At 35.4% G+C, this 144,179-nt stretch overlaps 2 protein-coding genes and 1 non-coding gene across 3 annotated transcripts; 1 reads left to right on the forward strand and 2 right to left on the reverse strand.

Annotated features, from left to right (window-relative positions):
* Positions 1 to 6,565: 6,565 nt before the first annotated feature.
* Positions 6,566 to 95,508, reverse strand: LOC123526851 (uncharacterized). The gene is made up of 12 exons (XM_053523471.1): positions 95,016 to 95,508; positions 93,206 to 94,339; positions 63,473 to 63,552; positions 57,911 to 59,742; positions 57,046 to 57,230; positions 15,077 to 15,297; positions 12,190 to 12,343; positions 10,210 to 10,342; positions 9,863 to 9,984; positions 9,332 to 9,466; positions 7,694 to 8,383; positions 6,566 to 7,053 (listed from the first exon to the last, which is right to left on the reverse strand). Exons 1-12 carry the CDS (start codon positions 95,487 to 95,489, stop codon positions 6,991 to 6,993), a joined length of 5,223 nt encoding a protein of 1,740 aa, XP_053379446.1. The 5' UTR covers positions 95,490 to 95,508; the 3' UTR covers positions 6,566 to 6,990.
* On the forward strand, positions 90,285 to 90,377 carry Trnay-gua (transfer RNA tyrosine (anticodon GUA)). The gene is made up of 2 exons: positions 90,285 to 90,321; positions 90,342 to 90,377. It is a non-coding gene; the product is annotated as a tRNA-Tyr (tRNA).
* A 26,780-nt stretch (positions 95,509 to 122,288) lies between the features above and the next one.
* Positions 122,289 to 137,570, reverse strand: LOC123527497 (prohibitin-2-like). The gene is made up of 8 exons (XM_053523472.1): positions 137,372 to 137,570; positions 132,476 to 132,557; positions 131,032 to 131,111; positions 129,907 to 130,031; positions 128,962 to 129,147; positions 127,592 to 127,702; positions 125,102 to 125,176; positions 122,289 to 123,328 (listed from the first exon to the last, which is right to left on the reverse strand). The coding sequence occupies exons 1-8, from the start codon at positions 137,499 to 137,501 to the stop codon at positions 123,218 to 123,220; spliced, it is 900 nt and encodes a 299-aa protein (XP_053379447.1). The 5' UTR covers positions 137,502 to 137,570; the 3' UTR covers positions 122,289 to 123,217.
* Positions 137,571 to 144,179: the final 6,609 nt, after the last annotated feature.

The raw sequence follows: 144,179 nt of genomic DNA on the forward strand, positions 1-144,179 counted from the left end.
TGTCATTAATTTTGGATTCATCAAATTGTTTGTCTGAATTTAGGCGAAGTCAATTTAATCTTGATTTTTCTGGTTTGTGCAAGATAGACCTTAGCTCTTCTCAGCATGTCGTTGAAATCTGTATTAGATGAAATAACACGTCATATCTGTATGTAAACTGCCACGTAGTATTTGTTTCGTTTAGGAAGGGAGCTTGCGACCTCTAACAGTCTTTACTTCACTGGACCTGCCGAATGTGCAACTTTCATAGCTAAAATAGCCTATATGGAAGTTTGCTATCTTATGAAACATCTCAATCAAGGCAACATTGTTCAAGCTTCTTGAGTGTTTTTTAGTTTTGTTTTCTTTCTATCACGATCTATGTACTTTTGCCAATTTGAAGTGTTTTAATTAATTTTAATGTGAATTCTTCAATCAATTGCAATTCAAAACAATTGCACTTTACAGTTAATGAGCTAAATCTTTCCATTTTCTAGTACCCTTCAAGCAGAGCAATCACTAAGCCAGAATGTATACTCAAGACCTTCATAATTATTTCTCTAAACCATATCAATATATGTTACTGTGCCAACAAAATGCATTATATTGTCATGATGTAAAAGCATCAAGTGGTCTTGTCATTATATCGTACAAAAATATACCTGTACTGTTGCAACATGTTATTCTGTAAAAGATAGAATAAAATAGTCCTTATTTTCTGTTCTTTTCAATTGATCATAGTGTTTGAATTAAATTAGTACATGAATTTAGGGGCCGATATTGTAATCGGAGTTTTTCTCAGCATGTTATTGACAATTTCTGATTTATTCTGTATTAAAAGAAATGTCACGTAAAACGTTTCCGTATACTGAAACTGAGAAGGTTTGTTTCGTTTAGGAAGGGAACTTATGACTTGTTAACCTTTAACCTGTTAAATTTCTAAAATGGACTGGTCCATCACTCAATTTCGGCAATACCATATATTATGCAAAGGGGTGCTCAGAGAACAGAGCAGACCATGCTCAGTCTGCGCGGACGTGGTCTGCACCGGCGGCAATGGCAGAAACACTTGCCGCCAACTAAATGTTAACCTTTAGCCTGATAGCGGCAAGTAATTTTGTCTTTGCGACCTGTGCACATCCGTGCAGGCTTATCATGGTCTACAACTGTTCGTTGTTCAGTCAGTTAATTTTCAGTGAACACCCTTTCAGTTAATAAATGGTACTGCCCAAATATCCTATGAAATATCTCAAAACAACATTCTGCAAGCTTCTTGAGAGTTTCTTAGTTTTTCATTCTATCACGACCAATCTACTTCTGCCAATTTAAATTACTTTAAAAGTGAATCATTCAAATTATTGCAATAAAAAACAATTGTAATTTACTGCTGATAAGCGACATTTGAGCCGTGCCATGAGAAAACCAACATAGTGGCTTTGCGACCAGCATGCATCCAGACCAGCCTGCGCATCCGCGCAGTCTGGTCAGGATCCATGCTGTTCGTTAACAGTTTCTCCAATTCCAGTAGGCTTTAGGAGCGAACAGCATGGATCCTGACCAGACTGCGCGGATGCGCAGGCTGGTCTGGATCCATGCTGGTCGCAAAGCCACTATATTGGTTTTCCCATGGCACGGCTCATTTCTCTATTGGCATGAAACCTCATTTACTACATAAAACCGAAGTATTTTCTGCAGAACTTAATGTTTATTTCTATAAACCTTATCAAAATGTGTTACAGTGCCAATAAAAATGCATTATATTGCTGCAAAAAAAAATTAAATAATCTCGTCACTATACCGTACAAAAATATACTTGCACTGTTTCAACGGTATTATTTTCAAAAGATAGAATCAAATTGTAATAACATATTGTACAACATGGTAACAATCACTTACAAATACATACGACAGGATATGTACCAAGTTCCTGAGGAGAATATAGGCTGGTGTAAGTCATCATACCGCGATGTGGAACAAATGTATCATACCTTGATACATTGGAATATCTTTTCCAAAGAAACATATGACAAGCCAATAGGACAGTATGCCTAAATACTGTTTCTGTATCGTTTGAAATCCTTTTGTCTATAAAACAAAACCGTGAAACATCAAGCTATTCTAAAGTCTTTGATTATACGGAGTGTTCTTCCACTTTTGAAAATCGTATTGAAATATTACTTTGTTTGCAATATTAGATAGGTGACCAACAAATTAAAACAGGAAGCATTAGGCAAACGTGTGCCTAGGCTCTGCACTTTTCCTTTGGTCTTTAACGGCCTTTCTCGTGGTCCTCTAAATTAGGTGCACGCGCTTATGTTTCATTAAGCTTGTTTTCATAAATTCATATATTTAAGTACTATTCCTTCTGTTACATCTGCGTGTTTTTGGGACGTTGTGGGCTACAGTTTTATTTTCACTGCCCTGTGATTTTTGAAGATGATTGTGGACGGAAATTTGGTGCGCACCATTTAGCGATTCAAGCTCTTCAGTGTTGTTTTACCACTGACCATTCCAAGGCTTACTTTATCTCTTCGTTTCCTCCGTGCTGTCTATATTAGAGGCCTGTACTGGTTCTTCCAAGGAAAGACGGCTTCGCTTGTATCGGTGCTTTACACCGGACGCGTAAAAGAACCAGACTGTCTTTTCGCAGAGAGCTAGGGTATGCTAGCCGGACAAGTTTGTATCTAATTTCTCTCTACATGTATCTGGTCTCGGAGCTTTATCTCACTCTGTCCCTCTGGTCAGATCGCTCTACTAGTAGAGGATGAACTTCGCGCCCTGTGTGGTAGCGTTTGCTATATGTAAAGCGCCTTTGAACGTGTTTATCATGAAATGGGCGCTATATAAATCTGATATAATCATAATAATAATGATAATAATAAAATAATAATAATAATAATATAATTATGTTTTAAATTAGCTAAGTTTAAACAAAGACATATAAAGAGAAATATATACAAAAGAAAAGACATACATTAAGAAATGTACCTTCAATACATTTTTTAAACTTATTGCAAAATAGCAAATGTCGGGGTAACTGGTTCAGTATACTTTGCCCAAGGACAGAAATATCACATCATCAATATCAATAAGGTAAAAGATAGTTCACATTGGTATTACCAATATGCAACCCTTTTCAAAGCCATTGGTATCCGTAGTCCTGATAAAGGTCAAGCCTCTCGACGCAGTTGTTTAGTCTATATTATCTTTTTTATCACTATAGATAAACAATCGGTTATTTTTGTAAACATGGCGAACTAAAGAATACTGTTAAAACGTTAAAACTGATTCTATAACCAGCCTATCGTAATATATATCTCTTACCTTTAACATGAATCATAAAAGTTAACAACTGATATCCAGTGACCAGCTCTCAGTAAAATATATCTCTAAATTAATCTTTTACATGCATCATATTTTTTGTTCTCTGTACTTCAGTAATACGATATATGAGAGGTTTTGACTTTATGACCAAATAGTGAAAAGGTCACGCGAAGAGCATTTTTAGTTGTTAAGTTTGTTGATACTTAAATATGTTTTGTTAATTGTAAAGAAAGAAGTGGCTTACAATCTGAATGACTAAAGTTGTAGTGTCTTCCGTTATTAATCCCTTTATAAAACGAGTCGAACCATAAGAAAACCAACATAGTGCATTTGCAACCAGAATGTATCCAGACTAGTCTGGTCAGGATCCATGATGTTTGCTTTCAAAGCCCATTGCAATTAGAGAAAACATTAGCGAACAGTATGGATCCTGAACAAGGCTGGTCTGGATCCATGCTAATCGCAAATGCACTATGTTGGTTATTTTCATGGTGTGGCTCAAAAGTATTTTAAAAATTGTATAACATGTAGCAATATATTTATGAAGAAAATGATAAAAGATTTATGATATAACGCTACCATTTACAAATATTGCTTGCAGTATTGTCAACGCCTCTTTAATAATACTTTCCAAACTAAGCAAGTAGTAACAGAAAATGTCCAACTGCTTCCAGACGCTTATTCATTAACAACACGTACTCTTTTAGCATTGACCTTTCGAAAATGATTTTGACGAGTATTTAGACAGAATCTTCGCTAGCACAGAGTAGAACCAGTGCATTGGAAATTAAATTGCAAATTACAGTTAACCTTGTCTTACGTACATGTTAAAGTTATTTTAGATATGCACCATATGTCGAAGCTTCATGAAAAACAGCTATTGCACTTTACTTAGTACACTGAATGGTATTTTTCAAGCAAAGATATTAAAACTTTATAGTCTTTGTATGGTGACTTTTAAGAAAGATATGATTATTATTACTATGGTATACGTGTATTTTTGGTATTTTCATATCAGCTTTATTGTGGGTGAATTTGTATTCATTTATATATCCCCCTACAAAAGTTATTTTAATTTTTATAACAAAAGTTGGTTATACACTGCTTTTATTTGTTGTCTCCCCATAGATTCATACTTTTAGAAAGGTACTTCAAACGAAACGGAATTTTGTTTAAATATCCCAGACTTTCTACGTTGTTTATTTTGTTGTTATTCGATGGGAGCACTTCAACAACGCTTTTATATTCACAATATGTTTAATGGGAATTCAAAAGTTTGGAATCCTCATCCACTTACAGTTGCTATTTACATTTCATGTCTGCCTGCCTCCAATACATAGTTGCAAATTGATTTGAGCTGCACCAAGAGAAAACCAACATAGTGCATTTGCGACCAGCATGGAACCAGATCAGCCTGCGCATCCATACAGTTCGCTTTCAAATCCTATTGCAATTCGAGAAACCGTCAGCGAACAGCATGGATCCTGACAAGACTGCGCGGATGCATGCCGGTTATACACTTGGTTCGATGTATGACATTAGTAAGTAACATGAAATGGCGTATTTTCTCTACTTGATTTCTGTTACTTTTATTTATGCTTGCATATGTTTTTGCTTTTCTAGTTTGATGTAATTCTGTCCAGTGGTTTTCAAGAAGATTATTGAAGAAAATGTTGACGGACGTGCGCACGACACACGACGCACGACGAACATTGAGCGGTCACAAAAGCTCACCATGAGCATTTGGCTCAGGTGAGCTAAAAATTATGATAACGTTATTTAGAAACTGCCATGTATAAAGATAAAACTAGAAACTAGCGGTTAAGACATAGCGGTTGCTTCCATACTATGAGTATAGAAATAATTATCACAGTTAACGTTAACATAAAGAAATTATCAAAGCTTCTCTCTTAAAACAGAACAATACATTAACTTTGTAACATTTTATTTAATATGCATAGATACATAATCGATAACAATTGCACATACTGTGTTTATAACAAATAAGAAATGCTTCACATTACACAATGGTAATATGTATATCATTTACAAGTAATGTAGAAAGGCTGAGTCATCAAAACGTGTATATACGCACGAATATGTAGAAAATCTGTAATATAGCAATAAAAAATAAGCCAAAAATAGTTCGACCAAACATTTTCTTTTTGGTTGCAGGGCCAGGTAGCAATGTCCACCTCTACGATAACTGTCCAAGGCGAAAATGAGGCTCTAACAAAACACCATAAAAATTTGAACTATGGGGATCTTACACATTCCACAGACAGCCGGACATTCTTATATGTAATTCAACCAGTATTAGATACTTTTTCATACACATCCTGTTCCCAAAAAGATGAAAAAATTAAAACGAATGGCGGTCTCTTAAGCACTATCTTTTCAGAAGTGCATACATTTTTGCACCGTTACATACGTATATTTTGCAGCGCGATTGTGATCTTACACTCTGGAATGTAAGGCAAGGCGAGCTTTGCCAGAGGTGGTGAAAACAAGTGAAACTCCTTTATGCTATGCACTGATTCTAGTTTGTTTTTACTAAAAGCTTCAAAGAGATGTCTTACAACTGATTGGTGTTATATAAACAAAAAAGGGTTTTACCGTGTAATGTCTTGCTGATTAAACACGTTTCGTAAAATGACCTACTTTTAGCTATTCCAGTTAACTGCGTCCATTTACGCCTAAAAAGGATTACAGACTAGTTTCCCTTCCTGGTTTAATTCGAACGTGTTAGAATGGAAATAGAGTTCCGCCTCCATGATTAGATTACTTAAAACCGTGTTTTATTTGCCAACAGAGCAAGCAAAACTAAAATCTATTTCCCAAATAGATAAATTTTATTTAGTTAATATAAAGATGTCCTAAATGCTGATACACCACATGTTTAGTAATATGATTTATGATACCCTACATGTACACGTATCCGCACAAGTTTGAAATCTCAGCCTTCCTATGATAAAGAGTTTGTCCAAAACTACCTCTTCTCATTATTCTAGCAGAGAAACAATAGTTTTAAACGGATTAGCACATTTCAAAGTTAATATTGAAATGGAACAAATATGTATACAGAAGAATCATTTATTTCGTGGGCATGAAATTCGTGGTTTTGAATTAAAACGTCTAATTTCGTTTTGCATAAGAATCGTGGAATTTCAACTTGTACGAACATAAATGAATGGCATTTTATTTGTTCGTTGTGATATTAAATTTCGTGGATGACTCAACAACGAAATCCACGAAAATTAGTCCCCCACGAAAATTAATGAATTCACAGTATATGAAGTGTCTGAATGTGACAGTAGTTGGTATTGCTTTTCATATGAATAGCAGCATGGCGATGACATTTTAAACCATTTTTTACAAACAATTGTTGAAGGAGTGTTGCATTTTACTTTCAAAATTTAAGAATATCTCTATTCCAGCTCTTACAATACCTAAAGGAAATCTTAAACTTGACTTTACGCATGTCAACGAACACCTCACTGTGTTAATTTTAGTAGTTACGTTTCTTGTAATGTTATAATTTTACTTTGTTACGCTAAAATCGCCTTTTTCCAGGCATCAAACCAATGCCATGTGTCATGAAATGATCAATTAACCAAAGTTTAACAGAATTGTGTACAGCTGCATTGAAATTATAAGGTTCTTGAATGCGCACTTGAATGCGTGTCCTCATTTTGCCGCTGTTTCCTTCGATCTTGCTCCAAGTACTTGCTTTGTCAGCTCTTCAAATGCCTGAAAATATAAACGGAACATTTTAGATTGGTTTAATACAATTATTGGTCAAATTATAGGTCATATGGCAACTTCCCAGCTTTAATGGTGCAGGAAGGGCCAAGATGCCTCTCAGTGCATTATTTCATCACGGGCGGGCACCTGGGTAGAACAACCGACCTTCCGTAAGCTAGCTGGATGGCTTCCTCTCATGAAGAATTCTACGCTCCGAAGTCGGCTGGAACCCACATTGGTGAGGGGCAGGAGATTCGAAGTCAGCGATCTTAACCATTTGGTCACGGATACCCCTGCATCAGTCATGTAAACAGACGAAATATGTGTCGTCAGTAGAATAAAGGTATTCGCTTGTTGGAATACTGGTACATATTGAACGCATAATCTTTCTTAACAGTATACTAACGACCTTAGCAATAAAGTTCTCTCTTCTCTTGAAAAAAACTTTTATGGTTTCCGTCACTAGTTTTATGCTGTTTAAACGCTTACTTACTTAACACTGCAAGTATATAAACGTGGATTTCTGGGTAAATTTATTATAAGGGTATAAAAAGGTTTACCCACAAACGAAATATTCTTACAATAACTCTCCCAGTGAATATATATAATTATTTTCAAGAAACATTTTTATCACAGTGATACTCACGTCTATTTCTGCTAATACTGATGGATCAATTTCCCGACGAGGTGACGATAACGATGACAATGTACTGGTTCTGCTGTTACTTCTATTATACCCTACCGAAGATGGCGACGCTGATCCATTTTGACCGTTTTGCGTAAGTGGTAAACTTAAATCTAGTTTTAAATCCGACATTGGACGGGTAAGGTCAGTAACACTATTTTCCAAGGATGTGAATTCTTCTCGATACGTATCACCATTCTCACCATTTTCAAAGCCACCATTCATGTTTATTTCACCATTTTGTTTCAAATTCGGCAAACTGCCATTTAAAGGTATTCCTTGTTTCCGCTTAACAGACACTTTTGAAAAAGTTTTGGTCGTCCATTTTTGCATGGTATTTTTTAAACTGTTCGCTTTCTTTGCCTCATCATCTTCACTATCAACACCGCGTTCTAAACTGTTCAAATTGGACGTTAGTTGCACAGGCATTGACTTTCTGTTTTGGTTCACATCATATCCTTCATATAAGTTTTTTTCAGACTCAACCTGATTCAAATCTGTATCTATTTTATGCAACTTATCATTGAGCTCTTTCAACTGATCTTGTAAAAACACGTTTTTGTTCTCGTCCAACTTTTTAGACTTTCCGAATCCAAACAGTCCACGTTTGGTACCACTTGGCTTCTCAATCTGTTTCTGTATCGTTTCCACCTGAAATGGCGAGTTTTATTAAAATTAGGTTGTTCGTTTCGTTTTTGCCAGGCCAAACCAACACAACTGAGGTTATACGGCGAATTTTTATTTACTGATTTTATGATGGAGGAAGACACAACATTCCTCACTGGGGGTCGTTTAAGGAATCGGATTGCACCCAGATAGAACCATCGACCTTCCGTAAGCGAGTTGAATGGGTTTCCTATACTCCAAGCGAGGTCTCATGCCTGCATCGCTAAGTGGCAAGTGATGTGAAGTCAGCGACCTTAACCAAACAGCCACGGAGGGCCTTATTTCAAATGAGGTCATCAAAGATTGACACTGATTGAAATGATTCATTTTTCATGAAAATACGGAAAGTAATGAGAGAAGAGTGTGACTAATAAAAAGTTGGGTTAAGGCAAACTTCGGGATTACAGCCATGTACAGGTAATCAACGTCGGTCAAACTAACTTTCTTAGAGTACTTAGCCATTATTGTGCTTCCGAACTTCGGAAGAAACAAATTTCCACTGAAAGCACAAGGTTGCAGCTGTTGGATTGGCGATAATAGTATCGGTCACGGTCATCGATTTAATTTTGTCAAAATACTGAAAAATGGTTATCGTTTCCTATAAAAGTTTGCTTAACACTGCTCTCTTTAAGAGTTTGTAGTTGTTAAGTCATAGAACATATATGCTTAAGACGAACAACTACGCTTACAATCAAAAATCATTAGCTCTCCACCTCTGATTCATGTGGGGAAGTTGGCAGTTACTTGTGGAGAACAGGTTTGTACTGGTACAGAATCCAGGAACACTGGTTAGGTTAACTGCCCGCCGTTACATGACTGAAATACGGTTGAAAAACGGCGTTAAACCCAAAACAAACAAACAAACAAATACAATCAAATTAACTATGCGTTACTGTCGAATAATGATACTTTATTTGCTCTGTTTATCATTACCTTTAGCTGTGTAGACATTCTTCGCTGACGTAATCGTGTGACGTCACTAGTTCTCTGTTCGTCTGTCAGTAAGTCTGGAGGGTAGGACGAGCTTGGTGAGCCATCTGGAGAATTTACACCTTTGCTGCGTTGTTTCTAAATATAGTAACATAAACTATGTAACAGAGAAACTAACTGTTGTTTAATAGTATTTTGAGACCGTGACAGTACAAGGGTGGTAACTTTGTTGAGCTTCAAACTCTGCTGATACATGTGGCAGATGCAATAAAGTTGTATGTTACTAGAATCTAATTGGCACTGCCATACATACTTTTATATCTGTGACATGAGGAACACCAGAATTCACAGGTCTTTTTTATTCAACAAGGTTTTGAAATTTAATTTACAAAGAAAATCGCTCTGACTTAGGATGCTTTAAGCATAACATTATTATTATTACATACCAAATTAAGATTCTTTACGGCTTTTTCATAACCAATTGGGTAAAAATAGATTAAAACCGATTTATTGGAACATATTATGAGTTCCTACCTTTTGCCGTTCTGCTTGTTTTCTTTCAAGCTCATATTTTTGACGTAACACTTCTTCTAACAATTTCTGCTTCACTTGTTTCCTCTTCTCTCCAACATCGTCCTGTCGGTTGCTTTCGCAACCTGGAAGGAAAGGACCAGATTTTTTTTAAAATATTCGTTGGTCTGTTCCATGCAGTTTGTTTGTGTTAGCCTCTCATTTTATAAGCCTTAGTATCAAATATGTAAACATCAACATTTTCAATAATTTCGATAGAATTTTTAAATGACTTGAGAAATTTTCTTTCGGAAGATATTTGTTACAGAACTAATATATCCTTTACAAAAGTATAAATGTTTACCACTTACCTGCGCATGCGCCCTGTTCTGAATCGACTTCCTTCATAGCACTAGACGGTTGTTTAATGGCGTGTTCAAGACTTTCCCGCCAATTTTCCATTTCTTCCCGTGATTCCATTGACAAATATAACGACGTGAAATTCTGAAAATTGAACAGTGTTCGATTATAGCTAATTATTTAGATAAACTTTCATATTTACATCGAATGTAACGAAAATGTTCAAATGCACTAGATGACATATTCCCTTGAACAATTGTATAAACTGTGCTTATACTGCATCTGTGGCTACAAATCTCCGGTCAAGAGGCCCGACGCTTTACCCAGTCAAAACCAAAACAGCACGCTCTGACGTAGATCAAATTTATCGTACTTAAATACTTTCTACAGTTTTAAAGAGAAAATTCACTTTATTCCAAAATGAACTTAACATCGAAATAACTAATAAGCCAACTGATTAATTCCAGGTGAAAATCGTGCTGCCTCGTTCAGATATATAACAAGATTTTGTTAATATATCAGTCGGATGTAATGAAATCTGTTTGACATATTTCCAACAAAAATGATAAAATTGTAAACTTTACATCAAGGGCGAGGTCAATTTATGCCTAATGTCGAAGATTAAGCAATATAAGTTCAAGTGTGAATGTACAAGCTCTTACTTCTTCTATAAGAAAACGTTTTAGAAAACGTTTTAATTTTTATACTTATATACGTTTTCCATTGCAAAAATGAGCTAACTGTATTTCAAAATTCATTTATCTTTTTTATTTTGCAAATTTTGCAAGAAGCCCGCCTTACTTCATTATTTTGATAACTTAACATACAGTGTACAGTTCGTTTTTGTAAACACCATGTTTGTAAACATTAGAGATTGCGTTCTGTAACCTTAGCTCCGGCTTCCATAATTTAGTGTTTCTAGTATAAGAAAAACGTGAACTCAAGCTAAAACAAAACATAATCAGAAAGTAGAAAGGTCATTTTGTAGGTAGAGAAATTTTGAAATTAAAAACCTGTAAACACGTTTGACCTAGTAATTGAACTGTAATTGGTTAGTTGTTACTATAGTAACTTGATGTCGGATTATTCGACTCGGCCGGATTTTGCCAGACCGATGTCCGGTCTGTTAAAATCTACAAGAGCCGATTACAACATTACAATTGTTATGAACCTTTTATTATATATCTCCGTATACTTAAAGGGGTTTTACAAAAAAGTCTACAACGTAACGTTACGTTTGAAATTAAAAGTCGTCGTTGAAACGTCATGACGTCATTTCTGTTTACTCCCGCTCGACTGCCATGGGTTGCCCTGGATTGCCCCGCAAATTCAAACAGTAATTAGTAATGCCTTATACGTGGGACCGTAACGGAGAATACTAACGTCTTTAATTTCAGTCTTAAAACGTATTTCTGTTTAAACTACCTATAAAACCGGGTCATGAATATTAATGAAGAAGTTCGTATATGCGTGTGATACGGCATATAGTACAGTTAGAAATTTCTTCTCTGTCTCTTCGTGTTTACTGGTGAGATACAAGCTGATAAATAGTACGCTTTTAACTGTTTTTTGTTTATACATTTAAATAAAACCTTGATTTTACATCAATGCAATTTACGGCAAGCAAATTCCTGAAAAAAGCGAATTACTCGATAAAGGTTTTATAATGAGCAAAAATTCATTGTTTTTGTTTTATGCAAAAAAGTATGTGTACGTTTATTTTGAACATTGGCCAAATTTAAACAACATAAACATCTGTACATTTGACATAAACATATCGTTTTCGTTTTTTTATAACTGAAATAATTGCGATTGTTTTAATAAAATATTTGTTTTGTATATTAAATCGATCTTTATATAAGGAATATTCTGTGTAAGCAGCCTTTCTCCTAATTTATATACAAATAAAGACAGGGACGATTATACACGGCTGATACTGACCAAAATTTTGATACATTTTAAAACAAGAATTGAAATGACAAATAAAATACCTCATGTGAAAGCTGAAGTACAAATCTTTTTCCTCGGAATTTGTCTACCAGACTTGCCACAGTGTATCCGTGGAGATTTAACACGTCAACAGTGACGTTATCATCTGTCGTCAGGTAACAAAACAAGGTACCTTCATGTAGGACGTACCAATATCTGAAAGAAACAAGAGAGGGGCACGTTATTTACGTAAGTTTGTCTGACGCGTGTGTTCATTTACCTAAACGTTCCTCATCTTTCCCAAATCAGGGCGTACCGCAGATGGTGCCAGCATTTCATTTTGATATTGGTATTGATCAATTATTGTTCCTTTCTAAACCTTTAAACAGTGTGACAATTTCCAGATACTGTTCGTAGTGATGTCATAGTAAGCAGTTTGAAATTGCAGATGGCGCCATAAAAAATTGTTCACAGACTTTCATATTTTGCATTCTAGTCGGCATTGCAGTGCTATTCAAAGATGCTCAAGCTGCATTCTGCACGATACTATAATTATATTTTATGATCCAGCACAGTTTGCTAGGCGAATACGCTGAGAAGTTATTTTAAAGTACCAGGTTTACCTAATTGTTGCTAAAATTGTTCTTTGAGGCTTGCTAATGAAGCTGTACTCTATAAACTGTTTATACTTATTAAAAACATTAGTTCAACAAGCCAATTTACCCAGAATCATGTTAAAACCTACTTACTGCCAATCAGTTTTTATTTTGGGATTACATTTGTTTAGGTGTTGCTTATAATTTAAGTGACTGTCGGAAGCGGTACTGGTAAACACAATATTAACCTTTATCTTGCTATACTAATAACATAGACTGGTCCATCATTCAATTTGGACAGTGTCACTTATTATAAAAAATTATAAGGGCGTCCACTGAAAATTTACTGACCGAAAAGCGAATAGTGAAAACCATAGTCAGACTGCACGGACGTGCAGGCTGATCTTTGTCTGCACTGTTTGCAGAGGCAAAATCAATTGCCACCAGATTAAAGAGTGAAAATCAATGTTTGAAGACGAGCTGCATATCAAATAGACTGAACAACTGTCTCAGTTTACATATTATAACTTGTGAACCTCAGTACTTTAACCGACTGCACTTTTGGTGGTATTGTATACTTTGTAAATTTTAATTACCTCCCCTTACCAAATCAGCCTAAAATGCTAGACTCTCATGAAATAAAGCAGACAGAATTCAAACGAATATTTTAATTACATTTTGAATTAACTAAGTTTATGCTCAGTTTATGAAGCTACGATTTCTTGTTATTAATTTAGTGTCCATATAGCACTGATTTCACCTCGTTCGGTCTATCTTTTCAATGGGTTATACTAACCAAAATTATGCTCAATGATAAAACACGAAGACCCAACTCAGTAGCACCAAACATAAAATTGATTTACGACGTAGGTCTGTTATTGAGAAAAACAAAAGAGTTTACGTTTCCTAGAGTAAATTCTCAGATCACTGAAAAGCGGAAAGAAGAAAAATTCAGTTATCATGTTAGTCTGGCTATTACGAAAGCTGATGAGAGACCATCAGGTGCTTGACAAATTGAATAGATAACATCGAAACAAACGCAAGGTAGACATTAACCTATTTCCGAAATAATCATTAGAGTAATTACCTGCTACAGTAAACCTTTATCTTTGCAGGAGGTAAAATAAGTCAGACATTCTGATTTAATAGAGCAAAATATCATTTCATTAATGATGTCAGAATCTAGGACAAAGAGCATATTTACTTTTCTCATTTACCTGATTGGTCCACAATTTTACTAGATATTCATAATTTCTCAGCATAGACCAAAACAATTGATTACCTAATTACCTAGATACATGTATATATTTTCATTTGCTCACAATCAGATTATTTGCTGGGGCCGGGGTTTACGGCTGTTGAGTTAACCCTTATCATGCAGGATACGACTGGTTCTGCCTCTGCGACCAGTGTAGATCATAATCAGCCTGCACATCCGTACAGTCTGCACTGTTTGCCATTCAGTCAGTATCTGTTTGATATGCACCCCTTTTAACAGTTAATGGTACTGTCCAAACTGAACGATGGACAAGTTCATTATAGAAATTTAGCTGGGTAAGGGTCATGCTAAGCTGTGTAAGCAGTACTTCTGAACTTTCCAGAATTCACAGCTGGCAAAAATGGCACGAGGCACTACCTCAGCTATAATACAGGTCCCTAGCACAGGAATATATAATATTTTTTCTGACAATATTCCAAATCATGGCACCATCATGATCCTCAAATTAAACTTTTAGGTAACTGTAACAATCTTTTCTGTCAAAAGCGTTTGGTGGGTGGCCCGCAGCTCTTTATACTGAGCAAGCCAAAAGTAAGAATATAGGCTTTGGTTTTGGTTTCGACAGTCCTTTTGTGTTATTCTCTTTTTAAATGTTAATTTATGGGGTATTTGAATATCAGATTTTATCTTTAATCTATCCTGACGATTTGTTAATCAATCTTTTTTCGATCATCCATCCCCGATTCGTATTGGTAAGCTGTCAGTAAAGGCATGGAGTCATGAATAAAAACACCGAGTAGATTACTGACTGCAATATTAAACAAATCTTATCATGCTGTACATGACCGAGTCTGCCTTTGCGACAAGTGTAGATCATGATCGGCCTGCACTTCCGTACAGTCAGTATCTTGTTGGTAAGCACCCCTTTTGACAGATAATGGTACAGTCCAAATTGAAAGATCATCATAGAAATATATAGCAGGGTAAGGGTTAATTTATCCTGAAGGTTTCAGAAATAATCCCTTTGTAGATCATCCCTGATTCGTATTGGTAAGCTGTCAGTAAAGGCATGGGATTATAATAAAACACTGAATAGGTTAATACTACTGACTGTAATATTAAATAAAGTATCACCTTATCCACTGGGCGCTGACACTCTTTTTCTCAATATAACCAGCAATGGTTTGTCTTTCTTCTAAATCGGTAGCTGCAATTTTCTTCACAACAAGCGGTTTGTGTCGTTTTCTCATGTACGTCGGTGATTCCGTCGGCGTCGGAGTGCCGCTTTTCTCTCCGCCTGACATTGTACTCGAATGTGCGTTGAAAGATCTTGACCTGCGGACTTCTTTCGAACCCTGAAAAAATAAGGGAAACATGTGATTTATTTACAAATTAATATGCCTTAAACTGAAAAGTTGTCGCAGAACCTACAATGAGTTATTATGACTGCATAGAACAAGAAACAGAGGCTAAGCTACATTTGAATTTCTTGGTTTCGCTAATTGTTCCAATAATTCAACAGATGCAATGCTTCAAATTACTGCAACCTTCAAGACTGTACAATGATGAAGATTGCAGATTTTTATCACAGATTGTATTATCAATTTATCAGTAGAATGTATTATCTTGCACATGCTTCAGATTCACTTCACTTGTAACCAAAACTTAAAGTTTTCCAATGATGATTAAGACAGGTTTGTTTTATCAAACATTTTCAGTTATGTAAGTTAGCCGGGCCAGGTACGTCTTATAAATCTTGTACTGAAGTGATAACATTGCGCATCCAAGCAAATCGTATTTGATGTAGCTAATTTCGATCTATTTGATTAATGATATTACATTAATGCACATAGACTGACGAGAAACGATTTTTTTTTTCATTTTTATTCCTGAAGCTTTCAAGACCTTCAGTGTGATATCTTAACACTGAAAAGCAGTTTCTTGGAAAATTTCGTATTTGACAGGTGAGCGATACACAAATCTACATTGAAATGTCCTAGCATTACTAAGACATCACAGAAATGCATTATATAATCTATAAGCACCTAAATTAATATAGATATCACAATTAACGTTTTCATTGCATCAGATGAAGCAATTATTAATTATTCATACAAAACATATATTTCATAATTACGGAGATTTACTCTACATTGGTTGAAAGGATTGTTGTGTGTTTTTATTCAAGCAAGGTTAGCTGACCTTAAATAACACGCGAGTTTACGTGGACGCAGGAAATAACTGTCTTCCTGAGGCAAATTGTACCATATGGATTTGGCTCATTAACTTTCCTATGTCATTCATAATAATTTTACAATGAACAAGGTTAGTGACACTTCTTGAAACTTTACTAATTACTTGTCAAGCATACCATTCTTTTGCAAATTGTTTTATACTCGGGCATAGGTTAAACATAGGTGAACAATTCTAATTCTATTCCATATAAAAATGATACCATATTTTAGCAATTGCCCATTCAAAAATGTATTAGATTGAGCATAACTAAACTTTACCCTCAGAAATGTCTCCTTGTATATGTAATGCATCAGCTCTGACTTACACTTAATGTTGAATTTAATGAAAATATTGAAACTTAAACCATACACGGCACTTTTCGGGTTTTAAAGGCGATAGAAGAGTTGGGACTTCTCAATAAGCAAGTTTTCAGGCAATGGCATTTTTCCTGGTAACTACAAGTCATCTTAGTGGCTTTACATAGCGAGGTTCGAACCTGTTGCTAGCAAAGGGTTCCAAGTGTCAGCAACAAAAATTTCCACATTATGTGGAATTTTAATTTTAATTGCATTAAGTTATTACCAAACGACATAATGTAAGGAACAAGTACAATTTTACATCGCCTATTTGAGTCGAATAGCACCACGTGAGACTTTTGTCCATGGTATATTCAATTAACCAAACGTTAAGCTGCAATCAGCATGGAGCTGACATCCACTCGTTTACACAAGTATACCTGTACACTGAAATTTCACTACCTGTTTAGAAAAAAAATCAGAGTGAGAATGTCCCGTTTTAGATTTATCACTCAGTTATTTGAATAAAATAGTTTACAAATTTAGTCGGAATTAATTTAATCTTGATTTTTTTTTTAGATTTTACAAGTGTTAGATCGAAATTTTGTCGGCATATCGTGGACTATTTCCGATTGATTCTGCATTATTCTAAATAAAACATGATCTGTTTCCGTAAATTGCAGATAATATTTTCCATAAAGTGCCGCTGAAAATATTTGTTTAGTTTATAGGAGGAACTTACGACCTCTTTAAGAATTAGTCTGTAATTCCCTCTAAAGGACTTGCAGAATGTGCCGCTTTTGTTGCCCTCGACAATCCATATGTTATAAAATTTCTCAAAGCATATATTCCGTCAGCTTCTCGGGTGTTTCTTAGATTTTCTTCCCATAACTTCAATCACGATCTATCTACCTTTTCCAATTTGAAGTGTTTTAATTACTCTAAATGCGCATTCTTACTTTTTTTCTTTTTATTGCAAATTAAAACAATAGCATTTTAATGTTAATGGTCTACATCTATACGCGTAATATTCAATTCTCCTATACCTAATCAAAATGTGTTGCAGGACAATTCTATTAAAGACAATCATGGCATATCCTTTATATTCAACGTTATTGCACGATCTACACATGGCTCTACGAGAAAATTAAGCGTTTATCTGCAACCTGGGTTTAAGTGTCACAATGATAAGAAACCCAATAAATATCAGAAACAATCATGTATACATATCCGAAAACCATAAAATCTAAGCATTAATCAACAGTATACTGATAATTTTAACATGATTCTCTGGTTACATTTTTCACTTAAATTATTCTTAATTATATTAACTACAATTAAGTTGTGTGACCAAGTTCTATTTACCCTTTAGCAACCATCATATCAGTGAGTATTATTTTTATTATTTTATTATTAAAATCATGTCAGTGTGAATCAATTTTCATAACGTCATATCAGTGAGCATTAATTATCTGTTACGCTTGAGTTACCATCATATCATATAATAATGAGAATTGTTTTTCTATTACGCCTGAATTACAATGATATCAGTGAGAATCAATTTTCTTACCATCATACCACTGAGAATATTAATTTTCTGTTGCGCTTGAATTACCATCATATCAGTGAGTATTAATTTTCTATTACGCTTGAATTACAATCATATCAGTGAGAATGAATTTTCTTACTGTCATATCAGTGAGCATTAGCTTAAATTTAATTACTATTACACCATCAAGCCCCCCTATTCAAATCACAACAGCGTTTTTTAAAATTACCATTTTATTAGACGGTCCCAATTTTTCAAAGAGAAAGTGTCGCTGTTTTCTCTTCATGACTGGCAATTTTTTTATTTACTTCGGATGGAAAATGGGACTTCAAATTATCTTTTAAACTACGTAAACAAAACACATCACATTAAGTATTTTACACTTTTCTTGTGCAATCTTTTCAAGCATTCAACTAATGCTAGTTTATGGCCTCTCGTAATTCGTTTGTCTAACACTTTTGTTAAAACATAATCGTAAATCCGCATATCGCTTGAAAATTTTACAATAAGTCACCAATGATAATACAGTAAGTGCTTTTATTTCACAGTCAAAGATATGTTAAACACATTTATGATATCCAAGCAGAAAAAGTCAGATACTTTGTGGCGTCTTAATATCATTATTATGAAGATATATTTCACTTTAAACCATCTAAATTATGTATATCCAGCAATAAATTGAGACAACTCGAATATTCACGTCTGAAGTCATAAGGTGTTAAGATAAAAACATTTTTCTTTCAAGCACTCAATGATATGTCATTATTATAAAGGTACAAAATTTCATTTTACACCGTCTAAATATTATGTTAAGATGTCCAAAGATAGATATTCCGCGTCACTACTGGCAATTTATACAATATTTCACATCAATACGAACACTGTATCAATAGATTAAATAAGCTCTTTCTAAAGCCACTGTTGTCCTTGTTAGATAGTAACACAATACCTGATGCTCTTGAATGACACTAGAATTTTGACAATTCGCAACGTAGTTATTTTGTCTATACAGTATCTTTTGTTATCGTATTTGTATGCTAATAAAGACACACAATCGTTGATTTTTTTATTTTTTTTTTTTTTGTAGATATGGCGATTATCTAGGTAAAAGCTGATCCAATGGCCAATTATCAGTAATGTGTATCTCTAAACTTGTAGATAAAATCTATTTTGTTTTATGCACTTATTAATACAGCGTATGAAGTTAATGAATTAAGGTAGTGGACCCTAATGACAATCGGTACTTTCCGTGTGATTACGTATTCTCATTAGGCAATTCGGCATTCTCCGGAAGTGCATGTATAGTATTCAAGGCGCACATAATTTGCCGTAAAAAACCCGGAAAATGCCGAAATTGCAAATGGAGTATACGTTATTAACCAATCATCATTATTTCCGTGTGATTACGTATTCTCGTTAGGCAATTCGGCATTCTCCGGAAATACAGTATTCAACGCGCATATAATTTTCCGTAAAATCCCGGAAAATGCCGGAATCGCAAACGGAGAATATTGTCCTTACAGGTCCACCACCTTAATGACAAAAAAAAACTAAAAGGGACTTCTTATATTTGTGGAAGTATGAAGTATGTTGATACTTAATAGCTTTACAAACTGAATCACCAGAGAGTAATCTCCCTTTAAACTGTTTTTTTAGTAAACAATATATTTCAGAAGAGTTATAGGTTAAAAATTTACTGAAATCATTTGCAAATGTTGTTTGTAATGCCAGCAGTGCTTAGAGATGCAAACTTTAAAAAGGATAAGCATTTTTGTCATTCCTCCCATATGTTATATTGTTACATCATTGAGTCGTTTCGCACATTTCAAAAGAATCTCTTCCAAAAATCTTTTCATATTTATCCGGTGTTGATGAGAGTTTAGACAGCTAAGATTCCTCACTTGCACATAGTTGCTAATTCGTGTTTAGTTCTTTCCTGTATGTACATGATAAACGGATTTTTGACATGTACCACCTGTTGAAACTGAATGTCTCACCGGAGAAAAACAGGAATGTCGGCCTTATACTTAAAAAATTGCACGGTAATTTTTCAAAGTATTAGGACAAAATGGAATTTCTTTCTTGGCTTTCTGTTCTTATTTTTATTACTATCGTCTGCATAATCATTCTTGCTTGCAATTTTGTCTAGGGCTGTATATTATAAACTACCATTCGAAGCTGGAAAATTCCCGAACTTCCTGAACAAAACCGGTGTGACTTGAAACCTAGACTGGCTCCCGTCCCTAACTTTGTTCTGTCATATTTCTCATGTATTAACAGTAGAAGTACCTCCGCAGGTTCTTTCTATATTGACATTTTATTGCCCCTGGCTCCGAACATAGGTTTAGCCATCAGATTACAATGTGCTATTTCAGAGGCCTAAAATTAACTTATTAAATGTTTGCAGTGTTTATATATATAAAATAAATTTTAAAAAAAACTTAAACCAGGAAGCTGCTTAAGGAAGACAGACTACTTGAAACCTATTGAAACAACTATAAAAATGTAATTATGTATATTTGCGAAACCTGAACATATTTGTTATAAGTCCTTTTACGTTTTCGTTTACTTGAAGTTTGTATAATAAGTTTAGTATAATACACGTTATAGTGCATACTTTTCACATGACATTGTACTGAATGCCTCGACAAATACTAATTGTCTAGGGTTCGCAATATTCGATGTCACTCTAAATAGACAGAAGACAAAAAAAATAAAAAAAAAATAGCTAAGGTCTTTTTAAAAAAGACAGCAAACTGATGGAGTCTGTACGAAGTGTCTTTGGAATCATAAACAGAAAAACAAACTGATAAACTGATAGCAGAGTCTGTACTATACAACCTAATTATACAGGCAATTAAGTTAAAGACAATATCAAAAAGTTGGTCCGCTTAAAGTATAATACGGTTATTAACATACATAGTATGCGGTTATGCGGTATTTCAACCTCGGCGGTTTTATTGTAGAAAATAATAACCCTTTGTTATGTACTGTTACCCGATAAGTTTGCCATACCCATAAAAAGTACAAGTGATTTCATAAACTTAACATAAATGTACCATAAAAATACTTGTGACATAATTAACATAACATACTGAACTTCTCTACTTATATCTGATCTACGAGGTCGGAAGAAAAAAAATCGGCACAGATAAAGATTTCAGAAATTCTTCACATATGATTGATGAACCGTGAGGTAAAAAAAAAAAAGACGGTCTGGCGAATTCCAGAAAATCCCGCCAAAACTTTTGTTATCACTTTGAATATACACACATGACCAGATCCAGAATGATGTTTTGACACAGTCTGAACATACAAGAAGTAAATATTACTAACTCGTCATGTCACTGACAAAATTCAAACGTGAAACTGAAACTGAGAATATATTACTTTCAACTTAAACTGTAAAGGAATGGCGACCTCCGCAGTTCACCTTACTGGGCTTGCCACCATAGAGGTATCAGTGGGGATAAACAGTCCGATGTTAATGATGGTGTACCACTTGTGTCGAAAATCTGCTTTGTGTACGTGCATTTTGCAAAATATACGTGCACGCATAAAAATAAGCATGCACGCGCAAATATATACGAGCACGTATACAGTAACTTTGAAATATGCGGGCACGCAAAGCACCATAGTTATATAGGTTACAACGGATGAAAAGAATGAATACTTAGACAATACGTAGGGTAACACTTGAATATCTTATGAAATCTCTCAAAAACAGCAATATATTCTGTCATTTTGCCGTTTCTTTTATACTATATTTTTCTAGTTTTTCTTTCTATCAAGACCTCTTTACGTCAGCCTATTTGAAGTGTCTTAGGATGGTTAATGTTCATTCTTAAATTTATTGCATCTTAAGACAATTACAATATGAGCCGCGCCACGAGAAAACCAACATAGTGGGTTTGCGACCAGCATGGATCCAAACCAGCCTGCGCATCCGCGCAGTCTGGTCAGGATCAATGCTGTTCGCTAACAGTATCTCTAACTCCGATAGGCTTTGAAAGCGAACAGCATGGATCCTAACCAGACTGCGCGGATGCGCAGGCTGGTCTGGATCCATGCTGGTCGCAAAGCCACTATATTGGTTTTCCCGTGGCGCGGCTCATATACTGTTGATGAGCTACAGCTCTAGATGTTCTAGTAACCTCTAAATGAAATACAGAACCAAAATATTTTCACAAGCTCTTCGTGTTTATTTTTATAAACCACTATAAACCTCATCAACTTGCGTTGCAGTGCCAAACATGCATTAATACTGCAGAAAACATCAACTGGAGTATAAAATATACTTGTCCGATTGCAATATGTTATTGTATGAAAGATGAAATGAAATCGTATTAACACATTGCATAGGTTGTTGCATCGACATTGCAACAGGAATTAAGAAAATAAAAAAGGCACGATACGTGCAACGCTTAACAAGAAAATTATGTGTTTAACTATATTTGGCCTGCTTAAGGAACAAATATATGAGCCCAATGCTCCCTACCCGCCCACACCCCCACCCCCCAGTTCTACAGCCCCCACACCTTCACCCCCCCCCCCCCCCCCCCCCCAAAAAAAAAACAAGAGGGCCATGAAGGCCCTGTATCGCTCACCTGACCTATTGACCTAAAGATCATCAAGATCAACATTCTGACCAAGTTTCATTAAGATATGGTCATAAATGTAGCCTCTAAAGTGTTAACTAGCTTTTCCTTTGATTTGACCCGGTGACCTAGTTTTTGCCCCCACATGACCCAGATTCTAACTTGACCTAAAGATCATCAAGATTAACATTCTGATTAAGTTTCATGAAGATACAGTCATAAATCTGGCCTCTAGAGTCTTAACAAGCTTTTCCTTTGATTTGACCTAGTGACCTAGTTTTTTAACACACCTGACCCAGATTTAAACTTGACCTATAGATCATCAAGATTAACATTCTGACCAAGTTTCATTAAGATATGGTCATAAATGTGGCCTCTAAAGTGTTAACTAACTATTCCTTTTATTTGACCCCCGTGACCTAGTTTTTGACCCGACATGACCCAGATTCGAACTTGACCTAAAGACCATCAAGTTTAACATTCTGACTAAGTTTCATGAAGATATAGTCAAAAATGTGGCCTCTAGAGTGTTAACAAGCTTTTCCTTTGATATGACCTAGTGACCTAGTTTTTGACTCCATCTAACCCAGATTTAAACTTGACCTAAAGATTATCAAGATTAACATTCTGACCAAGTTTCATTAAGATATGGTCATAAACGTGGCCTCTACAGTGTTAATTAGCTTTTCCTTTGATTTGACCCGGTGACCTAGTTTTTGACCCGACATGACCCAGATTCAAAATTGCCCTAAAGATCATCAAGTTTAACATTCTGACTAAGTTTCATGAAGATATAGTCATAAATGTGGCCTCTAGAGTGTTAACAAGCTTTTCCTTTGATATGACCTAGTGACCTAGTTTTTGACCCCACCTAACCCAGATTTGAACTTGAGCTATAGATCATCAAGATTTGACCAAGTTTCATTAAGGTATGGTCATAAATGTGGCCTCTAGTGTAAACTAGCTTTTCATTTGATTTGGCTTGGTGACCTAGTTTTTTATCCTACATGACCCAGATTCAAACTGGACCTTACGATCATCAATATTAACAATCTGACCAAGTTTCATGAAGATACAGTCATAAATGCGGCTTCAACAGTGTTAACAAGCTTTTCCTTTGATTTGACCTGGTGACCTAGTTTATGATCCCAGATAACCAAATATCGAACTCGTCCAAGATTTTATTAAGGGTAACATTCTGACCAAGTTTCATTAAGATTGGGCCAAAAATGTGACCTCTAGAGTGTTAACAAGCTTTTTCTTTGATTTGACCTGGTGACCTAGTTTTTGACCCCAGATGACCCAATATCGAACTCGTCCAAGATTTTATTGAGGGTAACATCCTGACCAAGTTTCATTAAGATTGGGCCAAAATTGTGACCTCTAGAGTGTTAACAAGCTTTTCCTTTGATTTGACCTGATGACCTAGTTTTTGACCCCAGATGACTTAATATCGAACTCGTCCAAGATTTTATTGAGGGTAACATTCTGACCAAGTTTCATTAAGATTGGGCCAAAAATGTGACCTCTAGAGTGTTAACAAGCTTTTCCTTTGATTTGACCTGATGACCTAGTTTTTGACCCCAGATGACCCAATATCGAACTCGTCCAAGATTTTATTGAGGGTAACATTCTGACCAAGTTTCATTAAGATTGGGTCAAAAATGTGACCTCTAGAGTGTTAACAGTCAAATTGTTGACGACGGACGGACGGACGGACGGACGGACGACGGACGACGACGGACGCCGGACACAGGGTGATCACTAAAGCTCACCTTTGAGCACTTCGTGCTCAGGTGAGCTAAAAAAATGATTTACCGGTATCTAAAACGTCAATATGTTTACCTAGCTATGACAACGGCATGAAATTACATTTTTGTACTTTTAAACACTGAAGCGAACTGTAATGTATCTTATATAATTTTAATAACAAATGCTATCATTTTTTAAATTACCATTATATAAGACCGCCCCAATTTTTCAAACACAGGGAGCCGCTGCATCCTCTTCATAGTTAGACAAAGGCAATTCAAACAGATACTGACGCTGCAAATGTCCCACTTTAAATATGAGCCGTGCCATGTGAAAAGTAACAAAGTGCGTTTGCGATCAGCATGGATCCAGACCAGCCTGTGCGTCTGCGCAGTCTGGTCAAGATCCATGCTGTTCGCTTTCAAAGCCTACTGCAATTAGAGAAACCATTTGCGAACAGCATGGATCCTGACCACACTGCGCGGATGCGCAGTCTGGTCTGGATTCATGTTGGTCGCAAACGCACTATGTTGGTTTTCTCATGGCGCGGCTCAATTATAATCTTTCAAGAACTTTCAGCTCCTCATTGTTGTCAAGATATAACACAAAATTCAACAATTTTTCTTAAATGATTTTACGGTAAATCCTTCCATTCTACAGTCAAATATATCTTCAAGACACTTAAAACGATTCAAGACAGAAAATAAAATCAAGTACATTGTGGCGTCTAAAAAATGACACCGTCTAAATAGTGTTAGAATGTTTAGTGATGAATCAGAATATCTGAAGTATTCACCCCTCAAGTCATAAGACATAAAACAAAAACAAAACCCTTTCTTTCAAGCACTTGATGACGCTTCAATAGCATTATATTAAAGATATAAAATTTCACTCAACACCGTCCAAATATAAGAATTATCGGGCATTTCCAAAGACAGATATTTCGCATCAATATTAACAATGTATAAGCCGATTCGATAAGCCCTTTTCAAAGCCATTGGGTTCCTTATTACTGATAAAGGCCAAACAAGGTTTAACAGATAGCAAAATAACAAATAATATTCTATGCCCTTGAACAACACATAGATTTTTGACAATTCGCAACGTAGTTATCTATAGGAGCTGCGCCATGAGAAAACCAACAGCGGCTTTGCGATCAGCATGAATCCAGACCAGCCTGCGCATCCGTGTAGTCTGGTCTGGATCCATGCTGTTCGCTAACGGTTTCTCTAATTGCTATAGGCTTTGAAAACGAACAGCATGGATCCTGACCAGACTGCGCGGTTGCGCAAGCTGGTCTGGATCCATGCTGGTCGCAAAGCCACTATGTTGGTTTTCTCGTGGCGCGGCTCATATGGTTATCGTTAATGCATGCCAATCTAGACAAATAATCGGTTGTTTTTGTAGATATAGCGATATCAAATACACTTTGGATCGGTTACCATTTATCAGTTAGATGTATACTTAACCTTTCATGTACATTAATACAAAGTATATTGTCATGATCAGAGACCAGAGTCCAACCCCATGTTAAATCAAAGAGAAAAAAGTTTTATGCAATTTTCTGAGTTATTTTTAAGTGTTTTAAGAATAACTGCCAATTCCTCTAAGATATTTATTATGTTTAAAAGGCACAAAAATTTTAGCAATCCCCGCACCATCACCACTATACGCCTTTTCTTTATGATAGTCTTTCAGAAACACTTAAATTATGGCTTCGTATTCATCATCTTTTAACAAGAGTTCAGACAATTAAAATTCCACAGAAACAAGCAGTTGCTAATAACAATTTAGTTCCTACCTGCATTTACGTGATGAAATGATTTTTGACATGCACCACCTGTTAAAACTTTATGTTTAGTCGAAGAAAAACAGGCATGTCGATTCGGCATGCTATTTTTGTTTTTAACAAAGAAACGAAACCCTCACTTTCTTTGTATTCACTACAGCCTTCATGTTGCGTGTTGCGCAACTCTCTGGGGCCTCCGTGACCGAATGGTTAAAAGCACTGAAATCTAATCACGCAGCCCTCGCCACTATGTGTTCGGAACCTTGCTTGGGATTTAGACATTGCAAAGTGCGTGGCAATCTTTCAAAAATGGTGGGAAAATAATGGAAATCTTAACAATATTACAACTACAGTTGTTTAACATCTATTCGAATCTTCTTCCACCGGATACAAAGCTAGAAAGTTGCCACATGATCTGAATTGTGTCGGAGTGACCTGAAACCCTACAGATAAACATCTCTCTACTAATATCTATTAATCCGGATCTAAAATTCTATTTATCTCTTAACGGATTTTGATTTTTATAAAAAAATAAATAAAAATCTTGCCAATGTACATACAAAACATTAAGTATATGCGCTGTTAACAATACTTCTGTGTTTTGTGTTTCCACAAAGGCAGGCAATTTATTTCAAACTTTTCCAAATGCTAGTAAACATTTCAATTCTCCAAGCAATAAAATATTAAGACGGATAAAGGAGGGCCCATGCAGTACTTAGTTAAAAGGGCAAATGTGGTTGATTTCAAAATGATTTTGGTAATTATAGCTCGCGAGTTATGCGACCTCTGGGATTTTATTGAAAAAAATATTTAGAGCAAAAATAATAACCCTTTGTTATTTATTATTATAGTTTGCCATGTCAATAAAAAGCAAAAGTGTTTTCATAAAAATTTCAACGTAACATAAAATTTAATGTACTATAAAAATGTGACAGAACCAACATAACATACTGAACTTCTCTGGTACTTATACCATATATACGAGGTAGAAACAAGATTTCAGTAACTTTATATACATGATTGCTGGGCTTGGAGGTAAAGATGGTGGTCCTGCAGATCGTATATTTTTACAGTGAGACGTTCTTCAAGAGTAGGCCTATGCGGGGCTTTTAAAACCCGAACTAGATTCGCTCTCAGTAAATAGTAAATAGTATTAGTACAAACCTAAACTGTAAAATATTTTGTGTTTATAGAGCTACACGATCACAATTTTGGTCGTAATTTATGACGGCTTCTCGAGCCTTTTATGGTGGAGGAAGACCCTCACCCCTTCCCCCTCCCTCCAGGTTCTCCTCTTGGTATTGTTCCGATGCGCATTGTCAAATAACTCAAACTGCGCCTGGTTCAACAGCTAAATTATAGTTTTCTGATAAATTATTTCTTAAACAAATTCATAGATGCTGACAGAATGTATTAACCGATTTTCTCCCTTACCGGGCCAGAGTTCAAATTTCTCACTTATAATACTGGAGTAGAAAAACCAAAACTATTTACTGTTATGACAATTGCAATTCGTTAGACAAACTCGTGTCAATTTGGTCATGAAAAGTGACACTGTCATGCTAATTTGTGGATTTCTCGTTCACTAAAATAAACAGCATAGCTCATTACTTATCATGAATAGAACCAATTATATAAGTTACATCAATATGAATTAAATTATTTGAATTGATTATTTTTTCATTCATACGGGAGTGTAATTTCAGTTATTAAAACGGGAATAGACGGCTCTGGTGATGATTTAGATGAACTATATTTGTCTTTTTTTTTATTGTGCGACGATTTTTGTTGGGTTTAACGTCGCGCCGATACAATTAAAAGTCTTATGGCGACTTTCAAGATTTCATGGTGGATGAAGACCCTAGGTGCCCATCCCTGCATTATTTCATCAAAAGCGGGCACCTGGGTAGAACCACCGACCTTCCGTAAGCCCGCTGGATGGCTTCCTCACATGAAAAGTTCAACGCCACGGGTGAGGTCGAACCCGCATCGGTTAAGTGATTTGAAGTCAGCGACGGATGTTATTAAATGTATAAGTAGCTCTCGATGTCATTGACTTGAAATGAAATAGAAAACAACACAAACTCACAACGAAATACAACACTTCGATGAACTTACTTCAATGATTTGCAAGAAAAACAAAGCAAACTCATTAAAACTATAAAATATCATTGAATTCAGATCCTTTCATCTCCTATTTGTCAAAATGAATTTCTTTGAGATATAATTTACATTAATTAAAAGTTAATTTGAATTTCGTTATAACAAAAATACATCAAAAGGAATAATTTATTAGGAGGTATATATAAGGGAACATGAAATTCAATTCGTCATAATGAGTGATCCAATTCATCGTTATTAATTCATACAGACGATAATATTTGTAACATTTTTGTGTCTCCAGCGTGAATGCATAAAAACATCGTGTTCTTTACTGAATCAAGGCGTGAGTAATCAAGTATAAAAGAAATTGGTCTGGCTGTGATTAGCGAACTGGTATGAATCTGAAATTTTAACTACTAGCCTATATTCGATATCCAGTTAAATTTCAGAGAAAATGCAGCTTCTTTGGTCCAAATAAGTTAAAAAAAAATAAAATGTCAGTCTTTGAGTGAATACGCTAAATATCTTTGAGTATATACGCTAATGTTAAACAAGTTGCAATGTATAATGAAGTCCGGGCGTGTATAGAAAAACTATGTCTATTTTTAGTTGGTGATTTGTTGCAGAATATGCACAATTTGCTGCTAGGCGCTTTTGTCGTATTCTGGTGATTTGTCCATCCATCCATCCATCCATCCATCAATCCATACACACTTTACAGTATTGGTTGCGCCTTGTTTCAGATTGTTATGATATTCTGATTTTAAGTATGTAATGGCGCCTTATATCAAGTGACTAAAATTTTCAAACTGTGGCTACTTCTTGAACTACCTTTATCCGTAGCAGCTGCTGAAGATGTCAGAAGGTAACATGACGTTTGATTCGTCGGGCAAAACTATTCTAACAATAAGTTGGTTACTCGAGTAAGTAATTGTAGTACATAATGTTTTCAGTATTTACTAAATGAGCAGTGCCATGAGAAAACCAACATAATGGCTTTGCGACCAGCAAGGATCCAGACCAGCCTGCGCATCCGCGCAGTCTAGTCAGGAGCCATGCTGTTCGTAAACTGTTTCTCTAATTGCAATAGGCTTTGAAAGCGAACAGCATGGATCCTGACCAGACTGCGCGGATGCGCAGGCTAGTCTGGATCTATGCTGGTCGCAAAGCCACTATGTTGGCTCAAATGGATTCTAATTCAGTCACAAATTCAAGGTACGATCTGATGTTCACAAATTAAAGGGTTAGATCAAACAAATTAAGGCGTAATTTTAAAATATTGCCTGCTTTTTTATTGTCTTTTCATATGGGTTTAACCAAATTTTGTTCTGCGGTTAAAGATATTTGATATGTTTCGTTGTGATATAAACAGATCAATTTCATTCTGATACCGAATTAATTCACTGAACTTCAATACTTACAAAACAAATAGATAATCCATCAACTATATAGATTTATAAAAAGAAAATACATTCCCACAGAAATCTAGTCCGCATAGCTGTCCAATGGTTTATAAGATAAAGTTCAAGTTCTCGTACTTCGTGTTTGTCTTGGAATTCCAATTTATATCCATTTCATCTTAAAACACACTTGTAATACTATAATCTTTATACGTTTCTACGTAATACTCTTCACAGAGAAGATCAAAATATATATCAGTTGAGGCCTGTTGAAGGATTTTCATCTGAGATTAAATTTTTATTCCTCTACAAACATAATTTGTCGAAGGAAGGTGATAAATTATAATCATCAGAAGTGTACTTCAAATCAAGACGTTTCGATGATAAGGGATGATATTTTGACCTGATAAACCCAAAAACGTTACACTATTAGTACCTTATGTTTTCTGTCAAGTGATATGAATATTACTACACAAAAATGCGGATTAGAAGAAGTAGATTTACGTGACATAAGATAACTCCCCTAAACCAAACTGTAGATATTCGGCGTTGGATGCCTTGCCCTAATCATTATAGGGGCCGCTGTATGTTCTTCCATTTGTATCAAAAGTCGGTAAAATGTTACGAGCTACAAAACGTTTCATTTAAAATGAAAGTAGGTGATTTAAATAGAAGATGTTCTTTTTTTTAAACTTTTACCGCAAGATTAATGGTAACATAAAGATAGTTACGAAAGATAACAGAATTACACCGCCAGCCATGGCCTAACGAAATCGCCCGAGTAAACTTTCCTCTTTCACGTTGAACTTATGTTTCTGAACCTAAAAATTTCGTTGTACTTTTGTTTGATTTTAAAATTACACTGTATGACCAGATCGCGGAGAAGAATTAGTACATAGTGACCTTTCCGTGGTAGTAATGAGGATAGATATTCGTGATCAAATGCAGTCAGAATTCGCGACCTCTCGGACCCGTAAGTTGATATTGTTAGGTTACTAATACTATGACACGGATATCAAGATGGGCACAGTTCACTCTGTTATGCAAGTTACATTTAAATCTAGTCATGCTACATTCTATAGACCATGTAATTGTATTTGACAATTCATTCTTTACCTGTCCGATGTTATGTTTTAACATTCAAATCATATAAATGAGTTGAGAATCAATGCACACCTTTAATCAATCACTAACGCCCGACATGTGCAGCTCGTTAATAAAAAGTGAAATAACAATGCCTGAATTTTTGCCAAGGGTTTAAATCAAGTAACAAATAACAAACTAACTGTGCAATAACTGCCGAACACCTGAAATTTACAGTATACAAGTCAATCAGGTCATAATCTATGCATATCTGTTTTGCATAGAATGCACGTTCAACCAAATCGTTAATGCTTTGTGGGACCACATTCGTAACAGATCGCATTTGTAACAGGTGTTACAAATGCGATCGCATATGTAACAGAAATCAAGCACATATGTAACAATTTATGTGACGAATGTGATTGATGCCGATTTTTGATGTGACATCTGATCACATTTGTCACATGTCATTTTCAATCGGAAAAATGAACAAAAAAGTGCATTTTTTACATCTGAAACACATTTGTAACATGTTTTAGCTCACTTGTACGAAGTGACAAAGTAAGCTATTGTGATCATCCTTTGTACGTCGCCCATTGTCCGACCGTCCGTCCGTTCACATTTTTCTTGTGAATATGACAGAGACAACATTTATTATTTTATTTTGACCAAACTTGCACAGAACTTAATATAGATCTACGATATCTTGGTTCCTTTCGAAAACCAGCCATATCACCTTATTCGTCTTGGAGTTATGGCCCCGGAGATGGCAATAATTACTGATTTTAGCCTTGTGAACCCGATTAAGACCACATGTTTTTGTTATTTTGACTCAACTTGCATACAACTTATATATCTATAAGATCTCGGTTCCTTTCAAAAAACAACCGTATTGCATCATTTCATTTGGGGTTACGGCCCCTGAATTGGCAAAAATGATGATTTTATCCTTGCCAACACAATGGAGACTACATTTATTATTTGATTTTTATTAAACTTATATAGGATCTCACTTCCTTTTAAAACAGTCATATCGCGCCATTTGTCTCGGAGGTATGGCTGAAATGGCAAAAAATTGCTTTTTTTAGTCTTGTGAACACTAGAGTCCATACTTATATATATTTCATTTTGACCAAACTTGTATAGAAGTTATATAATTATAACATCTCGGTTCCTTACGAAACCTGCTATATAGCAACATATGTGATGGAGTTATGGCCCATTAAATGACAAAATTTGCTGATTTCAGCATTGTGAACATGACAGAGATCACATTTATTATTTGATTTTGACCAAGCTTGCATAGAAATTATATATCATCAAGATCTTGCTTTTGTCCTCGAAGAGTAGCCATATCTTAGAGTTATGACCCCTAAAATGGCAAAAATCGCACATTTAATAACATGTATAGTGTAATATTACTCATGTGAGCGATAGTGGGCCATGACGGCCCTCTTGTTGATAAGAGGGATATTTTCGGTTAGGTTGATATCTAGGTACTGGTTTGTTTTCTGGCAATTAAGCTTTGCAAGAATACCGAACGGTTATCATGACTTGTCTGTTCATAGTAGCATGGTACTTCGTGTACATGTCACTTATAAAGTTCCCATATCGAGTTTGGCTTGTAAGATTTCATTTTTACTAAATGCGTGAATACATGTATATGACTATGTATGATTAAAGAGGAAGATGCACACCACATGCAATCCCTGGTTAACTTTTATAATCGGCAATTCGCTGGTTTTATCGCTTCAACAACAAATAAAGTGCACTAAAATTAAGATCAAGGCAGTCTCAACTAACATAGAAAGTCTTGTAAAAGCTGAACACTGGGTATATATACATTTATTTATACTTAAAAAATAGTGACTAGCTTGACTATTCGAAGACTGCTCATGGCTATTGTTCTGATCCTGATGTCGTCGGCGTCCGCGGGTTCGCTGCAAGATAGGTTTTTCGTTTTTGTTCTGTTTATCTTTGTCAATTTGCATTGCTTTAAACATCAAAAAACTTATATTGACGACAATGGATACATCAAATGAAATATGTCCCACTTAAAACCCTGACGTGAACTTTATTGGATTATATTTACTAAGAGAGTTTTCTTGCCAGGCCTGGTGTCTGCATTCGTATGGAAACACTCTTATTTTGTATCTCTATAGGAGCGGCAAGAGTAACTCCATCGGTGAGGGTGGAGCACTGGATAGTTTTGCAGATTACGAAACCGGCGGAGCGGGTTGAATTCCTAGTCAGGGCAGGAATTTCCAAAGATATTTTGTCTCCCATCCACGCAGTTAAGACCGTACGTGTATCGGTAAAGTTGAAATGAATGATCAGCATGGATAGAATGTGTGTTGCGATCATGATCCCTGTTGTTATATCCAAGATCAAGGTCACAAACATAACACATCTAAGTTCAAAGCTGTGACCTTGATCTTGGATATAGCAACAGGGATCATGATCGTAACACACCTTCTATCCATGCTGATCATTTGTACCAAATTATTTGAAAATCTAACTATGCATGGGCAAGTTATACCAAACACAAGAACCTATATATCTATAACTGCGCATGCATGAACGCACAGACACCGCTATTTCACGGCGGGATTTTAATAAAAGAAGGCTTATTACCTCACAGGCGGGCTCAGTGGGGCGAGGGTAATTAGAAAATAAGGTATTTTCTTAAAATCGCATAGACATTAGTTCGCAGCACAAGGTCAGGCACTCCTAGACTTAAGGCTAACGACTACGTCCATGACAAGTTGTATATAATTTGTCCCGTGACATAGCAACTTCCTGTTTGTCAACCAACTTGAAATAGCTCTGGATGACAAAAGATAGCTACAAATGTATGTCGCCCCCGGGTTCGAACCAGTGACCTGAGCATGTGGGTCTACATTTCAGCAAGTCGAGGTAACAGTAGAAGTAGCTGAAGTTGTAATCATATTAAAGTGGTAGTGGCAGTGGATGCAGAAATGCCTGCAAAAATTGAGCCACGTCACGGGAAAATTGGCATTCGGAAATTTTCGTGAATTTCCAGAAAGCCTACATTTAGGCTGACCTGTGCATTTATGCATCAGAATTAGGGTCAGAAAATTTCATATTCAGATAGAATAAGCCCTTTTTGAAATAACAGCGAACGGTATGGGCCATGATCAGAGTGCGCGGATATGCAGGCTGATCTGGGCCCACACTGGTTGCAAAGCCTCGAAGATTCCCAAAGGCCCATTTTCTCATGATGCGGCTCAAATAATTTTATGACGTCATTGACGTCGATGACGACGACGCTAACTTGTGATGGTGCTTATGGCAGTCATTTAATGATGCTGCGATGACAACCAACTCATTGAACATTTGCAGTATAAAACTCAACATGATACATATGTGCTTCTCATGTCAACCCCCATGTTGGACATACACATTCGTAACACATTTTACCTGTTACGAATGCGATCGCATACATACGAAATCTGTTACAAATGCGATCTGTTACGAATGTGGTCCTACAATGCTTTAACTCAATTTATTCTAACAACAAAAATGCTTCGAAATTTCAACATTAAAATTTCACATACTAGTATTAGATTTTGATACGTTGATTGGTATGACTTTTGCACAGTGACACGAAGAAGCTACAAAATCATAAGAAAATAAAACAACTTTGTTTTTCTATCTGCATTTATATAAAAGGAAAATTGTAACAATGACAAAAACATTAGAAGTTACATATCTGACCAACGTATCCCCGACGATTTACAGGTTATCGTGTTGTATTTTTCACCTTACTGTTGTAAAGGTGGTCATTTATTGTCAATATTGATAGAATACCGGACATAAAAAAGCTACATTCCATCACCACATTTCTAGTTACCTTGACATGAAAGTCTTGGCTGCCCAGCTTGACCAGGAAATACACAAACGTGATGACTGACATGTTAGTACAGTTTTGTATGAAGTCGTGTATGTTCATATGAGACGCGCCATGAGAAAACCAACATAGTGGCTTTGCGACCAGCATGGATCCAGACCAGCCTGCACATCCGCGCAGTCTGGTCAGGATCCATGCTGTTCGCTTTCAAAGCCTTTTGCGATTTGAGAAACTGTTAACGAACAGCATGGATCCTGACCAGACTGCGCGGATGCGCAGGCTGGTCTGGATCCTTGCTGGTCGCAAAGCCACTATGTTGGTTTTCATATGGCACGGCTCATATGATATCAATTTTGAGCTAATATGGAACATTTTCCTTAGCCTACCCACACCCGTGTTCAAAAACTTCAGAGTAACGTTCTAAATGTTTTCAAAGATACTGATAGTACTCTGTTCTGTTTTGGTACCCGGCCATACTGAGATTATACATAATGGACTGGAAATAAGAGAAATGTCACCAATATTTATCATGAGAATGTGTTCTATAATACTGTAAGTTTCATTTTGAACAGTCAAAAGGTAGAATCGCTAACGTGGTATGTATGGTACAATGTAATACCACAGTCACACATACGGCGCAAATAGCTACGTCGAGCTACGGATAGAAACGTAGTAACCCGTATCGATCCGTACCTGAGCCGTACGAATTGGTACGAACTGATACGGCTTACTACATTAAGGTACGTCTCAGGTACGTTTCAATACGGGTCGATACGGATTACTACGTTTTTATCCGTGGCTAGACGTAGCTTTCCTAGCCGTATGTGTGACTGGGGTATAAACAACTGTAGACTTTCACCAAGTGATTCGGACAATATAATCGCACAAAACCCCGCAGAACATTAGCATACGAAACCATTTACATCCTTGCAATTCAAGAAAAGCTGATTTATTATATGAAATTTCAAAGTTCACTTACAGTAGGTAAATGGCTGCTAGCAAAAATTGGGGAGAAAAACTAATGCATTACACTTTATTCGATATATATTCAAAAAACGTTTACATAAAGTGTTTAATGGCGTAATGCATATGCAAATTTTATATCGAAATATCTAATTTTGAAGAAACTTTAGAATCGTATCGTATCACATATGTTTATGATTATGTCGCGAGTGTATATCATTACGGACCGATACGCATGAAAAGATGTGTATTGACCAGCGACTGATTCTGCCGTTTGCGACCAGTGCAGATCATGATCAGCTTGCACATCCGTGCAGTCTGATCAAGATCTGCACTGTTCGCCATTCAGTCAGTATCCTTTTGGTAAGCACCACTTGTAGCAAGTAATGGTACTATCTACATTGAAAGATGGACACGTTCATTATAGAAATTTAAGAGGGTAAGCCGCGGGTTAACGTTTAATTCAATCTCAGTAAGTACTTTGCTACGAACTTGATTAACCGAAAACTCCTAACAATGTACGTTTTGGGGCAATAAATGTACAGTATTTATATGAAGGCACCAACCTTTCTCTTCTTCAGTCCTGGCAAAATCCTTGCTGATAGAATAGTTTTAAACATTTTTTATTCCATAATTTTTAAAGAGAACTTAGCAAACAGCAATTTTCTCCAAATATATACCGAGTTTACCCTTGAATCTATGAAGAGATTTTATATTATTCCGACCACAAATGACAATAACAATAAAAGTGGTACATATTCAGCATTGCACCCTTTTTTAATCTGCGAATCTCTAAGTGGGTGTCATTTTACAAAGATTATTTCTGCTATTTTCTACTTTAGTACTAATAAACTCCTTCGTATGTTTGACCTCACTTATCGATACATTATACGCTGTAATTGTCAAATGTCTTATTAATCTAATAATATGTATTATATTTAATTAAAAGACCATTGGCTATGATAATTTCAGCCAAGAGAAATTAGTATGTTTTACATTACTGAGTTTCATAATTAGACCTTAGTTAAAGCAGCATGTTTCACAAATGTAAGAAAAAAATATAGGTTAGGGAAAACACAAAAGAATAGAAATGTATAAAAAAGAAAACTATCTACTACATTTAGCACGTGGAAGTTTTTCTATCAAGTGTACTGTTTTAACAGACTGACTCTTAATGTTTAAGCGTTTAATTAAAAAGAAACAAATGTTATTTTAACATTAAATGCATGATTTTCCTCTTTCGGAAGATTTGAATTAAATTTGCAGGCATGGTGCTTTAATCTCAATATCAAACGTAATTTGACAAATGGATTTTGTCCAAATATTCTTTTTAAGACACTTCTGGGTCATTAACATATATAACTGTTATTGGATTAAAATATTTCCATTTTTAATTCGCAATGGGATTGCCTGAAAATGTATAAATGAGCCGCACCATGAGAAAACCAACATAGTGCATTTGCTACCAGCATGGATCCTGACCAGCATGCGTATCCGCGCAGTCTGGTCAGGATCCATACTGTTCGCTAACGGTTTCCCTAATTGCAATAAGGTTTGAAAGTGAACAGTATGGATCCTGACCAGACTGAACGGATGCGCAGGCTGGTCAAGATCCATGCTAGTCGAAAATGCACTACGTTGATTTTCTCATGGTGCGGCTCAATTGTAATGCAATTTTAAAGGTTTCGTCAGAAGTCGGCTATAAATTAAGTTGCCTTCACTGGAACAATCATGCTATTCTTTTTTCTTTTTTTTTTTCGAAATCCTAGAAGCGGTAAATAAACTGACGTGTTTGTATTTAAAAAAAAGAAACTAGATCTACCATATTTGCACAAACATACAAGGGGTAGATATAAAACTGACGTATGTATATGTAAACTTTTTGAAAATAGTTATTAGTCAACAAGTGAGATAAGGTAATTTGAGTCCAACATCATATGAAGATGGTATTCATCTTTCTTGTAGTTATAATGCAAACTTAATGCATTAGTTATATATATGTAAGTGTTCTAAATTACAATTATATTTCTGCACTTGCTTGCTGGGTGCTAACTCTATTGTTTCAAAACGTTATCTTGTAATTGGTTAAATTTTAGTTTATACAGAATTTATTTAAGGTCGACTATGAGGGAAGTTCTACAACTTATATTAATCACCCTCGACGCCTCATTCCTGATGGAATCCATCGCCATGAGGGTATGACAGAAGAGACCAGTTTCCCTTTTAATGCTGAGCGCCAAGCAAGGGAAGTACTGGTACCATTTTTCACGTCTTTGGTATGACGCGGCCGGGGATCGAACCCACGACATCCCGCACTCGAATCGAACGCTCAACCACTAGGCTATCGCGACGGAAGCAGTCTTAATTGTACCATTGCTCCACTATGTATGTGTGTGGTCCTCTGTGTAAGTCTAAAGTAAACCCGTCTTTTTAACGTTTCCCTGCATTGACAATATAGCATGAACTTGCTCTTGGTAACATTCGGTTTAGGAGTACAAACGTGCTGAATATCAAAACATCTTTCTTATCGTTTAACTTGGTGCAAACTTCCTCGATCTTTATAAGAACGTCTTCCTGCATTGGTTGTCTGCTACATTCGCTGCGTGCGTGTAAAACATATTTTTTAAATCAGTGCAAAATTATTTTGCTTGAGTATGGTTAAATAGAAGTGTTTTTATATATAACAGAAATTCTTCCATATAGAAATGCTTTTGTTCAGTGAGTTGCGAACATATCCCAATATTCCTTACACAACCCTTGCATTTCTCAAAAGAGGTACATACATGTTTTAACTTTACTGTTTCAATATATTCACGTTCATATTCAATGGGATGCCTACAAACAAACGACTGGAAGATATACCACTTGTTGAATCTAAACTAGTTTACAAATTACAAAGTTTGTGTAATAAGCTTTTTTTACAACGTATCAACTTCTTTTTGGCGTTTATTCTGCGTGCACTAATGCACAAGAATTGTGCCTCAGTGAATTGCTTTCGTTTCCTACTGTAACAGAAGATGTTAACTTATTTAACACTTCCTTTACAAAAAAAATAGCGTCAAACCCTGCTGGCTTTCTTAACTTCAGTTAAATTTTACTGCGTTTACTGTACGGTCAAAAGGACACGTTTTACGCGATGTCAACAACTTTATACCTTTCAATTACAAAGTATATAATTATCTCCCATAGGGGTGCATGTAATCATAGGGTTGACTTACCAGGCCCTGCTTCTGTAATTGATCTTTATAGCCTTTTGAGCAAGGTAGCAAAAAAAAAAAAAAAGAGATTGGAACTAAGACAAATCGAGACGAAAGGAATATTGTCTATTCTATCTTTCTTTTACTAAATATAAGTGTAAGACAAATTGTTTCGCTGAAGTATGTTACTTGCTAGAACGCATTTTGCATGAAATTTAGATTTAATATGAACTGCTTTGTACAGCACTGAAAACTTGACAAGGTAAATACGGCGAAACTGAAATCCTTTTTTCTTTCATTACTAGAATACCCGTGATGTACAAATGTACATGAATGATGTGACAAAACCGAAAGTAAGACATTCGCACTTGTTACGGATACGTCATTTAGATGTCATTTTGCTTTGACTTAATACAGCATATACATTTGTCTTTTCAGTTTTTGTTTCGTACAAGTGCATTACTGAGCAATCGATGTTAGGTAAAAAGAAAAATATTATTGTTTCTGTACGAAATATACAGGACTTGTTTACTTATCAGAACAAATTTATTGAAGGATTCTTAATGCCTTAAAATAATAATCTACCTTAAATTAAATTAAAAAGAACTGTATTCACTGTGTACACCTTTATAAATGCTTTTACATGACATTTAGAATATTCTGTTTTAATTAACCAGCACATCAGTCGCTAAGTTAATAAAGTATTTTGTATTCTGACCTCAAAATTGACTTTTGACCTTGTTTTTTAAAGGTTTTTTACAGATCCATTAGGAATCTGCGATTGCCTTGATAGAACTGTAAGATTTCATCGTACATGAATTACATATGGTACTTTTTACAGAATCCTGCTTTGGTGCGGATACTACTGTTGACAAGGTCATTGTTAATGGTACTGACAACGTTAATGAAGCTGTTGCTAGCGATCGTGAAATTATAATGAATATCATGTCGAAATATGACAACATATTAATGATGTCAAAATGGTGACACATTTCACTTATACTCACACCTATAAAATACATTTTTGTACATGAAAATATATGATAGAAAGAGTTCCCCTCTTGTTATTTCTTTATAACTATCATTTCATTACAATATATTAAAGTTTTAAAGTTTTCTTACCGCTCGCCAGGAGGGGTTAATAGTCAATCTTCGCCTTAATTTCACCTTCCCGCTCACGCTCGACATAGACCGAGTTGGACGCGTCGGCGGTGAGCTTGCACGGGGATTTGGCAATGTTGCTGATTTCTTTGACACCTCAACACTTAATTCCTGTTCACCCGTTCTTAAATCCGTACTCGATCCTGACGGAATGTCAGAAGAGTCAATCATGTTTGTATTTTTAGCATTTGTACTTGTCATCTTATTGTGTCGCCCGAAAGGCAAAGTAAACGATTTCAAATGTGCGTTTAAATTCAAAAGCACCATAGTTACAAGCGTTGTTTAAGGCAATCAAAACAGTTTAGTTGCACTTAATTTCCAGAATTAAAGATATAAAAGCTGCACTCATGTAATGGAAGCATTAATACCTCCCACACTTGTTTCTAATGACATTATCATAAACAATAATGGGGCGGTCAACGCGGGTCCTAACTCAGAACCATTAGATATGTTGACATTTATGACTGTCACGTGACCCTACAGAGTCGGGCAGCAGCTGGTCACTATATGTCCATAAAATGCGTTAATTCCTCTAAAAATCCCACAATGGTGACTGAATTTCCAAGATATTTGTTGTTGTTTTTTTTTCTCCACTAAATATATCCGCAACCGTGTTTTCGAAGATCCTTGATTTTCATCCTACTATCTTAAGTTGAATTAACAATTTTTAAACAAATTTAGTAACCTGTGAAAACTTTCATTTCTTAAACCTAGAAAGTATTTACCATTGAGCTAAAACGGTATCACACTGAGAAAGAATCTATGTCTATATTCCGTAATTCGAACTATTCAACGAAGCGTTCAACACTATAATTCATGCAACAAAAATCACTATCGTCGTATGTTATGTTATTTATAAGTGCACTATCAAATTGAAAGAAGCTATCTCCAAAGATAAATTTAATGATAATAGCTTATTGGTGTCACAACCCTTGGGTCAAACGAAAACAATAAAAAAAGTCACGCTAAATGGTATGATAACAATTTGAACGAGTGACTTTGTTTATTAATTTTTCGTCCCGCGCCTTCAGCATCCAACTGCGTTTATCGGTCAAGCTCTGATAAAATCCAACCACTTAATAACAAAGACCGCTGGTCCACGCGGATTTCGAGTCAAAACAACTATCTTTAACGACTGATAAAAGAATTAATGTCTTTTGCTTAACTGATACATAATTTTATCACAGCAGCGCTGTTTTTTCAAATCCATCAGTTTTTTCCTAATTCAGTATAGAAAAGGTATTGAACGATCCCATCATTTAATCCGTAGACAAGATATATAGACCAAATGGACCGATGACAAAGTCTATTCGAAAGAGTTTTTCAAATCCGGCTTACTCTAGGATAAGAAGATATCCGTCCAGCTGTGTAATTAAATTCTAAAATTACCTACGACCTTGAGTATAAAAAGTGTCTAGTATCTTTCGCCGCTGGACCGTCAGTTTTAATAAACTATTTTTTCTATATTAGTCCTTTCCTCAAAAACACAATTATTTCAGGGTCAAAGCCCTGATTATTATCCTGTTGAAGAAAAATATCCGATCTCTTTCACACAATGTCGTGTATCATCACTTAAATAATAAAATCCATAAAGTTTTAGGTTCCGATCACAAAACGAAAAAAAAAACCATACCCAAACATATAGTTGCCTTATACTATTTTTTTCTTCATAGCATCCTAGTTCTAATAAAACCACAAAAATGTACCGGTTAAAAATGAGGATAAACAACAGTAACACCAGTAAATGAGACAATTAATTGTCATTTCGCGCACCTTGACTCCCCTAATTGCTTTTTGATAGTTGATGTACGTAGATTTTTTATATCTACATAACCCGAGTGTCACTGACTGTGGCATAAACCCTGTATTTGTCACTTGCAACTACAGTAGATATAAATATTTTCACGTCGAGGATATAAAGTATGTTACCACAAAAAAGCCCTATTTTTTCCGGAAATGAGACCGGTTGTAAATAAAAATCTTGACTCAACAGGTGAATCCTCTTTTTATGATGTCTATGACAAATTTAAACTTTTTTGGCAAGCGATTTTAAACTTTAATTAAGCTATTTTACTTGCACTATCATTTTAATGTTTGCTTTTGATCTGTGTTTGACCCCTCGCAAATATTTATAAAATCCATTAGCGTAAGAACAAAACAATGTATTTCTCCTCTTAAATCAACACTTTTATTTTGATACCGTCACAAAACTTTAATATTTAAATCCACATCATGTTTTCCCGTATGCATCATCAAATTCCATAATCATATATACTTCATGCTTTGTAATAAAATCTAAATATTATCCTATTTTTAACCAAAAAAAAAAAGAATGTCCTGTTTTGTCACTCATTTATCATTATTTGCTTTTTGTTTTTCTGTCATTATAATATTTATGCATCACAATAAAACATCCAGATCCGGTTTTTGTGTCATCTGAAACAATCTTATCGCATGCAACGTAGAAAATCGAAAGTGTTCGAAAATAGATAGATCAGTTTCTTTTTCTTACAAAAATACCAAAGTAAAAACACAAAATTAAGTCGCATAATAATTCACATCGTGTGAGTTATATTTCATTAAATTGTTTTGCATGTGGCTCTTCGATAAGACTCGAAAAAAAGTACAAAAATGTATTTAATGTCACCGGAACATTTATTATAGACATAAAGAGTAAAATAAAAAATATATCGGGCATTTTTTATGAATAATTACTTTCAACATTCTCTAGTGTAATGGTATACGTTTTGGGTTTAATATTCATTTTTGTTACATAAATGACGAAATTATTGTGGTAAATTGAGCGCACACGCAATGAAATTAAGGTGTACAATTTCAAAAATATACAAGCAATTATCTATGCCCTAAAATTAAACTATCAAATTGTTACAGTTTTCTGTATATTCATTATACCTTCGCAATTTAAGATAATTCTGTCTGACGCGGTGAGTGGTGAAATGAAGAAATTACAGACTAGCATTTAATTTAAAAGATGTCTTCTTAAAGCAGTTAAATTTGACTGCTGCAGGTGACAAAAGTCTGTCGCATTTTTATAAAACTGTTGGTATATTGAACAAGCAACATTAGCCACATTCATTACGTATAATACTGCACAAGTTTATGCAAGTTAAAGCCACCACAAACGTCGTTCACGTCTCATGCATGTTAAAGTTATACAGTTTTTCAACACGTTAATTCTTATGATAAAGATCAATTAGCCGGTTTGTCCAATTAGTAGCGAAGCAAGTGCCAGAGGCAACAAAGATATTGAACAATAAAGATAGTGAAACATCTCCCTGACTGACACCATTGCCCGTTCGTAATGTCACCTTTCCATTATCCTTTTTTCACCATTTCAAAAACAGATAATATCTTCCAAAATAAATCAAACAGCATTTAAACACCTTTCTTAAATGTTTTCGCCACAAAGAAGAAACAGTGAACAAAATCAAAACTTATTTAAGTAAAATCTGTTTTGCATGACATGGTTCGGCTTCATTTCATTGCCAATCGAGCGAATCAAAAATGAAAAATGAAATATACGTGAATCTATTCAGAAAAGTTTAACATTTTTGATTCACCTCGGCAATTTTACATATTTCTTTTCATATTTAGCATAAATAAGATGTTATTTAAATTTTTGTACCAGCACTATGTATGATTTATTATTCAAGCTTATAAAAGCTTCCTTAAAAGTCGGTCGTACCCATTTCATATGGAAATCCGCTCTGACGTATTTACCAGACAGATCAATAACACATGAAAACATATTGATGACATAAGCATTTCTTAAGTTATTTTTGAGGGGCAAAATGCAAGTCGGATGCGCTTTAGAAATAACCGGCGCGTGCGTACATTATCTATGTTTTTTTTTCCTTTTACCTCTGCAATACAGTTCATATATTGCAGTGCAATAACTGTTATCTAGAGCACTCAAGTATTTGTGCATTTGCACTATCAGCACATCTATCGGCTCACTGTAGCTGTAAAGAACAAACGAGCTGGATACTTTGGGCTTTTGTAGATGTCACCAGGTACAGTAAATTGCAATTTAACAGAATACAGTTCCTTCTTCATGTTTTGAGATATTCATTTTATTTCAGTTTAAGTAGAATAACTCAGTGCGTATCTTTGCGCTTAATAGACTTATGTAAGTGCGTAAATCTAGCATGAAAGGCAATGGTATTCCGCTGGTTCACATTTTTAGATGTCGATAAAAAATGGATGCTGGGAAAGCAACTAGTGGTACAAACAAACAAGTTGCTATGTGGTTCAAGGTGAAACTAAATTCGACATGTAAGATGAAATGCTATGTTGCAAAACGTCCTTTGCCTAGATATCCTGTAGATCTACAACCACAAAAATATTGTGCAGGAAGGAGTGAACCTTTGTACCACTCTTGAAACAATGGAGTAAATCAATATTCAAGTATTTACTAATAAATTACATTATTTTCACGCATTTAATATTAAGTGTCATATATACATTCTATGCCAAATTTGTCGAAAACGAGTCTGTGGAAACATTGAAAGAAACTTCGTCGTTCCATTGTGCAATAGGGTATTACTATTTTCCGGTTCACTTACTTTCAAAACACGAAAACTGACCGAGGACTGACATTAGATTAAACAAGTTTCTTGTTTAACATGGATGGTCGACGAAAGTCTCCACCCAGGGGACAACTAATTTCCGAGCGAGTCATAGGAAGGTGTCATAAGTAGCTCACCCAGCATCCAGTTTAGGCCGACACTATTTGAAAAAGTACCAATTTAAGTAAATCACCCAGCAATTAACACAAGTTGGGATATCCGGCGCGACCGGGAATCAAACTCGGACCGCTGGCATTTTTGTCAAATCTGCTAACTACTATGACAATTTTACAAAATTCTACGTTATTTTCCGTGTTTTCCTTATCCATACATACATGCTTCGGTTATTTTTCCTATTTTTATTTCCTGGAATGCCTACCACAGCGTTATATATTGCTAGCCTCAATATAACATGATATGAAGTTTCTATGTTAGATATCTTCTTCACAAAATAAAGCGAGATCATTAAAATATGATATATTTCTGTCACGGAATACCATTATATTTCAAATGTTATCACAGACCATTCGTGCTGCGGTTAACCATTACTCGCATTCTCGCATTGTTTTGTATAATGTTACGTTGATTGAGTAATATGAAAACTTAGATGCAACCGCAAAACATTTTGCATGGAAAGATGCGCAGTTATAAAACTGCCGTTTTCCAATTGGGGCGTATCAGACGAAATTCAGATATTTCATCCGAGGGCACAGAAAAGAGAACAAGGAATGTTAACTTTAAATTCTAGCCCGATTTATTCTTGTAGTTATCAGCAATGATCTGCCTACGAAAATTGGTTAGTCAATTTTATATAGAATAAAGAAAAACAGCTATTTAGTGTGTTGTAACCATAAACAATCATAAATGAAGTGTATTTGGTACGAAAACAGCATGGTGTTGTAACCGACACCAGTCATGTTATACGGCGAATCTTCAAATTTCAATGGTGTAGGAAGACTGTATATGCCCTTTTGGGAACTATTTCAGGGCGGGTACCTTAGTTGAGCCAATGACCGTCCGCAAGCCCTCACATAACAATCCGAGCAGGGCTCGAACTCCAAGAATAAAGGGAAAGTACTTGCTTACAAAATCATGTAGGCATTCTACCTCACTTTAGTCGCGTTATGTATTTAAATGCGTCCTATACAGTTCAGATTAATTGCAATTGTGGTACAATTTATAGAGGTCAGTGGACAAATGGTCAGTGACGGGCGTATCATGCTACATCAGATAATGGTCACCTGTCATATATAGTCATCCAGGTAATGTTAATTACCTCATCTTAATGGGTGACGATATTATCTAAACTTTCAGGTAAACAAAGAGAATTGTGTGTATGAAAGTGATAAAAGTTTCGTTGACCATCATTGCTTTTGACCGTAAAATTTCTGACCTATACTTTTGTCAATGGATGAATAAAAACTGACCGAAGCTTAAAATAATTAACTACGGAAGGTTGTATGGAAAGTGTTCAAATTAATAGCTACCCAGACATGTATTTTTGCGACCATAATTTGAAAACAATAACAAATTCAAATGACTCTTAAATCATTTTTTAAACCGCCTCCAAACAATTCATTGATGAGGAAGATCCTTCAATGCCAATTGAGTTTTAAAGGCATTTGACGCTACAGTTCAGAAACTAGATACATGTGTCTACTAAATTATTTCTCTCCTATCGTAAAATACAACACATTTTTTTTTCAATCCATATTTTATTTTGAGTTAAACCTTTAGCCTGCTTTTGCCTATGCGAACATAGCAGACCATGGTCAGCCTTCACGGATTCAATCAGTAAAAGTCCAGTCAACATCCCTTTGAATAACAAGTGGCAATGCCTAAATTGAATGTTGAACCAGTCCATTTTATAAATGTAGCAGGGTAAAGGTTAATATACGATCAAAATATGAACGAATATCTATATCAGTTTTCATATCCTACGTTTGTTCAAATACTTATTCAAGAATTATCTATCTTTTTATTTCTAACTTATGCTCACATTATACATTACATGTTTTGACCTCGGTTAAATATCTGGAAACCATTTTCTTTAAGTATAGTATGTATTACAGTAAATATAAAATGTATCTTACGTAAGGCCTCGTGTAATGTCTTTAATCAAATATTACACGGAAGTGTATCGGATGAATGCACATTTAGAAAATATAATGAGCCGCGCCATGAGAAAACCAACATAGTGGCTTTGCGACCAGCATGGATCCAGACCAGCCTGCGCATCCGCGCAGTCTGGTCAGGATCAATGCTGTTCGCTAACGGTTTCTCTAACTGCAATAGGCTTTGAAAACAAACAACATGGATCCTGACCAAACTGCGCGGATGCGCAGGCTGGTCTGGATCCATGCTGATCGCAAACGCACTATGTTGGTTTTGTCATGGCGCGGCTCAATTATTATCTCCATGTATCATGTTCTCGATCCTTTTGTATTTCAGTGATTGATGAGTTGCATTCAAGTTAAACACCTGCAGTTTTATAGATATGATATATTTTGATTGGAAATTTTATTGAAATGTGTGCCGCCACGTGAGAAAGCCTTCTTTACACAAGGGAAACAAACCGTTTATATAGTGAAATTCTTGAGTGAACACCGTTTGTTAATCCTAATCCTGTCCATGCTATATCAGTGCAAAGGAAAAGTAACCTATCTATGTTAAATGATATGCATGATAACACAGTTATGCATCAAACAGTCCTGAAATTGATTTCTAGATACTTTTCCCAGACTTTAACGCATATATATGAGTAGTTGAGATTGTTCTCTTTCCAGCAGTAGCCTTTTCAACATATTTCACCTTGGAAATTCTGTGGGTTCTGACTTTTTAAAAACAAAAAACAAAAAAAAAACGTCTGTTTGTTGACAAATTTCACCTCAGAAAATGTCATACTTTCCCCCAGGGCATTAACTTATCTGATCTTTACATAGTTTTCTATTCAGATTGCTAATCCATGTGGCAATTATGCATGCTTTTTCCCTGCATAGAGGTAAAAAGTGTATAGTTTGCATGAGGTTCTAGGTCAATAGCCAGCTAAGCCTACCATAAAGTCTTAGCGGATTTATTTCCATTTTTTTCAAATATTTTACCCGGGATCATTTTTTTCAGCTCAAACAACTCTTTTTTTCAGAAAATGATATCTTAATATTTTTTTCCAGTCTTTGTACTTTGATACAGTTAACTACACATAAATTATATCTAAAATGAATAGTTCCTACTTGAAGTTTGTATTTTAGTTACACTGCCTACACCTTACAAAGCGACGTCAAATGACGTGTCGCAAGTTAATTATTTTGTTGTTACTTTAATTCAAAAGTACTCGAATACATTATACAGAATTTGTTTTATGGTGCAGTAACTACGTATAATAATTATTTGATAGATAATCTACACGCGTGCATTTACTGATATGAAATAAACAAAATTTTTGAAGAATAAAATTATCTCAATCTAAAATTCGCCGAAATGAAAAAAAAAATTAAACAACTTCTCCCGTCATTGCGGGATTTCTAATCGGAGTATTTTTATACTTACGTGAAGTGTTCTAATATAATGCTTGATTAAGTCAGATTATATACGCTAACAGGTCGTGCCGGGGAGAAAAGAAACATATCAAAAAGTGTTAGATATAAATCTTTAATATCAAAGATAAACTTCAGTTTTTAGTACATTTTAAGTTTATAAAACTTATAAATTTATGATACACTGCTGGTGCAGATCTGGTATACGACGACGCAATCCCCACTTTACTTGTTTGCAAAGTTCTATTATTAAACTTTTTGTTTTTACTAACTTTTTGTTTAGTTTTGTAAGAAAGCTCACTTCAGGCAAAAAAAATCTTGGAAATGTATGCTAGTGTCTAGACAGGTGCAGAGAAATAAATTACCGTTTTGGACGAAATTCTAAATAAAACAATAATTTAATTGGCAGTAAACCATAACTTATCGGAAGAGGCGGATAATACATGTGCAAAATATATAGACGGCTTCTTACAAAGTTGATCTTTCGTTGCAATGCAATCGTTTTTCAATATTCCCTACAGAAAAAAAACCAAACAAACATACAACGGGTATAAACATTCCTGCTCCAAGCCTCTGATACATAAATGCCAACAATACTTAAAAGTAATTACCTTGAATACAGTTGTCATATTCTTTAATAGCTAGTATTTCATCAATTTAAAAAAAAAAATCAGCTTTAATAACATGATTACTTCCCTTTAATATACAAAATTAGTTAAACATAACCTTTGAAATTGCATTGTGATCACGATCATTTTAACTCGTTCCTTTAAAGTCTCTGTTGGAGGCAGTCAAGAAAGATTTCCAAAAAATATCATACGTGTATGCCCCGCACGTTGCGGCATGACATATCCGCGCTTGTAAAAGCTGTTATTAATGTAATGAGAAAACCATCAAATACTTATTCACAATAAAATAATGCGGGGATTGACGGTCACACTAACAAGGATTTTATAAGATTACATCAATGAACGAACCCCATAACTGGCAATAAATTAACTGGTCCGTAGCTGGCAATAAAACCTGAAAGGCCAAAGAAAGGTTATTGCTTCAATGTTTACTTTCGGTGACAATCGTTGCTAGGCGGCAGGCAATGACCGTACCGCTCCACAGGTTTAAAATGATCATTTAAGCCGCCAAATAAAAACAAACCTAAATATCTAATAGAAGACGTTTAATTGTTCTTCACATTCGTAACACTCATTTAATATGTGGTGATCTAAGTTTACTTCCAGTTAATAACAATTAAAGAAATACAACGACCATGTAAAACCTTTTCGCGTGATTTTCAGCAAAAATAAGGAATCTGCTTTCTATACAATTAGCATAACAAACAAACGACTACGTTAATTGTCATTATCGTTATCAGCTTCGAAAAAAAAAAGTTTTAAGATTTCTCTACCAGGAAATTTGTAGATACACTGCTAATGCTATTCCTAAGAAACAATCAAGTTTATGGTCGCAGAATGCGTTTGATACAAAGAAGAAAGGTTGAAACGGCTCTTGCTATGTGGAATACATCAAAACTCTAAACACATAAAAGCTGTATTTTCTTCTTCGATGTTCGCATACTAATGGCTTTTCGAAAGTTTCCTATCTTTTTATCTTTGAATATTTCATTTTTGCTGGCACTAATGATGTTAAGGGTTCATCTGATTGGTTGTTAATAATAGTATCATAATAAAATTCTTCATTTTCACCGGATATATAGACTTGGTATATCCTTATACCTAAAGTTATTTCGACCTGTCAAATCAGAGACGCAATTCGTACTTTCATATGCTAGAATAACTTTTTTTTTTTCATTTCAAAAAGATAATCATTTGACATGATAGCCAGGCTGTATACCGGAAACAAGTAAAAAAACTTTTAGAAGGGTAGTCTGTTCTAAATCATTAACATGCTTCTACTTTGGGTCAATATTTAAGAAATACATAAAAAGCGCTGTGTCCCGTTGTTTGACTTATTAGTTTACTTCATTTCCCTGGTCTTTGAGCGTCTACTTTATTCTTTCTTTTTTTTGTTAGCCACGTATCAGCAACATTTTATGACACTTTTCTCTTTTCCTATATTCTGTAAGAGATATATTTAAGGGATAAAGAGACCCATTACACAGAGATAGTTCCCAATTAGAAAAATATGCTTTATTTTCTTTGATGAAGTTTACACCCCCGCCCTAAGCCCGTAATATGAAACTATTCAAAAAGCTGGTATTTCTTAAAAGTTCAATATAATTGTCTAGTTTGATACATATCGGGGTTATTTTAAGCTTTAGCCTGCTTGAGGCAAGTGATTTTGCCTTTGCGACCAGTGCAGATCAAGATCAGCCTGCACATACGTGCAAACTTTCAATACTTACATAGCTTCATCTATCTCGTTTTGAAATCATTTCATATCATATCATATCATTACATTAAAATATTTCTTATAAATTTCTTTGAATATGAGACTAAATCTTCTAAGAATTAACAATAAATTCTTACCTATAACAATTGAAACATCCTTTGAATAATTATATTATTGATATTTCACATAGAATAAAATTTCACCAGTCTTTCAGAGCTAAAAAGATCAACACCACCACGATATTAACAAAGATATCGACGTTTCGACGCTGTGGTATAATTCCAATCAACTTCATTCAAGTACACAATTATATTAGATGCATGAACTAAATTAAGAACCTTTCTCGAATCACTTGGATCTAGAAACTTAACGCTAAATGCATGTTCACGAACAAGTGAATTTCTTATCAACTCCTGAACATGCATGCATGAAATACTCAAAATCTTGATTTTCCCTGTTCCTTTATCTTTCCGACTTTATACAGGAATCACATCTGAAAATCACTCTGTTGGATGTGCTACCAACTAAACGTACTTCATGGAGGGGCATAGGGTGTTATGTGTGACGTGTTTGTTCAACACTCCTCTGACAAAAAACGCTCAATAAGAGGGCCTGTATGGATTGATAACGTGTTGTTTTTTGTTGCTGGGTTTTTTTTCAATGAATTATTGAAATATTTAAGCGAAATATATGTGGTAATTTCACAGTGAAAAATGCCAAACGAAAAATATCAAATATACAAACTTTGGTAAAAAAAAGAAACAGTGAAAAATATGAAACATAAGTAAAATTTGATGGTTTAACACTTAAATTCAATTATCTTTCTCGCCTGAAAATTCCACGGATGGTGGGTACTGCACTCTTAGAAAGTGATTTCGATAAACGGATATCCTCTATATACCGGTATTACTGTGCCTCCTTACAAGTATCACTACATAGCAGATGTGTTCTAAAATTGTTGTTATTCTAGAAATTGTAATGATAGCCAGTCATCCTCGCACTGCTTCTAGGGAGTTACTTATTTCTTCCTCCACAAGCCCGCGTACATGACGACTTCCCCACCAGCAACAAGCTTTCGTGCATTACAACTTCCCCACTAGCAAAAAGCCCTCGTAAATTACAACTTCTCTACTAACAAACATCTTTATTCATTACAACTTCCCCTCTTGCAACAAACGATCTCACAGTACAACTTCCCTCACTAGCAACTATTGTAATAAGATAGGGCGTAGACTTCCAAACGAAGTTACAACATACACAGTAAACAAATTCCTTGCTTGATAATCGAACTCAAATCCAATGGGAGTTCAGATATTTACTCCATGACAGACCAATATGATCAGACAGTAAAGTCTTTTTTTGTATCGGTAATTGGTGGAGAAAGTTTCATTGCTTTTTTAATCTGAAAGTGGCTTGAGAAAATTCAATTCAACGTATCTGGTTCGAAACAGTGAGAACTTCACTCCGTGGGACTTGAAACCTAAATACAAAGTGGCGGTTTTATTATGATATACTGTGATAATGCACTCGTACCTTATCCCTAACTGTAGGAAATTCTGTAAACCAACCAAGGAAAAGTTTAATGTTCAAATACTTTTAATTTGAAGAGGGTATAACTAAATTAAAGATAATGTCGATTTACCTTGAAGCCATAATTGCAGATCTATAATTGTTTATAGCTTTCCCCAAACATAGTTTTACACCCGGCTTTTTACTATCTAACAGAAATAAACTGACCGGTGTGATACATATCAACAATGTCTGGTTTTTGTGGAAAGTCGGTGATAATTCAATGATAATCGACTGAAAATAATTAACAAACTGCCACGCTTCCTCTAGGTATTTATGCTGTAAGGAATTGCCAAAATTAATTGATGTATATATACTTAAGTGATTGAAAAAGCGCAGATGGTGTTTTCTTCTTTCTTTTCAGAGATTAATATGATAAGCTGTTTGATAAAAAATTAGACGAAGAAATTCATTCAGACTAGTATTAATTTTGTTGAATGTATAGTTCTTACCCAGGAATCGAAGTTGGACTCGCATTACAACAACCTTGATTACTAATATTCTACTTAAATTGCATGCACTACACCCGAAATCTAAAGAGATTTAGGAACAAAAAAAAAGAACTATTGTTTACTCTCCAGGTAATTCCACACTTACACAATTGTTTACTTAATTTATATGTAGATTACAGTAGTTTCATTTTCAAGGCGGGGGATGATTCTCCGGGTGTTAATCAATTTCATTACAGAATCATTGAGAATGAAATTAATGTTGTCATAAAAGTTTTGTATTTTATTGAACAACTAAAGTACAACAATATCAGTTTAATCAGAGATGCTGAAATGAGCACAGAGAATGTTACCCGGGCAGCGCGTGTGTTTGAATGACCAATGTGCTTTCACGTGTACCCCTGTGAGTCATCGAGTGTGCCATGTACAAACAAGTCCAATCATCCTACATTTATTGAATCAAAGTGCGTGCACTTAATTGCTTTTCTGACATTTCAAAGACATTATAGGTACATTATTTACAGAACTGTAATTTATAAATGACATTAAGGCAATTTCGGTTATTTCAGTTCAACATTTAAATTACAGAGACAAATTAGGTACGGGGTAATCTTTATTACTTTCATGGTCATAAGTCACAAAATGAGCTGATTTAATTAAACTTTTAAACTCAAAATGATCTAAGGTAACCTAGCTTGAACTGTATTTTCAAACGACACATGTGAGTCATTTCCTTAAAGGAGTCACCTCTCCCCTTTAGCCATAAAATTAACCCTTATCATGCTGGACACGATTGATTCTGCCTTTGCGACCAGTTTAGATCATGACAAGACTGCACGTTCGTGCAGTCTGATCATGATCTGCACCGTTCGCCATTCGGTCAGTATCTTTTTAGTAGGCATCCCTTTTAACAATTATTGGTACTGTCCGAAGTGAAAGATGGACAAGTCCATTTCAGAAATTTAGCAGGGTAAGGGTTGAGGCCATTTTCTCCGACTACTCTGAACAGTGTACAGAGAATTCTAGAATAGTCTTCTAATAGTTGTGAAAACACTGTTTCTGCCCTGGTACCCAGTCCTATTAAAAGTATCCGTAGCGCTATGATATGTTGGAACCATTATGTAATTGAAAATGAGCCAAACACAGTCTTTAGTGTAAGTTAAATGTATCATCATAAATGTTACTACGTGGAAAATATTTTTAAAATATTGCAGCGTTTATCAGCATAAGCATCTATTTAAACTGACATTATTTCACTTTAAATTAAAACAGTACTCTGTCTTTGTCAGTCACTAATTGATAAATTCCAGTTTTATAAAGAATCACGTCTGCTGGCAACGTTTTTACATGGCAACTGTTTTTTTTTGTTTTTTTTTTTTTTTTTTTTTTTTGATGTTTGTTGTTGCTGTTGTTTTTTACTGACTGCTCGATTTATCACAACCACTTGTTATATAACAAAATAGTAAGTTTCAGAAAAATACAGTCAAGTGAAGAATAGTAAAGACTGTTTTACATTCCTACGGACAAAGGGGATTTTCAGTATCACAATGAAAACGGATGGATCCGCAAGTGTTTTGATGACTAAATTATTTCAAATTATGAAAAGACGTGCGTAAATAAAACCAGGTTGTTACAAAATCAAAACATAGGTGCGTATCACAAGTGCACAATTTGCATTCTGATACGTCACAGTGTAAATCTGCCGCCAAGTTTTCAAGTTTCCAAACCGGCATCAATCACCTTCACTGCCAATATGTTGCAAGAGGCGTTCGAAGCTTTAAGATTTATATTCAAACACACCTTATGATATAACATGAATATGAGCCACACCATGAGAAAACCAACATAGTGCATTTGCGACAAGCATGGATCCAGACCAGCCTGCGCATCCGCGTAGTCTGTTCAGCATCCATGCTGTTCGCTTTCAAAGCCTATCCGTTAGCGAACAGCATGGATTCTGACCAGACTGCGCAGATGCGGTCTAGATACATGCTGGTCGCAAATGCACTATGTTGGTTTTCTCATGCTGCGGCTGATATATATATTTACTTTTGATTAAGAAATGAATTATAGCATTACCACGTTCTAATATATACAATACGGAGATGTTACACATCTGCGGAATAATTTCACGAGTGCGTAGCCCGACTGAATCATTACCCGCAACGTATATCGATATGTTAAAACATAGTTCTGGATTTTAACATGTCATTTAAATGTAAACAATTTGCAATTGGATGAAATTTGGATTCACTATTTCTTGGTGCATGTATGATGCCAAATATAATAGGTCGACGTGACCAAACTCCCAACGGCGATTATCTACCCTTGCGGTCGTCACACAATAGCACGTATCAATAAAGACCGTTGAAATGACCGTCCAATTCTGTTTTCGACTTCATTTCTTCGATTTTTTCACCCACATAACATATACCCAAAAAAAAATCAATAACTAAAACCTGATAAACAATTTATAAAATTTTGTAGTGGCAGAGTAGGTCTCTTTTCGAGTTAATAACATTCGACTACCGTACATAGTAGCGTGCACCTAATGCAAAATGAAATCGTTTTATGTCTAACACCGTTCTATTATACCACTTCAATTCTGAAACGTTTTTTATATATAATTAATATAAAATAGTAGTCAAATTTGGTAGCATCTTTCTCGGCGCCTATATTGCGACAAATCATATATTTACGTGACGTTAGAATTGCTATGTTTCAGTGAAAATGTGCAAATTTTCTACATGTTAATATAGTCTAAGTTAAATTAGATTTTATATTTTCTAATTATCTGACCTACGCCCTTCTAATGGAAAAAAAATATCTATCTAGACGCTACAATGTATCCGCAAGTGTATTTAATGACCGAATCATTTCAAATAATAAAAAGGTCTGTAATGATAAATTTCCGTCTAAGAACTTCTAGAATTCCAAGCTAGAGGATTTCTAAATATAGGTCAGTGTTATCATTGCTATCTTGTTTGAGATACACACCTACATTTTTATACCGCCAAAGTTGATAAAAACACTTAAAATATTTCATTTATTTATTTTTTTATTTTGTTGGGTTTAACGTCGCACCGACACAATTTTAGGTCATATGGCGACTTTCCAGCTTTAATGGTGGAGGAAGACCCCAGGTGCCCCTCCGTGCACTATTTCATCACGAGCGGGCACCTGGGTAGAACCACCGACCTTCCGTAAGCCAGCTTGATGGCTTCCTCACGTGAAGAATTCTACGCCCCAAATGAGGTTTCGAACATCGATGAGGGGCAAATGGTTTGAAGTCAACGACTCTAACCACTCGGCCACGGAGGCCCCTAAAATATTTCAAGAAAAAACATTATTATTTTGTTGGTTGTTATATCTTATTCCAAACGGTATTTCCATATTTTTTCTGGTCTGTATTCCAGATGTCCGTATCGTTGTCATCTACATGATTATTGTAAATCGCATTTTGAAACTGATGATGAAATGATGGCCGCATTATGACATGGCTGATGAAATGACAACCGCACTGTGATATGGATGATGAAATGATGACCGCATTATGACATGGGTGGTGAAATGACAACCGCATTTTGACACGGATGATGGAATGACAACCGCATTATGACATGGGTGGTGAAATGACAACCGCATTTGACACGGATGATGAAATGACAACCGCATTATGACATGGGTGATGAAATGACAAACACATTATGACATGGGTGGTAAAATGACAATTGCATTATGACACGGGTGATGAAATGACAACCGCATTATGACATGGGTGATGAAATGACAACCGCATTATGACACGGGTGATGAAATGACAACCGCATTATGACACGGGTGATGAAATGACAACCGCATTATGACACGGGTAATGAAATCACAACCACATTATGACAAGGGTGATGAAATGACAACCGCACTGTGATATAGAGGATGAAATGACGGCTGCATGATGACATGGGTGGTGAAATGACAACCGCATTATGACATGGATGATGAAATGACAACCGCATTTTGACACGGATGATAAAATGACAACCGCATTATGACTTGGGTGGTGAAATGACAACCGAATTATGACACGGGTGGTGACATTTCAGCCGCATTATGACATGGGTGATGAAATGACAACCGCGTTATGACATTGGTGATGAAGTGACAACCGCACTGCGATATAGATGATAAAATGACGACCGCATTATGACATGGATGGTGAAATGACAACTTAATTATGACACGGTGATGAAATGACAACCGCATTATGACACGGGTGATGAAATGACAACCGCACTGTGATATAGATGATGAAATGACTGTCACATTATGACATGGATGGTGAAATGACAACCGCATTATAACAGGGATGATGAAATGACTTCAACACATATGTATTATTTTTGGTCATAACAATGATGAAAATGACTACTGTACCATGACACGGATGATGAAATGGCTTCAATACAGACGTAATTTCTTAACGAGACATTCGCATCGTCTAGAAATTAACCTATGAATCTTCAACATAGTCGTAGGTTAGTTCTGTGCTCGTCCTACTGAGCTACCTGTCCTTGGTCTGAAAACCTTGTACATGGACCTATAATCTAGATTACACCTTACCTTTCGGGTTGCTCCATCTTGAACCACCATCAGTCCTTCACCATCGGCCCCAGGTAGTTCTTTATTGTTTATATTGCCGTCTTTTTTACGGTACGCCGTTAGCTTGGCTCGTATTGCGTTAAAGAGATAACCTCTGTCGTTCTGCCAAACATGAGTAACAGCTCGGTCATAACGAGGTAGTTCTTCTGTAGACAAAATTAGATTATTAAAACTGGTGTGTTTTGATACGATTACATCACATTTTACACGTGCTATAAGCGGATAGTTTACTAACAAAAATGAGACTAACACTATAATCTTTCATCTCTGTTCACCAACGCATTTTCTTTCTCATTGACAGTAGGACAAAAATACGGAAAGACAACTGTAAAATTGTCATTCACTGTTCGGCAATGTTTGTTGCGTCCCTTCATAAACCAATTATTGCAACAAACAGTCGTTAAGTCAATCTTGTATAATGACAATAATTACATAAGTAAGATTTTTTGCAGGTACAATTAAAGATCTCTGCATATCAGATCATTACAGTAACTGCGAGTATGTAAATGAAAAATGTATTTAATGGTAGATTGGAATTATTTCAACAACAGCAGGTTTGGTACAAGTTGCCTATATATATATATTTATATACTGCTAATTTAGGTAAAAAGTTCAGCGGAACTCTTTGAAATGTCTCGTGTACGTTAAATAAATTTCTCATATTCGTCCCACAGAGAAAAATGTTACTTACATGTATAATAAAAGACGCTGAGTAACAGAAATTAGTGATTTAGGCATATTTTGCTACAAAGAAGACAAATTGATGAAAGGATGGCCGGAATGATCGATGAACAGATTGTATTTGGGTATAACAGTTATGCCTTACCTGTCGATCCGTAAGTGTTATTGTCTGTGCTAGAACTCATGCTTCCGGAAGTTAGAGTATCCTCCCCTGTTGAAGTCCCAGAATCCCTGGAAACGGAAGGCGGACATGACGAATTTCGAAACTGTCGAGGAGGTTTAGCGGGCGCTTTTTTCTTCTTTTTTGACCTTGACCTTGACGTTTCAGAAGCGGGTGGTTGATCGCCTGAAGACACTGTTAACACCGAACCGCTCTGACTAGACAATGAGGAACATATGCTGTCATTCTCACTTTCAGAAGATTTCCCGATTTTGTCAGCGTTCGAAATGACACTATTAGATTCCATTTGTAAAACCGTAAGCCACTTCATCAGTTCTGTGTAATCAGTAGCACATAGATAAATGCTTTTAGACTTTTCCTGAGTTAACTTGAATACGTATAAATTCTTTTGCTTCTTGTCCTGTTTTGAAACAAAAACCACACCACAACTTGCTAATAACACAGCAATCTGGGCATTTTCTTCGGGTGAATTTGATTTGAAACCATAGAAACATCCTCTGCAGACGACACACCAAAGTTTCTGCCATTTTAAGTGGTGTTTATGTAACAAAAAGCCATGCATACTCGTGTCATGTAAGTCCCCAAGTTTCGCGAATGGTTTAGAAGGCCGTCTGTTAAAAACTCTGTCTTTTATATCAGAAGCACGTCGCACAATTCCATTATTCATACCGTTTTTAGGTTCACTGTATTCTAAAGACCTGGATAACTTCTTGCCTTTCTGTTTCTGCAACTGTGACATATTAGCACTGATGTCAACCGATCTACTTATCATTTCTTGTTCTGTGGACGAACCACTTACAATGCTACCGCCATCATCATTCGAAATAGAATCTTCTGATGGTTTCCGCTTTTTTCTTTTAAATTTCAAAAGACTTTCAAAACTTCCAAAAGACTTCAGCTTTTTACCGCCTTGTTGTGGTGCCTGTGTATTCTCTTCCTGAGCTGGTTGTTTGAAATGCGTTGCTTTGACCGGAAGTTGCTTGGAAACTTCCGGTTTCGTTTCCTGTCGCAGAAGTTTCTTAAAGTCTGATATTGACTGTCTTCTAGAATCGCTCCTTACCAAACCAGAGCGAGGACTTGGCTGGTTACCGTTTGTAAGCGGGTCGTGTCCGTTTGTACTTGTATGTATAGATATATCGTCTGCAGTTCCGTTCATTTCTGGCTTTTCCGGAGGTCCCCGAGGACTTCTCATTCGTTGAGAACGTCTTGTAGCGTCCTGTGATGGAATATATCCAAGCTTGGGCAATACTCCGTCAAAAGACACTCGTCTGCCCGAAGGTTTGAAGCCTTCTCCGTCACTGGAGGTTGATATGTCATTGGTTATTTCAGGGTCTAGTGCCGATGCCTTTTTTAGAACTCTATACCATGTGTCAAGGTCATATTGCGACTCCGCGCCAAAAACGTGTTTCCGCCCTGTACTTGAATCGTCAATAACAAACTGGAATTTCGATATACCCGTTATTGTTTGGGAGTGCGTGTTTGTATTCAAGCCATTTATAGCCGTATTGTAGACAAGCGGGCGAATACTACAGCCCGGGAGAATTATTACATCCCGGGGCTTCGCGGAGCCCTCGCATTCAAATACACAAAACAGCATGTCAACGACCACGCCCCAAACCTTGCTCTGTTCTGACTGGTCAACGAGCCAACCGACGTGGTCGGGGATGGCAAGGTCCGACATGGAAATATTTTGCAGAAAGGAACGACAACTCTCATCAGCATAATCGCCATTTTGAAATGCAGAGTCGTCTACCTTGAGTGCCATATTGATACCGTTTTGAAGCACAAGAAAATACCTATAAATGCAAGTAAAAAGAAATGTAATTAACTTAGCATTAGACATTTTTTAAATTTAATTATACAGACATTAATGCTACAGAATGTATATGCATGTACGGGTTGTTTGATATAAAAGAACGATCATGTTTCATTTTAATTTCTACATATTCCAAAAGATTAAATTATTTCTATTTAAAAGAATAATTACGTGTCGTGGTTAGTCTTATTTAATTCATTGTTTGGTAAATTTTGAAGTTAGAACATGAAGAAACTAATGAAAAAAGTTCAACTTGAAATGATTATGATAAATAAAAGCACTGATTCCCAGCAAAACGTGCACGGTGATCATTTTTAAGGTAGCAGCACTGATTTTTATAACTAATGCCCAACTGGGAAATATATATATATTTCTCAACCTGACTGAAACCAAATGGAAAATTGTAATATTCTACAAAGTAAACCAAAGAAAGGGGAAAGCTTTGAATTACAGCTTCGTAAATTTAATCAACATTTTCGTTCTGTATCAAATATCAACATAACTATTTGCCTAGCCAGAATGTGGCTTAATTGGCTATTAAAATTGGTAATGTCCATTATCTGCTATTTGATACATAATAAACAATATATTATATTCGTACTGAAAAATAGTGCATAACTAATAAGCAAGTGGTACATAAATGTATAAAGTTTAAGGGCGGTCTTGTTTTCAAACTTACACATTCTTAGTATTTATGTAGCTTTTATACCGGCTTAATCTCAGAAAGGATATTACACAAAGTACGCTCAACCAACAAGGATGTATTGTCCGGAGTACATTAAGCAGACACTATCTAAATGCATCCGTTCCTTACAGATGTTAATAATCTTTTACTTCATTACTCGTAAAACACTTTCAGGTCTTAATTCTCCTCGTTGAAAAATCTTTTCAAGAGCAAACTGTAATCCTGGGTACTTTACGTTAAAGATGGCCAATCTCATTTAAGCAACATTTTATGACATTTTTTTCGCATTTCGTATGTTCTATGAAATATTTATCTAAGGAACAAGAAGCTTATATCCCTATTAAAAATGAAAGTTTTATTGTCTTTAAATAGCCACCGGTTTCTTTTTGCCACGCCTGTATTTAGCAAATTCAGCCTATATTTATATGCACTTCACAAAAATGAAAGCTGTTTTAAATTGTTGTATTTGCTAACTGGTTAAAAGTTAGTATGAATTTCTTTCATATCAGTACTAGCTTTTTGTAACTCTGCATGGAAAGATTGCATTTGCCATGGCAAAAACGATTTTGGCCATGGCAAATCGATATATAGGTATTTTGCCATGGCAAGAAATTTCATCATTTTGCCATGGCAAATATTTTTTCTGATTTTCTGAAAAACATGTTCTCTATTAAAATATTTCTGGACATGAGTACAGGTAAAATTATAACTTTTTATAACTTTATCTCATTTTTCAAAATTTTGCCATGGCAAATAAATTACATTTTGTTATTGTCTCTCTTGAACATAAAAAAGAATTCAATTATGATTACTATTTTGCATTTTGTTTTCATTAATGAGCCGTGCCATGGGAAAACCAACATAGTGGGTTTGCGACCAGCATGGATCCAGACCAGCCTGCGCATCCGCGCAGTCTGGTCAGGATTCATGCTGTTCGCTAACAGTTTCTCTAATTGCTATAGGCTCTGAAAGCGAACAGCATGGATCCTGACCAGACTGCGCGGATGCGCAGGCTGGTCTGGATCCATACTGGTCGCAAACCCACTATGTTGGATTTCTCATGGCGCGGCTCAGTTATACCTGTATGCAAAAGAGAGATAATGATAATTTACAAACTCGCATTTCAAGTGAATTTCGGCCAAACATATTATTACAAATGCGAATCTTTGACAAATGTAATAAAATTGTTCTTACATTCACGTCATTCTTTGTTGGTCAAATGTCTACTTATACTAATAACACTCTACCTTGTTTAGGCAACTTAGGTAGAAAAAAAACAGCTCCAGTACGAAAATCAAGCATGGATATAAGCACCTGGGGCCGTATTCATAAAGCATCTTAATGATAAGTTTTGACTTAAGTTAAAGATTTTACTTAAGTTTGTGGTGATTTCAGCTTAAGTCTAAGTAAAAAAACTTAAGTCCTCTTCTCATAAAACAGCTGAAACTTAAGATACGTAAGAAATGACTTCAGTCAGAAAACAAAATGGCATCGTGAGTACGATTAAAGTGTTGTTTTTCAGATAAAAGCACTTTAAACATAATTGTACATGTTGTATCTGTCTGAAATTCATGTTGTCTTTTTAAATGTTTTCGTCCGCAATAAAAGCCAAGAATTACTAATTAAGTTGTTTATACTTATACCCCCTTCACACCTACGATTTTTTCTTACGATTCCTTACGATTTGCCAACTCGTAGGCAGTCGCAGGCAATCGTAAATAGCTCGTCGGTAGTCGTTAATAGCTCGGCACCACTCGCAAAAGATCGCAAGCTATCGTGAACGTTGAGGTAATATTTTTGACATGTCAAAAATTTCTTACGATCGTCCGCGATTTGAATTATCGGTGAATAGCTCGGAAAGAGCTCGTAAGGAGCTCGTAACAAGTCGTAAGTATCGTAAACAACATGTAAACCACTCGTAAGCGCTCGTAAACGTATCTTAAAGACTTTGTTTTCTTTCACGATGCGGTACGAGGGGTTTACGATATGTTACGGGCACTTTACGAGTACTTTACGAGTACTTTACGATAAAATACGTATGCTTTACGATTTATGAGAGGCATAATAGCTACCGAATCGAACAGTTCCTTTCAGTTGCTGTCAATACGTCAAAGGAGTGAAACCTCAATCATATCTGCAACAATGCCACCTAAAAAGGAGGTAGTCAACAAGAAGAATGCAAATTTGAATTGCAAAAACATGATATTCGTAAATACTCGTATCTAACACGTAACTACTTGTAACAACTCGTAAACAAATCGTAATGTACTCGTAAAGCCTTTTGTGAATCATAATAATAATCTGTAATTCACTCGCAACAGCTCGTAAATAACTCGTAAATAGCTCGTAAAACGATCGTATTGATCCGTAATTACTCGGAACAAATCGGTAATTTTAGTCGTAAATGCATCGTAATTACTCGGAATAAATCGCAATTTGATCGTACACAGCTCTTAAATAGTTCGTAAATGTGGGGAATCGGTGAACTTTTACGATTTTGTGGAATCCGTCACAAATCGTAAGAAAAATCGCAGATGTGAAGGGGGTATTAAGTAAAATAAATTTCTTACCTAAGTAATACTTAAGTAAATAATCAATTTCTTATACTTAAGATGCTTTATGAATACGGCCCCTGGTGAACATAAATTGTTCTTATATATACGTTATTCGTTGTTGGTCAGATTTTTTTACTTATGAAAATCAAACATGAATATAAGCACCTGGTGAACATAAATGAGTGCTTATGCTCTGACGTTAAAAGTTTCGTTCAAATTTAATTCTTGACCAAAATCAGCTGATGATCTTTATGGTAATGGACCTGTAATGATGATCGGCAAATTACGTATTTCTCCGTATGCCATTTCGGTAACCTCCGGTTTTAACGGAAAGCCATATACGCGTTGAGATAAATTTTCATCCGAAGAATGCCGAATAGCCTAATGAGAATACGTAAAAACACGGAAACTGCCGAGTGTTATTATAAGGAAAGGAAAAATCAATTTCGAGATATAAATGATTTTCATACTTGCTTAATTTATGCCTTGAAGACTTTGCAGCTTCATTTTCTTTTCTTTCTTTGAGACATTCATCTTCAGAATCAGACGCCTGAAATAAACATGGAAATATTATCTTATTGTAAAACTGAAAGCAGGAAGAAGTATTGGATCTAAAACACAATTTATAAAAAAGAAGATTTAGAGAATTTTTTTTTGTTTGTTTCAGTGTAATACTGAAGTCCAAGAACATATGCAACATGATTTGGTATTCCATTAAGGAAGATGTTTCGATCATTCATTTCGCTTTCCTGATTTCAGTGGTTTTCACCTAACTTTACCCATTCTATAGTTTTGTTGTAGTGATTATGTAGTATGATTATTTATTTCAGTGAATTATTGAATTTCAAATATCACAGTGTAATTTAAGAGTGGCAAATAACAAATAATAATATGTTCAGTGTGCAATTACTAGATATATTTCACTGTTACATTTCAAACAAACTCTAATATGGTTAAAGAAAGAAGACAACTCAAGTTTGGAACGCGTTTCGTATTTAAATACTTCTTCATGTAAGCATACAAATCACTAAGAAATAAGAAGTATAAATAGTATTATACTAAAATCAACTTAAAATGGAACATATCTTGTTAGATATGTAACACTTCAGCCTTTGATAAAAATGGTCTAGGTATAATAAATGTGTTCATATATAATATAAAATAAATTCAATACTTAGGCTAGAATTGATGAAACTTATGAACCCCGCTCAACCACCTCCCCCTCCCACACCCCACCCCACCCCAACCCGATATATAATTCATCCTAGGTTATTCTGGAACGAAATAAAGTTGGTTTAACGCATTTTAAATATTGTCCTGATATTAACAGTAACTTGGTGAAATATAAATCCTAAAGAAAGCTAAATTTAAATGGACATCTCAAGTACTCTAACACTGAATTTTAAGTTATAAAGTCAACATTATTTTAAAAACTATAATTACATTGAAGTCTTTAAAGTCACGGATTGTAGTGTCGGTCTATTTCAACAATGCAACATGTATTTAATGGTATTTTATTTACTTTAAGAAATAAGTAATAAAATCTGAAACCCGGAGAGAGACTTTGATTCAGATTAAGAATTCTCACAAAGGTTTCAAATTAATGTTAATATATATTTTATAGATTAAGAATAGACAAAGGGTGAATAGCCAACATTTGTCTCTTCATAATATGGAAGGGTGGGAATATTCATGTTTAGGGAGGATATTTCAATTAATAAAACATTAAGAGATGCATTAATCCGCTTGCTGGTTGTGAAATTGGTTGGCTCTTCACAAACATTTTACATCAGTGTATATTTATAAGAATGGTAGTTGGGTTTGACAGGAGAGTGTTGGCAGAGTGGCAGTAAGGGTGGACAGGATGGTGTTGTGGTGGGTAAGAGGGTGAAGACTGGAAGAATGGTGCTCGAAATGGGTGTTAGGATGTTGGAAGGAAGGCGGTTGGTGGGGGCGGAGGGTGCAGGCAGAATGATTAGTGTTTGGGTTTGGCTTGAGGGTGTTGGCAGAATGGTGTTTTGTGCTGCCTAGATGGTGTGAAAAGAATTATAGAAGGTATTGACTGGCCGAGTTTTTTGGCAGAATAGTGGATTGGGTGGCCAGGAAAGTATAGGCAGAATAATGAATGAGTGGTCAGGAAAGTGTCAGCAAAATAGTAGACGGAGTGGTTAAGAGGTTGTGGGCAGGAGCGTTTGGGCAGAATTGTGTTAGGAGTATGTCGAAGGTTTTGGGCAGAACAGTGATTGGGGCAGACTGGAGGATTTAGGTAGAATATTGTTGGTGTAGGTAGAAGAAGTTAGGCAGTATGTTAGTTTAGGTAGGTTGGAGGGTTTGCGCAGAATGGTGTTTTAATACGTTGGAATTTTTAATAAGAATGATGGTTGTTGTAGGTAGAACAGTTTGGACAGAATGGTGGTTGGTTTAGTTAGGATGGTTTTGAGCAGAATGCTGATTGGGGTAGGTAGGACAGTTTTGCCAGAAGGATGGTTGGTGTAGGTAAGAGGGTTTGGGCAGAATGGTCTTTGGATAAGACTGGAGGGTTTGGATAGAATGGTGGCTGTGGTAGGCTGGAGGTTCTGGGCAGACTAGTGGTAGGAACAGATTGGATGGTTTAGGCAAAATGGTAGTTTTGGGAAGATTGGAGTGTTTTAGCAGACCACTGGCTGAGTAAGGCTGGAGGGTTTGACAACATGGTGGTTTGGGTTTTTAGAAGGGAGTGGGTAGAATGGTGATTGGGATAGGTAGAAGGGTTTGGGCACAATAGCGGCTGGTTAAGATAGCAGGGTTTTGGCAGAATGGTGGTTGGAGAAGTAGGAGGGTTTGGGCAGGAATGTTGTTGGGGTAGGTAGGAGGGTTTGGGCAAAATGACCGTTGAGTAAGGCTGGAGACGTTGGGTTAGAATGGTTGTTGTGGTAGGGTGGAGGGTGTCGGCAGACTGGTGTTAGGAGTAGATATGATGGTTTAGGTAGAATGGTGGTTTGGTAGACTGGGGGAGGAGTTGGCAGTTTGTTGGTTTTTTAGGAAGGTGGTTGAGTAAGGCTGGAGGGTGTGACAAAAAGGTGACTAGAGTAAGTCGGACAGTTTGGACAGAATGGTGGTTGAGTAAGGCAGGAAGGAGGCTTGACAGAATTGTGGTTGAGTAAGGCAAGAGGGAGGCTTGACAGAATTGTGGTTGAGTAAGGCAAGAGGGAGGCTTGACAGAATAGTGGTTGAGTAGGCAGGAGGGAGGCTTGACAGAATTGTGGTTGAGTAAGGCAGGAGGGAGGCTTGACAGAATTGTGGTTGAGTAAGGCAGGAGGGAGGCTTGACAGAATTGTGGTTGAGTAAGGCAGGAGGGAGGCTTGACAGAATTGTGGTTGAGTAAGGCAGGAGGGAGGCTTGACAGAATGGTGGTTGAGTAAGGCAGGAGGGAGGCTTGACAGAATGGTGGTTGAGTAAGGCAGGAGGGTGGCTTGACAGAATGGTGGTTGAGTAAGGCAGGAGGGAGGCTTGACAGAATGGTGGTTGAGTAAGGCAGGAGGGTGGCTTGACAGAATGGTGGTTGAGTAAGGCAGGAGGGAGGCTTGACAGAATGGTGGTTGAGTAAGGCAGGAGGGTGTGACAGAATGGTGGTTGGGGTAGGCTGGATGGGTTGAGCAGAATGGTGGTTGGGTATTGCCGTGAAATAACTATACTACTGTAGGCAATTACCGATGTGATCTGGGTGTTAATTTAAGTTATACCTCCGATGTGTTTCTTAAATGTATTAATTTGATGTTTGACGTTTTTTTTTTATTCAGTTTAGGCAGTTATAGAAAACTAGATAAGAAGTTGATGGTTTTACTCGGTATTTTTGCAATATTAAATTATACAAAGGATGCAATAAATCATGTTTATTGAAATTTTACGCAACATTTCGCACAAATTTGGCGAACTCTACCGTAACAGTTACTGCTGAATGGTTTTACCGTAATAAACTATACTATACAATGTTTTGATATGCTTCAAATGACAGGTATAAATAACTTTAGAAGTCGATTCCAGGTTGTCTTTTAGTTTCATTAACAACTCAGAACAATTTTCGCTGTCATTTAATACGACTGAAACTTCATAGACTTTAAGTCAGTTTTCACAAGAATCCTTGAAATAACTGCAATGATTTCACAAAACATATACAGTAAATACTGGTAAAGCAAGCTAACTATGGTGCACTGTGTGTGTAGGGGGATGGTGTGCTGTTTTTTGGGGGTTTTTTTTGTCTCTAATATTTAACATAGTGTTCATCAAAAGCTTCAATAGCACTTTAAATGAGCATCACTGGTGTGGAATTTGACCACAACTATTTGTCTATAGTATGAAGAAATGTTACAACACTGTATAGTAGTACCGCACTTTACTTTGACAATTCACCACTTCGGTCAAAAATAGCATTATCACACTACCCATCGGTAAACCGAGAGATAATATAGATAAAAAATAATCTAAAATACAATATATTTTTCTTCCTTACATTATCTCGAGTACAGATAAATCCTTCTACACACTATTTACAGTATGAAATTAAAATACACATACACACATTGTGATCTGAGATTTTATCAAGGTCAAAAGATATACTGATTTCGTGTCTGTGTATTTGTAATGTGCATTTAAAGGCATTTTGAATATTTTTCAAAAAAATTGTCATTAAAATTTTAGTCAGTCATTGTTCAAACTATGACTCATTCCATTATTTTAAAAACAATACGCATTCACAGAAACAAGCTTCATGCACCGCATTTGGTCGTAACACCGCTGTAACTACGTTGGAACCACTTGCTCTAATAAATGTATGACCAGTGTGTTCACGCATGCGATTTATAAGCTCTCAAGAAACTAATTTAAAAAAAAAAAAGAAATATCGAAATTTTGGCTTTAATTGAAAAGTACAGACAAATTGAACTGAAATAAAGGCAATGAAACCTGAGCTGGTCAAGCGTCCGTGGGAAGCTGATGCAAAATATGGGAAGTTTACTACTTTTCAGTTCAAACAAAAAACTTCGCTGGCTACATGTCCAAAACATAAGATGCAGGTAAAGCCTTCCGTTTTTCAGCATAAACGGTTCCGGCTTTAAAACGGCATTTCGCTAAATTTACCTTTTCGTTTCCTTAAATTATTTCATATTTTTTCCGTTTCAGTATTTCGCTTATAGAATTATAATAAATTGAAAAACGAATTACGAAAAATCTTCTAAAATTATTTTATATTTAGACTAATCCAGACTAAAGAACCTCCGTTTAATGCGGATTTTTCCTATTTAGTGACATAATCGTCCACGCTTTTTGCTAATCCACCTGTAAGCCAGCGTTTCCTTTCCTCTCGAGACATATTGCCAAAATTGTAATAGAATTTGTCAAACAATATAATGAAATAAGCCATTTGACATTTGACAGATCAAAAACAAGAATAAAACATAAACAAAATATTACGTGAAACCTAATTTTGTTAAGGAGATAAGAATGTATACTAGTTTAATAATACGTTTTTGTTTTTTAATTTACATTTTCCTCCTCTCTTCCTCTCTCGCTTTCTCTGTCATAGACACACTTATTTATTCCTTCTCTCCATGTGCTGTTCAGTTTTCCTTCATATCAAACAGATACTTTTTTTTTATTTAAAGTCGCACCGACACATGATAGGTCATATGGCGACTTTCCAGCTTTATGGTGGAGGAAGACTCCAGGTGCCTCTCCGTGCATTATTTTATCACGAGCGGGCACCCGGGTAGAACCACCGACCTTCCGTAAGCGAGCAGGATGGCTTCCTCACATGAAGAATTCAACGCCCCGAGTCATCCTCGAAATCACATCGATGAGGGGCAAGTGATCTATCACGCAAGGCGTTTGGGAAAATATGTAATACTAGTAGTTTCACTTTGTACACTAATTTGATTTAGTATATATATAAAAAAAAAACATACAAAAATTAAGTGCCAGATCGTCAAAATTCCGTAAGATTAAATGTTAGACCTACCCTGAATTTTAATATCCATCGTAATGACAGGCCGAGTAAACAGTCATTGTGTTTTTTTTAAAAATCCAAAATTTTCTTTTCAAAAAGAAACAATAATTACTCGGTCATAATATAATGCAATTCCATGTCACCGCATATATTTTCGGTTTGTAATTATCCAATAGATCCGCCAAAAAATCATAAAATAAATAAATTCACTATCCAGTGAATTTGAATGAAGTAATTATAACAAATAGCTACATTATCCACTAATTAATATGAAGTATTTATTCCAAATAGATACACGTAATGTATATCACTATCTAGATAATTTGGGTGAAGTAATCATTACAAATGACAATGTACAAAACTGTCCAGTAAATTCATCTGAATAAAGGTAATGTTTTACACTATCCAGTAAATTTGTGCGAGGTCGTTACAATAAATAAACACACTGTATAACACAATCCTGTTATTTTGAATACTGTGTGAAGTAATTATAACAAATAAAGAATGCAGTAAAGTTGTGTGAAGTAACTATAGCGTTACAATTAAAGACACTGTACCACACTATCCAAAAAAAAATTATGTGAAGTAAATGCAACAAATAAAGAATCCAGTAAATTTGTATGAAGTAACTACGTAACAATTAAAGACACTATACCACACTACCCAATAAATTTATGTGAAGTTACTGCAACAAAAAAAAGATTCCAGTAAAATTGCATTAATTAATTATTAACAAATAAAGGTACTATACAACACTATCCATTAAAATTGTGTGAAGTAATTATAACAAACGAAGACAGTGTTTAACAATATAAAGTAAATTTGTGTTCCACATGTCGATAAAAGTTCACGTACATATCTCAAAATTTCTTTTAGGTCATGTTGGTAAAACTGATTGCGAAGCCTTAACGTACCAAATAATCGAAAGGATTAACAATTCTTTTATCATTACGAAGGTTTTATTTTACTATCAGATTTGACTTTTCGCACTAAACCGATTCTGTCCACTTTGCGCAACCGTATTTATGTAAGGCTCAAAAAGTAAAGAAAATAGTTCACTTCATGTGATTTTTTAATATAAATATAAAAATAATCCAAACTGTTCTATACAATACAAGTGATTCTGATTATGGTCTGCATTGTTTAGCTATTCAGTCAAACACCCCTTCAAATGATAAATTGTACTGCCCAAATTGAATGATGGACAAGTTCATTATAGAAATTTAGCAGGCTAAAGGTTAAAAAATATCTGCTATATAACACCAAAAGCAATGACCCTTAAAGTGCTATCTATATTAAAACAGTGTGCATTACAGCATTTCGATGGGTTTAACTGAGGTGGAAGGGTGAGCCTGTTGTATGTGCGTGTATGTGGGGGTGGGTGTGAGGGGGGAGCGCGGGGTGGCAATACGAAAAGTTGAATAATAAATACTAAAACAGCCATTACTTAAGTGATTTTATATTGGCCATATTATAAGTCTCATTGGCCCTCGGCGTTCTCGGGCCGACATGAAGTTACGGACACCCAGGGACAAACAGCATGACCAATACGAAACCATTAGATTAATATCATTATAATAATCTTATTAAGATGAACAGAAAGCTCAAGATTTTAACAAAATCGCACATTTATACAAAAAAATGAAAGAGATATTCTTTTTCTTTTTCTAAAATACGATTATTGAATTGATAATCTTATTACCACATAAAAAATATGACACCCTCTTGGAAGACTAATCTTATATAGGTTTAATTCATAATATGATTAGGCAAAAACATACATTGTGCGAAATGAAATGAGATGCGCCATGAGAAAACCAACATAGTGCGTTTGCGACCAGCATGGATCCAAACCAGCCTGTGCATCCGCGGAATCTGGTCAGGATCCATACTGTTCGCTTACAATTTCTCTGATTGCAATAGACTTTGAAAGCGAACAGCATGGAACCTGACCAGACTGCGCGGATGGGGGGGGGGGGGGGGGGGGGGGGGGGAGGGGGGGGGGGGGGGGGGGGGGGCATATTGCCAATTTATAACTTACCAATGTTTAATCTGGCTCTATGGAGAGTAAGGGGTATTGCACATGTTATTACCTATCACCGCTTAATCTGGCTCTATGGATGGTGAGGGGTATTGAACATGTTATTACCTATCGCTATCACCGCTTAATCTGGCTCTATGGATGGTGAGGGGTATTGAACATGTTATTACCTATCACCGCTTAATCTGGCTCTAAGGATAGTGAGGGTATTGATCATGTTATTACCTATCACCGCTTAATGTGGCTCTATGGAGAGTGAGGGGTATTGAACATGTTATTACCTATCACCGCTTAATGTGGCTCTAGGGAGAGTGAGGAGTATTGAACATGTTATTACTTAATACCGCTTAATCTGGTTTTAGGGAGCCAATTACCACTTAATGTGGCTCTAGGGAGAGTGAGAGGTATTAAAAATGTTATTACCTAATACCGCTTAATCTGGTTTTAGGGAGCGTGAGGGGTAATGCAAATGCTATTACCCGTATCGCCGCTTAATGTGGCTCTAGGGAGAGTGAGGGGTATTGCACATGTTATTACCTATCACCCCGCTTAATCTGGTTTTAGGGAGCGTGAGGGGTATTGCATATTTCAGTATCTGTCGCCGAGTTATTTCAGAATCTAACCGTGTCTAATATCATTATCTGTCTTGCATTATATGCTTTACAAAGAAGATCTTCATATACATGTAGATTTTATTTTGTTTAAAAATACAAGATTTTTGACTATGGTTATGATATGGTAACAGTAGATTTACCCCTATTCCCTCACATAAAAAGTAATCCCCTCATACAAAAGTCATGCAAGTACCACATTATCAACAATAAAATATAAATGTATTGCTTATACAAGTTAGTTTGTGTATGTTTACTTTATGATGTAAAACATTGGAAGCTATACTTTATTTGTAATATATTTATCTGCTCTATTCTGTTCTGTTCTGTTCTGTTCTGTTCAATATAATTATTCAGAGAACAATGAAAGTTGGTCTACCTTCTCATGTAATTTAGTTATTTTTATGCTAATTTTATTATATCATAATAAATGTCATCACCATGACCGTTTATGTTTAAAGACCTAGATATTAATACATGTACAATAAATCAAACAGCGCGCGATATATCTGTTTTCTTTTGATATAACTATAAACATTCCTGTGCATTGTTTTTATCACTTCGTGCGGTCCTTCCCGAGCAATGATATATTCATATCTATAAATCATTAAAGCAAAATTAATACTCAAAGGCTCTTGATAAAAAGAAATCTTAATCTAGTACAGCTTTAACGGGATAAAATATTCGAGGGAGTTACTTTTAGGTACACATATTTGTAATAAAATTTATGCTCGTAATAATAACAAGTCAAGACCATTTAAAGGGAGGTAATTTGCATATTTAAAGGGAGGTAATTATAATCATCCATCAATTATTAAAAAGTCAAAATAAACATGGCGTATAGGGTGTGTATTTGAGCGTATTTGTAGTTGCCACTGGTCACCCTATATAAGCTACTCGTCCAATTTAAGGTGGAGAATAGTGCAAAATTTTCTTGATGTTAAACGTTTCTGATTCGAAAGAATAGTGCGAATTATGTTTCGAAGAGAGGCGTTTCTAACTCGTGACTGTTGTCTTACTATTTGGCTAGTTGTCTATCTTGTATATGCGCATTCATTGTGTTAGCCTTTGATCATTTCCGCACACGCGAGATCTTCCGTTCTTTGATGATAAAAAGCCTTTGAACTATGTCCAGCCTGCAAAAGCTTGAGATGGCTTTTAAAATACTGGAGAGAATTTTACCTATTTCACCAACTAGCAATTTTCCCGACATCCTTCAGATGATGTTGAACTTTTGTTGGGCAAAATACATTTTAGTACATTAACCATGTATCTAATCGCTATTTAAATGTCCCATTGATCAAAAACGCAGGACTTTATCATTATTTTTACAACAAAGAGGAAAACCGCGCTATACAGAAATCGATCATTAAATGAAATTATTTTGATAGCTTATACCACGGTCTATATCCTAACGTTAACAGCTTATCATTCAATGGTTAAATGAAAAATTTTCAATTTCCTCTCATACTTATATTTTGATAAGACATATTTGTAACTTATATATCTAAAAAAAAATATAGGCTAATTAAAAAAGAATTCAAAACTCAATGACGAAAACATGGAAATTTCGTGCAGAAAATTAATAATTCGACGGCAATGAACTGTGTTTAAGTTTTTCGGCCTATAAAATACTATATGTCATGCAGTTAAAAGGACATACCTCCAGATTTACATGAATGCATGATTTCGAAATTGATTTAACAGACCTGTCAAAAATATGCAGAAAAAAAACCTCTCAAATGACAAAAGAAACAAGATGCACTATAGATGTACTATAAATTCTTTTACTTTATTGGTCATAAATACTCCAAAAATAATAATTGAGCTGCTCCATGAGAAAACCAACATAGTGCATTTGTGACCAGCATGGACCCAGACCAGCCTGCGCGTCCGGGTCCGCTAACGGTTTCTCTAATTGCAGTAGATTGGTCGTAAATGCGCTGTTAGTTTTCTTATGGTGCGGTTCAGTTATTGTTCCATGTTTTGAAAATCCGATATTCCGGCGTTGCAATTAAATTCAATTTTACGAAACTTTGAAGTAAATTTTCCAAATCTTTTCTCAAAATCTGCTAACAACTCAACAATTCGGTCTATCAGTGAACCTTGCCTTTTTTTAACTTGAAGGTTTCGCACATCAGTGGAAAGGTTATCGACTGTTTATTTAATGACATACTAGTGATTTATCATCATATAATAACATTTTATTACACACGTTAGTTAATTGATATTGGTATATGTGTATATATGTGCCACATAAAATACCTAATGAATAAATTCATATTTTGTTGTACATCAATAATGAAACCGGCTGTGAATATTGTTACAGATAATTTGTTTCTTTTTTATATTTTTGAGTACAGATTTTCGATTTTTCGTCAACAGAAATTAATATGCACAATATGATATGTATAATATGCATACCATTTGCATATACTTAAATAAGGACCACTGGCTACTGTACAGATAACACTACAATTACATTAATGTTATATTATATACAAATATGATAATTTGTTTACTAATAACTGTTTTATGATTAAATGGTCACTGTTGATATACGTATAATGCGTGTTGTATATGTACCACATGGGTCTACGACCTTCTGGCAGAAAAGAAAACTTTTACGTTGTATTTCATTATATTATAAATATATATATATGCTCAGTTATATAGTTTCAACAATTACAAAGGTAATGAAAATGATGATGATGATGATGATGATAACGACGACGGTGATGATGATGATGATGATGACTACAACTACTACTACTACTACTGCTACTATATATCTATGGAATCGTCGGTGTTTGATTAAAATTGCACGAATTCTTAACAGTTCCTCCGTAACAGTAAAGATTTAAAGCATTCTTAATTTCTTTCAACAAAATTCAAACAATTTGTCATAATTTAATCCCTGATACAATATACCAATAATATTTTTCAATCTCGTAGGTGAAAAAAAGAAGAATCGTTATCTATAGTCTTCGATTTTTCAAAACCCTATTCACTGATACACAATACATCACGAAATAATATTTATCTTTTCGCTAATAATATATCTTACCGCCAAAAGAATGAAATCAACACAAACAAGAGAAAAGAAAACATTGATCATTTAAAGAAAGCAATAAAAGAATTTGACAATAAAGAAAATAATTGGGATATTTGGAAGTACAAAAGTGATAACACATGTTTTACATAATTACATGATCTTTTTACAAACCACACAGTATATCATTATAATCTAACTATAGTTCGTGTGGTGCTTTGTATTTGCGAAAGGAAACGTTATTTAAACTGGTCACATTATAGTCTAATAACAGAATGTAGATGAAATTACAAAAACACACGTCAGAGTTCCTATACACGTGTTCTAGAACTCCTTGCAAAAATGAAATAAAGTCTATATCTGCGTGTTAATACAGAGTGTCCACCCTGAATTTCAAACTTTCGGTAGTCCGAAGGTGTCTGTTACTCTGAAAGTCATCACTGGTCACAGATCTGCCGTCTGAAGGCCCGCCAGTAGCGGCACACGGCACTCATTACAGATTTTGCCAAGTAATTCAAAGGGCCGTCAGCTGTCCGATCCCGATGACCTGCCAATAAGGCCGACACTATGCATATTGAAACGGGTGCATGGACTTAGGGCTGGTTCATGTTTATATTTCGGGATTTAAAACTGACGTACTTTCAGACTGAAGGGCCTTCAGATCTCTGGGTTGAAACCTCCAAGCTTTTTTTTAAGTAATAGCTTGAAAAGATGGTCACCTTTTGACACATTTTGCACGGGATTTGAGCATACACATATGAGTTATTTTCAGATAAAAACATGAGAGTAAAAAAAGTATAAGAAAAAGAAATAAAATGATGAAAAATACAGACATTGTTCTGCTTGCAACCAAAATGAACCCAATTCAAAATAACAAACAATAATAACCGCAAATATGTAAACATTAACAGAACAAAAGAAATTTTGTTTCATTTTAAACATGACACAATACCACCTGCAGGTAAGAGCAATTTATCAATGAAAACTGACTATCCTATACAGCATACCACAATCCCCAACTCACCATGAACCCAACAATGGTGAAAGGTTTATAAAAAAAATAAAAAGTCCAAAGTAAGCCTACAGCCATTCATTTACTCTATAGTTATTACACAAAGTCACCTTTTATAGCCACCATTATATTCAGCATTTTAGACAGAGACTCAAAGGCATAAAAATCCAACAAATGCTTGAGATCAACGACAGTCTTAGGCTCTTAGCCTTAAGAAACAATATTAAATTTCAACTGTAAATGATATGCGGAACACATGTACATAAATTAATGTGACTATTCAGAACAGTACGCATAACAGCAGAGCTAAAACCCATACAAAACAGCAGAGCTAAAGCCCGTATACTTGAAATCCTGTATATTGCTATCAGATTGTCCCATTTTGCCACTAAATTTACCAAAACGTTTGCAGTTCGAAGCTGTTAAAACTTTGACAAAATTTACTAGATACTAAACTAAAATAAGCTGCTTTATGCTCGTATGTAAAAAAAAACTGAAGAAAAAAAATAAAACCTAAAAAAAAACATACCTTGAGATGAAACAATCCACATATATATCCAGCTTACTTAAGCTCCTCCGTTAATAATTTTCACTTTTATTGTTTTTGTATCCAAAATCTAAATGATTTAATCCCATTAACTTTGCTATATTTTTTTCCAACTGATTCTCAGGGGCAATGTATATCAACGATCAATCTGCCCGACACGACTGAATCCACAAAAAGTTTAAAAAACTTTTTATCAACATATCAGCGTAAAATCTAAAAATATAAATTTTCCCTTTTAAAGAAAACCTGTTCATATTAAATTAAAGGGTAATAAATGACTGTAATATAAGTTCAAAAGCGAAATATACATATTTTCTATGTGACATAACGATCAGTAATGATGGCTATATGTATTGATCGTATATAAAACATGTCCATTGTAATACAAGCATTAATATGCTTGAATACCCTAATCATTAATAAACACACAATATTAGCGAAACCAAACAAGACTTTTACAACAATTATTTCATGTACAAAAACAAAAAACTATAAACCGGAGATATATTCCCTTTTATGTGTTTAAACTACCGTATGCCAAATCAGGGAAAACACTTATAAAGTCGAGTACAAAAACAACAGTTTACTTAAACTAGAATTTATCTACAAATTAATTTTCGATTAAAATCGTGACTTGTACTACTTGGGACGTTTTAAGAATGTTTTAAAAAAAATCCCATTTGCAATGCAATAAAAAAAAAAGGTTATTTCACTATTTCACATGTTCGAAAGCGTTGACAGCTTCAGTTTATATTATTCCGATGTCGTCAAATCATAGAACGATTTGTTCATTCCGTCCACGCTTACATTACTGATTACAGGGCGCCTTGCTTGACCGCATTTTTGTCAAATTATATTCTGCAAACCCTTGAGGAGAATACGATCCTATTCCTATTACGAGTGTTAAAGACATGTAAGTAATTACTCCCCACAGAGTGATTTTTTACAATTCTCTACAGGATTTTTCTGCCACTGTCCAGTGGATAGTTTCTTCTGCTGTGCCTAGGATTTCTAGTATTGAGGAGTTTTACAAATGTCCGTAGGACAAATTTTACTACTGTTCACAAAAGGGTTGCCACAACTATCCATACTGGGACTGCCACTGCTCCACCCAGGGGAATTACTAGTAGTGTCCACAGTAAAAATTCTACTTCTGTCCACAAGGAAATTGCTACTTCTATCCGCAAGGAGACTGATACTACTACCTACAGGTTGATTGCTACTACTGTCTAGTGTGTGGCTGCCACTACTGTCCACAGGTTGATTGCTACTACTGTCTAGTGTGTGGCTGCCACTACTGTCCACAGGTTGATTGCTACTACTGTCTAGTGTGCGACTGCCACTACTGTCCACAGGTTGATTGCTACTACTGTCTAGTGTGCGACTGCCACTACTGTCCACAGGTTGATTGCTACTACTGTCTAGTGTGTGGCTGCCACTACTGTCCACAGGTTGATTGCTACTACTGTCTAGTGTGTGGCTGCCACTACTGTCCACAGGTTGATTGCTACTACTGTCTAGTGTGCGACTGCCACTACTGTCCACAGGTTGATTGCTACTACTGTCTAGTGTGCGACTGCCACTACTGTCCACAGGCTGATTGCTACTACTGTCTAGTGTGTGGCTGCCACTACTGTCCACAGGTTGATAGCTCCTACTATCCACAGGGGGATTTCTACTACTGATCACAAGAGTACTGCTACTACTGTCCTCAAGGTGATTGCTACTACTATCAACAGGAGGAATTTCTACTACTGTCCACAAAAGGACTGCCACTACTGTCCCCAAGGTGATTGCTCCTACTATTCACAGGGGGATTTATACTACTGTTCACAAGAGGTCTGCTACTACTGTCCCCAAGGTGATTGCCACTCCTATCCACAGGGGGATTTATACTACTGTTCACAAGAGGTCTGCTACTACTGTCCCCAAGGTGATTGCCACTCCTATCCACAGGGGGATTTATACTACTGTTCACAAGAGGTCTGCTACTACTGTCCCCAAGGTGATTGCCACTCCTATCCACAGGGGGATTTCTACTACTGTTCACAAGAGGTCTGCTACTACTGTCCCCAAGGTGATTGCCACTACTATCCACAGGGGGATTTCTACTACTGTTCACAAGAGGTCTGCTACTACTGTCCCCAAGGTGATTGCCACTACTATCCACAGGGCGATTTCTACTACTGTTCAAAAGGGAATTGCTACTTCTGCCCTCCGGTTGATTGCTACTACTATCCACAGTGGAGGTGGGGGAGGGGTCTACTACAGTTCACAAGGGAATTGCTACTTCTGTCTAAAGGCTGATTGCCACTATTACCAACAGAGGAATTGCTACTACTGTCCAGAGGTTGATTGCTACTACTGTCAACAGTTCGATTTCTACTACTGTCCACATGGGTAGGGGTGCTACTACTGTCCAGGATTCGATTTTTATTTCTTTGCATTGGACGTTTTGTACTGTTATATACCCTAGGGCGATTTCTACTTTTTCAGGAGGGCAATTTCTACTACTGCCCACATGGCAATTTCTATTACTATCCACTTGAGGTAGCTACTGCTGTCAGCAGTGCAATTTCTACTACTATCCACTAGGGATTGCTACTGCTATCAACAGTGCAATTTCTACTATTATCCACTGGAGACTGCAACTGCTGTGTACTAGGGATTGCTACTGCTATCAACAGTGCAATTTCTACTTTTAGCCACTACAGATTTCTACTGCTGTCAGCAGTGCAATTTCTACTACTATCCACTAGGGATTGCTACTGCTATCAACAGTGCAATTTCTACTATTATCCACTAGAGATTGTTACTGCTGTTAGCAGTACAATTTCTACTACTATCCACTAGGGATTGCTACTTCTATCAACAGTGCAATTTCTACTATTATCCACTAGAGATTGCTACTGTCAGCAGTGCAATTTCTACTACTATCCACTGGAGTTTGCTACTGCTATCAAGAGTGCAATTTCTACTATTAGCCACTACAGATTTCTACTGCTGTCAGCAGTGCAATTTCTACTACTATCCACTGGAGTTTGCTACTGCTATCAAGAGTGCAATTTCTACTTTTAGCCACTACAGATTTCTACTGCTGTCAGCAGTGCAATTTCTACTACTATCCACTAGGGATTGCTACTGCTATCAACAGTGCAATTTCTACTATTATCCACTAGAGATTGTTACTGCTGTTAGCAGTACAATTTCTACTACTATCCACTAGGGATTGCTACTGCTATCAACAGTGCAATTTCTACTATTATCCACTAGAGATTGCTACTGTCAGCAGTGCAATTTCTACTACTATCCACTGGAGTTTGCTACTGCTATCAAGAGTGCAATTTCTACTATTATCCACTACAGATTTCTACTGCTATCAGCAGTGCAATTTCTACTACTATCCACTAGGGATTGCTACTGCTAACAACAGTGCAATTTCTACTATTATCCACTTGAGACTGCAACTGCTGTGCACAGGGTGAATCCTGCTACTGTCCACTGGAGGTTGCTACTGCTGTCAACAGTGCAATTTCTACAACTATCCGCTGAAGATAGCTGCTACTGTCCACAGGGTGATTTTAACTACTACCTAAATGCCGATTTCTATTTTTGTCCACAGAGCGACTTCTGCTTCTGTGCACAGTGCTGTTTCTACTTCTATTCACAGTGGGATTGCAACTACTGTCTGTCGGGCGATATCTACTACAAGAGATAATAGATAAGTATGAGATTACGTTCGATCGGTAATACTAGAGAGGAACTGTTGAAACAAATAAATGTGTTTCGTGTGTTAAAAAAACACTGTAATATTTTCTCAGTTTCTATGCGTCATACACACACAACTTCAGACAGGTAACTTTTGGAATTTCCCTCTCAACCAAAATAATACTAAAACATCATATATTTTATATTCCACTGACGTTAATTCGTGTTTTTAAACATAGATTTTGTGATATGTATCCTGATATAAGTCCCATTTAATGGGGTATGGAGTCATAAGGTGAAAAGGTTAAAGTTGACAAAAAATCTTTCAGTAAAGAGGATTTCTCCTACCATGATGCAGCGGAACACAATTCCAGCTTTCATAAAAGGCTGCTGAAGTTTGAAATTAGAATCAACCTGATATACTTTGAGGCCATTCCATATAATGGGAAATTTGCAAAACTACATTGCCTGTCATTTTATATGTGCATATTTTATCTGAAAACACGGATACAATCTAAACAAACCTCAAGGCAAAGCATGCAAGTTCCATCATCTTCGTGCGCTCGATCCATTTTATTCCTGTCAATTATTCCCAATTAACTTTTAACAAATCAATTTTATCCATGTAAGTGGATCCATTTTATCCAGTATGTGTCCGTCTTAACCGATACATTTTATCCACAGACAGGTTTCAAATGAACAAACTGTTTTCAGTAATAGTAGTGAAAAATTCTATCTCAGAACTTTGTTTAACTATTGTTTTTATTTCCTTAATATTGAAACACTTCTTTTTCAAATACATTCTTATCATTAGAAAATTTCAAAAGTTTTAAGTGATACTATGTTTTAATTACAATACTCCGTTTTCTTTCATGTAAGATTTCAATTTAAACCACGTAACATTATATTGTATTGAATAAACAATAGCACCAATGACAATATATTATTTCTAACACTATTTAAACACACAAAAATATAAGCTCACATAATTTGGCAGCAGGGTATTGAACAAAATGCAAATTATCTTAAATTAGATCAAGAATGCATTGATTTTATTAGATTGGCTGTAATATTGTAATTTAAGACTATCTGGGCGACGTGCCATGCATATGTAATAACTACATCATTTGTTTATGACCAACTTCCAATTTTCCTACCCACCTGATTTTATTGACTGTGGTATTAAAAGGGTCAATCATTTGAAATAAAGAGTTTATTGCATGTTTATCAGTGACTTATTGAAATACCTACAGTGATATATATGTTGTATGTTCACAGTGAAAAAAAACAACATTTATATAAATATGTATATACATCTGCGCAGTCTGGTCAGGATCCATACTGTTCGCTAACGGTTTCTCTAATAGCAGCAGACTTTGAAAGCGAACAGCATGGATCCTGACCAGACTGTGCGCGGATGCGCCGGCTGGTCTGGATCCATGACAGTCGCAAATGCACTATGTTGGTTTTCTCATGGGGCGGCTCAAATGAAGTTTATAACAGTATTTAAATACAAAAACAAAGCCCGATATATTTGCACCTACGCAAATGATTTTTGCGACGCAAATTTTACATCCGGGTGTATATACATCATCATGTGAATAGGGCTACACTAGCAAAGTTTTTCTCGTCAATAGTGAATATTAGACTGCCTTCGAAACTTTTTATCTGTAATTTACACGGGTACTTTGCAAAGATTCAAATAAAGATGTATAATATATAATACCACTAACATTTTTTCCGACTCGCTGGAGCCAACACTGCTTGCCGGCCCTAGCATGGTAATTAACAGGGTATCTTTATTCCCTACAAATGAATAGTTTGATCACATTCGCCGCTCCAAATTTCCGAATGCTGAAAAAGTCAACAAGTTGGCCGATGAGTTCAAAAGGTATTACAGGTTGAAAAATTATTACATATTTTTTCAAGTTTAAGAGGTTGTCTTGTAAAAGACGTATTTTGCGGATACTTCATTTATGTAACCTTTCAAACCCCTAACTCTATAAACATCGCCTATTTTCAGATTATTTTTCCTTAAAGAAACAAACCCGTGTTTGTGGTGTTTGATTCAAATCTAGTTTCTAGACCATAATGTTTTATGCATAAGCTAAAAATGCGTGTATTCACAAACCGAGTGACTATAAATGAGATGAAAATTAAGTTTGACGATGACTATGTTAGGCAAATAATCTGGCCATAGCCCAAAAGCCCCCTCCGCAAAATAACTTAAAAATTATCATTTTCAAAATAGATTCCTGTGGGCTAGTTTGTCAACACAATTATTTTATCAATGAAAAAGGTCGCATTTTTTTACTATCCCATTATAAATAAACATTGATAAAATGCGAACAGAACAGTGTTGGCACTTGTCAATACATAACGTGTATTTCATTATATATAATAGATTGAATCAAATCAGCTGAAAGATTTTTTTATGTATAGGTATTTTAAAAATGTTTTCTCAATGGACAAATTACTAGTAATCAAAATATCAAATACATATCCGGAATAAACGTAACATAAATGAGCCGCACCATGAGAAAACCATCATAGCGGCTTTGCGACTAGCATGGATCCAGACCAGCCTGCGCATCCGCGCAGTCTGGTCAGGATCCATGCTGTTCGCTCTAAAAGCCTATAGCAATTAGAGAAACCGTTAGCGAACAGCATGGATCCTGACCAGACTGTGCGGATGCGCAGGCTGGTCTGGACCCATGCTGGTCGCAAAGCCACTATGTTGGTTTTCTCATGGCGCGGCTCAAATGTAACCGTGATGGTATCTAAAATACATTTTGAACCAAGTTATATAATGATGATAGTATGCACAAAGGTATATAACTTTTATTTACAAAGAATGGCTTACTCATGCGTTTAGAAATTCAAAACCCACACCCATACAACATATTTAATTTACCATATCTTATGTTCGTTATAATTTTCTTTGATATAGCTATTAAGTGAAATAATTTATACAGGGAGGTTTTCGTAAGTGGTACATATGTACCTCTGTCAGGCGGATCAATGACTTTTCAATATGTTAGACTTTAAAAATTTGGTTCGACACGCCTCTTACTAAAGTTACTAAGTATATTGGTTAGGAATCAAACACCCAAGGTACTTGCAAGAGGAACTCATGATCGATGGCTATGGTTCTCTTGAATTAACAGATGGCGACTACAAAGAAACTTAGGTAGATGACATGTATTTTCAGCTTTCTTATGCAGAAATAGCTGGACTCGCATCTAACATTTGCATTGATAAGAAGTTCAGAAAAAAACATCAGATGTATATGCTTTTGTTTAGAAGCTTAAACAAATACCAGTGCAGACTTTTTGAAAGATGTATAATTATGTTTAAAAAAAAACGAACAAAAAGATATTCATAGCTGTAAAAAGTCTCTCTGAGTTGGATTCGGCGTGGTTATAGTTTCTGATCCTTTGTAATCAAGCAGTTTATTTATAGACACCACCTTAATCCTTATCGACGTTACGCTCATTGTTGGCGTACATTAGCGTAACTGACGTTATCATCGTTTTAATAAGCCGTTTAGACGTTACAGGGATTACTTGGGTGGTTGGACTACACTTTTCATAAATCATGTCGTTTCGATATTTAAGGAAATATTTGATATAGATGTACAATATAATATTTATTCAATCAAATTATTTATCAGACAGTGAATTATATTGCGGTGTTCAGATACAGTTGTAATACATATACATTATTTAGTTTTCAAACGTATCGTCGACGTTACATTAATTTCACGGCTGTGACATCTGGGCTAGATTTTGCAATTTTCATGTGTTAAATTTAATTCATATTCAACGTAAGACTTATGCATATCAATTTGCAGATAATTTTATGTACTTTCAGACTGTAGTCGCTGCTTTGTAAACAAATACATATTTCTTTAAATATTTCGGCCCGTAACAACTTCGTAATTTAATTTTTGCATTTTTTGACACGTGTGACATCGCGGCTAGATTAAAGTATACATGTATTAAACGCCATTATCAAAGTCAAAATACGACAAAAACTTACTAATTCAAAAGTAGAATTTATGTACTTTTTGTCAAAATAAATATCATAGAAAGCATAAAATAGTTAAAGAAAATACAGAAATTTTAACAAATCCTGTCGAGGGAAGACATTAAATCTTACGTTTTAAGTTGGATCTGTATTTTGCTTCATGTTTGTTACAGGAAGTATTGAACAGCAAATGGCTGCAATGACGTCAAATATAGTTTACGTCACGTCACCGAGTCTTCTTATTTGACGGAAAAAAATAGTTTTAAGAATTTACGAAGCCGTTAAATAATGCGCATTGGTGAATTCTGTTACATCTTACATGACGTTTTTGTGTTGTATTCTATGATTCTATGTCGAATTAAATTTTTACTAATTGTTAAACGCAAATGCGATCATATTTACTAACAGGGAGATTGTTTTGCCTTTCTTGTGATATAAGAAAATAAACAACCGTATTTCTAAAACGAATTTCATGAAACATTGAAGTGAACGAAACTGAAAAATTTCCGATGTTCGCCAACAACGTACGCAACGTCATCATGCTGGACACGATTGATTCTGTCTTAACGACCAGTGTAGATAACGATCAGCCTGCACATTCGTGCAGTCTGATCATGATCTGTACTGTTCGCTATTCAGTCAGTAACCCTTTTAACAGTTAATGATACTGTTCAAATTGGAAGACGGACAAGTTCATTATAGAAATTCAGCAGGGTAAGGGTTAATATTTTATTTGCCACCACCGGTAACCCATATGGGCGACTCCTCCAGAAGACTGGGGAGGGGGAAATTTCCAGGTACAGAAGACGCTAGCTTCCCTGGTTCATTAACCTATAATTATAGTACCCCTAAGAGCCGGGACTCTTATCCCAATGTTAGAGGAGCGGGAGTTCGAACTCAAGACCTCTGGTTTCGTAGTCAGGCAGTGTTACCACTGCACCACTGTATCTATTCCGACTAATTATACCTATTTTAGATGTTGGAATGATGGGCGAGTCGTGGCCACGTCTCTATGTTCTATGAATACGTGTATATAATATCGAGTATCTAGTTTTATTGTTAGAAGTTTAGTTTTAGCAATATGAGCCGCGCCATGAGAAAACCAACATAGTGGGTTTGCGACCAGCATGGATCCAGACCAGCCTGCGCATCCGCGCAGTCTGGTCAGGATCCATGCTGTTCGCTATTAGTTTCTCTAATTCCATTAGGCTTTGAAAGCGAACAGCATGGATCCTGACCAGACTGCGCGGATGCGCAGGCTGGTCTGGATCCATGCTGGTCGCAAACCCACTATGTTGGTTTTCTCATGGCACGGCTCATATTTATTTCGTTGTTGTTGTCTGTTGTTGTTGTTGTTGATGATGTTGTTGTTGTTTTTCCATATTATTCAGTTTGTTGATGAATTTACCTTAACTTGATAAATATAAATTTAATGGCCAGGGTTTTTATGATGTGTAAATAATAGAACAAAATTAAACTCCCAGCTTTTGAAAACAAAAATTCAGCTAAAGAAACTTACCTTATTTAAAACTCACTCAGAATATCATAATCCCTTCTCAAAGATTAGACAATCAAAAATAGCAGATATTTTGCTTAAAATTGATAGGTCGTACTGAATTAATTTTCTCCGCTATGAAAACAAAACGATATCATTCCTTTCCCATCAAAACGCAATCTCAACATGTCAAAGGAAACATGTCAATCAAAGTGAAGAAGTGAGGTTAATCTATGATTTTATCAACATTTGTAATTGACTAAATTAACTGTTTAATAACGATTTTCACTTACGATTTCTTGAAATGTAAAACTATCGCGGTTAAATATCTACCTTGCTCGATTTCACTTCTGTTTTGCGGTTCATATGGAACGCATTCGGTTTCAAGACCACAAAACTAATTTTTCATTACCCTGTTCGGCTTTCTGTGACATATGAAAAGCCTTTGACACAGTTTAATAACTCGCAGACAAGCGGCAGTGTTTCAAGAGATAATAGATAAGTATCAGATTGCGTTCGATCGGTAATACTAGAGAGGAACTGTTGAGAGAAATAAATGAGTTTCGTGTGTTAAAAAAAAACATTGTTGTCAATTATTCATAACTAGCGACTTTTGTCGAAGTTCATTTTTATATATGTACGAAAAGGTACGGCATAGTACAGATTATAGACCCATCGAGTATCAAGCGGGCACTGATGCTATCAGAGATTTCACGATTAACAACAACTAGCGACTTTGGTCGAAGTCAGATGTAAATCAGCATTAAGTTTTGCTGGTACTATGGCGAAAAAAGAACTTCTGCAGAATCAAGCATTTGGTTACTAACTATTGCGGTGTAAAAGAAGTCATTGTGTTGCAAACGTCAAACGGTTATAAGTGTATGTGACTGAGAAATGTTATTCCTTCAATACACTATATAAAATATAATTTTCCACTGAAAGGTTTTATAAGAGCATGCCTGTTTTAATCAAATTACTTCAAAGCTTACATATCTCTGACCAGCGCTGCAAAGAACAATAAAATCGAAATGTATCTATGCATGATACGGCACAGTAAATAATACAGACCCCCGTGTGTTCAGCAGAATATTTAGTTTTTAGGGACTAACATATCCTACAAGACATTCGACAATATAATGGGTCACTAATAACACACACAACCAAACACCAAAAGCGAATTTCGCTTTTACGGCTCTTTGAAGAAAGCAACAAAAAACTTATCACATGTATATCTTAGTGAAATACGGAGACTCGGGGCACTGTGACTTTGTATGAGAGGAGATTTAAAGGAAAGATGGCCATAACGATTATTTACTTACTAAATAAAACCATTACGAGGTATAAAACACATCCCATAACGATATCCACATTACGACAGTTTACCCCAAGGTAACTAGGTATCCCCTTTGATTAATGAAGTTTGAAATTTTCATTTTTTTTTTACATAAAGCTATACTAAACATGTTATTTCATATAACATATAACGTTTACGCTACATAAATTCAAATAGTGATAATAAAGACTGATAAATAAAGTAATGATGAAAAAAAATGATTTTTTACATTGTATATCATCATGCTATGATGAAAAGCAACAAAAATGACATATTTTCCTTGGTTCGTAAAACACTGTGATTTTTGTGGTGCATACAGAAAAAAAGATGGGCCTAAATATTCACCCATTTTTCTACATATATACTTGTGGTGTCATATGTTAATCCACAGGAGTCTGAAATTCTGTCTATAAGAAAAGAAGTCCATATTCATTATTTAGACTAGCCACTGGACTGATAAAAAAAGAATTTGTCACATTTTTTAAACTTTTGTATTTTTTTCTCTTGTTTTATGTGATAGTGACAACTGCAAGTCTCTTTAAGAGACTGGTTGTAATTTTATGTTATTTGGCATAGGATATAGACTGGCTACATTTAAAAAATTTAAAAATAAAATAAAAAGTATGTATCATAGTCTAGGAGCTAGTCTATTCATACGGCAATGCCGTCTCTCCTATATGTATGAGAAAGTGTGAAATTCTAACTATTATTCTAACACGATCCGATTCATTGTCCTATTAAACAAAGAAGGAAGAAAGCAGTGAATTATCATACAACAAATCACTGTTCTGACGTCACAATTATTACGTCATGGCGTCAAGCGGCATAGCGGCGCGCTGGAAAAGAAACCGGTTGAAAACGGGCAAATATCTAATGCATGTCATCAAGGATGTACTTTAAAATCCTTTATAACGTGTTAGAATCGAAATAATATATCTCATTTAGTGATTTGCTCTTGAATAAATCATTGCTTGTCGTTCAGATGCGTATTATTATATCACTCGGGCTACGCCCTCGTGATATAATTCCTCCGCATCTGAACTCCAAGCAATGATTTATTCAACGACAAATCACTGGATGAGATATATTATTTCTTAAATAACCATAAGTATACCCATACCATCGTTTTATCTTTTATATATTAAATTACTTTTAAGTTTGCTACTTTTAAAATGCACATAATTCTAATACAATTATTCAGGAAAAAGAGATGCTGAACATAAAAATGAAATGTAGATCTTCTTTTTTTTATTTTCTTTTTTTTTTGTATTCGGACACTAGCAGGAAATAAGAAACGTCGGAGTTAAGGTGTTCAAGAAAGACAACAATCTTTTTTTTTACTGTATGACGATCATAAATGGCGAAAAAAGAAACCAGATATTAATGTTAAAAGAAATACAGATGGACATCGAGTAAAGCATTCTCTAAAAACGAAGAAGCCTCGGATAGAAGAACTGTTACTGCACAGACATTAAAATACATCAAAAGTGTACTCATTTCACCTGAAGCGAACATATGAACCTTTTTGCAAAAAAAAAGACAGTATGAATATATATATTAAGTGAATAAGAAAAAATGTACTCACGCACTGCACTATCTCTTGTTTTAATATATATATTCCGTATATATGTATTAATTGAAATAAGCGTCTGAAAACCTTCGCTTAAAACTTGTGCAAAATATATTTTAACTCATTTTTTGTCCAGTTATTTAAAATATGTACACCCATCGCCTCTATAATGTGATATTTGCTTCTTAACACATCATTTCTCATACAACCAAACTATAGCTAGTAAATTAATTTTTTGTCAAATTGTGTTTTGTATAAATCATTTAGTTTGAATAGAAAACCTCGGTTGAGGACTCTATTTATTGTCTAATTTACATCTCAAATGTGATTTTTATCTTGCAATCTACAAAGTGTTTAGTATCAGATCGTATAATATCTGTACGTAGTTTACTGATCTTTAAAGGGATAAAATTGTTGAACAAAGAATATTTCCGCCGAAAAATAATGAACTATTTTGTGTTAAGTTTGATAGTCATAGTACTAGTAGAAAAGGCTAGTATGAAATTTCGTCTGAAGTATGATATTATTTTTTCATCTATCCAACTGACAGAAGGTCAGAGGTTCGGATGACTTAAAACCCCCTCCACCTACAGAGGCACCTCAGGTATTCCTGAAATGTTATGATTTGACATATATTGCGACGTAGTAATTTGGACCAAAAATTGTGAAATTTTCAGCTGGTTCAGTTTAAAAGATAAATAAGACTTGTTGTTGTCCCTTGATTAATGTTGCTTCAAGTTTTTTGTTTAGGTCAACATTTAGAGTCGTGGCTCTGAAAAAAACACCAATTGTTTTTATCATCATCAGTTCAGTAAGAAAGCCAAGAACCATAACTACCTCTTGCATTTTTGTTGTTAGAATTGTGACCCATTAAGATGTAAATGTGTGTACTAAGAACATTCTAAAGGTTATAAGCTATTTTTGGTAATAAATTTCAGCCATTTTGGACACCATTTTTATCGCTTATCATGCTGAACACGATTGATTCTACCTCTGTGACCAGGGTTGATCTTGATCAGCCTGCATATCTGTGCAGTCTGATTAAGAACTGCACTGTTTGCTATTCAGTATTAATATCCTTTTTGGTAAACACCCCTTTTTAACAGTTAATGGTATTGTCCAAATTAAAAGATGGACAGGTTCATTAGGCGTAAAAAAGTGTTCGTTTCCGGTATCCCGACCTACCCTAAATTTTTCGCCCGACCCTAAATGTTTTTATGGCCTTGGAGAATATTGTTTTCAACTTTTTGACAAAAAGTTGCCAAACTGCACTTTCTATGCTTTAAACATGGTCAGTGATATTAGAAATCAACTTCCTGGTGCTCTAAATGCATAACCCCCTTATTTGAATTCATTTTTTGACACAAAAATAATTTCCGAAAAGTCTCCCTTAATAAAAAAAAATCCAAAAAAAAAATTTCCGACCTACCTACCCTAATTTTTTTAGCATGTTACCGGAAACACAGAATTTTTAGGCCTTATAGAAATTTAGCAGGGTAAGGGTTATATTGCATTTTTGACTATAATATCTCAGTAAGCGTCACAGCAACAAAAAAGTAAAATATTAACTTAAATATTTGTTCAATGTTTACACTGGCAATATATTTACAGAGGGACTTTCTCGGGAAAAAAATGTTTTAGGCCGGAAAAACTAAACTTATTAAAGATTTTCTCAAAATTCCAATACCATCCCTGAAGATAGGCAAACTTTTGAAATAAAAATTTTTGATATTAAGATATTATTGACTTGTTTCTTGTGACAATTCAAACTAGACCAAGTGCCCGCTCGAAAAAGGGCAAGCTTCCAATCCAGATAGACGTGCCTTAGATTCGCAGCAATTAGAAATTCATCAATATGCTTAAACTCTTACAAAGATTATTATGTGCTATTCAAATTACACATTCCCGTGATAGCTCAGTTGGTAGAGCGGAGGACTGTAGTGGTTTACAGCCTGGTTGATATCCTTAGGTCGCTGGTTCGAATCCGGCTCGCGGGATATATTCTTTTAACAAATAATGTTGTCTTTGATTTGGATCAACAACTGCATGATCTTAATGTGGGCTTAGAGGGCTAGAAGTTAACGTCAACACAACTAAATGCCCTAGGCAGCATTCAAGGCATCCTCATATATAGATGTTGACACCTTCGTATATCTGCAAGACAGAGGGTACGAAGACAACCAGTCCAGAATAGGTAAAGCCCGCCACGCGTTTGCAACACTGAGATCAGTGTGAAAAAGATCTCAACATCCACCTAAAAACCAAGATCAGACTTCAACACCAACTCCTTTACGGCGCTGAAACCTGGAGAAGAACCAAACGTCTGGACCAGAGTCTGCATGTATTGATCAACGACTGCTTGAGACAAATCTTGCAGATACGGTGGCCTGAGAAGATCTCAAACCAGGAACTCTGGACAAGAACACAACAGCAACCGGTCACTGACTCCATACTGCAGAAGAAATTGCGATGGATCGGACACACGCTGCGTAGAGCCCAGCCCAACATATAGCAAGACAAGCCCTGGACTGGAATGCTCAAGGCACAAGGAGAAGGGGAAGGCTCACAAAGGACCCTGCATATTGAGCTCCGCAAAACGAAGATGTCATGGGGAGAGGCCAAAACCCGGGCCTAGGACCGAACTAGATGGAGAGCTGTGGTGAAGGCCCTATGCTCCGATTTGATTAAAGAGGATTAAGTAATTAAGTAAGTAATGCACGGGCTTAGACTCTTTTACGGGAAGGGAATTTATCTTATAACAAGATTTTAAAAAATACACTTATGAATTATTTCCCTTGTTTAAGCCACAGAACTAAGAACCATTACAGTCATATATTACACCTCAATCTGTCATCAAAGTAAAAATCAAGTTACATATCTTGGCTAATACAAAGACCCCAATGTACCGTGTGTATGTACATAGAATGTTTAGTGTTTACTTACATAGGTATTATGGCTTAAAATGAAAACAGTTTTAAGTGCACTGTAAACAAAAGAAATGATTAAAGTTATAAAAGTCGTATACTAAAGATATCTGTTCACAGACTGTCGTTTAAGAAATTAAATTCTTCCAGTTTTTATTAAAGGAGTAGTATACAAGCCGGATTTAGAAAAGCTAGATGCTTTTTGTAACGCAATACTTTTTAATTAATTGCACGAGGAAAATTCATAATCGGACAGAATTACGGTTCCACTGCCCTTACAACAGTCTCCTTACCTTGCAAAATTTCTATAATGAACTTGTCCATCGTTTTATTTGGACAGTGCCATTAACTATGGGTGCTTACCAAAAAGATACTGACTAAATAGCGAACAGTGCAGATCATGATCAGACTGCACGGATGTGCAGGCTGATCATGATCTACACTGGTCGCAAAGGAAGATTCAATCGTGTCCAGCATGATAAGGTTTAATACAGATTTTCCCATTTTATTATTTTGTAATTTATTTCAAACTTTGAATGTTTAAGGGCAGTGAAAAAATGCACTTTGGCTGTAAACGAGAAGCCTTAAAGATGGTCCCACAGTCATATTGTGTGCATATTTGTATAACTAACCAGGATGGGACTACGCTTCAAGGTAGGGATGTACGTCAATAATTTATTCATTGGTAAATGTATACATTTAAAGTTGTTTACATAAATTCATGCTTAGGGATTTGCAAGATATTTTGCCCCACACAGAGACCAGAATGAGCAGATACGTAATAAAAAGTTTAAATGAGCCACGCCATGAGAAAACCAACATAATGGGTTTGCGACCAGCATGGATCCAGACCAGCCTGCGCATCCGCGCAGTCTGGTCAGGATCCATGCTGTTCGCTTTTAAAGCCTATTGGAATTGGAGAAACTGTTAGCGAACAGCATGGATCCTGACCAGACTGCGCGGATGCGCAGGCTGGTCTGGATCCATGCTGGTCGCAAAGCCAATATGTTGGTTTTCTCATGGCACGGCTCAAATAATTTATAGATGGTTTAAAAACTACAGCTATTAAGTACATACATTTAACGAATATGAAATATAACATTGTTTCAATGTTTCTCTCTCGTAGAATTTGGTTTCAAATGTATATTTGATGACATGTATTCTCTGGTTCACTGTTAAACTTACGAAAAGGCAGAATTTTTATTTTACTAGGCCTCTTTTGAACTTAAAGTTTAATAAATTTCTTACTGGAAAAGCTCCATAATCAGAGTCAAGCACCGAGAAAAGTCGAGCGTGCTGTCTTACGGACAGCTCTTGTCAACTTTATTTGATCACATATAGATTCAAAATTTCCCTAAAGCATCTATTTGCAGCTAGTCACACACTGATTCACAGTTTCCCCATGTTTTTTCATGTAAGCAAACCATTTGAAGGTAAACCTACTTATAAGGATTTTAATTTTTATGTCAGTGACTTAGTCATCTTAATAAATATTTGGTTGAGAATATGTAAATGTATAAAACTGTTGTATAAATCAAATTGTCTTTTATATTTCTGTATAGAAAGGCATACGTATTTTTAAATTATTTCAAGAATGTACTGTTTTATCATGCAGTACGTATGAAGAAAAAAATGTACATATGAAGAGACATATAATAAACTACTTGACTTGACTTGACTTGACTTGACTATTCCATCTAAAATGTCGCCGATCTTTATTTGTTGATTAATTTTGGGATGGTGACGGGGAGTCTGGAAGCGGGAGTTAATAGAGCAAACATCAAGTATTGCGTGTTAAACAAGACTTTAAAGATTCAAAGTAGATGTTTAGGCTTATTATGTATATTGGTTATCTCTTCTGAAAATTTTTAAATGTGTAAAGATGTACGATGACGACATACCTTACAACTGTATTCGTCTGTGGAGTAACCGCTGGTACCTGCTGATGTTGGCCTCTCTGCTTCCCTAGTTCTTACAGCACTGGTACCAGCGCTTGGAACTTTATGTTTCCTGCGAAACTTAGCAACGGGTCCAACAACCGCTGCTTCTGGAAAATCAGTCCTATCATTTAATCCATCTTTATATTTACATAAATACCCATTTACGGCATCACTCTCGGTGTCGGATTCATGACCTATTCTGAAATTAACATCTTTAGTTTTATGTTCATCCTTCTTTGATGACTGAAAATGTTCTGTAGATGGAAAAACAATATCTGAATCGTCATTATCACTTGAACTTTCATTGTCATGACTGCTTGCAACAGAATCATCTTTTACATTTCTACACACCCTTGAAGGTTTAGAGACAGTGTTGGTTGTTCTTATCTTTTGACCTTTACTTTCACAGTCTGTACTCTTACTTATACCTTTACCAGTTTTTCTGTAATTTGGTAAAATATCAAATGACTTCAGCTTCTTTTTAATATTGGCTGGTGTTCCTTGCGAGTCAGTACTGGTATCTAAATTATTACTTCGTTTATCATAATGCGGAAACTGGGGTGAATTTTTTCTTAAACAATCTTTTTGATAGTCTGTCTGCCTTTTTAGCCTGTTTGTACCAGTTTTCTTAAAGTCATTTGCAAAAGTGTTATCAATTTTATCTTCTGCTACTTCTTGTGGACTATTTCCACCAACGCAGACCACAACATCAGCATCAGTGTCGTCATCAACATCCCGTGAATAACGTGACCAATCGGAAACTCCGAAACTGTCCGATCTTTTCGGCGCTTTTCTGTCCAAACTCCGCGTTCCTAATTCAAGGAAAGATTCGTATTTTTCATTCCCACTAGTCTTATTAGAAATATCTGCGAAACTTAAACTATCGTGTTTACGAATTTCTGCTGTATCTCTTCGGAAAACGTGAGATATTATGTCGTCTGCTCTTCCTGAAATCCCTTCCCGAAATGCAAATGGTTTATGATTTACTGTAGAAAACACATGTCTGGCGGATCCGGCACGTGATGCTGCCATCTGTGCCTCCCTCCTTTCTTCCCGACGCCGACGGCGCTCTTTTTGCCGCTTACGACGTTCTTCCTAAATCCGACACGAATAGAATAAAATCAAGACATTTTAACAACATTCCATTTAAACAATACTTCTTTGTAGATATAAGAGCTAATAAAAATTTTCATACACACATTTAGTAAATATCTACACTTTGGAAGTCTCTTTTTTTAATAAAATTCATTTTATCAGCGTAACCACTTGACCGAATAGAGATAGTCTGACAATATAAATGACATCCACTCAGACAGATGAGCACGACACTATCAACATATTATTAATAAACTTCTTTTAAAACTTATTGTATACAAATTCGAAATATCTAAATGAAGGTTGATCAACGGTATTGGACGTTATCAGGTGACAAGATTTATAGGAGCACCGTATTTAAATACCTCAAGGTTTTGGTATTCCGTATCATAAATACGGCATATAGGATTTTCTGAATGAATGAACTGTTCATCACGGAGGGCGAATGCAATATCTTTTATATATACAAATTATATTGACTTATGATATTAAATGTCAATACTGGGATAATCTACTAAATTATTATGCACTCTTAAAAGACTAAAAATATTTCCAACATTTATACAATTAAATTATTATAAAACAAGGTCGATGTTCAAAACTTCAAAAACACTTCATTAATTTAATGAAAACAGTATCACATTGAACTTTAAATACTTTTGGGTTTTAATCTTACCTTAAGGCGCTTTCGATCATGTTCAATATCATTTTCTAAATTACGCAAAATGTTTTGAAGAATGACAACCACTTTGTCATTTTTCTCATTTATTGGATAATCCTCGGTTTTATTGGAGACGAATTGATAGTTATCTCTGGGTAAAATATCCCGAAAACCTTCAGGTGGTTTGACGAAGAACAAATGGTTAAAGTGGGTAACTGGTTCATACGAACTCATGTCTTGTCCTTTCACGCGATTTGCCCCGCTGTCTTTTGTTGTGCGTGGCCTTGAACCACGTGACAGACTAGAGGGCTCTTGCACGAGATATGCTCCTCTCTCATTTGTTGTGAGTTGCCTTGAACCACGTGACTGACTGGATGGCTCTTGCACATGATACACTCGGCTCTCGCTGGTGGTCAATTGCACGTGCACAGTTCCATTTTCATTTATTGGATTTCTCGTCGCTCGTGGCCGTTCCATTGCTAAGCGCATATTATAGAAAACTGGCCATTCTTTGCACTACTCACAATTACGACTATGTGGAAGACTTTAGCAGCCTGTCGCCATCCTGCTGAATAGAATAACGAAACATTAGAGTTAGTCTATTCGTCTTGATATAGCGTTATATCACTTAAGATTATACTTTCATGCTTACCATACTATTATTATAATTGCATACTATTATAATTGTATAGTTATCACGCAGTCCCGAAACGTCCTATTATCTGGACCAAAAATTTATGCACGAGTTCTGCAACGAAAATATTGCGCGACTTTAGGAGCGCATTATTATTCCGCTAAAACACGAGTGAATATTTCTCGATCTTTTCACTATATATACAAACTTATCAATCTATGCATATTAGTATTATATAATGAATTTGTTGAACAGCCTAAATTAAACTGACAAAAATATATAAACAAGAGCAGTCACTCACGGTTGGTGACAAGTGAACCCCCCACCCCCTACCCCCCGAATCGTGCCCAAGAATGCTACAAAATATGCCAGAATAGTTTAGGTCTGAATCATTTTGTGACCTTGACCTGAGAGACACAGGTCATAAGTGTGAAACATCTTCTCAATATGGTTAACATTTGTGTCGATTTATTTTTAAATCCCTTGATAAAAGACGGAGTTATAGAACAGACGAGAAACAGACCATGTTAACCTTTGACTTCTAAATGAGACATTGACCTTAGAGCTAGGGATCTGGGTCTTAAGCATGACATGTCATCTCATTATAGGGAACATTTATGCCAAGTGATTTTAATATCCCTTCATCGATGGCAGAATTATGGATCGGACAAGAAACGGACCATGTTAACCTTTGACCTCTAAGTGTGACCTTGACCTTGGAGTTAGATCGTCTCATCATGGGAAGTTATTTCAAAATCTCTTCATGGATGGCAGAGTAGATCTAGTTATGGACCGAACACGAAACAGACCATGTTAACCGGTACCTTTGACTTCTAAGTGTGACCTTGACCTTGGAGCTAGGGGGTCTGGGTCTTGCGCATGACACGTCGTCTCATTATGGTGAACATTTATGCTAAGTAATTTCAAAATCCCTTGATGGATGGCAGAGTTACAGCCTGGAAGAGAATTTACACGGACACACGCATGGACGGACGGACAGACGGTGCGATTTCAATATGCCTAGCTTCGGGGTGCATAATAAAAAGGAAATAATGCTGTACCTACAACACACATTAACATGGCGTCACGCACCCAATATCATTGACGTTTTTCCGGCCCGGCCTTACTAATTTAGCTTATCAGGACGACCTATAGACTTACAAAGTTTAAGTCTGAGATCATATATTCTGAATAATGTCAATTTCTTTCTTCATACTGACACTGATTTTTCTAAGAAAAGCATTTTCTCTTACTACATTGACACAGGCAAGAGATTTGTAATATTTTTTTTCAGAAAGTTAAACGACTTATTTTATGATCTGATATTTTTAATTTAATTATTGTTGTCATCCCTCTAACGGGATAGAACAGCAACAGTCAAATGTTATCACGTTTTCCCGAAACGTTCTATTATCGACAATGCCATTGTAACTGAACGATGGACAGCGTGATAACTTTTGACTGTCGCTGTTCTATCCCGTTAGAGGGATGACAACTATAAAATAACAGATCATAAAATAAGTCATCCCGATAAACCTAATAGCTAAGTAAGGCTAAACGGAGAGTTAAAGCATCTTTAACAAGATCCCTTCGATCTAAAACCACCCAAAAAAAAAAAAGAATATTATTAGCAGAGTCGATTCATGAGATGTCTTAACCTCAACTCAATAATTGTGATGTACTGTCTTATAAGTTGGTACATACATCTACTCATAATATAGTTGTATGTTTGTATGTATGCTTGGTCAGTATATAATATACTCCAGAGCTAGTCACTCGGTGTTGTTTCTTTCTTCAAGAACATCACATGGTGTTAGAAATGTAAAAACTGATTGTTTGTTAATTCACCATTATAAAAAGATGGATGAATAATAAAGTGAAAACACCTTCTATAAACTGGGATTCTAGAGACTTAAAAAACGGAATTTAAAAAGTTCAAAACGCACTGTAATTTCATGTTTGGTGGACCTTTAATTTCAAAGTCGGAAGAACAAAAAGTCAATTATCTGCTGTCATGGGTAGGAGAGAAAGGAAGAGATATTTATTCTACATGGACTCTAAGTAATGATGACAAAAGGAACCTCATTTCACAAAACTAGAAGAATATTGTGATCCAAAGTCTAACGTAATCTATTCACGATATTTGTTAAAATCGAGAGTACAGAAACAACATGAAACTTTTGAACAATTTGTCACAGATTTGAAATTATTGATAAGAGATTGTGGCTACCCAGAAGACAGATATGATGAAACTGTGCGAGACCACATAGTGTTTGGAGTAAAATCGCATAAAATTAGAGAAAGCTTAATTAGGAAAGATTGTTTGAACATTGCCAGAACTCATGAAATATCTCAAACACAAGTAAAAGAAATGGAGTCGGAAGACAAATCCTTGCATGGAATCAAACGAAAACCTCCAGTATCAAAGAAAAAAACATTCCAACCAAAACAATCAGGAGCGAAATACTTTCAACCAAGGATATGCCTTAAATGTGGATACCAGCATACCACAGCTACGTGCCCTGCTAATCGAAAATTTTGTAGGAAATGTAAGAAACCCGGACATTTTGAGAAAATGTGTAAATCAAAATCCAAGAGGAAATCTAGATACGGTAAAGTACACATGATGGACGACTTTTCAGAAAGTGACAGTGATACCAGCGGAGAACTTGAATATATGGGCATTTCGACAAGTGACAAAAGCGTAAATTCTGTTACACATGACATGACAGTGCAAGTAATAGTGAATGGAATTTGCATACCTATGCAACTGGATACAGGTGCAAAGTGCAATGTTATGAGTGTGAAAATTTTGAAAAAAAAAACTGGGAATTAAAGGAAATATCAAGAACACAAGGGTTAACTTAAAATCTTATAGTGGACATACGCTGAAGCCCATAGGTACGTTGTCTTTACCTTGTATCGTCAATGATAGTTCCCACGAGATCAAATTTCATATCATTCATGAAAAAGCACCTACGGTACTTGGCGTTGAGTCATGCACCGGGCTAGGACTGGTAAAGCGAGTGTATGGTGTACAGGAGGAAACAAAACAAAATGCCAATGTGAGAAATGAATTTGCTGAAGATAAATTTCCAAATTTATTCAAAGGTATAGGATGCCTTCCGAAGAAGCATCATATTGAAATAGAACAAGATGCAAAACCCGTTGTAAACCCGCCGAGAAATGTTCCAGTAAAACTGCGTTCGAGGGTCAAGGACGAACTCGACAGAATGCTTGAAGAAGGAATAATTGTAAAAGAAAATGAGCCTACGGACTGGGTAAACACTATGGTGACTGTAGTGAAACCGAACGGTTCTTTTAGGATCTGCTTGGATCCATCCGATTTGAACAAATGTATCAAAAGGCCACAAACAATGGAAGATGTAGTCACAAGAATTCCAAATGCCAAAGTATTCTCGGAGCTTGACTGTGTATCTTCATTTTGGCAAGTTGAGCTAGATGTTCGAAATTATGCACCTTCAACTCGTGCTTTGGAAAAATTCGATTTTTGAGAATGCCATTCGGAATAAAATCAGCCAGTGAGGTATTTCAAAACGTAATTTCTGAAATTCTGGATGATATAGATGGCGTTGAAGTCATTATGGATGAAATATTTGTCACAGGCATAAATACAGAAGAACATGATCAAAGACTAAAAGAAGTTTTGCAAAGATTAGAAGATAATAATCTTAAGCTTAGCAAGGACAAATGTGACATAAGGAAAAACTCTGTGTCATATGTTGGACATACTTTGACAAGTGATGGATTAAAACCGGACCCTGAGAAAATAAGAACTGTGCTGGACATGAAACCTCCTCAAAACAAACAACATTGGATTTATTCAATACCTAAGCAAATTTCTTCCAATGTTATCGGAGAAAACTGAAATTCTTCGTAGAATTCTAAAAAAAGATGTTATTTTCTACTGGGGACATCAAGAAGATGAATGTTTGAACGAATTAAAACGCATGATTACCAATATACCTGTGTTAACATACTACGACCCGAAGCTAGACGTTACGTTGCAATGCGATAGCAGTTCTAAAGGACTGGGATGTGCGATCCTCCAACGTGGCAAGCCGTTAGCATTTGCAAGTTGTGCTCTAACAAAAACTCGAATGAATTACAGTCAGTTGGAAAAAGAAATGCTTTCGGTAGTATTTTGTTGCAAGAAATTTCATCACTACTTATATGGGCAAGAAAAGATCTTATGTGAAACTGATCATAAACCCCTTCAGTCGATATTTCTGAAACAAATCCATGAAATTCCAGCTAGACTTCAGAAAATGCGATTCGAGTTGACAAGATACAATCTGCATGTTATTTATACACCTGGGAAGTATATGTATCTCGCTGATGCACTTAGCAGATCATACTTGAGTGACAGTAACCAATGTTCTGTTGAAGATTATGACATATTGTTGTGTGACTATATTTCTGTCTCAGACAGTAACAGGGAAGCAATAGAATCTGCCATGAAACATGACAATGAAATGAACATGCTAAAACATGTAGTAAAACATGGATGGCCTGATAAGAGATATGAAGTAGATATGCAAATACGTGCATACTAGTATTGGAACTATAGAGATGAAATTACGCAAATCGAAAACTTACTGTTCAAAGGAACAAAGCTGATAATTCCAAGAGCAATGCGAAAAGTCATGATTGAGAGAATACACGAAACGCATCTTTGGACAGTGAAATGCAAAGCAAAAGCTAGAGATGCTTTGTTTTGGCCTTCGATGACCAAAGACATTGAAGAAAAAGTCAGCCGTTGTGGAATATGTGCTCGATACCAATCGAGGAACCCAAAGGAACCTCTAATTCCACATGAAATTCCTGACAGACCATGGAGTAAAATAGGAATTGATATTTTCGAGAGAAAGGGACATTCGTATCTAAGTTAGAAAATACGACAAGTCAGTGTGTGATTGGATATTTAAAATCACATATGTCGAGATATGGAATACCAGACGACAATTACAAGTTTTGAATTTGAACAGTTCGCTAAAAGCTATGGATTTAAACACACAACCTCGAGTCCGAACTTTCCAAGTTCAAATGGTCAAGTGGAGCGTTGTATTCAAACTATCAAACGGTTAGTCAACAAGAGTGATCTTGATCCAAATATAGCAGTAATGGATTACAAAAATACGGAACTAGATGGAGTAGGTCTGTCACCTGCACAACTGTTCCTGAACCGAAGATTGAAAACAAAGTTACCCATTGCTAAGGAACTACTGAAACCTGACAATTCTAAAGAAATATCAGAGAAACTCTCAAAACGGCAGCAGAAACAGAAATTTTATTATGATCGGTATGCTCAAAGAAAAGCCTTGAAACCACTTCAAAATGGTGAAAATGTAATGTTTCGTCATAATGATAAATGGCAAGAAGGAAAAGTGAAATCGAAACATGACACTCTGAGCTCTTATATTGTGGAGAACAAGGATGGAAAACAATATAGGCGAAATCGCAGACATTTGAGATCTAGCAAGGTACCGTTTCAAACTGAGCCTGATATTCCGCCACAAGCATCCTTAGATGACAATACGCAGACTATGCAAAATGCATCCTAGCCAGAACAACAACAACATAAAGACGCAGTGATTAAAATGTTAAAAGTTTTAATCATAAATCATAGAATATCACAAAGTGCAAAAATTCTATTTGATGGATTTAAATTCGCTTCGATGGATTTAATAGTGCTTATTACTTAATCAGCTTTTATGTAATTGCATTTATGTAAAAATGTGGAATGAATGTTAACTTTCTAAGCTGGTCAAATCTACAAAATGTACAAACAGAGAATTTACATTTTTTTCTTAATTATTCATATCTAACGGAACAGATTCCAGAGAAACTTATTATACTTAATTATTTCATACTTAAATTATCATTGATATCATTCCAAGTTCATTGTTTCTTAAGATTAACTTTATTACAGAACTATCTTATCTGACTGAACACAGTGAAAATGAGTTTATAATTGCCTGGATTTATAGCACTGCCCACACACAAGACAGTTTATCGCTAGTTAATGGTTTACATTATCAGTGGTAGTTAGTTGATTAATACAGCTGTGAAGTTCATCTAAGGACATGAGAATTTTCTGAATTTGCTTACTGTAAAATCTTACTATTTTGAGTTACTGGTACTGATGATAAACCCGAACAGAAAATGAGGTTTTTTAGCTGTAACTTTTTTATTTCTGCAAGTTGAAATCAATGGTCGGTATCAAAATAAAGCTTAACCTTTGCTGAAAACTTTACATAATTCAAATTTATATTTAGTAAGCAAACTCGCACGAAGTGAGGGCCTGAAAGGGGTATGTAAAAAGGGGACTTTATGAACGTTGACTGATGATAAATTCGAACCCTTTGTCATTTACAAAATTTTCTTGGTATTATTATATTGAAACTTTCCCCAAAAAGCTGCAACAGTCATTCCTGAACAAGTAATGAAAAGTTAACAAATGTCAGGCCTTCATGTAACTGTTTCGACAGTGAGCATGCGCAAAAAAAACACCCTCTTCCCCAGCAATTTTGGATAAATATTTTTTATACAAATTTATTTAAGTCATTTACTTATACAGAATATTTACCAATTTTGTTTTTGTTTACAGTACACCAGTTGATGTTGTAAGTGGAAACTATTAGATGGTGTGTTCAATTTTATAATTAACCGATTGCAATCGAATATTTCCAAGGCGTTCGACTTTATCATCTGTCCGGGTTTATCATCAGTCTACCAGTATTTTAAAATTTTTATTAAAATTTAATTTAATCCTATTATATAAAGAAAAGGGGATGTGATGTATTGTCTTATAAGTTGGTATATATACATCTACTCATAATACAGGCCCGTGTGCAGGATTTGTTTGCTGGTGGGTGGGGGCCCAACCTGGGGTGGGTTCGGGAGGGGTATCGCCTCCCGATTGCGAAATTTTTTTAATATGGCACATGAATAGATGCATTTTCCTGCTACCTGAAACACCTTTAAGGATGCATGAATGTATCATATATTTAAGGAAAAGTCTACTTTTTAATCATTTCATCAAGCCTTTTTCAAGGTATGTATGATTGTACAGTCACAGTGTCACATGATGTACTTATTTTTCTGTATGATACCCAGTTGAAAAAAATGTTGAAGTTTTAAGATGATTATTAAAAAGACTAGCTCCTAGACTATGATAATTTTTTTCACATTTTTATGATTTCATGTAGTGAACTGAGCCAGTCTATATACTATGTCCAATATTACAATTTTAACATCAGTCCTCTTAGAAAATCTCTAGAATAGACTGGCTTTTGTCTCTGTGAACATAAAAAAGAAAAAAAAATCATAGAAATATCGTAATTATCAGTCTAGTGGCTAGTCTAATTATTAAGGGTATCCTATTTGCAAAATGGCCAAATGTTTTTAGATTTCCAACAAAACAAACGAAGTATTATGACAATTACTATTTACATGATAGATTTCAAATGACAATGAACTCTTAACTGTACCAAAGGTCTATAAAAATAAATAGATGTGTATTTTATACTTCTTTGACTGTACAAACTATAACATCACAGCACATATTAAATGATATTTTTATGTATAAAACCCCTCATAAGTAACGAGTTTTAGATGCGTTTTGTGAGATTTAGATCTACTGAGAAACTACTTTTAAAACTATGGGAGTTTTTAAGTAAGATTATTGGACCCAAAAGAGTAAAATTGATACAGTAGTTTCAAATTCATAATTGTTGTAAAATAAAAAGATAGGATAAATATCTATCAATTTAATAAATTTGGGGAATGTGCCTTAATGTAGAAACAAAATACAACCATCATAATGTTTCAATTTTCAGATTCATTTTAAGATTTACTTAACAAAACCAACAATGTTCTGATCATTTTATAACACTTCCAAAGGGTAAAAAACATAATAGTTTCTCCACTACCCAATCAAGTACCGATCAATGAAGCATGCACAGATAAACTTTTACCTGTGACATGCCTGGGGCTAATTTCCACTATGTATACTTATGGCTCTTTAGCCTGTGTATTGCTGTCAAATCAAGCCAGTTGCGCTGGTGTATAAATTTGTTAATTGAGGGGCCCATAGTAATAAAAATCGTAACTAGGCAGCCAGTTGGGGGGGCCTGGGCCCCCTGGCCCCCCACCTGGACAGTTGTATGTTTGTATGTATGCTTGGACGGTCAGTATATAATATACTCTAGAGCTAGTCACTCGGTGTTGTTTCTTTCTTCAAGTACATGACAATAATCAAGGTTGGTAAACACTATCGGAATAAAATTATTTTCAATATTGATTATGTCCCTTTATTTATCACGGGGTTTTTAACTTTCTTTACGGGACTTATTTTACAGGATAAGCGGACCCCCGTTTTCTCTTTTGGGTTTAAGCGGAGGACTGTAGTGGTAAAGCTGTCCCTTTGGTCACGGGTTAAATTCCGGTTCCCCGGGACAAAGGGTTTTTTTTTGTTTTTTTTTTTTACTTTTTTTTTTCCCCCGTTTGTTATAAAATTTTTAAAAAAATTTTGGGTTTTTTAAGCGTGTGTGCTAGGTACTTGCAACTCGGTACAAAATTTAAAAGGGGTTTCCACAACGGGAAGGGTTTAGGGGAAAAATGTAAAAAGGGGTTTTCATCTGAGAAAAATAGGCCCAAACCAAAATTTTTTCCCTTTGCATTTTTTTTCTTTTAAAATATTTGAAAAAAAATGTATTTTTAAGCTTTTCCAGCTAATAAATTAGACCTAAAATGAAAAAATTTCTTGTATTACCCGGGGTGCCAAAAAACAATGTATTTTTTAAACATAAAAAATTTTCATGGGGTTTTTAACCCCAAATTTAAAATTCAAGCACGGGGGCCACCCTTGGGAAAGGGACGGACTTTTTTTGGGTTTTAAAAAAAACGCACCACATAAAAATAGGGTGTTTTTTTTTTCTTCCTTGTTAGAAATTTTTTTTTGTTTTTAAAAATTTTGGGACAAAAAATACAAATACTTTTAAATTTGCGTGACATATTTTGGCCATGACAATGTGTTTAATGTCCAAATATATTTTTGATTGAATTTAGCAGTATACACCGTATTTGATGTATTTAGTTTAGACTACAGGTATAATAGCTATTTTTTATTGTTTTTTTATTTTTTAATTAACTGAAAAGAGATTGACTAAATAACTTTCCCCAAAGCCTTTGTTTCAGAGATAGCCAAAATTTTGCCCAAACCTGTCATTTTTAAAGTATACCTTTTTTTAATTAATTAGTTTTATAAAAATTTTTTTTAAAATTGATTTTCACGAAGTTACTGCGGGAGGAAAGAGTAGGACAACAAGGTTCACGGGGGTCTTTAATTTACAGTTTAAAAATGCCCTTTTTCTGAATGTTAAGTGTTTTTTTTAAAACGCCCAAAAAAGAAGAAAACTTTGCTTTTTTCGAAACTTTATGGATTGAAATTCTTTTGGAAAAACCCCAAGCGACAACAACCCCCGGGAAACCCACTTGCCAAACTCGTGCGGTCATCAGATAAAAGAGACCGCCCTAAAAATGGGGATATGGCTTGGGGCCCTTTAACGGGAAAACCGAAAAATTTAACTAAGAATACTAAAATTGTACGTGAAAAACGACCCCCCCCCCAAACCCCAAACCTCTCCCCCCCACCCCCGTTTTAGAGAGCAAAATTTAAATTTTTTTATGAATGTGGTATTATTCAAAGTTTAAAATATCATGTATTTGCGCTAAAAGGGTTTTCTTGAAAATTAAAAAAAAAATTGCCCTTTTGTTAGGTGTTCTTTTTGCTCACAACGGGTTTTAAAGCACATGGTCCGTTTTCATCAAACTTTTAAAGCCCTTTAGATTTAAAAAAAATAATGGCAATTTTTTTATTTTCTTTTCTATTATTGAATTACCCGGGTTCAAAAATTTTAGTATAAAAGAGCATTCTAAATTTACACACTCTCCTCTGCAAAGTTTCTTTGGTAAAAAATTTGGGCAATGAAAAAAGTTTTTCCAAAATTTAAAATTTTGTCGCCTTTTATGAAACACTTTAAATTAAATCCTTGCGACCAGTGTAAATCATGATCAGTTGCACATCGTGAAGTTAAATCTTGATTGCACTTTTTCCCCATTCAGTCGGGTATATTTTTTTTTTTAGCCCCTTTTTTTAACATTTTAATTGGAAACTGTCCGAATTGAAGATGGACAATTTTAATCATAGAAATTTAGCGGGGAAAGGGTCAAAATTTCGTTTTAAAAACTTTGTTAAGTACGGCCCTTAAAAACTTTGGTTTAGAAACCGACAAAACAAATTTTCAAAGTCTTATTTTAAAAAAAAAATATGTTCACGAAAAAGGGGCCGGGGTTTGACCTTTGAAAGGGGTTTGTGTTTAACAGATAACCGACAAAAAAGAAAAGATTCAAATTTTTTAAGGGGGATCTTGTTACAAGGGGGGTTTCCCCTTTTTTTCTTTTTCCTTTTTATTTAAGAGAGTATACATTTCAATACACTGATTTAGGTGGTCAATAGCTTGTTTTCTCTTTTAAATTTTTCTTTTTAAAGACGATTAAAAGGAAAAATGAAATTTATTTGAAGAAGATCTTTTTCTTTTTAAAAACCGATTATATCAAAAAAAAATTTTGGGCTTTTTATACCCTTTTTAATGCCAAAATTTAAACTTGCAAATCCCAAAGCGTTTAAAGTAGGGGAAATTTTGGGCATATTTTGTATTATAAAACTTAAATGAGAAGTGATAGGAGTGTCCTCATTTGTAAAATAAATGTTGAAAGTGGCACACTTTAAAAGGCTATATAATTATAACTTGTATACACAAAAGAAACAGCTCGGGTGTTATCATCATCATCATCATCATCATCATCATCATCATCTTACATAATGATTATTATTATTGTCATAACCACCATAACCCATCAAAATGGGCTTCCTAAAAAACATCCCCAAATCCCATCCCATCAAAATCGTCTCCAAATTAACAAACCATAACTTAACCTTAAAAATTGGGCATCCTAATAAACTTAACCATCCCCAAAACCCTTCATCATCCCATTTTCATCATCATCACCCGGGGGGCAATTTTTTTTTTTGAAAAAATTTTTCCGAAATTATTTTTATATTTAGTTTCCGTTCTGTTTTAAATTTGGGATGGTTTTATAAGGAAAAAGGATAATAATTTTTTAAATTGCCTTTTTTTTTCCCGGCCATTGGCCCCCATGATTTCGCGTTAAAAAACGGGATCCAAAAATAATTTAAAAAAATTTAAAGAGGTTTTTCTCTTCTTTTTTTCTTCTTTTTTTTTGAAAAAGGGTTTGGGTTTCCCCTTTGATGAAAAAAAGAAAAAAGGGACTTTTTTCCGATTTGTTCCCAAGGGTTTAAATTAAGGGTAAAGGGGACTTTTCCCCAACAGTTTCCCGTACCAGTCTAGAGAAAAGGGGGAAGGTATTATTTAAAAAAAAAAAGAATAATTGTTACCAATCATGTAATAAAATACGGGAATACCATGGGTTTACAAAAATTGCGGGTAATCCCCCAATTTTGTAATAAAGTTATACTTTTTATTAATGTTTTTAAACTTTGATGGTAAAATTTAATTTTTTTTTTAAAATTTGGATTTTGCTTTTTTTTTTCCCAAAAAAAGCTGTCTTTTAAAAAAAATTTTTTGTCCCCCAAACATAGAAAAATTACGGGTTTTTCGGTTGCATTGAAATTTTTTTTTTCTATTTTTTATCTTTGGGTTTTTGTAAAAGCTGCGGGCCCCTTGCTCGGCTTGTTTTGGTTTTGGGTTCTTTTGAAAAAAATCGAGGAAAAAATTTGGCCCAAGTTTTTGGATTACTTTTGGAACAAATAAACCCAAATAAAACCCAAACATATCAATTTTTTTAAAAAAGGGGGCCTTGTAAGGTTTTTTAAATTTTTTAAGTTTTTTAACTTTTTTCCTGAGTCATTTTGATTTCACTATGCGAATATTTTTTTTAAGGGCCCTTTTTTTTTTTCCAAAACATTTTTTTTAAAAATTTAAAATAATTGAGCGTCCCAGGGGAAAACCAACATTTGGGTATGCGCCCAGAAATGGATCCAGACCACCGCGTTTCCGCGAAAGTCGGGGCGGAACCCCTTGCTGTTTCGCTCCCCCAGTTTTTTTTCCCAATTTCCCAATAGGCTTTAAAACCCGAACAGCATGGATTTGGGCCAACTGCCCCGGATGCCGGTTGGCCCTGGATCCTTTGCTGGTCGCAAACCCACTATGTTGGTTTTCCATGGCACGGTAATTTTGTAAGACATACTAATTTTTTGAAGTTTGTGGGCGACGGAAAGGGGGAAATCCCTCAAAATTTTAACGGGAAAAAAAAATGTTGAAAAAACAAATTTCTTGTCATTCGCAGGGTCTTTTTTGGGGAAATTTTTTTGTGTTTTTTTTGGGTTTTGTTTGTTTTTTTTTTTGATTTGTTTTTTTTTTTTTCATGTGTTAAAAAATAGCAACAGCCCAAACTTGCTCGAGTGCCCAAGTCTTTTAAGGGAACCCTTGCAGGAAGAAAACCATTTTTTTTCGAATTTCAATTTGTGAAAATTTAAAAAAAACAAAAAGACTTGTTTTAAAGGGGACCCTTTTGTTGAAGATACTACTTTTTTTTGCCCTTTTCCCATGGGTGTTCATTAATGAATTGAAATGTGATAAAGGGAATATTCAAAATGGTGCTTCTTATTGCAAATACTGTCCGCTTTTTTAAAATTTTTTAAACTTTGAAAATCACTTTTTTTCCGTTGGGCCTACCCCTTAAAATTGTAAAGTTTTTTTAATTCTAAATTTCAAATTTAAATTTTAGTTATACCATAAAAATTTGGTGCACCATGGGGAAAACCCAAAACATATGCACCCCGCGCATCTGGCAGGATCCTTTACTTTTCCCGTTTTTCAAAGCCTATTGCTTGAAAAAACATTAGTAAACAGAAATAAATACGCCAGACTGCGGGGTTCGCGCTGGTCTGGTTCCATGTTTTCACAAATGCTTTTATGTTGGTTTTCTCTTGGGGCACTCTTTTATTGTTTTTTTTGTTGCAATTTTTTGTGGTTTTTAAGGCTTAAACCGTTTTAAATCTTTTTTTTTTAAATTTTTGCCAGGGGGGAAGGGGGATTTTAAATTTTTAATATTGGGAATTAAATTACTTTTGTTTAAGGGAAATTTTTTCTCCGGGGGTTTTATTGGGGATTTTTTAAATTTTTTTTTTTAATTTTCCATTTACGCCGGGGGGTTTTTTTTTTTTTTTTTTGGGGGGGGGGGCAAATGTTTTTAGTCTAACAATTTGCGAAGTTTACGTAAAAACTTAAAAGGGACGCAAATTTTTTTTTGATCATAAATTTCATTTGGGGTGGATTTTTAAATGCCTAAATTTTTCTAAAAGGAAAATTCCAAAACGGTTTAAATTGGCCATTCCCCTTGTTTAAAATAAAAAAAAACCCAAACAGGTTTAATGGCTAAAAAAAAAGGAAAATTTAAAAATCTTTTTATATTGCATCATTTAAATTAAGTGTTTAAATTAAAAAAAAATTATTCCCTCTACATTTTTTTTAAAGGCGGGGACCTTGTTAGGGCCCATCTTTAGCGTCTTGTTGTGGGATAAATAGGGAACCGCTGCTTTTTCACTAGGGGTACGACGTGACGAAAATGCCCCCGTTCGTAGTCTTTTCATGTGGGAACCGATGTGCCGAAGGGTTGGTCGTAAAAAAGTTTTCTGTACCCCAAGATTCAAGAAAAGTGTTCTGCAAAAACGTTTTTTTTTTTTATAAACATTTGGGGCACAAACGTTTTTCTAATTAAAACCAACTAAATTGTTTTCTGTCCAACTTTGTATTTACGTGTTCCCCCCGGAAACCCTAGTTTAATCGTTATCATTATAAAGGGGAAAAGATGGCGTCAAAATAAAAGTTTAATTTAAATAGGGGGAACCCCCTTTGGGCCAATAAGCTGGGATTTTTGGAAAAGGGTCGGCCAGCTGTTCAAAAGTACAAAAAAACTCATTTTTTTAAATTTTTTTAAAGTCAAATATAATGTGTTTTCGATACAATAAAGGGCCAATAAAGTCATCGAATTTTTTTTTTTAATTTGGGGTTTTTAAAGTCTTTTAATTTAAAAAATTTTTTAAATAAAACATGTTGTCGAAAATTATAAATTGAAGTTACATTTGTTTTTAAAGGTTTTATAGTTTTTCTTAATTTTGGTAAAATGGGGTTGTCCCAGCACGCTTAAATGACGTAAAAGAATAACTCATGAAAAAAAACCCCACCCCGATTCAAAGGTTTAAAAACAATATTTTGATTTTTTTTCTCGTAGATTCCTAAGATTTTCGGGAACTTGGTAAGGTTTTAAAAATCCCTGGTCCAGACTACTTTCTTTGGGGGAATTTTTTAAAGAAATTTTTGGGGAAGGAAAAAAGTATTTTTCTTATGGGTTTTTTGCAAATTTTGACTTCCCCAAAATCTCTTACACCTTTTTAAACAACTCTTTGTTATTAAAAAGGGTACCGTAAATTTAAATTGCCAAACCCACTATTGTAAAGTAAGAATTTGGGTTTTTTATTTCCGAAAACGTAAAAACCCCCCCCCCAAATTTTTTAAAAGTCTTTACGTTCCACAAAAAATTTTCCCAAATATAAAAATTTCTTACCTGTTATCTGTGAAATTTTAATGTCAAAATTGTTTTTAAACACCCTTTTTGCTGGGTTCAAAAAAAACTTCCAAGGTTTATTAAACTTTCCCTTTTTTTTTTAAAAATAGGCTCCATTGTACTCTTTCTTTGGGGATTTTTTTTTTAAATTTCTGAAGTAACATTTCACTAAAATTTTAAAACATTTTTTTTTTTCTTTTTAAAGCCCGTGTTGGGTAAATTTGGTTCAATTGTTAATGAAAATTTAATATCCCTTTTAAGTCAAATAATCCATTACATTTTTTTTTTTTCAAAAAAAAAATTTTATTTCCCAAAAACTTTTCCCTTTTTAAATTAAATTTGCATGTACTTTTGATTTTTTAAAAGCCCCCGTTTTTTGGAGTGTTTTTTTTTAATTTGCGATACTTTTTAAACTAAGCGAGAAAAAAAAAAACAACTTCACACGGGGTTTTTAAATTGGGCATTAAAATGGAAAGGCGGAAATTTCAAAAACCACGAAATAATTATTAAATAAAGTCTTTTTTACCCTTTATTATCTAGCTAAAATAAGGCCGTAAAATCTAAAAAAGTAAAAATTTTTTTGAAAACTACATTTCCCGATCATTTCAGGTGTTCGATAATCTAAAAACCTGTATTGATAGCAAAACCAAACAAGGGGCACCCCCAATTTTAAAAAACCATTTTTCGTAGAAAAAGCACAAAGACAATTTAAGTATTAAAAGGGATTTTTACTGATTTTATGAGGGCATTATCCATATGTCATTGTATAATCGCTTAATTATTCATGATTTCAACCCGAGTTGTAAATGACATAATCTCGTGTGATAATCAGTACTTTTATATTAATTCTGACGAGATTTTACTATCAATAGAACTTTTAAGCCTCGTCAATACACATACGTAAGAAATGCTGCAAAAAAGTCTAGCGTTGTATATTGCGTGATAACTTTTGACGCGCCCAGGAAAGGCAATTTTGCGTCAATTTGAGCATGATGAAAGGTTCATTAAAGGTTTCTACGGGATGAAAGATATAAATGATGATATTAGGGAGTGTCTTTTTAAAATTTAATGCGGAAAAACACATTCTTTTTTTATCCTATGTAAGCCTTTTTCCGGAAACATCAAAATTTTCTCCCTTTTTCCTCTTTTTGACAAGCCAATTTGACCATTGTTTCCCCACATGTAATTTTAAAACGTAACGTCAAACTTTTTTACACTTGTGTAATAATGGCCTTTTTTGTTTCATTTCCACGGCCCCCCCCCCCAAACATGTGAAATAATTTTGTCGTAATTTTTTCAATGACATATTTAAAAAAAAGAAATAAACTATTGGGCCTTTTTTGTGGTTTATCACCGATATTCCAGGGTTTTTTTTGTTCAAACGTCCCGTGGGGCAGTTCCACGCATTTAAAAAAAGGGGAAAAAGGGAAAAAACCCCAAAGAGGGCATTGGGGTTTTTAAAAAACAATAAATTTTTATAAATTTCCCCAATTTTTTACTGGGGTTTATAAGAGGCGATTACAAGTAAATAGTACGCAAAAAAACCCCAAATACTGTTCATACAAAACACATATTTTAAGGTGTAAAATGAGGCAACTTTGTTGGGTCAATAGACGTAAGAAAAAGTTCGTAAAAAAAAATAAAAAGGGAAAAAAGGGGCATGGGCAATTTAAAAGGAAGGGGAAAAAATTTTGTCTAAACTTTGGGGAAGTTTCTTCACTTTTTTTTGGTTTGATTTTTACTTCTGGTTTAAAGGGCTTTTGTTCGTTTTTAATACCCCTTTTTTTAATTTTACTATTTTAGATTTTTGATAGAACAAAAATGAAATGCCCACTTGACCCGTTTTTCCTTCTACAGCGCACCCCTTAGGGATTAAAATTTCAATTTGCGAAATAAACGAAATCATCGACTTTTACTCAAATGATCATTTCAAAAGTAAACGAGTGTTTCGAAAAAAATTTTTTGTTTAATTTAAAAAAATTGACAAAACAGTTTAAATTTTGAAAGGATTAAAAAGAGAATTTAAAATTTATTTGTCTAATTTTTTAAAATGCTTTTCTTTCAAAATTTTTAATAACAATAAAATTTTTCAAAAAGCCCGAAGGGGGGCTTGTGGAAACGGAAATTTTTTTTTCAAGGGTAATGTCATATTTACATTCCTAAAATTTTTTCCAAATTTAAACCGTTTTTATTATTTTAAAAAAAAATTTGGGCCCCTTTTTTTAGATCAAAGCCTTTTTTTTTACCTTGGGGTTTTTGGGGTGTGGGTGGGGGGGGGGGGGGGGTGCGTGCCTGCGTTGGGGTTTTCGGCGTGGGGGGTGGTTTTGTGGGGGAAAAGGGGAAGGGGGTGGAATAAACCCCTTAAAAAATTTTTGGGAAAAACATGCATTTCCCCATAATCTCGGATGGGGGAAAAAAAGGGCCCAAAAAATTCGGGGCTGTTTTTTAAAAAATTTTTTTCCACGGAGCAATCCCCTGGATCGTCCTTTAAAAAACCCCCCCCATAAGACAAATATTGGCTTGTCCCTTGCCAAAAATTTAGAAAAATTTTTTTAAAGGGGGCAATGTTTGTACTTTTACTTTCGTTTTTTTTGAACTTTCCGTGATGGGGAAAATTTTTCTTACAAAATCATATCCCCGCGCGTAACATACAAAACCTGCCTCCCCCCCCCTTTAGGGAAACCCGGGCTTTTTTCAAACACACCAATTTAGCAAAGGGAAATTTATCTAAAACGGGAAACTTCGCCTTTAAAAAGGAGACCGGGGCCCCGTAGGAAAATTGAACTTGGGAATAGCAAAGAATCTTAGGCCCGGGGAAAAGGGTCCGGAAAAAAAAAAAAGGGAACAAGAACTTAAGCAAAACCAAACAATTTTGGGAAAACCCCCCCGAACAAAGGGGCTTGAAAAAAAAGCAAAGAAATGCTTTTTTTCAAAAAGGGAAACTGCCTCATGCAAGGGAAACAAAAATTAGCAGAAGACCTGAAACCCAAAAACCCAGCAAAGGAAAACTAAACAAATAACAATGAACAAGAACCTATATAAGAGCGGTAAACCCAAACCCTTTTAATGGAAAATTAAAATAGCAAAAAAGAAGGGGGGTCCAGCAGTGGGAAAATGATCCACAAAAAGGAACAGACCGAACTTTCCCAAAGGAATCCGATCAAGCAATGAACCTGAACCCAGCAACAGAACCTTAACTAAATAGCGGGACAAATGAAAACCCGTGTCTAACAAGGGAACCTGACCTAGCAGCCCGAACCTGAACCCATTGATACAAACCCATATAGACCTAGAATTGGAATCTGATTTAAAAATGGAAATTAAACCTTTTAGGGGAGCCTGAAAAATAGGTTTGAAAACCTTTACTCAGCAAAGGAACTTAAAATATAGCAAAAAAAACTTAAAATTTTCTAGGGGGAAACCGAAATCTAGCAATGAAAGCCGAAATTTTTCAAAACCGGGAACCCGAACCTAAGCGGGAAACTAATAGAAAAAGGGTGCGGGGCTGTAGCAAAGGAACCTAAAATAGCAAAGGGAAATTTTTAACCAAAAAAGGGGAAAATGAACCTTTGGAGATCCCTTTCCCCTAACATGGAAAACCCGAGTCCCCAAAAATCTAGCAGTAGAACTTTAAAACCCTTTTATTAGAACCCGGGCTCTAACAAAAAGGGCTCCCTTTTGCAAAATTTAAAATTGGGGCAGCGGGATCGGTCCAGTTACATTATTTTTGCGTTTAAAAACCCATTGTTCTTTTTCAGGGCACCCCCGGTAACATTGTGTCAGTACGTGCCCGCAACAGTGTTTTTTTTGACAAATTTTGGCGTACCCCTTTGGGGCGAAAATTTTCCAGGGGGAAACCCCGGTAGTAATAAAAATTTTACCTGGGGTATAAAAAATTTACCTACGGGGTTTTTATTGGGGAAATTTTACCCGCGGGTATTAAAAAATTTTACCCCCGGGTTTCAATTTTTATTCCCCCCGGGTAAAAAAAAAATTACCCCCGGGTACAAAAAGTACCTGCGGGTTTTAATTTTAAAACCCCGGGTACAATTTTTTACCCAGGAAAAATTTTTTTACCCAAACAGGGATAATTTTATACCCCTAGGTTTAATTCTTTTTACCCGCGGGGAAAAAAAAAATTTTTTAACCCCCGGGTACTTTTTTAATTTTTACCCCCAGGTATAATTTTATTACTACCCTTTGGGACCCGGAAAATTTCGACCCAAATGGTACCCCCATAATTATGCGGAAAAAAAACTACCTGTTCCCCAAAGGGAAAAGGGAAAAAATTCAGATTCACATTTCAATTGTGCATCCAAATCCGGGGGTCTCACCATTTTCATAGTCCCTGTAGCCTCCCCCATGTACCCTAGGGCCCCCGTTGCCAAACCCTGTATAAAAGTCCTGGGCCCCACCATGTATCATTGTCCCTGTAGCCGGGGTTTTTTAATTTTTTTAAAAAACCTTTTAAGATCTTTTAGTGTCGGTCTTTTTTTTTTTCACAAAGGGTTTTTTTTCCCTGACGTCAAAACCCTGTTATCCTTAAAAAGCTTATTTTTTTAATTGTCACTGCCCCCAAAAACCCACCACGAATTAAATATGGATAAAAGGTCACCAATTCCCCCCATCCCCAGAGGTTTCATTCTTTTAAACCCACACCCCGCTCTTGCAAATTTTTTTTCAACGCAAAAACAAGGATGTCCGGTAAAGGGCGGGGTTTAAAATTTCAAAACCCCTACCCCAACATTTTTCCCGGGCTTTAAATCTTCGGGTCCCGTTGGGCCCCCGGGACATAAACGACATTTTTTTTTTTCTGGGCAAAATTTTCAAATGAAACACTTATAAAAAAACACAAAAAGGGACATTTGTACATAATAGTACCTTGTTAAAACTGTCCTGTTTATTTAAAATAAAAAACCCACTGATTGTTTTCCCCCCAAAAGGGCGAAGAACGGGGGCCGTGGTCCAATCGTAACTGTCTGTACGAAACCGGGGCATGAGTTTGGGGCCCCCACTCCCATAAAAAAACTAAAATGGGGGTAAGAGTTTAGTTTTTCGCGGAATTTTAAAAACCCGGTACGCTTTTGGGGGTTTGGGAAGGGATCGTTGGGGGCAACGGTTTAAAAGTCCCCCAAAGCCGCTAAATGTCGCAACCACCCTTAAAAGTTGCAAAGGTTGACGTTAAATGTCGCAACCAACCCCTAAAAATTTTGAAAAAAAAAATTTGTCCCGCCGCTAAATTTTCCCCACCCTTTTTTAAATGGCGCTAAATTTGCCCACCGACAATCGTCAGTACTCACTGCCTCCCCCTAAAAGGCCCCCTTCTGGAGGAAATCATAAATAAATTTTTCATATTTACGATTTAAAAATGGGCACTCAACCGAAAGGTTTTTGGAGGCTTTGTGCAAGATACCAAAAAAAGGGGTTTTTTTTGCAGCAGGACGGCGCCCCCTTTTTTCGAAATGCAGCGGGCCCTTAAGCAGGGTGATTCTGGATTCAAAAAAAAGGGGGTTTTTAAAACCCCATATTAAAAGTGTTAAAAAAAAATGGTTTTTTTTTTTTGGTTTTCCCGGGGCTGAAACGACAAAAATTATAATCATAACAACGGGCGACTTTTATGGAAGAAGGAAAATCCCAAAGGGGCCCCTCCCTGCACAATTGCATCAAGTGGGGCCCGGGCAACCCGGGGAGGGAACCCCCGACCTTACTTTCGTCAGCTGGATGAAAATCCTTTAAAAGATGAATTTAACGCCCTTTAGTGAGGTTAGAAGCCACTTAAAAATAAAAGGTTTTTTTAGTCTAGCCCAAACCTTTTTTATACACATGTGTGCTCGTGTAGGTTTCATTAAAGTGAAAACAATGGATTTATGCAATTAACTTTTTTTATTAAAAAAATCAATAGCGCACAGCTTTAAAAATGTTCCCCCAACTGGCGGAAGGGCCCCGGGGCAACAGATTTTTCAGGTCCCAAAGATTTTCCGCTAAACCCTTTTTTGGTGATTTAAAACTGAAAAACACGACAATTGAAGCGGACTTTCATGTAAGGGGCCCTTTATATTTGCAAAAGGGGATTTTTGGGAAAAAAACAATTTAAGGTCAAATATCGGTTTTAAAAACTTAAAATTTTTTTGTAGGGAAATATTTACAAAAAAAATTAAAAAGAAACTTTCCCACATCAAAACAATAAAATTGATGGGTTAAACGGATTGTTTCAAGTTTTTTTGTTTTTTTTGTCCAACCAATAATGGATTTAAATTCCCCCAAAGGGCGATTTTTAAAAATTTTTCGGTTTATTTTTAAACCAAAGTCGAAACAAAAATTTAAAAATTATTTTGAGGGTACTTTCACGTATTTATCTAGTTTTTTTGGGCCCAAAAAATTTTTCGGGTTTTTTAAACTGAAAATCGATTTCACCGAAGAAATTTTTTAGGTCGGGAAAAAAACGTAAGCTTTATAATGAAGTGTTACCATGGTTTCAATGCTTAGACACACTGACCTAACTTCATATTTTACACAGATCCCATGATAATAAACACGATAGCCGTGCTTCATGTACATCAGGTAGAATGTTTATCATTCGACCTAGTGACCTACGTTTTACAAACATACTTGACTAGATTGCATTATGACATATGTCTCCATGTTTTACGAAGATGTGGCCTCTCTGAGTAGGTTTCTTGCTGATCTGATCTAGTGATCTAGTTTTTTATCAAAGATAATCGTGTCTAAATTATTCAGACAAATTTCATGAAGACCAAGTACAAAATGTGGTCTCTGCAGAGTTATCACGGTTAACTTGTGTTCTAGTTTCTGACGATCTAGTTAAGAACTCTACATACATGTTAACATAATATTCCATTTTCGTTCAGGGTTCTCCAAACTAACAGGTATATATATATATTTATAACAGATGGGAAAATGGGGTTGTAAAGTGTTTAAACTTTTTACCATCTAATCTTGTGACCTAGTTTTAACCCAAAGATGACTCAGTGACCTTAGAAACACTCTTGATCATATTTCATGAAAATCAGGTTTAACAAAGCAGTCTGAATGCAGCTAATCCCCCGCCACTGTTATGGATAGTGAAAGGGTAAGTCTTTGACCTTGAGCTGTGACATCATCTTGATGAGGTGATCACTTGACCCAAGTTTCATAGGAATCCTTCAAGGGGATTAGAAGATAAAGAGCGGACACAAAATGGAAGGCTCAAACCTTTGACCTGGAGTTGGGACCTTGACCTTGAGCCAACATGACTGTCACATAAATACCGCACATTGTCTTGACGAGACGATCATTTGACCCAAGTTTCATGAAAATCCTTCAAGGGGTTTAGGAGACACAGAGTGGACACAAAATGGGAGGCTTAAACCTTAGACCCTAAGTTGTGACCTTGACCTTGCATGGCTGACTACTAAGTTCTACACATCACCTTGACGAGGTGATCACTTGACCAAAGTTTCATAGGAATCCTTCAAGGGGATTAGAAGATACAGAGCGGACACAAAATGGAAGGCTCAAACCTTTGACCTGGAGTTGGGACCTTGACCTTGAGCCAGCATGGCTGTCTCATAAATTCTGCACATTGTCTTGATGAGGCGATCATTGGACCCAAGTTTCATGAAAATCCTTCAAGGGGTTTACGAGATACAGAGCGGACACAAAATTGAAGGCTCAAAACTTTTACCCTAAGTTGTGACCTTGGGCGGACACGAAAATGGAAGGCTAAAACCTTTGTCCTCAAGTTGTGACCTGACCTTGAGCCAACATGGCTGACTCATGAGCTCTGCACATCGTCTTGATGAGGTGATCAATCTACCAAAGTTTCATGAAAATCCTTCAATGGATTTACGAGATATGGAGCCCACATTAAAGTGTTATGGACAGACGGATGGAGACCATTCCTTTAACCCCCTACTTGTAGTGGGGGATTGAAAAACCTTGCCTCTAGTGTTTATGATTTTTTTTAATTTTTTTTTTCAGAAGGAAATAGTGACCTACATTTGTACAGTATTGACCTCAAATAACCCAGTACATGTATCTATCTTAAAGACAAACATTTTGACAAAGTTTTCAAAACTGTTTACAAAATGTTGTCTGGAGGAGACTATATTTGGAAGCAACATTCCAACCAAACTGCAGTAACACTGGGCCAAAAATCGTGCCCTCTGAAGTATTAAATTAGATTAGTTACGTAGCAAATAAAGGACGACCCAAAAAGAAATCATAGGAAAACCAACTTCACTTTCTTACAGATCTTTGAAAGGGGTTTTGCTAATCTAAGGAATATTGTGTTAAACATTACTGTGAAACTGACATGGCTGCCATAGCATGTACTGATGGAATACCAAATACACAAAGGTGTTCATGTTTGGTGCAGAAATGGTTAAACTGTTCTACCTAGGACGTCTACCTTTCAAAGCTGAACCAATTACCTGCCATAAGTACATACTGCTTACATAATACATGTAAATGTACACTGAAAACCCCTTTTTGCATAACAAAATACCTAAAACAACAGCTGTCCGTAAAACAGCCAATGCTCCAATATTCCTGTGAGGTTTGCACTGACCTAGAAAAACATTAAGGCCCTGTATCGCTCACCTGACCTACTGATCTAAAGATCATCAAGATTAACATTCATAAGTTTCATTAAGATATGGTCATAAATGGCCTCTAAAGTGTTAACTAGCTTTTCCTTTGATCTGACCCGGTGACCTAGTTTTTGAATCCACATGACCCACATTCAAACTGGACCTATAGATCATCAAAATTAACATTCTGACTAAGTTTCTTGAAGATACAATCATACATGTGGCTTCTAGAGTGTTATTAACAAGCTTTTCCTTTGATTTGACCCGATGACCTAGTTTTTGACCCCACATGACCAAGATTCGATTTTGAACTAAAGATCATCAAGATTAACATTCTGACCAAGCTCCATGAAGATACAGTCATAAATGTGGCCTGTAGAGTGTTAACAAGATTTTCCTTTGATTTGACCTAATGACCTAGTTTTTTATCCCTACTGACCCAGATTTGAAAGTGACCAATAGATCATCAAGATTAACATTCTGACCAAGTTTCATTAAGATAAGGTCATAAATGTGGCTTTTACAGTGTTAACTAGCTTTTCCTTTTATTTGACCTGGTGACCTAGTTTTTTCATCCCACATGATCCAGATTCAAACTGGACCTTGAGATCATCAAGATTAACATTCCGAACAAGTTTCATAAAGACTGATCCAAAATTGTGACCTCTAGAATGTTAAAATCTTTTCCTTTGATTTGACCTGGTGACCTAGTTTTTGACCCTAGTTAACCCAATATGACATTCATCCAAGATTTTACTGAGGGTAATATTCCGAACCGATTGGGACAAAATTGCGACCTCTAGAATGTTAACAAGTTTTTCCTTTGATTTGACCTGGTGACCTAGTTTTTGAACCCAGATGACCCAATATCTAACTCGTCCAAGATTTTATTGCGGATAACATTCTGACCAAGTTTCATTAAGATTGGGCCAAAATTGTGACCTCTACAGTGTTAACATACTTTTCCTTTGATTTGACCTGGTGACCTAGCTTTTGACCCCAGATGACACAATATCAAACTCATCCAAGATTTTATTGAGAGTAACATTCTGACCAAGTTTCATTTAGATTGGCCAAAATTGTGACCTCTAGTGTTAACAGTCCAATTGTTGACGACGACGTCGACGGACGGACAACTGGCACAGGGCGATCACAAAAGCTCACCCTTTAGCACTTTTTGCTTAGGTGAGCTAATAAAAGATAAATTTCAAAGCTGTATGGCTTTAAATAATAGCTGTATGTACTTGAATGCAAAACTGTAGGCAGGATTTTTTAAGTCCAAAAGGGGGCATAATTTGTGTAAAATACATGTTAGAGTAATGGAACTTGATACAATCACCTAGTTTTATAACCCCGAAGACACATGTAGTTTTAATTCAAAATTTACATTAGTTTTAAGACAGTAACTTGCATGCAGTGTTTACCAAGGCTTGCCTTTGTCCAAAAGGGGGTACAATTTGGTCAAAATACAAGTCAGAGTTATGAGACTTAACCCAGTTAGGTTGGTAATTCACACAGAGAAAGAAACAAGAGGGCCATGAAGGCCCTGTATCGCTCACCTGACCTACTGACCTAAAGATCAAAAAAACTATTTTCATTAAGATATGGTCATAAATGTGGCCTCTAGTGTTAACTAACGTTTCCTTTGATTTGATCTGGTGACCTAGTTTTTGACCTCATATGACCCAAATTTGAACTTGACCTAAAGATTATCAAGACTAACACTCTGACCAAGTTTCATGAAGATACAGTCATAAATGTGGCCTCTAGAGTGTTAACAAGCTTTTCCTTTGATTTGACCCGGTGATCTAGTTTTTTTTAACCCACATGACCCAGATTCGAACTTGACCTAAAGATCATCAAGATTATCATTCTGATTAAGTTTCATAAAATTTGACCTAGTGACCGTGACCTAGTTTTTGACCCACCTGACCAGATTAAAAATGACTATTAGATCATCAAGATAACATGTCATTCATAAATGGTTTACTCCATGACTAAGATATCACTAGTTTCATTAAGATAGTCAATGTGGCCTCTAGGGTGTTAACTAGCTTTTCCTTTGATTTGACCTGGTGACCTAGTTTTGACCCTACATGACCTAGATTCAAAACTGGATTTTGAGATCATCATGAGTAACATTCTAACCAGGTTTCATGAAAATACAGTCATAAAGGTGGCCTCCACAGTGTTAACAAGCTTTTCCTTTGATTTAACCCTGTGACCTAGTTTTTGACCCATCTGACCAAGATTTGAACATGACCTATAGAGATCATCAAGATTAACATTCTGACCAAGTTTCATTACGATATGATCACAAATGTGGCCTCTAGCGTGTTAACTAGCTTTCCTTAGATTTAACCTGGTGACCTAGTTTTTAACCCTACTTGACCCAGATTCAAACTGGACTATATGATTATCACGAGTAACATTCTGACCTGTTTCATGAAGATACAGTTATAATTGTAGCCTCTACATTTTTAACAAGCTTTTCCTTTGATTTGACCTGGTGACCTAGTTTTTTACCCCAGATGACCCAGTATCAAACGCATCCAAGATTTTATTGAGGGTAACATTCTGACCAAGTTTCATTAAGATTGGGCCAAAATTGTGACCTCTGGAGTGTTAACAAACTTTTCCTTTGATTTGACCCAGTGACCTAATTTTTGACCCCAGATGACCCAATATCGAACTTGTCTAAGATTTTTATGAGGGTAACATTCTGACCAAGGAACATTAAGATTAGGCCAAATTTGTGACCTCAGAGTGTTAACAGTCAAATTGTTGACAACGGATGGATGACGGATACAGGGCGATCACAAAAGCTCACCTTGATCACACTTTCAAGGATAAGCTTTTCGTTTGTTTTCGTGCTCGACCAGCCATGGGTAGGATACAAGCCACCTTTTGTTGAAAATACACGACATTTCTTCAATAGCGGTAAACGGAAATTATGTCCGTAATTTTCACAAGTCGTAATTTTCCTAGTCCTGGTCTGTCTAAAACCCGTATCATACCGTACACATCAGTTATGAAGACATAAAACATGGCGATACATATACATACCGATGCGTCTTTAATGATCTATTTTTATAAAGCTGACCAAAATTTCTGAAGAAAGAAATTCAAGGACTTTTATCATAAAATCAAGAACTTTTCAAGGCAAGAAATGAATTCAAGGAGTTTTAAAGAGGTTTTTGCAATTTCAAGCACTTTTCATCTAGCAGCTTGAAATTCAAGGAGTTTTCAGGTCTGTGAGAACCCTGGTACTTGCATGCCAAAACTTTAACTGAGGTGTGACGCCGATGCCAGGGTGAGTAGAATAGCTCGGACAATTCTTTGAATAGTCCAGCTAAAAATAGACATTACTAGTATATCAATACTCTTTATTTATCACACAGCTTTTATTTCTCTCTCTCTCTCAAAAGTAATAAATTTTCATAATGTGCATCTTGTAACAATTTTTCATCAGATTTGAAGATCTGAACTCGCAAAACAATACAATATAAAGCATTCAATAGTTATGAAAATAGCTAATTTCACATGTAGAGTTCTTGTTCATAGTTCTATGCATCTCAAAAAAGTTTTAATGTGCATTTCAGTTTCCTTATACTGTTAAATCTACACAAATAAAATGCAAAACTTTAACAGGACTGTTCTGAATGGACACTGAAAATTTAATGTCTATTCGATAAATTTCTTAAAGAAAACGACTCGCATTCAATTCAATGCATTTCTTCATATTAAGTAAACGCTACTTTTAAATTTCCCAATTCTAATGCATGTACGTGTATAATTTGTCGTTCAACATGTAGAACTACCTGAAGACATGTTCAAGTAAAAAATAAAAAGACAATTTAGGAAGTAAGCTGATTGGCTGCTTAAGGCGAGTAGTTGCTTAATACAGGTGGCCACTAAGACAGGTTCAGTCTTATTAAATCACCCTTCTTAGAGCAACAACCATCGTTACAACAAACATATTGTTACCTTCCTAGTGATTCTATGATCACTAGTTGGCACAGTATCTGGAATAAAGAACTTCTGTAAGATTTACAGGCCCAGATTTTTTTTCAGTTTTTTTTTCTGTAATTGTAATAAGGAATAAATATTTGAACCAGCACAAATATTAAGATACAAAGATATAAAACTTTTTCTTCGAAGAACCTCAACTTTAATTCCCACAACTCCGTTTTCACTATGCATTCTTGTCTGTTTCATAAAGATGTAAAAAGTTTTACAGTTTTCATTGATCATGGTTTCATTAATATGATATATTGTTTTTATAGTTTAAGAAAGTTTCACTTTTTCTTTTTCGCGAGGCTTTCACTAGATCTATCAAATTCTTCCTCCTGGATGTTCAACATCAATGTTCCAGCATTCAAATATACACGGTTCTGTGACTTGGCAACCTGAAACAGAAATTATACTGTATGGCGATGCCTGCACCAATTTGTACATACAGTGTTTACTGCCTTTTAATTAATGGCACCTAAAAACTGCAACTTACCTCTGTACAAGATACTTACTTTCCAGTTTTAGATAAAATCTATTATCAAAGGCCTGAAGGGCCTGAGTCGGCTAATGATTGATGTACTGACAGTATAGTCTACCAGTTTCAGTTTGTTTTTAGTTTTTTTCTTAAAATTTCATAACACATCTCGTTATTTACCCAAAATATTATATCCGGATACGATTACACTTTTCTCCAGTTTCAACAATATATTTTACAAATTGTGATGATACGAAGACATTTAGCAGCAATTGGCAGTATCTGACATTGAAGTTTACGGTTAAATTACTTCTTATTTAAATCTTTTCATAAAAAAGTTGTTTCGTTTCGTGAAAGCAGCCGAACATAGACGATCTACTTTCGATTTCAAAAACTACAAGAAAATACAATTTAATGTTTCGCCGATTTGTTTATTTCTCGAAAAATAAGAATTAAAATCATTTTTAATATCTGTAGTAACTAAACAAACCAGTAAGAGCTTCTTCTTCCGATAATTTATCCGTTTACTGACTGCAAAATTCAACCCACGCAAAGTTTACAGAAATCATACGATGCGTATATACGTTCAATGTGGGAGAATTAAGGCTGATCGGTTATGTTACCTAACGCATCCAGACGATTCAGATTTTGTTTTTAAAAAAGCATTGTGTGCATTTCTGTAATTTTATATACGTTTTTATACGCTTAGAAATTATTAGACATGCATATTTGCATTATTTCTATACGTAATTTACGCTAATACGCATCTTATCTGGAGCCCTGTGGAACTATTTTTTGTCTTTCGCTGGATGTTACGCAAGCTTTGTAAGCCTGCGCAATTCATAAAATGCACATTTATGCTTAATGAGTTACATTCGAGTATTGCACAATTACAAGTCATAAATATGACAGATTACATCGTATATTGGTCATAGCAAAGGGAATTGACACAACTTAACTTCGTTCATGCAGTGAACTGTTTGAAGTTTGAGAAATCTAATGGAACTACATCCCTTCACTGTGTTATTTGGTCCATTTAGAGAATCGCTGAACAGCAAGGACTCGTCAAAACACTTTCAGCGTTTAGCCGACTCAAAAATAACCCCTTAATACCTATGACCTCTGTTATTTTAAAAAATTTCAGTACGTTTCGAGAGGTTTCAGGGTAAACATGTCCATGTAATTCCAATGTCTATTAAATTTTATTGGTTTAGCTGACAGCCTCACACACTGATTTTCTGTTTTACATAATTTTTGTGTTCAAGCACAAATTTCAGTATAACATCCTAGCCAAATCTGATAGCAGTAATATAATCCAAAAAATGTTTTTGACTGTAGTGTAACATACTAAACCTACATATCCTGCATTTAAACCGTTTCCTACAAATGTTGCATGTTTCTAAAAATGTTATGTTTCAATGTATGCTTTTAAAACAAAAATCTGCATTTTATGCCAACTTCTTTAATACAGAATTCAAGTTACATTTTTATCTAAATTTTCAAACCAGTTAAAACTCCCAATAAAATTTTAACTTCTGGATAAACATTTAAAAAACTCAGTACATTCTCCAACAGTAACATAAAACGTTTTCCTAAAGATGAAAGAAACATCAAATGATACTGAACCCCTCAATAAAGCAGGAAGATTTGAGAATATGCTATACATGTATATATCATAAAACAGTCTACTTACTGTTCTTGCTATATTTTGTGCTGCTCGTATTTTTCGCAGTTTTAAATATCCAGGATTTAAGCTTAAAGCTTTTCCTATGTGAATCAAAGTTAAGGAAAATAAGCAATATAACATATACTGCATTTTAAATAATTACGCTCACTGACATAACAAACAGTGGCATACTGCCAAAATATTTAGCAAACTTCTTTCAAGACTGTTTCACTGCCAAAGCAGATATTTCTTAGTTTCAAAACATAAAGGAGTTTTTGATGTTTTCACAAGTGCAGGCATATATAAGGATCTTAAAGGTGTGCACGAACAGCATGGAACGAAAAAGCGAGCATTAGTGGGTTTTTAAAAAAACAAAACAAGCTGTTCCAGTGGTTTGGAAAACAACTGCCTTTTTCAAAACTATGTTGAAAATAAACTGTAAATTCATACCAAACTATAAAACAAGAGGGCCATGAAGGCCCTGTATCGCTCACCTGACCTACTGACCTAAAGATCATCAAGATTAAAATTCTGACCAAGTTTCATTAAGATATGGTCATAAATGTGGCCTCTGAAGTGTTATATAGCAGGGCTTTTTCATCCTTAATAACAGAGGCCTATAAAATGCTCTTCCAATCCAAAAATAACTATTTTTTCTCAACTGTGGCAGAGATATTTCCCAAAATGCAGGTAAAATTTCCCAAAATCATGCAACAGATGGTTAAGATTTTGCTTATATTTTAGTACCTCCAGAGGAAGTGTTTGTCCGGCATCGATTTTTTGTCGCTCTATAGCCTTTTAAACAGCACAAAGAACCATGTGTGACGCATTACCAGTCTAATCCGTTATGTTCCATGACCTTGATTTTAGTCTATGTTTCAGGGGAGATGAATTTGATTCATCTCTCGGTGTTTACGTCCAGTTGATTATTTTTCCCCAAATGGACCATTATCGCGCAGAAATTTCCCAATTTGAAAGGCCAAGGCCTCTTCCCAATTTCCTGATGAAAAGCCCTGTATAGCCATTCCTTTGATTTGACCCCATGACCTAGTTTTTGACCCGACATGACCCAGATTCAAATTTGACCTAAAGAGCATCAAGTTTAACATTCTGACTCAGTTTTATGAAGATACAGTCATAAATGTTGCTTCTAGAGTGTTAACAAGCGTTTCCTTTGATTTGACCTAGTGACCTAGTTTTTGACCCCACTTGACTAAAATTTAAACTTGACCTAAGGATCATCAAGATTAAAATTCAGACCAATGTTTCATTAAGATACGATAATACCATAAATGTGGCCTCAAAAAGTTAACTAGCTTTTCCTTTGATTTGAACCCAAAATCGAACTTGTCCAAGACTTTATTGAGAATAACACTCTGACCAAGTTTCATTAAGACTGGACCAAAATTGTGACCTCTAGAGTGTTAACAAGCTTTTCCTTTGATACCTAGTTTTTGACCCCAGATGACCCAATATGGAACTCATCCAAGATTTTATTGAGGGTAACATTCTGACCCAAGTTTCATTAAGATTGGGCCAAAAATGTGACCTCTAGAGTGTTAACAGTCAAATTGTTGATGACGGACGATGGACACAGGGCAATCACAAAAGCTCACCTTTGAGCACTTCGTGCTCAGGTTAGCTAAAAATTGGGCAGGTAAGAGTCAATAGTTTGATTTGTTGGCTCACTTGAGCCAAAGGCTCACAGGGTGCTTTTGTAACCGCTCAATGTCCGTTTTGTGTCGTCCGTCAGTCAACATTTACTAAAAACAAGAGCATTGCTAAGTGGAGCAATATATGCCCGAAGGGTAACATCAGAGGATGGGAGCAAACTTTAAAGAATTTGACCGTTGAAGCCCAAAGGAAAGGAACAACAAAAAGAAGAAATTCCAAAAAACAAAAATGTCCAAGTCCGAGAAAAAATTCTTACTACGTAAAGTTATGTCAAGATACATCTAAAAATTGGATGTACCATCCATGTTGTGCCACAGAAAAATGGTCTCAGTTTTTCTCTACTGCCAATAATAAAAAAGTTTCAAAATAAGCTATTTATAGGCCATAAGTAACAAAAATAGGGAAGTAATTAAAAAAAAAATTATTGTAAGGGAACAGAAAGGTATTTTGCCGAATAAAAACAAGAGCACTGCAATGCAGAGCAATATACACAAAGCAAAGTCATATATGACCTTTGACCCCTTAGTGTGACCTTGCACGTCATCTGTGGTGAACATTTGTGTAAAGTTTCTTTGAAATCCTTCAAGAAGTTAGAGTTACAGAGGGGACATGAAATTGCTAACTGACGGACGGACAGACACCGGGGTATAAGGGACGTATAAAATGAATCTAATACTGGTTGGAGGTGTGGATTGGCATATCTTCTCTCTGGTAACTTTTCACGCACTTAGCCATGATTTTACTGCCTAAACAGTTACACTCAAGACAGCTATTCCAATCCTTTCATACAAGATTCTTACACATTCTTAGCTGTATTAAAAAAACTTTATCAGAAAGAAAGGATATAAGTTCAGCAGCCTTGGCTTCTCCCTCTGCTTGAACAATTTTCTGTTGTTTTTCTTGTATGGCTCTGTCTACAAAGAACACAGATCTCTGGGCATCTTGTTGGGCCACCTGAAATAAAGAGGGTAACATTTCCATGATATTGCTTTGCTTTTCCACATTTAACTTTTCAGTTATGACCGGACATTTCACTACAAATGTGCATTTATAATAAATAATATATCGTAACAGTAATCTGCTGTTGACTAAAATCCATTGTTGAGATGCAAGAAATTATATTTTTAGAGCGCAGAGTGATATAATTACATGCATCTTGATGACAAACAACAATTTTATTCAAGAGAAAATCACTGTTTGAGATATATGGTATTTTTTCAATTCTAACACAGTTAATGTTACAAACATTACAATTTGTAAACTTCAAGAAAGGGGAATAATTCACTGCTACTGTGCTACACCTATATATATATATGGATATTAACAATGCCCATGTTTCTTTTTTTTGGTATTTATAATCGTAATTGAACTGACCACACAATGGGAACTGAAGTCCCTTTGGTCAGTCTAAAATAGAATCTAACGATAGAGTATCTTTTTCCGTTTCATTCGTTTCTTCCCTCTGAATCTTAAAGGATGCATTTTACGCCTACTTTAATGGAAATGGCACTGGAGAGAATATGTCAAATTTCCAGCATTTAACACTGTGCAGGAATTTAGATCCCAGATGTTTAATTAATCAGGCACTTTTCCTGGCTCAGTTGTAAACCTGGGACCAGGGTAAAACGAATCAACTTCAGAATGGCAGTTCGATGGCTACGTAACATGAAATAACTCGAGGCCTGGAACCGCCTGAACCCACATTGGCAAACAAAGACACGAAAACAGGGAAGCTTAAGCTGAGAAATTCTTTTATTATATATCTATATAAATTCTGTAAAAAATCGGCTTGTATTTCAGGATTAAATATGAACAGACAGACAAAAATTCTGTATTGTACCTTTTAACTTCCGTATTGTACCTTCCGTATAATATGCATGACCCTACAAATTTCTATAAATAGCGCACAATTTTTTTTCACTAAGTTCCATTTAATATCGATAAACATTGAAGATTTAGTTCAAGAACAAAACAAGAATCAAAATGGTAAAGGTATATAATAAAAGTGTCATTATAGCAATAGCTAGATCTGGAACTTTGTATTCTGCTCATGTGGATTTTGCAAGGTCGGATCACACTCGGTGCTAGCGCACCTCGTGAGATCAGATCAGGCAAAATCCACTCGAGCTGAATACTGCATCCCAGATCAAGCTCCTGTTATAATAACCCTATTATATCGGACAAAACATAATCTCAAATAGCACTGAATTTACCTGTTTAGCTTCAACAGCTGCAGCATATTCTTTACTAAATGTGAGGTCTGTGATGGAGACGTCGTCTAGAATAATGTGGAAATCTCGTGCCCTTTCTACCAGGTCGTTTCTGATCATTATACTGACCTGCTGTCTCATTGTGATCAACTGTGAGGCATTAAATTTGGCAACAACACTTTTAAGAACCTGTCAAAATCAAATACATGTAAATTTCTCCTTTACTACCATATACCAGGTACAAAGAATGTATCAATGCATAAGCAGTGCTGACAAAATCAAGTTGACAATAGTTCATGGCAAGAATGGACAAGTACGTCAAAATCAAGATTTCACTGCCCCTGGCGTAAGATTCACTATAGTGTGAAAAATCTTTATCCCTATGTATACTATTGAAGGGGTTCTGCATGTTTGGATCATGCCACAATGTAGAATTTGAGCTTGCATAACTTCAAGATAAATTGGAAAATATGGCTAATTCTTTACCCTACTAAAATTCTAAAATGGACTGGTCTTACATTCAATTTGGTCGGTAACAATTATTATTCGAAGGGGTATTCACTTTAAAAGTTTACTGACTAAACAGCGAACAATGCAGACCATGATAAGCCTGGGTCTGCACTGGTCACAAGGCAGAGTCACTTGTCACCAGCAGGCTAAAGGTTAAATAAAAAGTGTCTTCTACTTGATTTTTGCCCGACAGATAAAACTGGCTTTGGAGACAAGTCTCAAAATGTTGCTTCACCATTGGTCAATTTTCAAAAAATGTGTTCAGTCATGACCAATCAGTTGCTAGTATTTTTAGACTGGTCCCCAAACTTTTAAAACTTTGAAGCCTGGTACAAGCTGCTGAACTTCAAATAGACTCAGTGTATAAAATATCTCTTACTTGGTGCAACGTATATTTCAGATTGCCTGACCTAATAATGTGTATCTAGATAAACTTACTTCATTACATATTGATGGCAGAACCCTTTCGTCATAATCAAGGCCTAGTTCTTGGTACATCTGTGGTAGCAATCTTTCATCTGGACGAGCCAACACTCTTAATGACAAGTTCACCATCTGTAAATCTGAAATTTAAACACATAGAAATGCCACTACTTTCACCTGTTTGTGTTAAGATGGACACTATTAGACAATACAAGTGCTCCTAATAGGCCACCTTCAAACATGTATTATGTTTTTATGATTTTAATATGTTTTGTTATTTGTTTTTTTTAATTTTTTTTTTTTGGATTTAACGTCGCACCGACACATGACAGGTCATATGGCGACTTTCCAGCTTTAATGATGGAGGAAGACCCCAGGTGCCACTCCGTGCATTATTTCATCACGAACGGGCACCGGGGTAGAACCACCGACCTTCCGTAAGCCAGCTGGATGGCTTCCTCACATGAAGAATTCAACGCCCCGAGTGAGGCTCGAACCCACATTGATGAGGGGCAAGTGATTTGAAGTCAGCGACCTTAACCACTCGGCCACGGAGGCCCCTTTTGTTGGCTTTAATTTCACGTTGGCGCATGTAGGTCATACGGCGTGTTTCCAGCTTTCAGCAGTGAAGGAAGACCCTAGATGCCCCTCTAAGCTTTCTAACATCACAGGCGGGCAACACGGTAGAACCACAGACCTTCCATGGGTCAGCTGGATAGCTTCCTCACATGAAAAATTCTACATCCTATATGAGGCTAAAACACACATCAGTGAGGGGTCAGATAATTATGTTTTTATAATTGTATGTTCAAGCATAACATCCTTTGGCAGCAAAGAATGCAACTAACCAAGAAAATAACCAAAATCCTGTGATGGTCTGTTCATGATACATGAAACACCCTTTTGCCCCCTAGCTCCAACTTCAGTGGAACTCAGACTCCATGATTAAATTCAATTTTGTACAAAAAATCCCTACTACTTTAGGCATTACAATATGATTTACGCCCATTAATGGGCAGGGCCTTGCCCACATTCCTCTGAAACTGGGAGTACTCGATACCAACAGCGGGATGTACATTTACGTATAAAACATTTGCTAGAAATAGACTGACAAATAGTTTTTACTTTAAATAAATATACCTTTGCTTCCAGTAAGTGAAGTAAGTTTTCTTGGTTTGGACCTGATATCATATATAATGGGCCACTGAAACCATGGTACCCTGTAACAATAATGTAACAATAATAAACATTTTAAGAATAATATAATTGTTGAATTTTATATTAATAAAACACAATAAACAGTCCTCGGTGTCACATTGTTTATTCCTAATTATCCGATATCAGTTTCATGCCCTCGAGCGGGACACAGCTCCAATCAACACTCATATATTGAACGCGCCCCGCGATCTTTTGATGACCCAGATTAATTTACAGTCAGTTATTTTGATGACCCTGATTATGAATTGACAGAATTATGCAATCAATAACACTTTTATGATAAGTTAATGTTAGGAACAATAACCGAAAATCTCGTTGTTTTTAGCACGTAGGCAGTGAAGCTACATGTAGCCTTTATGGAAGAAATGGCTGAAAACGGTCGATTAAACGATAATTTAAGGTTGTAATCTTTTAAAATGTAGATTGATTGTCACACATATTCTAAATTAAAATTTTGACTCTTGAATGCCTTTGCCGACCGATCCATGAAAATTGACCCAACCCGAAATATTTTATATCGATTTTATCTACAAGATTTATTTTATTCCTTTGAGGATTCCATTTTATTAATGATTAGATAAACGTTTAAGCTTTAAAATGATACCAAATAAGCTGGATTCTAAATCACGATGACCAGGTTAATTCTTCGTATGTAGTAAGTCTCCTAATTCTGTTCACCTCGGGAACGCAACCAATTCACGTGCTGAACTATAGACGTGAATTACCCTATTTACCTCCCTTAGAAAGCTAGAGGATATTTGCAGCAAATTATTCCTAAGCGAGTGAACAATGTTTATCTCCGGAAACTACATCTAATTTTATGATATTTATGCATGAAACAGACGAATACTAATGTCACGGTGTATGTCCCGGACAAAGGGTAAAAATCCCGGAAATTTTAACTCAGAATCCCGGAAATGTCCTGAAAAATTATGGCATGTATGGATGTGCATGTGTCTTTTGATCTAGGAGCAAAGACTGAAACCTCAGAAAAGTCTGGGTCAGTATTCATCAACTTCTTAAGTCAGAAATTCATGCACAACTTTAAATCTCAAAAAATTCTAATTGCCTTAACATCCTTTGTAGTGAACCTATACTGCTGAAACTTTGCACAGATTCTTGCCATAGTATATGACATAATCATGCTTACTTTCATGAAAATCCACATAAGATATACAAGTATGGGGCAAAAAGTGGTTTTAACAATTAAAGTCCAAAGTTACGACTTAAAACATTAATGAAAACCGGCCTTGAAGCCACAGTTGTGCTATGCCCTACCCTCTTCCATCCAGTACTCATTTATATCCATATTAAATTATGCTAATGGCAAGAATTGAAAGAGAAATTGTTAATCACAAGATTATACCTGAAATGTAGGCCTTCTTTGTAAATATTCTGTTGTACACCACCAATTCTGCTGAATATAATTGCTCTGTGACCACCATCCACTGAAACAGGAAGCTAAACTATTATCAAACTGCATAGACAAACCAAATACAGTAAGGAGACCAAACTGAAAACAAAATGCCTCAATTAATACAATCAAAAAAGTTTTGCTACAATCTGTAGTCTTACTCATTTGGCTTATCGTGATGACTTATTTTATGATCTGATATTTTATAGTTGTCATTCCTCTAAGCCTTGTACCTGTATCTGCATTTTACTGTTAGGAAAACAAAGACATTAAAATTTAAAAACCAACGAAATGCCCCCGCAGCGCCTTGACCTTTGACCTGGTGACCCCAAAGTCAATAGGGTCGTGTACTGTCGATGACGCTAAACACAAAATATACATTCAAACAAGAGCTGTCTCCATAGGATGAAACATGCCCCCGATGGCACTTTGAATGAATAGTTATGGCCGATGTTAGAGTTTAGGACCTTTGACCTACGGACCTGGGTCTTGCGAGCGACACGCCGTCTTACTGTGGTACACATTCATGCCCAATAATTTTAAAATCCATGCATGAATGACAAAGATATGGACCGGACACGCCCATCAATGCACTATCATGAAATATGACCTTTAACGTCTAAGTGTGACCTTGACCTTTGAGCTACAGACCTGGGTCTTGCGCGCGACACGTCGTCTTACTGTGGTACACATTCATGCCCAATAATTTTAAAATCCATTCATGAATGACAAAGATATGGACCGGACACGCCCATCAATGCACTATCATGAAATATGACCTTTAACGTCTAAGTGTGACCTTGACCTTTGAGCTACAGACTGGGTCTTGCGCGCGACACGTCGTCTTACTGTGGTACACATTCATGCCAAGTTATTTGAAAATCCATCCATGGATGACAAAAATATGGACCGGACACGAATGCACTATCATGAAAAATGACCTTTAACGTCTAAGTGTGACCTTGACCTTTGAGCTACGGACCTGGGTCTTGCGCACGACACGTCGTCTTACTGTGGTACACATTCATGCCAAGTTATTTGAAAATCCATCCATGGATGACAAAGATATGGACCGGACACGAATGCACTATCATGAAAAATGTCCTTTAACGTCTAAGTGTGACCTTGACCTTTGAGCTACGGACCTGGGTCTTGCGCGTGACACGTCGTCTTACTGTGGTACACATTCATGCAAAGTTACTTGAAAATCCATCCATCGATGACAAAGATATGGACGGGACACGAAAATTGCGGACAGACTGACAGACTGACAGATGGTTCACAGGGGTTTTTTTTACCAGGAGGGGAAGGGGCCCAGGCCTCTGATTTGGGGAAAAAAATAACTCGGTATTTGGGCAAAGGGGAATAAAAAACCTGATGTAGTCAATTTTTGGGGAAAACTGCATGATTTTAAAGAAATTTTCTGAGGGGAAGTATGAAGGAAAAAAAAACCTTGGTTCAAAAACTATATGCCTCTCTTCTGGGGCATAAAAATGTCAGCGATGCAATTTTATGCTTTAATGTCAAAATAAATTCATTATCAGAGATGTAATCATTATAAATACATTGTAAATATAGCAGAAAACGTTCCCAATGGATTTCATTGGGGATTTCCTAACAGAAATATGCAGAATAAGTTTGGGTGTGACAGCATCAGTCAAAAGTTATCACACTGTCCAAACACATCCAATTATTTGGACTAGTAAGTATAACCAGTATTTTATGCCTTTTCTGGATTTTTAATTTCTTCATTTTCCTTACAGTAAAATCCGTTGTTTCGGAGATAAACATTGTTCACTCGCTTAGGAATAATTTGCTGCAAATATCCTCTAGCTTTCTAAGGGAGGTAAATAGGGTAATTCACGTCTATACCAAGAATCAGGCTAAAAGATCCATGAGGCATGACAGCATTGGTCCAGAGGGCTAAGACGCTTTTGTAGGTGGTGAAGGTCATGGGTTTGAGTCCTGGCTTCTCCCATTGCGGTGTGTCGTTGGGCAAGGCACTTTTATCACGATTACCTCAGTCGACCCAGCTGTAAATGGGGTACATGTATGAGCAAATTGCTGGGGGTAAGGTAAAATTGGTTTTAACTGTTCTTAAAAATAGGGTCGTTCAAAAGCTCTACAGAGCTTATGTTCATTGTTTCACAAAGCAATAAATAAAATTTACCTTTACATTTAGCATAATTATAAACATGGAAGTATCTGGTGGTACGGATCCATACCTCTAAACAATACTGTTAGGGGTTGTCAAGGGGTACGGACCTCATTTTCCCTGGTATGTTGGTTCATTTACATACTAAACTATGTTGGAAATTACATATCGAATAAGATTTGTGTTGTTATATTTTCTGGTCCTGTTGGATCAAGGAGTCCATTCAACATATGTGTAATGGAGTTTCGCTTAAGCCGGTGCAAGGGGGTATGAGAGGTGTTGCACATTTCATTACTTCTCATGAACAAACTCAATCAAACTGAGTCTGCTATTATTCTTCTTGGTTGCTTTCTTTGCTTCCAAAGGATCTTCTTACAGATTTTATTAATCAATATTAACCTAAAACGTGAATCTAAATGGTTTACAGATGCCAGCGTTCAGCGGACTGTTTGCATTTTCTTCCAATCGTAAATAACCGAGGAAGTCTAAATGAATATACAGCTCTGTGCTAATAAAAATTGATGAGCGTATCAAACTTTAGAATGAATTATATTGGAAAATACCAACTAAATTGTTAAAAACAAACTTAACAACATGACATGGCATATGCACCTATTTGATATAAATTTTGTAGTTATTTTACAAGTACAATAATTGGCACGAAAATTTTGATTTATAATCAATTGACAGACAGACACAAGCAAAATTAAATGGACTGTTGGTAAAATCATCAAAATGTGAGGAAAACATAAATACCATAAATGGTTTCTGGGTGTTTTTTTCCCCCCCCGTTTTATAGCCGCTATTCGGTCATATTCCAAATTGGAAAAAGTATCTTAAAATTTCTTTTTTACCCCAATTTTCATAAAAAATTCACAATCAAAACTTCCAAAAATAAAAATTTAATGAATATTGATCCGTTTTTGGGAATATCAGGTAGGTAAAACAAAGGTGAATGCCATAGTCTAGACAAATATACATGCGCCATGTTATGTAGACACTTGATTGCAACTCCACGTGGGAATTACTTCCCTTCCACTACAGTATATATAGGTATGGGAGATCATGGCATACGATAATGCAAAGCATCTGGCGATCATAAAAGCGAAAGTGAAGTTTAATTCGTTACAATGTCTCATAATTTGAAATATTACGTAAAGAAATTAAAGAAAACGCTCAAAAACGTTTAAAAAAAATTGACATCCTGTTTAAACAGGCTGCCCCTTCTGAACAAAGTCTGAGTAAAGCTACTGTTAGTAAGCAGCAGTCATCAGACACCAGCAAGACTGAGTGCCCCCTGACCTGACACCGTATCCTGTGAAAAACAACTGAATAAAAATGTCAGTGACAGTAGTGATGAGACTGAGTCTGAAAGTGAAAAAAAACAGTGCCTGTCACTGACCAGTGTCTGTTTAGCTCTAGCAAGAGAAGAGTTCAAAAATATGAAAACCCGGGATCTTGTATTGTAGTTGACTGGTCACTAATTTGGACATGTGTAATGTCAGTGTTAGACTCAATGTTATACATATAAGAATATATACGAGAGAAAAATGATTTAAATGTGATGTATATTTATTTATTTGGATTTTACGGCGCACCAACACAGTATAGGTTATATGGCGCCAAACAGGACTATAAGACACATATAAGAATACATACAGGAGACTGCTTGGCGTACTGATCAAATGTTTCCATCATGTTTAGTTGTTAACTGTTGTCATTCAGTTATTACAAAATTATAATTTTACAATGTAACATTTTCCCCAATTTTGAACAAAACACCATGAAAATTCCCAATCCCAAGGGTATGGGTCATGTTCCCAAAATACTGAGAAAAAAACCCAACCCTGAACGGTTTGTCACAATGTAATTTAAAACTATATTGTCTGATCTATTTTGTGTCTGGTCGACTTGTGTTTAACCAAAATTTGGTTTTCCTCAGAACCTTATTTACGTTTTGAAAGAAAAATCTTGACAATTGAAGAGATGCTATTAACCATTTAGATTCAAGTTTCATGTGAATAGGTAAATCGTATCTCATATTTCATTTTTGAACAAAATTTAAGATGTAAATAACCATAAATATCTTGGAAAAGGAGGTCCATACCCCTAGACAAACCATGCTTTTCTAGAATCAGATTCTAGAGGTACCGATCCATACCCCTAAACACTTCCTATAAACATCTCTGAGCAGTTAGGTAAAGGTAAATTTTATTTACCGTCACTTTGTGAAACAAACATTTAAGCTCTTTTGAGCGACCCTATTTTAAGAACAGTTAAAACCAATTACCTTACCCTCAGCAATTTGCTGGTACCCATTTACAGCTGGGTCGACTGAGGCAATCGTGATAAAGTGCCTTGCACAAGGAAACACTGCAATGGGTCAATATGTCGGTCAATAGCTATACATAGCTAATGTTGTCTGTATATTTAACACCGACTTTAAATAAAATTTGTATCTTGTATCTTGTAATGGGATAGCCAGAAATGCACCTCCAGCTCTGTGCCATACAGTAGGAAGCGTCTTAGCCCTATCGACCACTGTATCCATGAGACACATTTACATATTTATTTTCAAAACATCTATTCACCACTCAAGATACTTTTGAAGGGGATTTGAACCTGAGGTCACAGTAATAATGTTTGAGTTTCTGACCTTGATCATCCTGTCAAAAAATTTTGACAAGACAAACCTGTGTAAAGGGACTTTGACAGCCCATATGCAGCTGCGGCAACCGCTGCAACTAATCCTCCTCCAATGCCAAAGCCTTTACCACCCGACTTCAGTCTTCCAGCCATGTCCTTTAAGTTTTGCGGGTCCATTGTTTATGTAATTGATGCAATTCTCAAGCCGGTTTCATCAAAAATGGCGACACACGTGTTTTCATCTGAATCACACAGGCGCTATAATGGGTTTGAGTAAGTAACGAAAAGACCCCTTTCCACGGAAAATTGAAGTATTTTATTATTGCGAATATTAATTAATTATAATCTATAAAAGAAATGTATTTTATTCTTCTTTGTATTATCTTAGAAAAAAAAACATTTGTAAACGATAAAAAACTATGATATTATATGACGAGCTATCTTAACCGGTATCCCGATCTATCCTAAATTAGGAAGGATATTGGATTTTGCAGACACTATATTATTTGATGTTTGTGTTTCTTTTTTAATTATTATCATTTGATTACCCTTCCAATGACATATCCTTTAAAGAAATAATCATTCCTAAAAAAATTTACTCCATTGCGCACTTTACTTCCATTTCGCACCATTGCGCACTTTATCTCCATTGCGCACTATAGGCGTACCCCTATATATAAAAGAACAAAAGGTGTGAATGTATATAGGGATGGTTGAGTGAACTGATAATGTTTTTACTATTCTCTGATTTTGCACTATATTTTAAGACCACGATTTGAATGAGAATTATGGTTTATAAAATATTCAAAAAATTATTTACAATTAATGATAATAATAATAGATGGTAATAATAATAGAAATCTAATATTAATAATATAATCATTATTTGTTCTTATTATTAATGGTTTTTATTATTAATTGTACTATTTAAAATAGGCCTTTAAAATAACATTTTGAATATTCTATAACCATAATTCTCTTTTAAATCTTATTATTATTAAATAACAGTTAATTATTTAAAGGGTGTAAGGTCATATAAGGGAGTTACTAACACTTTGGCATATTGAAATAAGACAAGAAAAGTGAATGTTTCTGGTTTCTTTTACTTTGATATATCTTTAAAACAATTATTCTTTGTCCTTACCTGTCTGCAAAATTCTATTGATCTATCATGTACAGTACTTTATCAGTCTATGCTGATTTCTACTTGTCTGCAAAATTCAACAGATATATGTACAGTATTACATAGGTTTATTCTTTATTCTTATCTGTCTGCAAAATTCAGCTGATATATCATGTACAGTATTATATAAGTTTATGCTTTATTCCTACTTGTCTGCAAAATTCAACTGAAATCTGTCTGCAAAATGTGGTTACTCTTGATATATGTACAGCATTCCAAAAGTTTTTTCTTTATTCTTACTTGTCTGAAAATCCATCAGTTACTGCAGTCTGTCTGCAAAATGCAGTTAATGTTGCGGTTTTATTATATTATATCAACTTTTTCTTTATCTCAACTTGTCTTCAAAATTGAACAGAAATATGACAGAATTACATAGGTTTATTCTTTAGTCTTACTTGTCTGCAAAATTTAACAGATGTATCATGTACATTATTATATCAGTCTATGCTTTATTTCTATTTGTCTGCAAAATTCAACTGATATATGTACACATTGTACAGTATTACATATTATTAACTTTATTCTTTATTCTTACTCGTCTGCAAAATTTAACTGAAATCTGTTTGCAAAATTTAGTTACTTTTGATATATATACTGTATTACATATTAAGTTTATTCTTTATTCTTTCTACTTGTCTGAAAATTCAACTGAACTCTTCTGCAAAATGCAGTTACTGTTGATAAATGTACAGTATTCCAGAACTTTATTCTTTATTCTTACTTGTCTGCAAAATTCAAGTGTATGCTTTATTTCTACTTGTCTGCAAAATTCAACTGAAATCTTCTGCAAAATGCAGTTGCTGTTGATAAATGTACAATATTCCAGAACTTTATTCTTTATTCTTACTTGTCTGCAAAATTCTAGCGTATGCTTTATTTCTGCTTGTCTGCAAAATTCAACTGAAATCTTCTGCAAAATGCAGTTGCTGTTGATAATGTACAATATTCCAGAACTTTATTCTTTATTCTTACTTGTCTGCAAAATTCTAGCGTATGCTTTATTTCTGCTTGTCTGCAAAATTCAACTGAAATCTTTCTGCAAAATGCAGTTATTGCTGATTTATGTACAGTATTCCATAAGTTTATTCATTATAGACTGATATAATAATGTAGAATAAAGAATAAACCTATGCATTTCTATCATATATCATTTAGACATTGCAGACAAGTAAGAATAAAGAATAAACTTATGTATTGATATAAATACTGTACACATATCAACAGTAACTGCATTTTGTAAAAATATAGCATGCACTTGAATTTTGCAGACAAGTAAGAATATTAAAAGAATAAACCTATGTATTTCTATCATATAACAGTTGAATTTTGCAGACAAGTAAGAATAATGAATAAACCTATGTATTTCTATCATATATCAGTTAAATTTTGCAGACAAGTAGAAAGAATGAATAAATTGATATAATAAAACCGCAGCATTAACTGCATTTTGCAGATAGACCGCTGTTGAATTTTGCAGACAAGTAGGAATAAAGAATAAAGTTATGGAATACTGCACATATATCAACAGTAACTGCATTTTGCAGACAGGTTTTAGTTGAATTTTGCAGACAGGTAGAAATAGAGCATAACCTTATGTAATAATGTACATATATCAGTTGAATTTTGCAGACAAGTAAGAATAAAGAATAAACCTATGCATTTCTATCATATAGCAGTTGAACTTTGCAGACAAGTAAGAATAAAGAATATACCCAGTATGTATTTCTACAACATATCAGTTGGATTTTGCAGACAAGTAGAAATAATGAATAAATTGATATAATAAAACCGCAACATTTTCTGTATTTTGCAGACAGACTGCAGTTGAATTTTGCAGACAAGTAAGAATGAAAAATAAAGTTATGGTAACTTATTGAATACTGTATATATCTCAACAGTAACTGCATTTTGCAGAAAAATTTCAGTTGAATTTTGCAAACAAGTAGAAATAAAGCATGCACTTGAATTAAGAATATTAAAAGAATAAACCTATGCATTTCTATCATACATCAGTTGATTTTTGCAGACAAGTAAGAATATTAAAAGAATAAACCTATGCATTTCTATCATACATCAGTTGAATTTTGCAGACAAGTAAGAATAAAGAATAAACCTATGTATTTCTATCATTTATTTTATGTTTTCCAGTGAATTATAGAGTTTTCTCAGTGAAATAAAAGTAATAATCCACAGTTTTGAAACAATAGATTATCATTTTTATTTTTCACTGTTTTTGCCGAACTAGTTCCGGTCCTCCGTCGCGACTGAAGTCAAATTGTATATACCGAGCGTTATGAATACCGGGGACCATAATGACGATGACGTCGTTAAAATCACGTCATTTGGGCTATGCTTTCTGCTGACCTTTCCCGCGATTTTGGACATTTTATAAATTACCCAACAAAAGTAGAGTTTTACACATGAAATAAAAAGAAAATTTGTTTGTGTCAGTGAAATATCAATTTTATTTCACTCGTGAGCACCAAAAAAGTCATTTTCACTCGTGGCTAAGCCACTCGTGAAAATATCAGTTTTTGATGCTCACTTGAGAAATAAAGTTGATATTTCACTGAAACAAACAAATATCCTCTATATATCTGTTGAATTTTACAGACAATAAGAAATAATGAATAAATTGATATAATAAAACTGCAACATTAACTGCATTTTGCAGACAGACTGTTGTTGAATTCTGCTGACAAGTAAGAATAAAAATAAAGTTATGGAATACTGCACATATATCAACAGTAACTGCATTTTGCAGACAGATTTTTGTTGAATTTTGCAGACAAATAGAAATAGAGCATAGACTGATATAATAATGTACACATAACAGTTGAATTTTGCAGACAAGTAAGAATAAATTAACTTTAACTTATGTAATTCTGTACATATATGATATCAGTTGAATTTTGCAGAGAAGTAGAAATAAAGCATAGACTGATATAATAATGCACATGATATATCAGTAGAACTTTGCAGACAAGTAAGAATAAAGGAATAAAGACTAAAACTATGGAGAATTATATTTATAAAATATTCAGAATGTTATTTTAAATAATACAATCAATAATAAAAACCATTAATATTAAGAATAAATAATTGTTATAATAATTATTATTAGATCTAATATCAGATTTCTATCATTATTACTATCTATCATTATTATTATTATTAACTATAAATAATATTTTGAATATTTTATAAACCATATAGTTCTCATTTAAATCTTGGTCTTAAAATGTAATACAAAATCAGAGACATAATAAAAACATTATCAGTTCACGCAGTCATCTCTTTATCACATCCACACCTTTTGTTCTTCACATATAGTGTCTGCAAAATCCAATATCCTTCTTTACCTATGTTGTCTGCAAAATCCTTCTTTGTGTATAGTGTCTGCAGTACTTGTCTGCAAAGTATACCATCCCATTTTTGACCCGACCCTAAATGTTTTTATGACCTTGGAGAATAATTGTTTACCAAACTGCACTTTTTATGCTTTAAACATGGTCAGTGATGATAGAAATCAACTTCCTGATGCTCTACAGGCATAACCCCCTTATTTGTATTCATTTTTTTTTGACACAAAAATAATTTCCGAAAAGACTCCCTTAATAAAAAAATATATTATATATATATTAATTAAGTCAATGTAAAGCAACGTTCCTGATAATAAAAATGAATATATTTGAATATATTTGTAGGTATGTGTAACATTTTTGTCAAGTAAAATCATTTACAGTACAGGCAGTAAAAGCCAACATATAGCCTCACCACCCTTTGCACATAGCAGGATCAGATAAGGACGAATGTGACATCCTTTATATTTTACAGTTAGCGTATAGATAATACAAGTAAGACGCAACTATTCAACTGGAATCATATCACTTCTTACCTAAAGACAATATTCATTTACATTCACATGTATGAACAAATGGAGGTACAACCGCATTTTTATAAGGAAAATATGTTAAGTTGATAAAATTTTGGGAATACCCTGTATGCTCATTCTGTGTTAAACTTTTTATTTTAATGTATGTTAAAAATTCACCCGAGGTTGAACACATATCCTATAATTTCTTATTAAAACTGGTTGAAAAATGGAGATACTTGGCGATTTTTGGAAAGTGCTTAACATGCTCAGAAAAGGCCTGCAATATGTTTATTATCGTAAATTTAAAGAATATTTCTCCATATTACATTTTAGACACATTACAGACAAAACATGAGTCAATGCATAAAACGCGCTGGTTGGAAACGACGAAATAATAATATGCATGAAACGAAAGTCATGAATAAGTTTGCTCATTGCAAACTTGTAGACACACTATGCCGTCCCATCTCAGTTTTTTATCTATTCATCCCTCAGATGGGACTATCTCATATTTTGATTATTTTGAGAAACATGCAAAACACATAATTATGAGACGCGCCATGAGAAAACCAACATAGTGGCTTTGCGACCAGCATGGATCTGGACCAGCCTGCGCAACTGCACAGTCTGGTCAGGATCCATGTTGGTCGCTTTCAAAGCCTATTGCAATTAGAGAAACTGTTAGCGAACAGCATGGAACCTGACCAGACTGCATGGATGCGCAGGCTGGTCTGGATCCATGCTGGTCGCAAAGCCACTCTGTTGGTTTTCCCATGGCATGGCTCATATTTTTCTACACCTTGTTAATGGACATATCAAAATGTATTGAATAAGGTGCTGATTTCAAATGAAGAATGTTTTCTGTCTTTTTTTGATATTCTTAACAAAATATTTTTATATACTTTTGAAAATTACTTTTGTACAAGAATGGGGTTAAGTCTGCATGAAGGCAGTCAAGTCCCGCGGACCATAAAAAACATATAATTTTCTTCATTCAAATAGCTATACATAGCTAAAGTTTTTCTTTTTATATATATGTACCGACTTTAAATATGATTTGTACTTGTACTTGTACTTGTACTGTGTTGTGCTGTGCTGGTGCTGGTGCTTTTGCTGGTACTGGTGCTGGTATTGTACTGTACCGTATGGTATGATATGGTTAAGGTACGATACTGGTACTGTAAGTACTTGTACCATACTGTGCTGTTGTGTGCTGGGTCTGGTACTGGTACTGTACTGTACTGGTGCTATACTGGTACTGGTACTGGCAGCAATGCACTGCACTTGTACTGTACTGTACTTCCTGTACTGTACTGTGCTGGTTCTGGTTCTGGTTCTGGTTCTGGTTCTGGTGCTGGTGCTGGTGCTGGTACTGTACTGTTGCTGGTGCTATACTGGTACTGGCAGCACTACATTGCACTGCACTGCACTGCACTGTTCTTGTACTTGCACTGTACTCCAGGTACTGTACTTTACTGCACTTGTACCGTACTGTGCTGTGCTGTGCTGTGCTTGTTCTGGTTCTGGTTCTGGTTCTGGTTCTGGTTCTGGTTCTGGTACTGTACTGTACTGTACTGTACTGGTGCTATACTGGTACTGACAGCACTACACTGCACTGCACTGTATTTGTACTTGCACTGTACTCCAGGTATTGTACTTTACTGCATTTGTACCACAATGTGCTGTGCTGCGCTTGTTCTGGTTCTGGTGCTGGTACTGTACTGTTGCTGGTGCTATACTGGCACTGATAGCACTACACTGCACTGCACTGTACTTGTACTTGCACTGTACTCCA

Source organism: Mercenaria mercenaria, chromosome 14 (genome assembly GCF_021730395.1).
Source record: "Mercenaria mercenaria strain notata chromosome 14, MADL_Memer_1, whole genome shotgun sequence".
Classification (NCBI taxonomy): Eukaryota; Metazoa; Mollusca; class Bivalvia; order Venerida; family Veneridae; genus Mercenaria; species Mercenaria mercenaria.

Bases quoted from the DNA above. Each gene is read 5' to 3' on its own strand.
- LOC123526851 (XM_053523471.1), bottom strand. From the start codon at position 95,489: ATGCGCTTAGCAATGGAACGGCCACGAGCGACGAGAAATCCAATAAAT. The intron at 63,553-93,205 runs GTATGTCGTCAT...TGTTTATTTCAG, and splicing joins CAGACGAATACAGTTGTAAG to GCGTCTGATTCTGAAGATGA. The intron at 9,985-10,209 runs GTAAGTGGTAAA...CTTTCCTTCCAG, and splicing joins AGAACAGGGCGCATGCGCAG to GTTGCGAAAGCAACCGACAG.
- LOC123527497 (XM_053523472.1), bottom strand. From the start codon at position 137,501: ATGGACCCGCAAAACTTAAAGGACATGGCTGGAAGACTGAAGTCGGGT. The intron at 131,112-132,475 runs GTATAATCTTGT...TTATTGTTACAG, and splicing joins AAAGAAGGCCTACATTTCAG to GGTACCATGGTTTCAGTGGC. The intron at 129,148-129,906 runs GTAAGTTTATCT...TGATTTTGACAG, and splicing joins TGCCATCAATATGTAATGAA to GTTCTTAAAAGTGTTGTTGC.